General features: G+C 47.7%; 6 protein-coding genes across 7 annotated transcripts; 2 read left to right on the forward strand and 4 right to left on the reverse strand.

The window, feature by feature from the left end:
* Nucleotides 1-12,847: 12,847 nt before the first annotated feature.
* Nucleotides 12,848-14,533, reverse strand: LOC308040518 (inositol 1,4,5-trisphosphate receptor-interacting protein-like 1; the record flags this gene model as incomplete). The annotated part of the gene is made up of 1 exon (XM_080344582.1): nt 12,848-14,533. The coding sequence occupies one exon, from the start codon at nt 14,531-14,533 to the stop codon at nt 12,848-12,850; it is 1,686 nt and encodes a 561-aa protein (XP_080200708.1).
* Nucleotides 14,534-28,510: 13,977 nt separating this feature from the next.
* GNPNAT1 (glucosamine-phosphate N-acetyltransferase 1) lies at nt 28,511-32,175 on the forward strand (the record flags this gene model as incomplete). The annotated part of the gene is made up of 5 exons (XM_080346158.1): nt 28,511-28,682; nt 29,392-29,454; nt 30,077-30,204; nt 30,668-30,729; nt 31,150-32,175. The coding sequence occupies 5 exons, from the start codon at nt 28,511-28,513 to the stop codon at nt 31,295-31,297; spliced, it is 573 nt and encodes a 190-aa protein (XP_080202284.1). The 3' UTR covers nt 31,298-32,175.
* Nucleotides 32,176-35,028: 2,853 nt separating this feature from the next.
* Nucleotides 35,029-52,549, reverse strand: STYX (serine/threonine/tyrosine interacting protein). Its single transcript, XM_080345082.1, has 11 exons — nt 52,289-52,549; nt 42,422-42,454; nt 41,611-41,664; nt 40,400-40,497; nt 39,648-39,708; nt 38,336-38,372; nt 37,687-37,726; nt 37,554-37,604; nt 36,926-36,998; nt 36,185-36,278; nt 35,029-35,532 (listed from the first exon to the last, which is right to left on the reverse strand). Exons 1-11 carry the CDS (start codon nt 52,343-52,345, stop codon nt 35,459-35,461), a joined length of 672 nt encoding a protein of 223 aa, XP_080201208.1. The 5' UTR covers nt 52,346-52,549; the 3' UTR covers nt 35,029-35,458.
* Nucleotides 52,550-55,195: 2,646 nt separating this feature from the next.
* On the reverse strand, nt 55,196-68,205 carry PSMC6 (proteasome 26S subunit, ATPase 6). The gene is made up of 14 exons (XM_080345637.1): nt 68,063-68,205; nt 66,616-66,695; nt 66,216-66,255; nt 65,951-66,003; nt 62,299-62,366; nt 61,752-61,866; nt 60,782-60,869; nt 60,583-60,644; nt 60,373-60,496; nt 59,965-60,026; nt 58,814-58,934; nt 58,635-58,715; nt 56,608-56,679; nt 55,196-55,673 (listed from the first exon to the last, which is right to left on the reverse strand). Exons 1-14 carry the CDS (start codon nt 68,187-68,189, stop codon nt 55,555-55,557), a joined length of 1,212 nt encoding a protein of 403 aa, XP_080201763.1. The 5' UTR covers nt 68,190-68,205; the 3' UTR covers nt 55,196-55,554.
* A 982-nt stretch (nt 68,206-69,187) lies between these two features.
* Nucleotides 69,188-91,635, forward strand: ERO1A (endoplasmic reticulum oxidoreductase 1 alpha; the record flags this gene model as incomplete). Of its 2 annotated transcripts, none has more annotated exons than XM_080345714.1 (14): nt 69,188-69,298; nt 77,191-77,310; nt 78,523-78,606; nt 80,247-80,285; nt 81,499-81,575; nt 81,667-81,740; nt 82,219-82,339; nt 83,544-83,617; nt 85,889-85,981; nt 87,991-88,237; nt 88,942-89,011; nt 89,448-89,534; nt 90,043-90,176; nt 91,336-91,635. In XM_080345714.1, the coding sequence occupies 14 exons, from the start codon at nt 69,188-69,190 to the stop codon at nt 91,394-91,396; spliced, it is 1,392 nt and encodes a 463-aa protein (XP_080201840.1). In that variant the 3' UTR covers nt 91,397-91,635. The 2 variants fall into 2 exon arrangements, with proteins under 2 accessions (XP_080201840.1, XP_080201841.1); XM_080345715.1 differs by having other exon boundaries at nt 83,544-83,581.
* Nucleotides 91,636-95,987: 4,352 nt separating this feature from the next.
* On the reverse strand, nt 95,988-110,800 carry GPR137C (G protein-coupled receptor 137C; the record flags this gene model as incomplete). Its single annotated transcript, XM_080345931.1, has 7 exons — nt 95,988-96,159; nt 96,882-96,997; nt 97,085-97,201; nt 97,763-97,912; nt 101,799-102,027; nt 102,767-102,810; nt 110,444-110,800. 7 exons carry the CDS (start codon nt 110,798-110,800, stop codon nt 95,988-95,990), a joined length of 1,185 nt encoding a protein of 394 aa, XP_080202057.1.
* Between the last annotated feature and the right edge of the window lie 5,266 nt (nt 110,801-116,066).

Genomic DNA, 116,066 nt, shown 5'->3' on the forward strand with positions numbered 1-116,066 from the left:
ATCATATGGACCTTTGGTCACTTCAGATGGTCTGGACCTCAGTTTTACCTTTCTGCCAGAAAAAGGATTACAGTCAGAAAAAAAAATAACAAAATCCTCACAGGAAAAGCAGCTGGCTGAAAAAAAAAATAAATTAAAAAACAAAACACAAAACACCCAGCTGTAAAGAGAGAGCAGACATGGATGAGAGAAGGGTGTGATACAGCAAAGACCTCCCCATACACCCCATGGAAGAAGGATTCACTCCCCATGCTGAAGGTCCCTTCCACCCACCTCACTCCGGAGGGGACACTAGTTCTGGGAAACAGAGGGATTTTCCTTCAAGCATCAAAGTCCTGTCAGGAAAACTGCAAATGTCTCAGTCTTAGTGCCCCTGAGGGGGAGGGTGGTGGATCACGAGGCCCAGCCAGCCCCGCTGCCCCCACCCTGCTCCCAGCAGGGCCACCCCCGGGTGAAAGGGCCAAGGGTTACGGGAAACCCACAGAATGTCAGGGGTTGGAAGGGACCTCAAAAGCTCATCCAGTGCAATCCCCCCATGGAGCAGGAACACCCAGATGAGGTTACACAGGAAGGTGTCCAGGTGGGTTGGAATGTCTGCAAAGAAGGAGACTTCACAACCCCCCTGGGCAGCCTGGTCCTGTGTTCTGTCAGTCTCAATGGGAAGAAGCTTCTTCTCAAATTTAAATGCAACCTCCTGTGTTCCAGTTTGTACCCATTGCCCCTTGTTCTATCATTGGTTGTCACAGAGAAGAGCCTGGCTCCATCCTCCTCACACTCACCCTTTACATATTTATAAACATAAATTAGGTTGCCCCTCAGTCTCCTCTTGTCCAGCTCCAGAGCCCCAGCTCCCTCAGCCTTTCCTCACACGGGAGATGCTCCACTCCCTTCAGCATCTTGGTGGCTGCGCTGGACTCTCTCCAGCAGTTCCCTGTCCTGCTGGAACTGAGGGGCCGCAACTGAACACAATATTCCAGGTGTGGTCTCCCCAGGGCAGAGCAGAGGGGCAGGAGAACCTCTCTGACCTACTGACCACCCCCCTTCTAATCCACCCCAGGTACCATTGGCCTTCCTGGCCACAAGGGCCCAGTGCTGGCTCACGGTCATCCTGCTGTCCCCCAGGACCCCCAGGTCCCTTTCCCCTCCACTGCTCTCCAAAAGTTGTTCCCCAACTTATACTGGAACCTGAGTTTATATAAATTACTTAGCACTTCAATAACATAAAAGACAGACTAGGATATCAGCTGAGGAGATTATTGGGATGTGACTACAAAGAACAACGAAAATCCACGGCTTGCATGCGTACACTCACCAGAAACCAAACTAGACACCTCTCACTCAAGGGTACCCAGAAGAAATATTTACTTGCCTGGGTTAGGCGAGGACTCAATCAAGGGTATATCCAGCAAAGAAAAACAACCACTCACCCAAGTGAGGAGATCAGGCACTCTCAGTCACGGAAAATCTCCTTAGACAGCATCCCCGTCTGAGGGGAGGGCTCCAGTTAACAGACCCACTGCTACAAGAAGGCCACTCAAAGAGGGGCTTTGACATGGACCCCATCTTATGGCCTGGTCAGATGTGGCTGTGAGCATTACAACATGGTCCAGAAGCTTCTCAGCTTCTTTGTTGAGGACCTTGTCAATTGACCAAGGGTGCCACCCGTCCTGCCCCCTGAGCCAGGGGGAGGTGAAGTCCCTCTGCCCCCAGGTGTGGGGAGGATGGAACTGTCAGCACCGTCCGACATGTGTACGTGGGCAAAGGCACAGTGGGGCACAAAGGGGCACAGTAGGTACTGAAAAGCCATCAAGTGTCCTATTGAAGTCTCTGCATCTCCTCAGGGGATGTACCTTCCTCCTACACGCGAACCCATCTGGAGTGTGTCATGCTCTAAGGCAAGGCGGCAATAAACCGTGGCAGACGCTCCCTGTTAGCCCCTCACCTCCCGCCACCCACTTCCTGTACATCAGAGTGATGATAGGAAAGATAAGGGGGAAGCAAGAGAGACTTAGACTTCAAGTTGGAAGATTTTAAAGGCTTTTACTAATGTTACTAATAGAAAGAGAATATATGCTGAGGCCTGTGGATCACAGGCAGACAGACAGACAGGGGCCTCTCTGGATGCCGGCCATGGTCAAAGAGAGAGTGATCCTGTGATCACCCTCTTATATAGGGGTATGATGGTTATGGGATGGAATACTTCCGTTGGCCAGTTCTACTCACCTGTTCCATCCACCCCTCCTCAAACACATCCCTTTCACAACAGAACGTGGGAAAACTTACCAGTCCTTCTTGGCTACCATAGTAAGAAATCTAAACGTGAGCTTCTTCAGCATTCCCTTGGTCTTCTTATCAATGACTGGCTGCAGTGGGAGGAAGAAACTATTGAAGAAGAGCAATCTGAAAACATGGAGGAAGTCAGCACTGCTTCCTCTGCCACCTGGCACTTGCTGGCCATGTTCTGCACTGGATCCTGAATGTGCTTTTCAAAAGCCATGCTCAGATCACTATCGTCACAATGATCTTCTTCACTTTCTTCCTCGTGTTTCTCAACCCTGCCTCCTTGTCCTCCTCCTGCACTGTGCTGCTGCTGGATCGCTCCTCCTCACTGATACCGACATAGGCACAGCTCCTTTTCTCTAGCCGCCAGCAGAGCCCAAAGAGCAGGAGAAGGACTAGACCTGCCACTGCTGCAAGGCAGAAAAGCACAGTGCTCCCAAGGCCACGCCACTCTGCTCCTGCATCCTCTCCTCCATCTGCTGCACTGGATAAACCACCTTCTGGAGGCTGATGAGTTATTCTCATTGCCCCAATGAGGAAGCATGGACGCAAGGGGGAGCCTGATTTACAGAATCAGGGAGACCACAGCCCACCACATCAGCTCTTCTGCAAAACGCTCCCTGACTCTGTGCCAGCTGAGCAGTCAGCACCCTATGCCCACGATCCCCACAAAAGTGATGCAAAAATTCACAACACAATGTTTATTCGAACACAACACTTACTGGCAGCTTTGCACATGGTAAAGCTCCCAGAAGAAATGGAATGTGTCAGCGTCGGGTGCAGTCAATGTCCGGTTGGTAACGGAGTCCCTGTCACAAGCCTCCTCGTGACGGCCTCCTCAGCTGCATCAGGTCCCACTCCCCTGCGTGTGCTTTTGCTGGGCAGGAACATTTCCCGCTGCCGACTGATCAGCGTGTTCCTCGTGTCCAGCGCGCTCGGTTCTGTGGCACCAGCTGCCCAGGGAGTGTCTGGGGTGGGCAGAGTGTCCCCCAGACCCCAGAGGACAGACACACAGAGGCACATGGAGCGGTGCCTCTCGCTTGGTCCCTGCCCCGCCAGAGCTCCCAGCAAGAGTATCTGGGCCAATGTGAAATCGCCGCCACGGCCGTGACAGTGAGAGTGGAAAGGAGGGTGACAATCCTCTTTGTCATCACCGGCTGCTGCGCTGGGGAGACCATCGAGAGGGGAACGCTGCCACTTTTGGCAGAGGGCTGCTGCGCAGGGTGTTCCCTTTCCGTTCCGTGCCCTGCATTCTCCTCTCTTTTTTCCTCCTGGAAGACACGGTCGTCTGCCAGCAGCTGTGACCTGCGCAAACACAGCTCTGTGCAGGAAGACCTCTTTCAGCGTCCATGGAGAACCATTCTACGAACCCGATTTAGCAGCTCCTCAAACTCAAGCTGTGCGTGCCGAGAGGCGTAAGGATTCTGTGTCAGGTGCTGGAAGAGGTTGACTGGTTCAGCCAATTGCAATTCCAGGGGCAAGTTGATCTCCTCAGGCACGTTCGCATTGCCAATGAAGAAGTGGTTCAGGTGTTTCCTCTTCAGACATCTCTGCAGGTACTGCATGATGTCGTTCAGCCATTCCCACAAATGCCTCCTGGGCCAGTCTGACAGGGGTATAGTGGTCAGCACGTGCATCACAACGGTCTTCATTGTATAGGTGGAAAAGTCTCTGCCCAGCAGGCAGCGGACGCAGAGCTGCAGGCATCTGAGGTAGGAGGTGTCAGGCTGTGCATGTCTGGCGATATGACTGAAGAACTTCATCTCCGCCACAGCATAGGTCTCTGGCCACATGGTGCTTGGGGTGTAGGCAGCCTCTGTATACTGGCTGCTCACAAAGATGTCCGAGGCGCCTTCTTGCACCCCAAAAAGCAACTCAATTAAAATCCTTTTCCCCTGGCGATTTGTCACACACAATTTGCAGGAGCGGTCGGAGGGCAGCACTGTTAGGCCACGTAGGGCTGAAAGAGGCAGAGCCCTCCAGGAATGTCTCACGAACATCTGGAAATAGCGCGCAATTTTCTGCACATCCAGGTAGGAGTCAGTGCAGAGGTCGTCGAGAATGCTGAAGCCTGCATTCCTCCCGTGCTCTTGCTCGGGGTCGTGGAGGAAGCAACGTGTCTCTCCTGCCGGCTGCTCCATCTCACAGGTACACACCAACTCCACGCGGATGCGAAAGTTCCTCAATGGCCACACGGGGCCCAGTTCCAGGTGGAAGATGTGTCCACGGGGGGGCTTCAGGGGCAAAAGCAGACAGTAGGTGATGTCTTCCTCACGGGGACTCCAACCTTCAAAGGCGCTGCCCACCTCGATAGCTTTCTCCAGCACTGGGAAACTAGTATTTGAGAAGAAATGCTGGTAGACAAGCATGAAGATTTCCACAAAGCTCTGCACAGCCGTGCGATCTCTGTCCAGGTGCTGAACTGGCCACTGTATGTCCTCCTCAAAAAACCTTCCCAGGTCATATGCATCATCATTCTGTTCTTGATCTTCATTTGCATCACCATTCTCTTCTTCATCTTCATTTGCATCATCATTTTCTCCTTCAGGTTCATCTGCATCATCATTCTCTTCATGAGCTTCGTTTGCATCATCGTTCTCTTCTTCAGCTCCATTTGCATCATCACTTCTTTCTTCGTCTTCATTTGCATCATTATTCTCTTCTCCATGTTCCTCCTCCACGCCACTGTCAGAGCTCTCCTCTTCTCTCTCTGGCTCACGGCTCCGTTTCCTGAGCCACCAGCAGAGCCCAAAGAGCAGGACCAGGACTGCAGCAACGGCCCAGAACTGCCAGTGCTGCAAGGCGGAGAGGAGCAGGGATGCCCAAGCAAAGCCACTCTGCTCCTGGCTCCTCTGCTCCTGGTTCATCCGCTCGACCTCCTGCAACAGCCGAGTCATCTCCCGGTTCAGCATCTGCGCACGCTGCTCCATGCGCTCGCGCGTCTCCTCATCCAGTTCTTCACCAACCAACTGCACATTTAGGGTAAGAATTTGCCAAAGTCCGAAGACAATGTCCAAGAGAGCCATGGCCTGCAGGAGAAGGGAGAGAAGGGGCTCAGTGGGGCTGGGCGGGAGGGAGGGGGCTGGCGGTGGGGGAGCGGGGCTGGGGGCCGCAGGGAGCTGGGGGCAGGTAGGAGCGGGGCCGAGGCAGCTGGGAGGCAGCAAGGGCTGCCCCGGCCCCAGCGGCAGCGGCTCCGGGCCCTGGCCAAGGTGCTCCCGCGAGCGGCCGGGCCCTCCATGCAGGGTGAGAACCCACCCCCGGGGGCCGCGTTTCTGCCCCGGCCCCGTCCAGCCCGGCCTCCCCCCGCCTGCGCACTCACCGCTGGCCCAGGCCGGACTGGGGCAGCGCTGCTGCTGGCGCCCCTGATAACCGCCCCGTGGGGACTCGTCCCCTGTGATGTCACAGGCGCCAGAGCACATCACAGGCACGCCCGCCGGCCCTGCCCGTCCGGACCATCCTGGCCCAGCCACTCGCAGCTGCCCCTGGCAGCCAAACGCCAACGCTGACAATGGACAGACCCACCGAGCCTGACAGCACTCCCAGGGTTCTGTTTACAAAGCAGACAGAAGCCCCCCAGACCCTTCCCAATTATAAAAATGGGTGATGTGACCCACAGATGTTTTGCTCCCTGACGTCCTATCCCGTGAGGTGGGATCAGCTCCCTTGCTGCTGGCCGCTGCTCTGCTGGTCATGGATGGGCCCTAATGCCTCTGGGATGGGTGATGGTGGAAATTGCGCTTGGGAAATGGGGCCTCTCCATGGCAGGTTCTCTGTTCCTGCTGTGCTGTGCCACTGCAAGAGGACATTGATTCCAAAGAGACAATTCCGAAGGGTGACGAGGGGGTGCAGGTGCAGTTTTCCCAGTGGGCAGCTCCCACTGCCGATAGAGCACTGGTTTCTCCACGTCCAGCATGTTCAGTTCTGTGGTACCAGCTCCCCAGAATGTGTCTGGGATCAGCAGATTCTCCACCTGGACCCCAGTGAACACACGGAGACACATCAGCGGTGCCTCTCCCTTGGTCCCGGTGCAGGTGCAGCTGCCAAGGAGTTTCTTTTTCCATGTGAAATTGCCACCACAGTTGTGAGAGTGTGAGGGGAAAGTAGGGAAAAAGTCATCTTTTTAGCCACCCTGGTCTCCACTCTATGTCCCTGTGGGATGAAGTTGTCGCCTGCAGTCAGCTGTGAGCCTCGCAAACACAGCTCTGGGCATGAAGAGCTCTTTCAGAGCCTGTCTGGTGATGAGCAGTCTCGTGAGCGATCTCGCAGCTCCATGTCATGGTGAAACTCTAGCCAGCAATAGAGCCAAGATAGCCGCTTGTTGACTCCCCCCTCCTCCCATCCCCCAATAGGGGAGAGACATGAAAGGGAAGGGAGAAACTCGTGGAATGGCATAACACAGTTTAATAAAATAGCAAAATATCACTAATACACCACTAGTAAAAATAATGTATATGAAATGGAAATAGAACATAGAAGGTACCCGGTGCAATTCCTCTTGAACTCTGTCTGCACCAAGCAGCCCGTCCCAGGAAGCAGCACCCTCGTCCAGAACAATCGATCCCAGAGAGAGAAGAGAGAAAAAGGCAGAAAGGCCCAGCGGCCTCTGCAAAACGGCAGAATGGCAAAAGACCGAAATAAAGAAACTCCCGAACAGAACTCCTCCAAACAGGTCTCCGTCCCAGCTCTGACACTAGCCAGAAGATCCCGACTCTACTTAAATATGAAGCATGGTGATAATAGCATGGAATATTCTAACTGATCAGTCTGGATGCTCGTGCCCCACCTGTGCCCCTTTTCTGGAGGTCTTGCTTCTAATGCAGGCGGTGGGTGGCTCAGCTTTGCTTGCTTGCCTTCTCCTGGATCCTGCCTGTTACACAGTGCTCTCAGTTCTCTAATCCCAGACAATCACGTCTGCATCCTGGACTCTCTTTCACCACTATGAAACCTCCCAGTATGTGGCATCATAGATAAGTAACTGTAGGAAGAGCAACTCCAGGGGTGTTTAGAGGCCAGTTCAGAACCAGGACAGAGATTGCAAAGCTGTGAAAAACCTGGTGGAAAAATTCATTGATCTCTTCAACTATGAATTCTCCAATACTTGGTACCCTGTGCTGCAAAGAGCCATCGAGGTGGGCAGCGCCTTCGAAGGTTGGAGTCCCCAGGAAGTAATCACCCACCACCTGCTTGTGCCTCTGAAGCCCCCCCGTGGACACATCTTCCACCTGGAGCCGGGCCCCTCGTGGCCAATGAGGAACTTTCGCATCCATGTGGAGTTGGTGTGTACCTGTGAGATGGAGCAGCCGGCAGGAGAGACACGTTGCTTCCTCCACGACCCCGAGCAGGAGCAGAGTAGGAAGGAGGGACCCAACATCCTAGACGACCTCTGCACTGACTCCTACCTGGATGTGCAGAAAACTGCTGAATGGTTCAAGGAGATGGTGAGACGTTGCTGGAAGGATCTGCCTGATTCAGCCACACACCGCCTAATGGTGTTGCGCTCAGAGTGCTTCTGCAAATTCCGGGTGACACAAGGCTGGGAGAAAAGTCTCTTAATTGAGTTGATGTTTGGGGTGCAGGAAGGCGATTCAGACATCTTCGCGAGCAGCCAGTATACACAGGCTGCCTACACCCCAAGCACAATGTGGCCAGAGACCTATGCTGTGGCAGAGATGAAGTTCTTCAGCTATATTGCCAGCCAGGCACAGCCTGACACCTGCCACCTCAGATGCCTGCAGCTCTGTGTCAGCAACCTGCCAGGCAGTGACTTTTACATCTATACACTGAAGACAGTTGTGATGCACCTGCTGACCATTATACCCCTGTCACGCTGGCGCAAGGACACTTTAACAGAGCGGCTGGAGGACATCATGCTGTACCTGCAGAGGTGCCTGAACAAGAAAGGTCTCAACCACTTCTTCATCCGCAATGATAACGTGCCTGAGGAGATCATCTTGCCCCTGGAGCTGCAAACGGCTAAATGGCTCAATCTCTTCCAGCACCTGGAGCACAATCCTGATGCCTATGAGGAGGCATGGCTTGATTTTGTGGTGCTGCAATGTTGGCTTCGTAAACTGGTTCTCCACGGACACTGAAAGAGGTCGTCCTGCACAAGGAGGCCTGTGACAGGGACTCCGTTACCAACCGGACTGTGACTGTACCCCTGACTGTGAGACACTCCATTCCTTCTGGGAGCTTTACCATCTGCAATGTTGCCAATAAAAGTTGTATTTGAATCACATTCTGGCTGGAATGTGTAGCCAATAAACAGAATAGAAACAGAATCATAGAATCACAGAAATTAAGGGATTGGAAGGGACCTGGAAAGCTCATCCAGTGCAATCCCCCCATGGAGCAGGAACACCCAGATGAGGTTACACAGGAAGGTGTCCAGGCGGGTTGGAATGTCTGCAGAGAAGGAGACTCCACAACCTCCCTGGGCAGCCTGGGCCAGGCTCTGTCACCCTCACTGGGAAGAAATTTATTCTCATATTTAAGTGGAACCTTTTGTGTTCCAGTTTGTCCCGATTACCCCTTGTCCTATCATTGGTTGTCACCGAGAAGAGGCTGGCTCCATCCTCCTCACACTCACCCTTTACATATTTATAAACATAAATTAGGTTGCCCCTCAGTCTCCTCTTGTCCAGCTCCAGAGCCCCAGCTCCCTCAGCCTTTCCTCACATGGGAGATGCTCCACTCCATCATCTTCGTTGTCCTGCGCTGGACTCTCTCCAGCAGTTCCCTGTCCTGCTGGAACTGAGGGGCCACAACTGGACACAAGATTCCAGGTGTGGTCTCCCCAGGGCAGAGCAGAGGGGCAGGAGAACCTCTCTGACCTACTGACCACCCCCCTTCTAATCCACCCCAGGTACCATTGGCCTTCCTGGCCACAAGGGCCCAGTGCTGGCTCACGGTCATCCTGCTGTCCCCCAGGACCCCCAGGTCCCTTTCCCCTCCACTGCTCTCCAAAAGTTGTTCCCCAACTTATACTGGAACCTGAGTTTATATAAATTACTTAGCACTTCAATAACATAAAAGACAGACTAGGATATCAGCTGAGGAGATTATTGGGATGTGACTACAAAGAACAACAAAAATCCACAGCTTGCATGCGTACACTCACCAGAAACCAAACTAGACACCTCTCACTCAAGGGTACCCAGAAGAAATATTTACTTGCCTGGGTTAGGCGAGGACTCAATCAAGGGTATATCCAGCAAAGAAAAACAACCACTCACCCAAGTGAGGAGATCAGGCACTCTCAGTCATGGAAAGTGTCCTTAGACAGCGTCCCCGTCTGAGGGGAGGGCTCCAGTTAACAGACCCACTGCTACAAGAAGGCCACTCAAAGAGGGGCTTTGACATGGACCCCATCTTATGGCCTGGTCAGATGTGGCTGTGAGCATTACAACATGGTCCAGAAGCTTCTCAGCTTCTTTGTTGAGGACCTTGTCAATTGACCAAGGGTCCCAGGAGGAGGTGAAGTCCCCCTGTCCCCAGGTGTGGGGAGGATGGGACTGTCAGCATCATCCGACATGTGTACGTGGGCAAAGGCACAGTGGGGCACAAAGGGGCACAGTAGGTACTGAAGAGCCATCAAGTGTCCTATTGAAGTCTCTGCATCTCCTCAGGGGATGTGCAACTGCCACAAGGAAGCTGTGAACTACAATGAGGTCACCCCTCAGCTTCTCTTCTCCAAGCTGAACAAGCCAAGTGACCTCAGCCGCTCCTCGGAAGTCTTGCCCTCAAGGCCTTGCACCATCCTGGTCGCCCTCGTCTGGACACACTCTAAGGGTTTGATGTCCTTCTGCTAAGACACACTGGTGACTCATCTCAAAGTTCCCATCAGCCCAAACCCTCACATCTCTTTCTGTTTGGCTGCACTCCTGCTTCCTCTAGATTCAATGACCTTTTGTCTCTTTCACAACATAAATGATTGTGTGATACAACTCGAAACTTGCCCAGTGCAGAGTCAGGAATTGGCCTACATGGTCCTCGTGTTCTCCTTCCAAGCCCAGGTTGGACCAGATGATCTGTGTGGTCCCTTCCACACTGGTTTTCTGATTCTGACGAGAAGCTGCTAAATTAATGTACACTGTAATTAAGTTACAAAAGACACACCCATCATTAACGTATTACATGATAAATGCTTTCCCACCACCTGCAAAAACAGGGCATATTTTTGAAGTTTTAGATCCTTCTGCATGACAAGAGGGAGACAGAAGATTAAGTAATAAATTGTTTAGAAGCAGAGTGCTTAGCTTATATTTAGCTAATAATTAATAGAGTTATTGTAAGTACGAAACTAACCAATTATAACTAACATCATCAATTCTTTTCAGTACAGATCTACTGCGTGTCAAAATTTCCAAAAATTGTAATGCATACGTCATAATTATAGGAATATAAGCAACGCAAGAGCGTCCAGTCTTTGGAGCACTTATGGAGGATGATCCCCAGTGTTCCCCAGCATTGATAAAATAAAAGATGCCTGCTTAACAGTATAATTGACTCAGCTGTTAAGTTTATTTCTCCCTTTCAATTCCATGTATTGTTTTCCTCTATATCCATCAATAACCCCCTCCCAAAACACAGCAGTTCCTTTAAGTCTGCTCAAGGGCTGAGAAAAATGGACACCAACCCAGAAAGCCCACAGGAGCTCTGCTGCCTGCCTGAGCTTGTCTCTCGTGCAACAGGATCACGAGCAGGGTTTGCAGCAAAGTTGGTGGGAACTGCCGCTGAGAGTAGTTAGGTCTTCCACCTGTAACATGTACAACATCCTGGCAGCAGAGCGGTTCCTTCCTCCTACACGCAAACCCATCTGGAGTGTGTCATGCTCTAAGGCAAGGCGGCAATAAACCGTGGCAGACACTCCCTGTTAGCCCCTCACCTCCCGCCATCCACTTCCTGTACATCAGAGCGATGATAGGAAAGATAAGGGGGAAGGAAGAGAGACTTAGACTTCAAGTTGAAAGGTTTTAAAGGCTTTTACTAATGTTACTAATAGAAAGAGAATATATGCTGAGGCCTGTGGATCACAGGCAGACAGACAGACAGGGGCCTCTCTGGATGCCGGCCATAGTCAAAGAGAGAGTGATCCTGTGATCACACTCTTATATAGGGGTATGATGGTTATGGGATGGAATACTTCCGTTGGTCAGTTCTACTCACCTGTTCCATCCACCCCTCCTCAAACACGCCCCTTTCACGACGCAATGTGGGAAAACTTACCAGTCCTTCTTGGCTACCATAGTAAGAAATCTAAACGTGAGCTTCTTCAGCATTCCCTTGGTCTTCTTATCAATGACTGGCTGCAGTGGGAGGAAGAAACTATGGAAGAAGAGCAATCTGAAAACATGGAGGAAGTCAGCACTGCTTCCTCTGCCACCTGGCACTTGCTGGCCATGTTCTGCACTGGATCCTGAATGTGCTTTTCAAAAGCCATGCTCAGATCACTATCGTCACAATGATCTTCTTCACTTTCTTCCTCGTGTTTCTCAACCCTGCCTCCTTGTCCTCCTCCTGCACTGTGCTGCTGCTGGATCGCTCCTCCTCACTGATACCGACATAGGCACAGCTCCTTTTCTCTAGCCGCCAGCAGAGCCCAAAGAGCAGGAGAAGGACTAGACCTGCCACTGCTGCAAGGCAGAAAAGCACAGTGCTCCCAAGGCCACGCCACTCTGCTCCTGCATCCTCTCCTCCATCTGCTGCACTGGATAAACCACCTTCTGGAGGCTGACGAGTTATTCTCATTGCCCCAATGAGGAAGCATGGACGCAAGGGGGAGCCTGATTTACAGAATCAGGGAGACCACAGCCCACCACATCAGCTCTTCTGCAAAACGCTCCCTGACTCTGTGCCAGCTGAGCAGTCAGCACCCTATGCCCACGATCCCCACAAAAGTGATGCAAAAATTCACAACACAATGTTTATTCGAACACAACACTTATTGGCAGCTTTGCACATGGTAAAGCTCCCAGAAGAAATGGAATGTGTCAGCATCAGGGGTGCAGTCAATGTCCGGTTGGTAACGGAGTCCCTGTCACAAGCCTCCTCGCGACGGCCTCCTCAGCTGCATCAGGTCCCACTCCCCTGCGTGTGCTTTTGCTGGGCAGGAACATTTCCCGCTGCCGACTGATCAGCGTGTTCCTCGTGTCCAGCGCGCTCGGTTCTGTGGCACCAGCTGCCCAGGGAGTGTCTGGGGTGGGCAGAGTGTCCCCCAGACCCCAGAGGACAGACACACAGAGGCACATGGAGCGGTGCCTCTCGCTTGGTCCCTGCCCCGCCAGAGCTCCCAGCAAGAGTATCTGGGCCAATGTGAAATCGCCGCCACGGCCGTGACAGTGAGAGTGGAAAGGAGGGTGACAATCCTCTTTGTCATCACCGGCTGCTGCGCTGGGGAGACCATCGAGAGGGGAACGCTGCCACTTTTGGCAGAGGGCTGCTGCGCAGGGTGTTCCCTTTCCGTTCCGTGCCCTGCATTCTCCTCTCTTTTTTCCTCCTGGAAGACACGGTCGTCTGCCAGCAGCTGTGACCTGCGCAAACACAGCTCTGTGCAGGAAGACCTCTTTCAGCGTCCATGGAGAACCATTCTACGAACCCGATTTAGCAGCTCCTCAAACTCAAGCTGTGCGTGCCGAGAGGCGTAAGGATTCTGTGTCAGGTGCTGGAAGAGGTTGACTGGTTCAGCCAATTGCAATTCCAGGGGCAAGTTGATCTCCTCAGGCACGTTCGCATTGCCAATGAAGAAGTGGTTCAGGTGTTTCTTCTTCAGACATCTCTGCAGGTACAGCATGATGTCGTTCAGCCATTCCCACAAATGCCTCCTGGGCCAGTCTGACAGCGGTATAGTGGTCAGCACGTGCATCACAACGGTCTTCATTGTATAGGTGGAAAAGTCTCTGCCCAGCAGGCAGCGGACGCAGAGCTGCAGGCATCTGAGGTAGGAGGTGTCAGGCTGTGCATGTCTGGCGATATGACTGAAGAACTTCATCTCTGCCACAGCATAGGTCTCTGGCCACATGGTGCTTGGGGTGTAGGCAGCCTCTGTATACTGGCTGCTCACAAAGATGTCCGAGGCGCCTTCTTGCACCCCAAAAAGCAACTCAATTAAAATCCTTTTCCCCTGGCGATTTGTCACACAGAATTTGCAGGAGCGGTCGGAGGGCAGCACTGTTAGGCCACGTAGGGCTGAAAGAGGCAGAGCCCTCCAGGAATGTCTCACGAACATCTGGAAATAGCGCGCAATTTTCTGCACATCCAGGTAGGAGTCAGTGCAGAGGTCGTCGAGAATGCTGAAGCCTGCATTCCTCCCGTGCTCTTGCTCGGGGTCGTGGAGGAAGCAACGTGTCTCTCCTGCCGGCTGCTCCATCTCACAGGTACACACCAACTCCACGCGGATGCGAAAGTTCCTCAATGGCCACACGGGGCCCAGTTCCAGGTGGAAGATGTGTCCACGGGGGGGCTTCAGGGGCAAAAGCAGACAGTAGGTGATGTCTTCCTCACGGGGACTCCAACCTTCAAAGGCGCTGCCCACCTCGATAGCTTTCTCCAGCACTGGGAAACTAGTATTTGAGAAGAAATGCTGGTAGACAAGCATGAAGATTTCCACAAAGCTCTGCACAGCCGTGCGATCTCTGTCCAGGTGCTGAACTGGCCACTGTATGTCCTCCTCAAAAAACCTTCCCAGGTCATATGCATCATCATTCTGTTCTTGATCTTCATTTGCATCACCATTCTCTTCTTCATCTTCATTTGCATCATCATTTTCTCCTTCAGGTTCATCTGCATCATCATTCTCTTCATGAGCTTCGTTTGCATCATCGTTCTCTTCTTCAGCTCCATTTGCATCATCACTTCTTTCTTCGTCTTCATTTGCATCATTATTCTCTTCTCCATGTTCCTCCTCCACGCCACTGTCAGAGCTCTCCTCTTCTCTCTCTGGCTCACGGCTCCGTTTCCTGAGCCACCAGCAGAGCCCAAAGAGCAGGACCAGGACTGCAGCAACGGCCCAGAACTGCCAGTGCTGCAAGGCGGGGAGGAGCAGGGATGCCCAAGCAAAGCCACTCTGCTCCTGGCTCCTCTGCTCCTGGTTCATCCGCTCGACCTCCTGCAACAGCCGAGTCATCTCCCGGTTCAGCATCTGCGCACGCTGCTCCATGCGCTCGCGCGTCTCCTCATCCAGTTCTTCACCAACCAACTGCACATTTAGGGTAAGAATTTGCCAAAGTCCGAAGACAATGTCCAAGAGAGCCATGGCCTGCAGGAGAAGGGAGAGAAGGGACTCAGTGGGGCTGGGCGGGAGGGAGGGGGCTGGCAGTGGGGGAGCGGGGCTGGGGGCCGCAGGGAGCTGGGGGCAGGTAGGAGCGGGGCCGAGGCAGCTGGGAGGCAGCAAGGGCTGCCCCGGCCCCAGCGGCAGCGGCTCCGGGCCCTGGCCAAGGTGCTCCCGCGAGCGGCCGGGCCCTCCATGCAGGGTGAGAACCCACCCCCGGGGGCCGCGTTTCTGCCCCGGCCCCGTCCAGCCCGGCCTCCCCCCGCCTGCGCACTCACCGCTGGCCCAGGCCGGACTGGGGCAGCGCTGCTGCTGGCGCCCCTGATAACCGCCCCGTGGGGACTCGTCCCCTGTGATGTCACAGGCGCCAGAGCACATCACAGGCACGCCCGCCGGCCCTGCCCGTCCGGACCACCCTGGCCCAGCCACTCGCAGCTGCCCCTGGCAGCCAAACGCCAACGCTGACAATGGACAGACCCACCGAGCCTGACAGCACTCCCAGGGTTCTGTTTACAAAGCAGACAGAAGCCCCCCAGACCCTTCCCAATTATAAAAATGGGTGATGTGACCCACGGATGTTTTGCTCCCTGACGTCCTATCCCGTGAGGTGGGATCAGCTCCCTTGCTGCTGGCCGCTGCTCTGCTGGTCATGGATGGGCCCTAATGCCTCTGGGATGGGTGATGGTGGAAATTGCGCTGGGGAGATGGGGCCTCTCCATGGCAGGATCTCTGTTCCTGCTGTGCTGTGTCACTGCAAGAGGACATTGATTCCAAAGAGACAATTCCGAAGGGTGACGAGGGGGTGCAGGTGCAGTTTTCCCAGTGGCAGCTCCCACTGCCGATAGAGCACTGGTTTCTCCACGTCCAGCATGTTCAGTTCTGTGGTACCAGCTCCCCAGAATGTGTCTGGGATCAGCAGATTCTCCACCTGGACCCCAGTGAACACACGGAGACACATCAGCGGTGCCTCTCCCTTGGTCCCGGTGCAGGTGCAGCTGCCAAGGAGTTTCTTTTCCCATGTGAAATTGCCACCACAGTTGTGAGAGTGTGAGGGGAAAGTAGGGAAAAAGTCATCTTTGTAGCCACCCTGGTCTCCACTCTATGTCCCTGTGGGATGAAGTTGTCGCCTGCAGTCAGCTGTGAGCCTCGCAAACACAGCTCTGGGCATGAAGAGCTCTTTCAGAGCCTGTCTGGTGATGAGCAGTCTCGTGAGCGATCTCGCAGCTCCATGTCATGGTGTAACTCCAGCCAGCAATAGAGCCAAGATAGCCGCTTGTTGACTCCCCGCTCCTCCCATCTGCGCACAGGGGAGAGACATGAAAGGGAAGGGAGAAACTCGTGGAATGGCATAACACAGTTTAATAAAATAACAAAATATCACTAATACACCACTAGTAAAAATAATGTATATGAAATGGAAATAGAACATAGAAGGTACCCGGTGCAATTCCTCTTGAACTCTGCCTGCACCAAGCAGCCCGTCCCAGGAAGCAGCACCCTCGTCCAGAACAACCGATCCCAGAGAGAGAAGAGAGAAAAAGGCAGAAAGGCCCAGAGGCCTCTGCAAAACGGCAGAATGGCAAAAGACCGAAATAAAGAAACCCCCGAACAGAACTCCTCCAAACAGGTCTCCGTCCCAGCTCTGACACTAGCCAGAAGATCCTGACTCTCCTTAAATACGAAGCATGACGCTAATGGCATAGAATACTCTAACTGATCAGTCTGGATGCTCGTGCCCCATCTGTGCCCCTTTCCTGGTAGTCTTGCTTCTAATGCAGGCGGTGGGTGGCTCAGCTTTGCTTGCTTGCCTTCTTCTGGATCCTGCCTGTTACACAGTGCTCTCAGTTCTCTAATCCCAGACAATCACGTCTGCATCCTGGACTCTCTTTCACCACTGTGAAACCCCCCAGTATGTGGCATCATAGATAAGTAACTGTAGGAAGAGCAACTCCAGGGGTGTTTAGAGGCCAGTTGAAAACCGGGACAGAGATTGCAAAGCTGTGAAAAACCTGGTGGAAAATTTACTGATCTCTTCAACTATGAATTCTCCAATACTTGGTACCCTGTGCTGCAAAGAGCCATCGAGGTGGGCAGCACCTTTGAAGGTTGGAGTCCCCAGGCAGAAGACATCACCCACCACCTGCTTGTGCCCCTGAAGCCCCCCCGTGGACACATCTTCCACCTGGAGCCGGGACCCGTGTGCCCAATGAGGAACTTTCGCATCCGTGTGGAGTTGGTGTGTACCTGTGAGATGGAGCAGCTGGCAGGAGAGACACGTTGCTTCCTCCACGACCCCGAGCAGGAGCAGAGTAGGAATGAGGGCCCCAACATCCTAGACGACCTCTGCACTGACTCCTACCTGGATGTGCAGAAAATTGCTCGCTATTTCGAGATGTTTGTGAGACATTCCTGGAAGGATCTGCCAGAGTCAGCCACACGCCGCCTCATGGTGCTGCCCTCCGACCGCTCCTGCAAATTCTGTGTGACAAATCGCCAGGGGAAAAGGATTTTAATTGAGTTGATGTTTGGGGTGCAGGAAGGCGATTCAGACATCTTCGCGAGCAGCCAGTATACAGAGGCTGCCTACACCCCAAGCACCATGTGGCCAGAGACCTATGCTGTGGCAGAGATGAAGTTCTTCAGCTATATTGCCAGCCAGGCACAGCCTGACACCTGCCACCTCAGATGCCTGCAGCTCTGTGTCAGCAACCTGCCAGGCAGCGACTTTTACATCTATACACTGAAGACCGTTGTGATGCACCTGCTGACCATTATACCCCTGTCACGCTGGCGCAAGGACACTTTAACGGAACGGCTGGAGGACATCATGCTGTACCTGCAGAGGTGCCTGAACAAGAAAGGCCTCAACAACTTCTTCATCCGCAATGATAACGTGCCTGAGGAGATCATCTTGCCCCTGGAGCTGCAAACGGCTAAATGGCTCAATCTCTTCCAGCACCTGGAGCACAATCCTGACGCCTATGAGGAGGCATGGCTTGATTTTGTGGTGCTGCAATGTTGGCTTCATAAACGGGTTCTCCACAGACATTGAAAGAGGTCGTCCTGCACAAGGAGGCCTGTGACAGGAATTCCGTTACCAACCGGACAGTGACTGTACCCCTGACTGTGAGACACTCCATTCCTTCTGGGAGCTTTACCATCTGCAAAGTTGCCAATAAAAGTTGTGTTTGAATCACATTCTGGCTGGAATGTGTAGCCAATAAACAGAATAGAAACAGAATCATAGAATCACAGAAATTAAGGGATTGGAAGGGACCTGGAAAGCTCATCCAGTGCAGTCCCCCCATGGAGCAGGAACACCCAGATGAGGTTACACAGGAAGGTGTCCAGGCGGGTCGAAATGTCTGCACAGAAGGAGACTCCACAACCCCCTGGGCAGCCTGGGCCAGGCTCTGTCACCCTCACTGGGAAGAAATTTATTCTTATATTTAGGTGGAACCTCTTGTGTTCCAGTTTGTCCCCATTACCCCTTGTTCTATCATTGGTTGTCACCGAGAAGAGCCTGGCTCCATCCTCCTGACACTCACCCTTTACATATTTATAAACATAAATTAGGTTGCCCCTCAGTCTCCTCTTGTCCAGCTCCAGAGCCCCAGCTCCCTCAGCCTTTCCTCACATGGGAGATGCTCCACTCCATCATCTTCGTTGCCCTGCGCTGGACTCTCTCCAGCAGTTCCCTGTGGGCACCAACCCAGAAAGCCCACAGGAGCTCTGCTGCCTGTCTGAGCTTGTCCCTCATGCAACAGGATCACGAGCAGTGTGCAGCAAAGTTGGTGGGAACTGCCGCTGAGAGTAGTTAGGTCTTCCATCTGTAGTATGTACAACATCCTGGTAGCAGAGCAGTTCCTTCCTCCTACACGCGAACCCTACACGCGATTAAGGGAGTGGAGCACCTCCCTTATGAGGAAAGGCTGAGGGAGCTGGGTCTCTTTAGTTTGGAGAAGAGGAGACTTAGGGGTGACCTTATTAATGTTTATAAATATATAAAAGATGAGTGCCATGAGGATGGAGCCAGGCTCTTCTCGTTGGCAAACAATGATAGGACAAGGGGCAATGGGATCAAGCTGGAACACAAGAGGTTCCACTTAAATTTGAGAAGAAACTTCTTCTCAGTAAGGATGACAGAGCACTGGAACAGGCTGCCCAGGGGGGTTGTGGAGTCTCCTTCTCTGGAGACATTCAAGACCCACCTGGACATGTTCCTGTGCAACCTCACTTAGGCGTTCCTGCTCCAGCAGGGGGATTGGACTAGATGATCTTTTGAGGTCCCTTCCAATCCAGAACATACTGTGATACTGTGAACCCATCTGGAGTGTGTCATGCTCTAAGGCAAGGCGGCAATAAACCGTGGCAGACGCTCCCTGTTAGCCCCTCACCTCCCGCCATCCACTTCCTGTACATCAGAGTGATGATAGGAAAGATAAGGGGGAAGGAAGAGAGACTTAGACTTCAAGTTGAAAGGTTTTAAAGGCTTTTACTAATGTTACTAATAGAAAGAGAATATATGCTGAGGCCTGTGGATCACAGGCAGACAGACAGACAGGGGCCTCTCTGGATGCCGGCCATGGTCAAAGAGAGAGCGATCCTGTGATCACACTCTTATATAGGGGTATGACGGTTATGGGATGGAATACTTCTGTTGGTCAGTTCTACTCACCTGTTCCATCCACCCCTCCTCAAACACGCCCCTTTCACGACGCAATGTGGGAAAACTTACAAGTCCTTCTTGGCTACCATAGTAAGAAATCTAAACGTGAGCTTCTTCAGCATTCCCTTGGTCTTCTTATCAATGACTGGCTGCAGTGGGAGGAAGAAACTATGGAAGAAGAGCAATCTGAAAACATGGAGGAAGTCAGCACTGCTTCCTCTGCCACCTGGCACTTGCTGGCCATGTTCTGCACTGGATCCTGAATGTGCTTTTCAAAAGCCATGCTCAGATCACTATCGTCACAATGATCTTCTTCACTTTCTTCCTCGTGTTTCTCAACCCTGCCTCCTTGTCCTCCTCCTGCACTGTGCTGCTGCTGGATCGCTCCTCCTCACTGATACCGACATAGGCACAGCTCCTTTTCTCTAGCCGCCAGCAGAGCCCAAAGAGCAGGAGAAGGACTAGACCTGCCACTGCTGCAAGGCAGAAAAGCACAGTGCTCCCAAGGCCACGCCACTCTGCTCCTGCATCCTCTCCTCCATCTGCTGCACTGGATAAACCACCTTCTGGAGGCTGACGAGTTATTCTCATTGCCCCAATGAGGAAGCATGGACGCAAGGGGGAGCCTGATTTACAGAATCAGGGAGACCACAGCCCACCACATCAGCTCTTCTGCAAAATGCTCCCTGACTCTGTGCCAGCTGAGCAGTCAGCACCCTATGCCCACGATCCCCACAAAAGTGATGCAAAAATTCACAACACAATGTTTATTCGAACACAACACTTATTGGCAGCTTTGCACATGGTAAAGCTCCCAGAAGAAATGGAATGTGTCAGCATCAGGGGTGCAGTCAATGTCCGGTTGGTAACGGAGTCCCTGTCACAAGCCTCCTCGCGACGGCCTCCTCAGCTGCATCAGGTCCCACTCCCCTGCGTGTGCTTTTGCTGGGCAGGAACATTTCCCGCTGCCGACTGATCAGCGTGTTCCTCGTGTCCAGCGCGCTCGGTTCTGTGGCACCAGCTCCCCAGGGAGTGTCTGGGGTGGGCAGAGTGTCCCCCAGACCCCAGAGGACAGACATATAGAGGCACATGGAGCGGTGCCTCTCGCTTGGTCCCTGCCCCGCCAGAGCTCCCAGCAAGAGTATCTGGGCCAATGTGAAATCGCCGCCACGGCCGTGACAGTGAGAGTGGAAAGGAGGGTGACAATCCTCTTTGTCATCACCGGCTGCTGCGCTGGGGAGACCATCGAGAGGGGAACGCTGCCACTTTTGGCAGAGGGCTGCTGCGCAGGGTGTTCCCTTTCCGTTCCGTGCCCTGCATTCTCCTCTCTTTTTTCCTCCTGGAAGACACGGTCGTCTGCCAGCAGCTGTGACCTGCGCAAACACAGCTCTGTGCAGGAAGACCTCTTTCAGCGTCCATGGAGAACCATTCTACGAACCCGATTTAGCAGCTCCTCAAACTCAAGCTGTGCGTGCCGAGAGGCGTAAGGATTCTGTGTCAGGTGCTGGAAGAGGTTGACTGGTTCAGCCAATTGCAATTCCAGGGGCAAGTTGATCTCCTCAGGCACGTTCGCATTGCCAATGAAGAAGTGGTTCAGGTGTTTCTTCTTCAGACATCTCTGCAGGTACAGCATGATGTCGTTCAGCCATTCCCACAAATGCCTCCTGGGCCAGTCTGACAGCGGTATAGTGGTCAGCACGTGCATCACAACTGTCTTCATTGTATAGGTGGAAAAGTCTCTGCCCAGCAGGCAGCGGACGCAGAGCTGCAGGCATCTGAGGTAGGAGGTGTCAGGCTGTGCATGTCTGGCGATATGACTGAAGAACTTCATCTCTGCCACAGCATAGGTCTCTGGCCACATGGTGCTTGGGGTGTAGGCAGCCTCTGTATACTGGCTGCTCACAAAGATGTCCGAGGCGCCTTCTTGCACCCCAAAAAGCAACTCAATTAAAATCCTTTTCCCCTGGCGATTTGTCACACAGAATTTGCAGGAGCGGTCGGAGGGCAGCACTGTTAGGCCACGTAGGGCTGAAAGAGGCAGAGCCCTCCAGGAATGTCTCACGAACATCTGGAAATAGCGCGCAATTTTCTGCACATCCAGGTAGGAGTCAGTGCAGAGGTCGTCGAGAATGCTGAAGCCTGCATTCCTCCCGTGCTCTTGCTCGGGGTCGTGGAGGAAGCAACGTGTCTCTCCTGCCGGCTGCTCCATCTCACAGGTACACACCAACTCCACGCGGATGCGAAAGTTCCTCAATGGCCACACGGGGCCCAGTTCCAGGTGGAAGATGTGTCCACGGGGGGGCTTCAGGGGCAAAAGCAGACAGTAGGTGATGTCTTCCTCACGGGGACTCCAACCTTCAAAGGCGCTGCCCACCTCGATAGCTTTCTCCAGCACTGGGAAACTAGTATTTGAGAAGAAATGCTGGTAGACAAGCATGAAGATTTCCACAAAGCTCTGCACAGCCGTGCGATCTCTGTCCAGGTGCTGAACTGGCCACTGTATGTCCTCCTCAAAAAACCTTCCCAGGTCATATGCATCGTCATTCTGTTCTTGATCTTCATTTGCATCACCATTCTCTTCTTCATCTTCATTTGCATCATCATTTTCTCCTTCAGGTTCATCTGCATCATCATTCTCTTCATGAGCTTCGTTTGCATCATCGTTCTCTTCTTCAGCTCCATTTGCATCATCACTTCTTTCTTCGTCTTCATTTGCATCGTTATTCTCTTCTCCATGTTCCTCCTCCACGTCACTATCGGAGCTCTCCTCTTCTCTCTCGGGCTCACGGCTCCGTTTCCTGAGCCACCAGCAGAGCCCAAAGAGCAGGACCAGGACTGCAGCAACGGCCCAGAACTGCCAGAGCTGCAAGGCGGACAGGAGCAGGGATGACCAAGCAAAGCCACTCTGCTCCTGGCTCCTCTGCTCCTGGTTCATCCGCTCGACCTCCTGCAACAGCCGAGTCATCTCCCGGTTCAGCATCTGCGCACGCTGCTCCATGCGCTCGCGCGTCTCCTCATCCAGTTCTTCACCAACCAACTGCACATTTAGGGTAAGAATTTGCCAAAGTCCGAAGACAATGTCCAAGAGAGCCATGGCCTGCAGGAGAAGGGAGAGAAGGGGCTCAGTGGGGCTGGGCGGGAGGGAGGGGGCTGGCAGTGGGGGAGCGGGGCTGGGGGCCGCAGGGAGCTGGGGGCAGGCAGGAGCGGGGCCGAGGCAGCTGGGAGGCAGCAAGGGCTGCCCCGGCCCCAGCGGCAGCGGCTCCGTGCCCTGGCCAAGGTGCTCCCGCGAGCGGCCGGGCCCTCCATGCAGGGTGAGAACCCACCCCCGGGGGCCGCGTTTCTGCCCCGGCCCCGTCCAGCCCGGCCTCCCTCCGCCTGCGCACTCACCGCTGGCCCAGGCCGGACTGGGGCAGCGCTGCTGCTGGCGCCCCTGATAACCGCCCCGTGGGGACTCGTCCCCTGTGATGTCACAGGCGCCAGAGCACATCACAGGCACGCCCGCCGGCCCTGCCCGTCCGGACCACCCTGGCCCAGCCACTCGCAGCTGCCCCTGGCAGCCAAACGCCAACGCTGACAATGGACAGACCCACCGAGCCTGACAGCACTCCCAGGGTTCTGTTTACAAAGCAGACAGAAGCCCCCCCGACCCTTCCCAATTATAAAAATGAGTGATGCGACCCACGGATGTTTTGCTCCCTGACGTCCTATCCCGTGAGGTGGGATCAGCTCCCTTGCTGCTGGCCGCTGCTCTGCTGGTCATGGATGGGCCCTAATGCCTCTGGGATGGGTGATGGTGGAAATTGCGCTGGGGAGATGGGGCCTCTCCATGGCAGGATCTCTGTTCCTGCTGTGCTGTGCCACTGCAAGAGGACATTGATTCCAAAGAGACAATTCCGAAGGGTGACGAGGGGGTGCAGGTGCAGTTTTCCCAGTGGGCAGCTCCCACTGCCGATAGAGCACTGGTTTCTCCACGTCCAGCATGTTCAGTTCTGTGGTACCAGCTCCCCAGAATGTGTCTGGGATCAGCAGATTCTCCACCTGGACCCCAGTGAACACACGGAGACACATCAGCGGTGCCTCTCCCTTGGTCCCGGTGCAGGTGCAGCTGCCAAGGAGTTTCTTTTCCCATGTGAAATTGCCACCACAGTTGTGAGAGTGTGAGGGGAAAGTAGGGAAAAAGTCATCTTTGTAGCCACCCTGGTCTCCACTCTATGTCCCTGTGGGATGAAGTTGTCGCCTGCAGTCAGCTGTGAGCCTCGCAAACACAGCTCTGGGCATGAAGAGCTCTTTCAGAGCCTGTCTGGTGATGAGCAGTCTCGTGAGCGATCTCGCAGCTCCATGTCATGGTGTAACTCCAGCCAGCAATAGAGCCAAGATAGCCGCTTGTTGACTCCCCCCTCCTCCCATCTGCGCACAGGGGAGAGACATGAAAGGGAAGGGAGAAACTCGTGGAATGGCATAACACAGTTTAATAAAATAACAAAATATCACTAATATACCACTAGTAAAAATAATGTATATGAAATGGAAATAGAACATAGAAGGTACCCGGTGCAATTCCTCTTGAACTCTGCCTGCACCAAGCAGCCCGTCCCAGGAAGCAGCACCCTCGTCCAGAACAACCGATCCCAGAGAGAGAAGAGAGAAAAAGGCAGAAAGGCCCAGCGGCCTCTGCAAAACGGCAGAATGGCAAAAGACCGAAATAAAGAAACCCCCGAACAGAACTCCTCCAAACAGGTCTCCATCCCAGCTCTGACACTAGCCAGAAGATCCTGACTCTCCTTAAATACGAAGCATGATGCTAATGGCATGGAATATTCTAACTGATCAGTCTGGATGCTCGTGCCCCACCTGTGCCCCTTTTCTGGAGGTCTTGCTTCTAATGCAGGCGGTGGGTGGCTCAGCTTTGCTTGCTTGCCTTCTCCTGGATCCTGCCTGTTACACAGTGCTCTCAGTTCTCTAATCCCAGACAATCACGTCTGCATCCTGGACTCTCTTTCACCACTGTGAAACCCCCCAGTATCTGGCATCATAGATAAGTAATTGTAGGAAGAGCAACTCCAGGGGTGTTTAGAGGCCAGTTCAGAACCGGGACAGAGATTGCAAAGCTGTGAAAAACCTGGTGGAAAAATTTACTGATCTCTTCAACTATGAATTCTCCAATACTTGGTACCCTGTGCTGCAAAGAGCCATCGAGGTGGGCAGCGCCTTCGAAGGTTGGAGTCCCCAGGCAGAAGACATCACCCACCACCTGCTTGTGCCTCTGAAGCCCCCCCCGTGGACACATCTTCCACCTGGAGCCGGGACCCGTGTGCCCAATGAGGAACTTTCGCATCCGTGTGGAGTTGGTGTGTACCTGTGAGATGGAGCAGCCAGCAGGAGAGACACGTTGCTTCCTCCACGACCCCGAGGAGGAGCAGAGTAGGAAGGAGGGACCCAACATCCTAGACGACCTCTGCACTGACTCCTACCTGGATGTGCAGAAAACTGCTCGCTATTTCCAGATGTTTGTGAGACGTTCCTGGAGGGCTCTGCATGAGTCAGCCACACACCACCTAATGGTGCTGCCCTCCGACCACTCCTGCAAATTCTGTGTGACAAATCGCCAGGGGAAAAGGATTTTAATTGAGTTGATGTTTGGGGTGCAGGAAGGCGATTCAGACATCTTCGCGAGCAGCCAGTATACAGGGGCTGCCTACACCCCAAGCACCATGTGGCCAGAGACCTATGCTGTGGCAGAGATGAAGTTCTTCAGCTATATTGCCAGCCAGGCACAGCCTGACACCTGCCACCTCAGATGCCTGCAGCTCTGTGTCAGCAACCTGCCAGGCAGCGACTTTTACATCTATACAATGAAGACAGTTGTGATGCACCTGCTGACCATTATACCCCTGTCACGCTGGCGCAAGGACACTTTAACGGAGCGGCTGGAGGACATCATGCTGTACCTGCAGAGGTGCCTGAACAAGAAAGGTCTCAACCACTTCTTCATCCGCAATGATAACGTGCCTGAGGAGATCATCTTGCCCCTGGAACTGCAAAGGGCTAAATGGCTCAATCTCTTCCAGCACCTGGAGCACAATTCTGACGCCTATGAGGAGGCATGGCTTGATTTTGTGGTGCTGCAATGTTGGCTTCGTAAACTGGTTCTCCACAGACACTGAAAGAGGTCGTCCTCCACGAGGAGGCCTGTGACAGGAATTCCGTTACCAACCGGACAGTGACTGTGCCCCTGACTGTGAGACACTCCATTCCTTCTGGGAGCTTTGCCATCTGCAAAGTTGCCAATAAAAATTGTGTTTGAATCACATTCTGGCTGGAATGTGTAGCCAATAAACAGAATAGAATAGAAACAGAATAGAAACAGAATCATAGAATCCCAGAATGTGAGGGGTTGGAAGGGACCTCAAAAGCTCATCCAGTGCAATCCCCCCATGGAGCAGGAACACCCAGATGAGGTTACACAGGAAGGTGTCCAGGCGGGTTGGAATGTCTGCACAGAAGGAGACTCCACAACCTGCCTGGGCAGCCTGGGCCAGGCTCTGACACCCTCACTGGGAAGAAATTTATTCTTATATTTAAGTGGAACCTCTTGTGTTCCAGTTTGTACCCATTACCCCTTGTCCTATCATTAGTTGTCACCGAGAAGAGGCTGGCTCCATCCTCCTGACACTCACCCTTTACATATTTATAAACATAAATTAGGTTGCCCCTCAGTCTCCTCTTGTCCAGCTCCAGAGCCCCAGCTCCCTCAGCCTTTCCTCACACGGGAGATGCTCCACTCCCTTCAGCATCTTGGTGGCTGCGCTGGACTCTCTCCAGCAGTTCCCTGTCCTGCTGGAACTGAGGTGCCACAACTGGACATAATATTCCAGGTGTGGTCTCCCCAGGGCAGAGCAGAGGGGCAGGAGAACCTCTCCGACCTACTGACCACCCCCTTCTAATCCCCCTCAGGTACCATTGACTTCCTGAACGCTATTGGCCTCCGCACTCGGGCGGGAGGGACGAGCCCGATCAGCAGCACCGACCACCCCACGCCCCCACCATACCGCCCAGAGCGCGCGCAGGGGAGCAGTACCAGATGAGAGGGGCGGGTCTTCTATCAGGGCGGGGCGTGGTCTGGCAGCACACCGCCCAATCCGCGCGCGGGGGCGGGACTGTTCACTAGAGTCGCGAGGACGGCGCGGAGTTCCGTGCGCGTGGAGGCGAGGCAGGGTTGGCGATTGGCTGCGTGCTCGGCGTGCTTGCGTGCGTGCCGGGCCCCGCCCCGCCCCTCCCCTCCCCTCCCGCCACGTCCCTGCGGCGGAGCCGGTGCGGGCGGCGTTTGGTGCCGCGGCCTCGTGTGCGGGTGAGTGCGGGGACACCCGGGAGGTGAGGGACACCCCTGGGGGCTGTGTGAGGCTGGGGGCACCGCCGGGGGGCTGGGCGTGAGGTGAGGGGTCCCCGCTGAGGGGCTGCATGTGGTGTGAGAGGATCCCCCCACGGGTCTGGGTGTGGGGAGCCCCGGGGGCTGGGTGTGAGGTGAGGGGTCCCTGCTGAGGGCTGCGTATGAGGCGAAGGAACCCCCCAGAAAAGACTCTGTGGAGGGCTCAGGGGGGTGTCCCGCCCCCGAGGAGCCGTTCCATCCGAGGGAGCTGTGGGGACCCCGCTTAGGGACCGCGCTCGGGGTGTGTGGCCGCCCCGGTTCCTCAGGTGTGGAGCCGCGCGGGCTGTCCCGCCCTCGGGACCTGCCGAGCACCCCCGGGACCCACCGTTTTGGGGTCCCCCCCTCGGGCAGGCGGATCGTTTCGCCCCCCCCGGATACCTTGCTCCTCCCCGCCGCTTCCCGGAACAGAGCGGGGTTCAGGGCCAGCAGCTGCGCTCGGGGTGAGCTCAGCGGGGCTGGCGGGGACACGGCCGCCCATGGAAGCAAGCTGGAGCTCTTACCCCTCGATTTTTAATCCTTTTTGTAATGGCCGGTGCCTTTTAATTCATATTCCTGACTCCAGAAAATGCGTGAAGCTTCAAACTTCTTCCTGCTCCAGCTGTGCCAGAGATAGTTTGAAAAATAACTCTTAGTTTATCATACTATCACTTCAAAAATCTTATTTCCTTCATGGGTTTTTGTACTGCTGTGTGTGTTTGGTGTTCAGTAACCCCGAGCTGAAATTAATTAGATTTATTTTGTTCTGTACAGGACACTATTTGAATGTTACAAACACGAATCCTAGGAAGGCTTTGTAATGGAGCTGGGTGACAGCAATATTAGAATAATATACCCAGGAACAGAGATACCAAACGTATTGCTGGAACCAGGGAGACTTCAGTTTTGTTTAGTAATGACATAATTAATACACTAGTGACGGACTTGCAGATATCAGTGTGATCTCATCACTAAAGCTCCAGGCTGGGACTTGGAAGACCTGGATTCTCACTTCTGACTCACCTGTCTATGGAAATGTTTTTCTTTGCACATAATTTTTCCTGCTGTTTCATTTTGAAAATTCACGTGGCATGAGAATTTGTATTGCTGTTTAATCGTTACAACATCAAGTGTTTTTACTTACATGTGCAAGACTGAGATGAGAATGGGGATTTAAAGGCCAGTGTATACCAGCAGGTGGCATAAAAATTGATTTTGTGTGTTTGTTTGTTTGTTTGTTTGTTTCTTTGTTTTTAGAGAAGTTTTTTCAGTTGGTTTTCCAGAGCCACCTTCTATTTTGAGGCTGGCATGCTGCAGTTACACTGAGATGCTTCATAACTAACCTCTGTACTTTCTCTGGGCAGCTTGACAGGGCTGTAAGATGTCTTATTTTCAAAAGTGTTCATCCCAAATACATTTTTCTTTCTGATGTTTATTTGACCTGTCCAACAGTGTTTGCCTACTGTATTTTTAAAGTTAATTCGAAGATGCATAAAGAACTTACTGTCGTGAAAACTTCCCATGGTACGCTCTGTTCATACCAGAAACCTGACCAGGTATTGCACAGGTGACAAGGAATTCTTTTGCTCTATCTAGGAATTAGAGAACTAGCTCTTTGCTTCCTCTTGTCCTTAATTCCGAATAATACAGAATTCCCGGATGTCTCTTTAATCATTAACAGGTGTCTCACCGTCATCTTGGCAGTTCTGCGTTTTACCTGTTAATACACAACGAGGCTTTAGAGCTGCAATGGCGTTCGTTTTGTAAATACACGGAGCAAACATGGCTCCGTGAGAAATGCGTGTGAGCAGGTGTGTCGTCTGTATGTTCACTTCTTGGCTGAGATACCAAATATTTCTGTGTGTTCCGTTCCAGAACACCTGGTGCAGCCATGATGCCTGTTGCAACCATGATGCCTGACGACACACCGATGTTTGACCCAAATATTCTGCACGAACTTGACTGGAGTGAGAACACGACGACGTTTTCTCCTGCTATTTCTCCTTTAGATCCAGGAGATGGCCTAGTCTTGAGACCACTTTGCACGGCTGATTTAAATCGAGGTACAATCCTGTTTAATGATAATGACAAATAAAAGCTGGGTGCTGAATTAGATAATATGTATTTCTACATGATGCCTCCATAGATTAGGATTGGGTGTTTTATCTGATTTGTGTTATTTTTATCAGTAAGGAATTTGAGTGATTGGCACCATGGATTGGTGCTGTGTTGAGTGACCATCAAAATTGGTTTTACTGTTTTAACCTCAAAAAGAATGTTAAATTCAAGTCAAGTCTTTCAAATAATCCTCAGCTTCCTATTCACCACAGCTTTAGGGAGGGAGTATGGTTGTTCATACTATTCCCGTTAATATAAGAGTAGTGTGAACCAGCACGTTATCCTTAATGTACAGAGACTTCCTCAGTTCTATAGCTTGGACAAAAAGATTGTTCTGAACATACAGCTTAATATTGCTTAATTTCAGGCTTATACTTTTCTTTCCTGCATGTATGTGCCTCCTGCACTCAAGCTGCAGTTTCCTGCTGGTGCATTAGCTGATCCTCCAGCATTGCTCAAGGCGGGAGTTTGATTTGAAGATTACAGTCTAGTTCTACGCTCCACAGAGCACAAGCTTTTACATACCCCTGAACTGGATGGTGCCGTGGGGCTGGATGTAAACTCTCCAAACAGCCATGTCGGGTTGTTCTGTGTTAATTGTGTGTCTCTGTCCCTCACTGAAGGTTTTTTCTTTCCCTCCTTTTTTTATGACAGGCTTTTTTAAGGTTCTGGGTCAGCTGACTGAAACTGGAGTTGCAAGCCCAGAGCAGTTTATCAGTGAGTATATCATTATTTCCTGGCATTTCCATCGAGGTTGCTGGGAACCAAAGGATACTGATGCTGACAGCAAATCTACTCAGGTGTGAAGCTCCCAACTGCCCGATGCCAGAGGGATTTAGTAGTTCAGGTCCCCTTTGGCACTCAGCATTGCAGCTATCTCAAAGGGTTGGGACAGGCCTAAATTGTAATCCTGCTTTTGAGACCCCGCTTTAGATCACCAGCAGAAGGGCCTACTGGGTGCTGGGTTGTTTTGGCTGAATTATTGCAGCGCCGGTAGAGAGGCAGAGGCTCGTCTTTGATCACAGCTCCACAGCGTCCTGAGCTTCGTCACTGCTCGTGCTGAGATGTAAGAAGACTTAGAAGTACTGTCACTGTTGTAGCACCCATCTGCAGGGATGCTGGGAAGGGAAGGTTCCCTTGGCAGCTAAGGAGAAGACTTTTGTTTAATTTCTGCTTTTTTTTACCTTGTTCTCTCTCTGGGTTAGACTCTGGGGCTTTCAGGTTCTGGGGTTTTAGGCACATCTTCCTGATTTACATTCACAATCTGTTGCAAGCATTAAGACTTCACAGTAATTTAATCTGAGATTAACGGTGACCATTCCACTGTCTGCTCCCACAGAAACCTTTGAGCACATGAAGACATCTGGAGATTACTACGTCACTGTCGTAGAAGACACAAATCTTGGACAGATTGTTGCTACGGCAACGCTGGTGATAGAACATAAGTTCACTCACTCCTGTGCAAAGGTAAATTCTCTCGCTGCAGCTGTAAAGTGAGGAAAAAAGATCCCGTCCTCAGACTCCGCACGTGTTATTTTTATGGTGTGATGAAGTACGTTCTGCTGAGTCAGCGACGGAGGCACTTTAAAAATATCTCCCATCCTTGGGCGCTCAGCTAAATAGGAAAAGGAAGCTTTGGCTTTTCTTGGGGGGAAAAAGAGCAATTTGGTGTCTGTCTCATTCAGCTTTTGAACTCAGAGGTGGTTCTGCCAGAGCAGATGGCTGAGGATCTCGCTGGAGTCCCAGCTGGATGTGTGACAACGGGGAGGGAGAGGGACACAAATCCCTCTGCGAGGAAGGGCTGTGGCGGCACCACAGCTCCTCTTGGGTGCTGGAAGGGGCGTCACAAGCACGTCGACCAAAGAAAATCCAGAGCAGTGGGGAAACTCGCACAACAGTGTTTGACTAACACTTTCCTGTATTTTCACAGCGAGGGAGGATAGAAGATGTCGTTGTCAGCGGGGAGTGTAGAGGAAAGCAGCTTGGGAAACTGTAAGTATTCTATTTCGCCACCTTTGTTCAGCAACACGCAGGTACACAGTTGGTTTCTGTCCCCCCAGCGCACCACACAAGCCCAGAACCTGGCAGTTCAGCCCTGCAGGTTTGCTGGGCAGATCCTCCCAGTCAGACCAGTTAAGAAGAGTTTAACCAGATGGTGTCACCAGCTGGTGTCACCAGCTGGCAGAGCCAAGCCAAGGTCCTTAAAACAGTAACAGAAAATTATCTGCAAGATGCTGGTACTTTGCTCTTTTTTTTCTTTCCTTGTGACAGCAACTATATTGTCTAGCGAAAAAAACACAGAGTGCTGTAAAACTTCAGTATTGTAGGTCTGATAACGGTAGCTAATTAAATGTTAATTGATCCTCCCTTCAGGGTCCTTTCATTTATCTCTTGGTTTTGTGTCTTTTTCAGGTTAACGTCCACTTTGACGTTGCTAAGTAAGAGACTGAACTGTTACAAAATTACGCTTGAGTGTCTGCCAAAAAATGTGGATTTCTATAAGAAGTTTGGCTATTCGGTATCTGAAGAAAACTACATGTTTCAACGGTTCTTTAATTAAGAACTTATAGCAATTTTTTTAAAGACTTTTGGTGGAGGAGCTTGTGCTACAAACATTCTCTTCGTGAAAAATTGATATAGTTTATTGCTGCAAATATAACGATTCCTATAAATAATGAACATGAAATGTGTAAATCCTGCAAAAAAAAAAAATTACTGACACTTTAGGAGGGTCCTTTGGGTTAGAAAATAAGCGCTTAGAACTAATTTTTACTACTGTTCAGTCCAAGTGAAGCTTTTTTGTTCTAGCTGAGTTACAAAGGACTCTTGTGAAAGGGATGGTTTTTAACCAAAGGTATATATTTTTATCTCAAATTTTTTCTTGCCTTGTATTTTTCTAAAGGTTTGCGCTTCTTTTCTCGGTAGCCGAAGTGCAGCTGGCGGGATTGTTCTGTACTTGTCAGGAGGACGACGTAGCTTGGGTAGGGATGCTTCTCGTGCGGAATTAGCGATACAGAACGGGCGCTTGTTCTGCTCTTTCCACAGAAGTGCTTTCGGTATTAGCGTACCTCACATTTTATAGGCGCTATTTTCCAAAACTGAATTTACTATGCTAAAGCTGATGTTCCGAGTCTAAAAATGGATGCGTACTTCTCACTGCAGGGGTCCTGCACTTTAGCTGATAACTTTGTTTTCAGGATAATTACTTGTTTTCTGACACAAAAAAAACCACAAGAAAATACCCAATAGTTTGCTGCTGTTTTGGAGCATCCCTCTTGCTATAAAATTGGATGATTTTAGCACTTTTGCCAGCGACGGCAAGCAAATAACGTACAGACCCCTGGTTTTCAACAGTGGCGTTTTGTGCGGAGAGAGTGACAAATCCTACATCTGTGACTTGGGCATTATAAATGCAGGAAGGTTTGGCCAGAACAGCCAGTCCCGTTTGTGAACAGTTGGGCCTTACACAATGTCCTTTCATTGTGGTGTGGAGAGCTACTTAAAGCTGTGGTGGGGCTTCTATTTAACGTTCCCGATGGTACTCCACTCAATATAGTGTTTCCTTAGTGATGTCTGGTTTATTTATTGATTATTTTTTTTAAAAAATCTTTGTTTAGGCTGAATAAATGAAGACTGCCAAATGTATCTGGTTTTTATATTGCTGTGTTGTACCCAGAGTAAGCGTGTGCTAGTGTTGCCCCTGCTGCAACTACCGTTTTTTCCTTTCCCTGGACTGAAAAATACCACTTTTTGAGACTCCACATGGGTTTTGAGCGTATGTCCAATGCACATCTGCACCTTCTCAAGTCTGGCTTCTCTGCAGCAAGTCTCCAAAGGAAAGTCTTGGTTTCTTCTGCTGGTGGAGCCTTTCCCTGCAGGCAAACAGCTTCATGGCTATTGACACCAGCCCAGGGCTGCCAGGACCACCTAGAGAACACATCTAGGAGCCACTTCTGTGGGTTTCTTAGGGGTGTTTGTCCCAAGGGAGGGCTGGGCCTTCTCCAGCTGTGCTCTGCAGACAGAACATCCAAGCAGCTTGAGCCCCAATTGTCAACTAATTGTATGAAATCAGCTACTGCTTTACGCTGGCCCAAACTCACCGGGGTGGGTTTTCTTGCCTTTCAGGGTTTTAATTAATTCTGAATTTCTACTAACTTAAAGTGGATTATTTGAATTCTAGGATATCTACACCATCTAAATAGCTGCAGGAGCCCTCATTAAGAGTTAATGAAAAGATTAGTACTAGTGAGGAGCAGGTGATTTGTGTACCCAGCTTAGATCATTGTAAAACAAATGAATTCAGTGGAAAGCTGGGTTTTGTGGCTGCATGACAATGTCCCTCTGCTGGGCAGAATCCAGCTCATCAGCATCTCTTGAAGGCTCTTTGTTCTGGCCCAGAAGTGATGTGAGGAAAGGGACTGTCACCAGGAATCCCTTCAAAGGAAGATCAGGTTGTAGGTGTAGCAGTGTCCACTGACAAATGTGTTAAACTCACCAAGTATATCTGCAGATTTCAGGCAGATCTTGTGAACCTGTTTCTTCCTAGATTGGGGACTTAAAAATGCTACTGGTTCCCAGCACAGCCCAGCCAACTGGATGAACACCTCATATGCAGGTCTATGTATTTTGAACTGTCACAGGAACCAGGAAAATGTCACAAATAACAGCACTGAACAGCAGGAGTTTGTGTTAAAATATATTATGCATCTCCTAAATTGAAGCAGCCCTGTTAATTTATCTACAGTACAATTGGCTCAGCAGGAAAAAGGAAGATGCCCTACTCAGGGAACTAAGGAACTTGTCAGAAATCAACCATAAGAAAACTACCATCTTCTCTGGAGGTTTAGTGTTACCTCCTCCTTGGATTTCATTTTTTGGGTAACAGCTCTACCCTGTGAGGAAGAAAACTCCAGCTCCTTCATTCAGCTACTCTAAGGGCACAGTGAGGGACCCCTGCTGCCAGTTACACCTTTGGTGTAACCACAGAAATCAAACAGTAATTGAAATACCTCCTGGCAGGAAGCTAAATGAGACAGATGTCAAGAAGTTTTAAATAAAAGGCTTAATAATAGATGTGAGGAGAACTAATCTCAAATCCCTTAGGATCTGAGGCTGTTATCTGCAAGGCAGCAGGCCAAGAGACCAGAGTGGCTGTAGAAGGCAGCAGCAGGGGGTAACAGCACCAAAAAACCCCACCAGTTTGGTGGAAAATCCTCAGTCACGAGGCTTGTTTGTCTGTGAAATGATCTTCCCAGGGAAGCACCAGCACCCCAGTGACACATGAACAAGCCTCACTGGCAGAGGCCAGTTATATGAATCACTGGTGTTCCACCCATGTGTCATCTCTGCCCCTTCCCAGAGGAGCCGAAAGAGAAAACAGTTTCATATGAGTGTGGTTGCCACCCTTGTTTCATCAGTTGTCACTGGCAGCACTTGTTGAGCTGTGCAAGAGAGAGACCCGCAGGCCCCACTGCAGCCACAGGGTCAGCAGTGAAACAGCAGAGAATTTATTTCCCAACTGACTCTTTTAAAGGACCTTAACAGCACATCACAAACCCTACACCTCGCTGAGCCCATCAGTGTAATGCTGACTAGCTGTAGTTGGGTTTGCACAGCGCTTCTGAGAAGCGTTAAAGCTGCACAAACCACGCTGGTAATTCCCAATTTGAAAACTTCAAAGTGCTGATAAGCATGTGGCCTTAATTCACTCTAATGCTTTAGAAGAGCCAAGGTGAATCCTTCAGGTCTTGGTAAGATTTATGGTCAATGCTTCAGGCCTTAGTTTTCAGATACCAATGTAATTTTTACCTCAAATGATGCAACTATTGTCTCACAAAGGCAACTACTCCTCCAATACCAGTTTGAAGATGCACTGTTCTAGTGGACAGATGGACCATGCTGGCTTGTTCAGCTTAAAACAACCTATAACTAATTTAACAAACAGCTTTTAAATGCTAGCTATAAGAAAATAATTCAGTCTTGATGTGTATACCATTGGTAGCTGCCCTCTGTATTAGTTCAGCACATTAATCAGCACTCTGTTAAACTTTAACTTGTATAAAACAAGGTAGAGATTTTTAGAACAATATTGTATCTTAAATTGCTCTCAAGAGTGTCAGTCTCAAAATAATTCAGTATATAATGAGGTTTTATAACCAGGCGAAGAATTAAATACCAGTCATAGATCACTGCTGTTCCTCACTTGCCAGTAGAGGTGCATAGTGCTGTTCATAAAGCACATTTCTACAAGCATGACCGTCATACATACTGAGAACAAGGTGAGTTTTAGCAAACTTTTTCTTTACTAAAGTCTCTTGTTATAAATTACACAAATAACTTTATAAACAAATCCCCCCCCGCTTGCATTTTGTTTAAAGTAATAACTTTATATCATACAAATAAAGAAATTTCAAGTATGAAAAGTGCATTATTGCAATAATACCTCTTTGCAAGTCCAAAAAATCTTGGTTTAGAATAAAACTGTAAAGTGTAAAAAAGGAATAAAACAATCAGTGCCATCTATTCATTCAAGAAGTCCAACATCTTAAAAATGATGCTTAGTGTGTTGCAGAGGCAGATTTACATCTGAAAGCAACTTGTAATTGAAAAGAAGCTATGTGTGTGTGTTCATCGCTTTGCATTATTAGTTCTTTTTTTTCCCCAGTTTTCTTCACCTTTCTTGGCAGGAATTCACAGTACAAACAGCGCTCGGCCTCCAATATCATCCGTTCTGTGCTGCTGCCACTTGCATGGTTCCGAGTTCTTCATCCTCTTCGTGCATTCGCTTTAAACTCCCTGCAAGAGGAAGGAGGACGCTCCTGAAAAGATCAGTTATACCTGCACACCGCTGCATGCAGGGCCACAGGGCAGTTGTCATTGTCATCTTGCAGGGACTCTACTCTTTGAAGACATTCAGCTTTTGGACAGTGCTGACCGCACTCTTCTTCCCTCACGCTTCTCCACATGGAAGAGAAATGTCCTAGAACGCACCATTTTTTACACTCCTGTTACGTCTCCCCCCAGGCTCCATTTTCAGGGACTTTTACCAGGTTGCTACTGTCACACCTGGAGATGATTACGGTAACATTTTTTACGTGCCCTAATCCCCTGTCATCTGTTTAAAGTCACACCAAAACTTTTTTCAGAGCAACTGCCTTCATTTTAAGAGCAGCAACGATGTGATGAACACTGGCTGCTTTCAACCTGTCGCTCTCAATTTCTCTAGGGAACTCGGGGGTTTTGAAGGACATAGGGAGACAGGGCCCTGCTCCAGAACAGCACTGAAGTGCAGACAACGCAGGGAAGGAGAACAGAATATTTAATTACCACATACTAAGGTTTGAAGGCAGCTTGCACAGCAGCTGCAGCCAATTCCTTCCCAAAAGTTTGAGATTTGCTGCTGTTGGGGGTGTTACTTAAGGGGCATCACACACAGGAGGCTTCTGACCTGTAGAGCCAGGTGGAACTGAGAGGGATCTCTCCAGCTGCAGTGGTGACATCATCTGGATGGTTAATTTTGCTAGATAGATGGCTTCATATTCCTGAAAAATGTTGATAATGCATATTGTTATTAATTTGACATAATGCTTTGTATGGATAAGGAGGACTAATTCAGAGAGTTCATTAGGACGGACCAAGAAAGCACCTTATAGTAAGGCAGATATTTGAGAGAAGGGAAGATCTTCGTTGCTTTGATTTGAATGACAAGAACTGTCAGGAAGGCAGAACAAACGGAAACTTAAAGGATGACAAGAAATGGCTTTTAAAAAGAGTAAAATTTCATGAAAGAAATCTGAGAGACTGTTTAGAGAACTCACTGTTGCAATTCAGGCAGTAGAAACAAACCAAACTTAGAATATAGCAGCCTCAGAAATTTGTTACCAAGACAAACCACACATGGCCTTGAAGTTGCATTCCAGGGACCTGTTGCACTTTCAGTGCTACATGACAATCCCTTGAGGAGTTACTTAAAATCCCAAATAAATTTAGGATTTGCTTTGTCTAAAGCTCAAGTCAAATGAACCAGGATATACATTCATCTTCCTCCCCAGCTCAACTACGGCTTCTGACATTCACTTGAATCATTCTTCTACAGTAAATATTAAGCCTAAGTAGAAACAGCTGTTTTGCAGGAAGATGATTCATCAAATGGTTTTAGAGTTATGACCAGGGGGAAAAAAAAAGTCACCTGAAGTTGATGGACAAATCCAGCATTAGGATTAATACAGAATCTTCTTTCTTGAACATAAGTAAACGCATCCCTTATGAAGAGAAGAGAAAATACTCAGTGGAAAACAGACTGTGACAAAAGTCTCTGTGGTTTCAGGACTCTTCCTTCCGATTCTTAGTTCTTCAGAAACATACAATCTCTAAATGCTCCTCAGAACCCGGTTGTATGACTGAAATTGTTTGGGCAAAACAGGGAGCAGTAGTTCTAACACCCTATTTGCCCACCCGCCAGCTCTCTGGCCCGTTTTCACCATACTACCTACAACAGCCTCTTGGCCCTCTCCTATAGCTTTACAGCAAGGCATCAATCTACATAGGCTGGTACCTAGTTCTTAAATAAAGGATGTAAACACACCTGCAGTGAAATGGAATAAATCTGCCCTGTGTAAAGTCTTCACTCAGTAGGTAACAGCCGGATTGTATACACACAACTGTTTACATTCCTTCCACAATTATTACTTACAGCACTTGAATTTAAAAAAAGAAATATCTACAGACATATCAGATTCTTCATCTGTACTAAAGTGCTCTCTCATTTCAGCCTTTTCAGACAAATGCTTAACACCATGACCATGCTCTGCTCTTACCTGTACTTCACCCCAAACGTTTCCATTATGTATGCGATAACTAAGGCAGCACTGAAAAGAAACAACAAAAACTTAGGTAAAATATACTTTCATTTAGTAAAAAAAGTAATAAGCAGGATGGATAGTTTCCTACCTTCTAGAAATCCCTGCATTTCCATGGACAAGAACTTTTCCTGAGAAGGAAAAAACCAAAACAAACCATACTTGTATAGACTGAAGAAAATGCTTTGAAATGTAGTTTTTCCATGCTGTGGAGAACTATACAATAGCAAGATGCATCCTACGAATAACAGGTGTGTCTGACTTCACTCTAGATTACTAACTACACTCTATCCATTACTGCTCTAGGATACAGAAACATGAATTCCTGCTCCTCTCAGGATTTTGAGTAGCAGCACCTGCATTCCAGGACCACAAGGCAGATTTAAGGCCCCACATCAGAGAGGGGGCAAAAACCCCTCATCCATAGAACACAGTTGTGTTTGAAGTGGAAAAGAAAACCAACAAGCCAAACTGAAACAAAACCAAAAGGACACACACACCAAAACCAACAACAAAACCACCACAGGTACACAGAGAAGTTTGTTTTGCAGTCAGAGGCAAAAGGAAAGGAGGACACTTTGCTCTGAACTTGGATAATATAGTTCAAGTCAAGCATAATAAAACCCCAAATTTAAGAAAATCTCATACGTAAGAGCCTCTAATACATATCACTAAGTTACTTTCAAAACTTTAACAACAATGTATTAGAAAATGAAGGAAAAAAGTTAATATGGTCTTACCTCCACTTTGTAAACTTCCATCAATAAATTCTTTAGTCTAGACATAAAAATAAATACAAGACTCAGTTTCAGATTATTCTAGATATTGCTGCTGCTTGCATTTAGATTGGGTGGAATTTTTGTATCAGTCTCTATATACAACGACAATAGTGCATTCTGTTCATACACACGTCACTTCAGCTGGACATTCATATTCCTTTCATACTTTTATCTACCCATAAAATTGTCAGTGAGAAGCCAGAAACAAAAATAAATAAATATCCAATCATGATGCCACATGTTATGCCACTATAATCAAAAGTAACTTCCACACATCTTTGCTTAACAGTTGAGGGGGGAAGAACCAAACAGAAACCCACACATGTCAACACCAATGTAGCCTGGACCACTCCACAGACACTTGTTTCTTCCTATAAGTTTTCCAATAATATATTCAGTTACAAAAGTAGCTCTAATAAATCTATAAGGTGAGATATGAGGTAGCGAGGTCAGTGGAATATCACCAGGTTGAAACAGCTGATGAGATGAAAAGCAACTCTAAATGATTTATGGTGGGGAGAACTCAAACTAGACTCTTAAAAATACATCATCACAGAGCTACTGAGATGTCAGTGACTGCGAGATGTGCAAAGGACGCTGTTTGATCAAATGATATATTCAGAAAAGCTGCAAGCTCTGTGTTCGTGTTCTGCAAAAACACGAGCACCTCTGCCATAGACAGGGAAGCCACAAGAGCTTTTGGGTTGGTCTTTTTTTTGGTGGGAGAAGGAATAAAATGCTTTTGCTCTGTTGCATACTAACTTAAATAAGGATTAAAAAACCAAAAAGGCTCAAAACTATAAGTTTCTTGTATTTCCAAATATCAGTATCTTTAACTTAGGTACTTTTTAATTCTTCTACAGTAAACAAGATGCTGTAAAACTTGGTTACACCAACTCATTACTATTTCATGTTTAATTTCGTTTAGTATTTGATACAAGAGATATAAATAATCTTGGGCTCAAAAAATAACTTTCCTACATGCCAAGGATTTCCAAAATAACTATAATTCTTTCATTATCTGTTTTTGGTTTGAGACCTGTCTTTTTTTTTTATGAGATCAGAATAAGGTACATCTCTTAAAAATCTGCTTCAGCTTTTATACTTGAATAAAGGAGTTAATCACACTCACTAAAGTGGCAATAAGGCCACTTAAGAGTTCTCAGCTCTTCTAGGTGCCTCAGGCTGAGCATCCCAAATTTGCAACTGGTATCTGTTAGCTCAGAAAACTCTTACTGGGCATCTCCATTCCCATTAACACACAAGTACTTACCATAGGGAAAAATCGTATTATATTCTCAACTGGATTATCTGCAATATCCAAGACTAAATACCTACAAGGAAAACAGATGCTATGAGCACACAGTAACACCGAATTGCTGCCACCAGCACACATCCAGCTGATCCAACCCCACTACCATACTCAAACCTGCAAAGAACACCAGCACCACCCTCCTGACTTTATTCTCTGGTCTGAGCTCTGGAACATCTGCAAACGAGCAACCTCATTTTGTGCGGAACCCTCTCCAACACCCCCTGACAAAATCACCTCTCTCAGTGGAAGAAATTCACGCCTGCTATGCTATAGGTGACTGACATTGTTTAAAAGCAGCATACTACAAACACACACCCCATTGGTTTGTAAATATGGACCAGTGCTCTTTTCTGGGGCTTTACGCAGTTTTTTTCAGAAGTACACATGTCCGGATTAAGTTACTTCAAATGTTTTATTAGCAGGACAAACTATACTCAGAACTATAAAAATGAAGACACATACTGCAAATTAATGTATACTTCTCATTCACAGACTTGCCTACATCTAGAGTTTAGCAGGATGAATAAACTTCATGGTTTGGATCAAAGAGTCTTTCTATTCTTCAGCACATTTTTCAAATAGTTTTGACAACACGAAAATATTTGGAAAGAACACCAAGACAAAAAAAAAATCTTGTTAAAGCAGAATAAGTAGTTTAAAAGTAAAACCCTTCATTGTTTGTAGGTCTGCATGTTACCATCATTTCTCACCTAAATAACTGTTGGAAGTTTGGTTTGATAAAATTTGCTTCAATGTTTTGCCGTATGCATATTACATGGGTTATGCCATGTTTCTGAAGTATAGGTAGCTGTGGAAAAAGAAAGGTTTTTAGAATTACTGAATCCATCACTGTACAGTAATAAAAAGAAAAGCTATACTTAAATATAGAACAGTGTTATATCATGTCCTCAAGGAAAACTGGAGTTAGTTTTCTCATATTCAAAGCACAGCATGAAAATCTTTGTCTTTCAAAAGACAAAATGCAACCATTAGGGGCTGCAAGAAAAGCCATTTCTAACAAGATAAAAGAGTCGAGGCAGCATTCAATGAACTTGTTTGTCTCTGCCCACCTTTCACTTGGCTTGAAATTTCAAGTCCCTACATGATTTTCAGCCAGCACTGGAATCAGACCACTGAAATTAAGAAGATTTAAACTATGAGGTAAGCTTGGGGACACAAGCTTGGTCTTAGCAGTGCTTGACTTTATTGTAGGTGCAATTTATTTTACTACGTATGTGCGAGTTCCCAGTTCTGATTTGTATCACAACACTTTAGCAAAGGAAACAGATTGCCTGATTGGTAATGTGTAAATCTCAAATGGTTTATAATACATTTTTCTAAGAAAAATTATAATAAGCTTAAGTATAAGACTCTGTTTTAATGCAAGAAGCTCACACATGAATGCTCGTTGCAATTAGTGTGCAAATCACTCCAAACTCACACTTTTCTGTGGTTTGTAAGGAGCAGGTAAAGCTGACTAGCTCAACTGAGAGATCATGCATGTGTGTGTGTGTGTGTGTGTGTGTGTGTGTACAAACACATGCAGGACTTCAAGTCACATTAAAAAACCCCCACAATCTGGGCTCTTTTTTGTTTTTTTCCTCCTGAAGTAACCCTTTATCTCACAAGACTGTTATGGAAAACACAATATTGTGTCAACTGCCCCAGTGTGTCCCTGACACAGCATTTCAGATTCACTCAGGGGAGCCCCAGAGACACCAGTCCCAGCGAGATAATCCTGCAGGATAAAAGCACCACCCTATAAATGCTTCATGTATTACTTATCCTCCAGCATCATTCATGTTCCAGCTCAGGGTTGCAAGCAAATTTACCCCTATATAGACAACACTTGAACATATTGTCACAGTAACTAATCATCACAGCAAAGTTTCCATATGAGACACCATTCTGAAAACCATACCTTGCTTTTCATAGCTGAAGAATATGGGCCTAAAAATAACCCAGGTAGAATTTCCTAGGAGGGAGAAGAACAGACATTTAATACCAACTCAAAATTATTTGAAATAATACATTGCACTCAACTGAGACTATGGCCATGGAAACAAGTAATTTACGTACTAGTGAGAGATGTGTTATCAAGTGTCATTTTATAACAGGACACGGGAAATAAAAATCAGTTTGGCAAAATAAAAGAAACATGATCTTTGTGCAGGAGAACTTGCTTTGGAAGAGGAATCAAGTCCTTTATTTGGACTGAGTTCCAGTTTGATTACTGCATCTTCCCCAGCCCCAGATCAAATGAAGGGAACTCTGTATATAATCATGTATTGTGATTAATTCCAATTTGCTCTCATGGAAAAAGATATACTCATGGTAAGTCTTCTAGCTTTGTCCTAACAGTAGGGAAATATTTTTAACCATTTATCTCCCCACCAGTAAAGACATGTAGGTCTGCAGATCTTATATTGTGCAAAGATTTGGCTGACACCGCAGTAGGAAAATTTTCATTGTCTATTCTACTTGAGAACACTTAATTCCAACCAAATTTAAGTTAAAAAGCAAAGATCCAATACGTTTTTACCAATCATATAAAAACATGCACAAAGCAGTAGCAATCACTAAAATTAAGTATTTGGGGGATTCTGAAGAAAAGTATTTGCACTTTACCCCTAAAAACTGACTTTGATAGCAGCTCTTTTGTAGGGCACTTTCTTTCTCTTAGTGAACCTACCCATGGGTTGTGACTCGAACTGTAAATGAAAGTGTCATACCTGCATCTCTCTCCTCATGGGGTAGGTCCAATCCTTAAAACAAAACAAAAAATTACTACATAGGCACATCAAGGGAAAAACAAATTCAGACAGAAATTCTGCTGTAAAAGAATAAAAATCTATTTTCTGCAGATTGTACACGATACCTGCTACACAACAGGGCTGTTGCTTATGCTTACTGCTAACTCTCCACATTAACACTCAAGTGTGACGAACATTATTTTGAAAGCTAATGTGAAGAAACCATAAGTATTCTACATCAGTGATGAAGCCTGTATAGAATAGCTAGTGCGCTGTACATCCTCACCTCAGCTTAGAAACTTCCCTCTAGAGTGGGAGATAAAAGAGGAAAAGGAAAAAGGCTTTAGAACATTATGTACAAGCCACAGAAGAAAAAAAGAATCATTTGATTGGTACATTCCTGCAGCCACTGGAAAAACAGAAGATACCAAGTATAGCAGGTAACTCCCTTAAAATCCACACTGCCTCACCTAATGCATTCAAGCTAACTTTATTTTGAATATTCAGGATTTAGCTTTAATAATTCTAGAAAGTTTTGCTGTCCATGAATACAGCAAGTCCTTCAAGTGAGTTTCCACTTTTTTTCATCCCAGACTGTTACACTGAAAGGATCTTTTCACAGCAAACACATACACTCGTGTTCAGCCACAAGGACGTGACGCTCCTGGTCAGTTAATTTACGGCAAGCATATTACAGCCCTCCACAAACCTCAGACCCAGAGTTTGCGAAGATTCACCCCTACAAAACAACCTCTTCCCAGCTGACTATTCACTATCATCCAACTCAATCTATCAGAACTGTCTGGGGCAAATGCCAGGATCAACATTTTCATCCTTTGCTCCATTTTACAGAACTGTCGAAGCTGAACAGAAAAATGCTCAGGCAGATGCTATTCCTGTCATCCCTTCTTTGCAACTCCCACTGTCCTCTATTAACAGGCTCTTACTCATTCTTTGACCCTCACACACGAAGGAGTTGTATCTGAGATCACAGTTACCAGCTGGAGACACACAAAAAAAGGGAAATAGTCAAACATATCAAATCCAATAGACTGCATACATTTATTTACATAACTTTGTTGGTTGCTCCACACACAGCGGCAGCTAAGAAAAAGCTTTGCCATATGTCGTTCTTGTTAATGTTCCAATCTCCTCCAAACTATGAGAAAGTTCAACTCCTAAATATTCAACCTCTGAAGTGAGATCAGGATTACACTAAGGAAGCTCCAGGACCCAAAACTGCAGCACCATCCACCTTTGCACCGGTAGCATCAATTTCACATTAATTCCCTTTTTATTAAGACATACAAGAAAAATCCAGTGCTTCCCTCAGACACACACAGCTACACAGTGAGGTTTTGCTAGCTTGTGCTAGTGGAATTACAAAGGATTTTAGTATCAGTAAAGTTATCCTGGAAACCACTTGAATTGAATCTGGGACAGCATTTCTGAGAAAGCAAACAAACCTTAAGCCACTCCAAACAATTCTTTGAATACTGCCTAAAATGGTAGTAACAAATGGGGAAATAAAATGCACTGAAACGGTCTTTGCTAAAGAGGCAGAGAGGTAGCTAAATTATTTCTGCATGTTCCAGCTGTAATAATAAAAGTTCCTGGTAGTAGAAAGTATAAATCCTGTGACAAAAGGATGGTTTTTTACAGAACTGTATCCTTTGAAGGTTGACCTGAGAGTCCTTTAGCATAACCCTGCTGTCTCACTGCATCGACAAAAGCATAATTCACTCATCAAAAAGCAAGAAAACCCCAGTTTTGTCCAAGTATAAATGCAATAGTGAGAGTAATAAACTCTGAAAAAGCTTAAGTTATACTCCAGGAGCATACAAGCACCTAAGTGGGTTTATTACTCTATTTGTAGAATTTAAGAGTCTTAATCTGGAGTATAATGAAAACACAAATTCATCAGTATTTTGGTCAAGGGGACTTAATAATACACTACAAATATTCCTTTTAAATGCATTAGGAGCAGGAAATGATGTTAGTCCCAACAGCTGTAAGCTGTGCAAAAGAAGTAGGCAAGAATTTAGCAATATACAGGCCAAAGGAAAGCAAAACCCAAAAGACAACAGATGCCACAGATGTTCTGAACAAGAAAAAAAAACACCAGTATTTGCTCCAGACATCAGTCTACAATGTTATTCAAGAAGCCAACAAGGTACAGTTTCCACTGGGATCTAGTGTGTAAAATAAATATCTGAAAGATGTATAAAGAAAACATATCTGAGACAAGGACACAAACTACTGAAAAAATTATTTTGGTGATTCGCTGACAGCCCTTCAAGGCTTTTAAAACTAAGATTGCTCAAATGTTATGCAAAATTATGTAAAAAGTCTATTAATGTAGACTGAACCCAAGCAGAGGTCTCGTTTTAAAGAATTAATTCACCAACCACGTTTTCCACACTGTTTGAAGCATCCAGCAGACAAATAATAACTGAAAGTTTCTCTTTTTATCAGACCGAACACAAGAATTTTGCTAAGAAAATGCCTGATGATGCTAAAGTTGGATAGATTAACAGCACTGCTTGCTGCTCAGTATTTGGTAGATTCTACCAACTAAGTGACAACTCTTCAATACCCACAAGACAAAAAGCAAAGAGAAGGAAGGCGAAACACCCTCCCAATCCTAAATGAAACTTTAGGAGGAGCCACTCACCCCAACAGATCTTCCCAAACTCAACTGTGATTCACTGATGGACAAGTTTAAAAGATATCTCCGCTGTTTTGCTGAGGGTGTTCGCAGCACATATTTGCTGTATTTTGTGTTTGCACAAGGGAAATGCCAGGGACTAAGTTCTTTAGCTACTGCCCCAGAATGGAGCAACTAGCAAGGGAAAAGGGAATACAAAGCCCTCCCTTCCCTACCTACAGCCAGACTCTAGTCAAAACACATTGAGGATGCAAATGAACAGGTGAGACCTGTCTATGCTACAAACAGCTTCTTGATATCCAATATCCAAACGACATCAAGAGTTATGGTTATTTTGTTAATATTTCGCCATAGCTATACCTGTTCTTCTTTAGAAGAAGAGTTTAATGGCAAAAAACCTGACACCTCACATTGACATGCGCAAATGCACATACACATGGACTTTATCCTGAAAGAGTGACCTTGGCTAGGACCTAATAGAGAATTCATATTATTAATTTTTTAATTAGTTTAACAGCCCTGACACTTGTCTATGCTCAGGATCTGCACAAAAGTAAAGCCTGTGTTTCTTAAATGTGGCAGCACAACGTACCTCATGCAACCTGCATATGCCTCACCAGAAGGAATGTAGTGAAACGCATATACATGACATCGCTTAACTGGTTCCTAACCACAAGTTTAAGTCTGATGACCTAGCTAATTTTCACATACAAAAGTATATCCTAGTTAGTCTTTGACAAAGCTCAGCTTTGCTTGAAAGGCAATTTGCAGTACTGCACTTGCATTATTATGGTTAAACTGCTGCTGCCTTATAATTAGTAGATCTTGCAAACCACAGCTATCCTGGATGAAGGAAGAAGCTCTCAAAGGTGCTGAAAAAAACACCAGTAAAATAAATCAAATTAGTAGTTTAAAGGAGGAGAATCCAACATCAAGAAGTATCTTTTCTAGGCTTTCAGCCGCTGCTCCTGATCTGCTGACATCACAGGGCAGCAGCCACCATCTACAGTGATTCCTTCGCTGCTTTCAAGACCATTAATCAAGTCCTTTTGAAAAGCCACACACAACTCCCAGTAAAAACTTCCTGACCACTATAGGTTTCTGACCCTTTTCCAACACTCAGCTCTTTTGTCGTTGATTAATAGCATCACTTACTTCTCTGTACAGATTTCTCTTGCCATCACAATTCATCACAGCAAGACTTGTGCACAATTGATCGCTCCTCATGTACCTCAAGAATCTATGGCTGTCAGAATCCTCTTGCCTAAATTTGTTTCCCTGTCTAGTGGAATATTCATATAAGCTTTAACACTCAAAAATCTCTCCTCCAAACCTGGTACAACATTCTTCTGCAAGTGGTGAAATCAAAGCTGAAGACAACTGTTACGGCAGTGACAGCCACACATTCTGCTGACCTGCTTCAGTTCCTTCCTCTTCTCTTGGCTATAACTCTGTACCATTCTGTATAGAAAATTAAATTACAGCTAAATAGTATTATATCAGAACAGTTAAAGAGCAGAATTATATTAACTGTCAATACTATCATCACCCCGCTCCCCTTACCAGGCTACAGCCTGGATTGTGGATGGGTCCTGATCTGTTCTGAGCAAGTTCTAAGTCTAATTGACTTGAAATGAGATAATATCTTCAATTTGAAAGTATTTTAGACAATATATTGGAAAATAAAAACAACAAGCCTCCCAGCTCAAACAGTCCAACAAAAGGGAGCCAGGGGTGTCATTAAAGACCTGCACAAAAATAAAGCTAGTTACAGCAACAGACTTTGTAAAGTGGAATAAACTATTGCCAAAAGAAAGAATGAAATATTAAAGTAGTAACAGAGCATACTCATTTGCCATCTTTTAACAAGAAAATAGAAAAATTAAATGAAGCACTAAAAACATTAAAGAAAAATACCTGAATGCTACTGCAACCTGTTATGTCTCTCCTTGTAAAGCATGCTGCTCTAAGGGCCTCAAAATTAGCTACAAACAAGACTAAAATGAAAGGCTGCGTTTTCAGTTTTGGTCATGCTTCATGTTCTTGGACACAGTTATTCCAGGTAGCAGCTTTTTTTTTTTTAATATGTGTGTGTGTGTATATATACATATATTTCAGGTAGAAGTCCTAGTGCAAGCATATAAAATATAACAAATTAAACTCACTCTTTTTGTTCACTCAAGATGTGGGCATGTAACTAACAAGAGCAAAGCTGTACTAGCAGGGTTAAGGCAGAGTTAAGTCAGGCTTTGACCGGGCTTCTAACCCAAACCAGCACTGGTTAAAGGGTGAGGTGACAGTCCCAGCCTTGCACAGTTGTCTAATCCTATAGTCACCATACTCAGGAGACTAAAATGACCCCAAACTAACAGCTTTTTTTAGCAGAACCCGTTGTGTACTGAGTAAGCTCCCTGCTCCCGGTCACCACAGGTCAGCCGAGTATCGGGACAAAACCGGTGACAACAGTGGATGGTTGGCAGGATGGGAAAAGCCACTTTTCAGCAAAATCAGCTATCTGATGGGGTTTACTGTAACAGCAAGCACCCCCGCAGTCACAGATTCCACTTGGGCCAGTCTTGACAATGGGAACTGGTGCTGAAGAGTGTTTTCTGGGTATTTGTGAAGCACTCGGACAATGGGATGTCCTCATCATGCCAACATTTTTGCTTTTAGAAATCCAGAGGAATACAAAAGCAGGAAGGTGGGGAAGAAAAAACAAGAGCAGGTGGGAATGATAGAACACACAGGGGAAGGAAGAGGCACACAACAGGATAATAGAGGTTATTTTGGCAAAGAGAAACACAAGCCATGGAAAAGGATAAAAAGTAGACTAAAGCAACCAAATGGAAAGTAAAAAACATTTGTTTCTTCTTTATGTTTCTATTTGTCCCATTCTGTATGTCCAAAAAGACATCTCTACTGGCTTATTAAATACCAGTTAGCACCCAGGATGATCAGCACTGGTTTCATTAAAGCAGGAGAAAGCAGTGAAGGCAGAATTCTTCAGCTTATATGAAGCACATAGCCAAGTAGCAAGACTGCCACACCTTTCATATTATTTTCTTTTTAAACAGACTTGCACAGAAGCGGAGACTCATCAGATTTTTTTCTAGCAGTATTTCTCCTGCACTTATCCCACAGCATTTCTACCCGCTAAAATAAAAGGTCTCATCAATTTGCTTTTACAAAATACCTGTGGAATGAGCACTAATAAAAAGGTTTTAGTGGCAACCAGTAAAGGAAAAATTATATTCAGGTAGTTATTGTTTATAATGGTATAAATATATACTAAAAAGGCACGAAAAAGGATATGACAGTCTCGTGAGATGGGCTATATTGAGACAGCCAAGGACCACACAGGTCTCCTTACAATCCTCATTTAGATTAAAAAAAACAACCTAAACCACACATTTTAAGTCCTCAGTTCTAAAAACTGCTCCCATTATGAACTACCTTACATCTGTGCAGATGCCTCTGCACTTCAACAGGCTGCCCGTGGATAAAAGCTGTAAGTTGATCACAACTGACACAACCACTCAACCTCAGCTGCCACAGTGCAATTCTGATACATGCGGAGTATTCTGATAGCATCCCACAGAGCTGGGATCAAAATCTGTCACCTGATTTACATTTCCCAGCATGACACGACGACTGTTTTAAATTTCTTTTGCTCTATTATGTGGGCAGGCAAAATTAAATATTATAACACGGGCTTCCTACTTATTTTAAAGAGTCTGTAGAGGAGGGGAATCAATTTATATTTGTTTAGGGGGTTATTTGTCTCCTATCAAAAGCAAGACTAAAAAAAGCTTAAGAAATTTGTGCCACTTTTACATGGGCTGCCATACTGCATAGTTTAATTAGCATTTCAGACTAAACATAGTTGTCAAGAAATGTACATTTCTTCAAAAATCATGTGCTAAAGAAAGCTCATGATAAAATGGCAAATATGACTGCTGAGTCAATAAGCTGATAATTCCATCACAAAAAACATGGAGAGTCTTAAAAAAAATTCTAAATACATCATGAATACTAGTTTACTGAGCCTGCTTGCAAGCAAATACAAAGAAATGAAGTGGTAATCATTCTGCATTCTCATTACATATATCCTAGTGCTATTCTTATTTGTTTAAAATTTCATGGGAAAAACATAACTTCCAGTAAATTCCTTGAATTATTCCAGTCTTTATTTACCATATTTCCAAAAGTGCTAAGATGTCTCAGTACCAATATACCAGCATGCACTAACTGTTATTAACCCAACCCTCTTCTAACACATCTTTAGCCATACACATTTATACTGGAGCAAAAAACACATAGCACTTCTCAAATTTAAGAAAGTTTGAGACCTCATCTTGGGAAATGTGCCAATTTTAGAAAAAGACATACAAGTCTAAGCTTAGAAATGGTTTCCATGCCACGTTCAATCACTATTACTCATAAGACTTTTGCATATTCACTACCACCAATCCATAAAAGAACATGTAGAGTTTACAGACATTCAGGGCGTATGACAGAAAAGCTTTGCGAGAACGAGTTATGTGTTAAATATCCAAAAATCTAGTTTATCCCAGACTTCATTAGCTCACCTTGCAGAACTGAACAATTTGCCCAGCCTGCAGCCAGCACACGAGTGGGTGGGAGGGAGCACTGACACAAACTCAATCCTGTCTGTGCTTGACCTGTAACATGGTTTCACCACCTGAATGAACTTTGAGTACACAAAACTACAGGATAAAAAAAGTGACGCATGTCACTAAGTAATCAGAAGAATTAATTTCTGGTCTGTCAGTTCCTGAGATTATGTCAGATGAGGAATGCAAAGGCAGCAGAACTCTCTTCAGCAGGTAAATACCACCAGCGCTTCTTAACGCAGCATTTCACAAGCTCCAAAAAATACCATAAGCTAAGGGCAGCTGTTTAAAAACCTAGCAATTTTTAATACTATGAATGGATTAAGGACATCACAAACCATCTACAGAACAGAAAATTGACCTGTTTACCTAAAGCACATTTCTGTAGCCTGCCAAAGTCAATCCGACCACCAGCTGCTGTCACCCCCTCTGCAGAGAGCCTTGCCCAGTCTCTGATTTCTCCTTGTGCCAGCCCTGGGGAGTGTGCAGTTGTGCAATCAGCCAGATCGGCTCACTGATTTGGCTTTTTTTTATTATTTAACCTATCACATGGCTACTAGTGAGAAGGGAGCTGGGGGGTGGCAGTTAGATTGCCTTAGAACGACTGCAAAGTTGTGGTTACTCTTGAGCAGCCTAGACCAGGAAGCAAAGCTGGGACTCCCCAAGTTCTCTCTCCTCCACTTCCCCTCCAATACCTTAAAGTCCAGTCTACCAAGATGGCAATAAACCATAACTAACCCACTTCCTGTAATACTATTAAAGAGTACTCCTCATTAAAGAGCCTCCTTGCAACAAGACATGAGATATTATCTTTAGCTTTCCACTAATAACTACATATTGTGGAGAGCATTATTTTAGTTTCCTTAGTTTGCTTTTCTAAGGCATCTTCTTAAGGACTGGGCTAAAGTCTCTTACACTTTGCTTAAGAAGCTAGCTCCACAAGCTAACTTTGCTGTTTCCCCCAAATACTCCAACTACAGCATATTTAGATCCAGTCAGACAGAAATCTAAGGTGTTGAAAACAAATTAACTTAGTTTTTAAAAACAGTCCTTGAAATTCTCAGCTATGGTCTCACAGAACGTTAAGTTCTAACATTCTATACATTATACGATTAAGAGACGGAGCATGAAAAAAGCAAAACAAAATCCACTCTGAAGGACACTGTATTATAATCTCAATTTTCATTAGCTAAGAGTTGTTAGACTGACAGTGACCTTTGTTTTCGAAACTATTTTAACCTCATACTTCTTTTTAGCTATTCTTGCTATAAACAGGTTTGAAAAGCCATCCAGCCTAATCTAGTTTCTTCATAAAGGATTTCAAAAACAAATAAGTTATAAGCCTTAGGATGGTATAATATATAATTTGCATTCAGATACAAACTGATTACAACTTTATGAAAGCAATGACATTACTTGTAAACGCCTCCATAGCTTTCAAGTGACGAGGGTATTAAATCTTGACAAGAAAACCAAAACAGATAAACATATAGTAACTTCTATATTACAGGCAACTTACCACAATTACAACATTCAACAATAACTCCATTAAAACAGGAAAAAAAAAATGCCGGTGCTTATGAAATATACAACAATCTATGGACCTCTGAGGACCTCAGATACTATCAACTTCCCGCACAAACACTGTGACATTTCGCATTAAATATCTGACGCTATCAAAGTGGGACACTCGGGGCTGTTTGTGACACATGAAACACACCAGCAGTGTCCAGGGTCACAACAGAGAGGTTACGCCAAGTTCAGAAATCAGACACCAAACCGAGCCGGCTTCTCTGACACCACGCAGGGTGCAGTTCAGCCTTGGCAGATATTGCCACCTGTCTTAGTTTGCCGAGAAGTCTTGGCTCTGGAACATCATAAAAATGCCTCCCCGATAGACTCACCAGAATGCCAAATTGTTTCTTGAGTATCTAAGAGTTAGCAGACGGCAACTGTGTGTAAGGGGACACGCAGGTACTCAATGCTAGCAGCTCATCACCTTTCTGCACGTACAAAAAAAGGGGCAAGCAGGCAGGCGGCAGATGGAGGACAAGACTAATGACCATACAAAGGGAGAGGGAACACGCAAGAGAAAGCAAGGGGAAGGCCAGGATCCGGTGAAACACAGAAGAGGGGACATGAGAGACAACAGGCTGAGCGGGGCCACCATTAGTGAGGAGAGAAAAACGGGGGGGATCCCGGTAGGGCGGGCACGGGGCGGGGGGCGTGAGGCCAATGGAGCCGGCGGGGAGCAGCGGGCAGGGCTGGAGGATGCGGTGGGTGGTCCCAGGGCCTGCGGTGTCCCCGGTACAGGGGGGAGCGGGCGGACCGGCGCCTCGGTTGGGGACCCGTGGGGGCGATACCCGGGCCCAGGGGGAGCGGGAGACACCTCACGGTGAGGAGGGCTGGCAGTGGGGACCTGCCCGCGGGGGGTCACAGCCCCCCGGCCCGGGACACCGGGACCATCCGCGCTGGAGGCCGGCGCGGCAGCTGTCCCCGCGGTTCTTCTCAGGCGGGGCCGAGCGGCGGCCCCGAGAAGCTCACCTCAGAGTCCTCTTTGGCCTGCGGCAGCGCGGGGAAGGCCGGCTTGGCGAGCTCCATGGCCGAGCGCTCTCCGGGCGGGGCAGGACCAGGCAGGGGCGGCTATTTGGGCAGCGGGCCCGCAGGCTCCGGCTCAGGAGCGGCGGCAGGAGGAGGCGGAGGAGGCGGCGGCGCGCTCAGCCGCTCGCGCCCGGCCGCCATGCTGCTGCTGCTGCTGCCTCTTCCCCCCTTCTCCTCCTCCTCCTCCCGCCGCCGCTCCCCCGCCCTTCCGCCCGCCCCCGGCTCCGCTCCGGCGGCGCCTCCGCCCCCGCCCCGCCCCAACCGCCCCGCCCTCAACGGCCGCCGCGCGCGGGGGTGGTGCCGCCAACGGCCGCGCGCGCGCTGCCCCCTCAGAGCTGCTCCCCCGGCGGAGCGCGGGAAGCGCCGGTCGCTGCCCGGCTCCGTTCGTTAACCCCTCACGTCCCCACTTAGAACTTCTTCAGCGGGCCCTTCTCCCGCCGCAGGTCCAGCTTCTCCGGCCCGAAGCGCCTCACGCCCCGGCCACCACAGCGCTCCCCGCCGCGCCACAGCCATTAGCGCTTCCGAAGATGTTCTTCCTCCCCTCACCCTGCCATTGCTTCTAGTCTCTTTCTTCTCATATACAGATCAAACAGCTTCCATTTTGGCAAGCAGAAATCAGAAAGACGTTGCCTGCCTCAGTTTTTGGCTGATGCCACAAATGGGGTCACAGGATCACAGAAATTAAGGGACTGGAAGGGACCTCAAAAGCTCATCCAGTGCAATCCCCCCATGGAGCAGGAACACCCAGATGAGGTTACACAGGAAGGTGTCCAGGCGGGTTTGAATGTCTCAAGGAGACTCCACAACCCCCCTGGGCAGCCTGTTCCAGGCTCTGCCACCCTCACTGAGAAGTTTCTTCTCATATTTAAGTGGAACCTCCTGTGTTTCAGTTTGTACCCATTGCCCCTTGTCCTAGCATTGGTTGTCACCGAGAAGAGCCTGGCTCCATCCTCCTGACATATATGGATCCCCATGAATGAGTCCCCCCTCAGTCTCCTCTTGTCCAGCTCCAGAGCCCCAGCTCCCTCAGCCTTTCCTCACACGGGAGATGCTCCACTCCCTTCAGCATCTTGGTGGCTGCGCTGGACTCTCTCCAGCAGTTCCCTGTCCTGCTGGAACTGAGGGGCCACAACTGGACACAAGATTCCAGGTGTGGTCTCATCAGGGCAGAGTAGAAGGGGAGGAGAACCTCTCAACCATTTTCAAGCAGCTCCTCTTTGCACATGGGAGACACCCTCTGACACCCCAGTCTTGCAGCAGGAACCTATTTTTCCGCTTTTTCAGGTTCCCTTGTCCCATGCTCCGCTGGACATCACCCCAAACTATTTAAACGCTTGGCTCATTTGCTCATTTCCCTCTTGAGAAATCTTTGACAACCACATTTCAGCAACCATCCTTTCAGCACTGCCATTTCCTTCCAGTGAAAGATGGAAAATTAAACAGCAAAGGAGAAAGCAACAGTAAAACTGCAGCTTCCACCTGCAGCTGGCATCAAGAATAGGAAGAGGGACAACTTTCAGTAGCCTTCGCTTATAGCCCAAACTTCAAAAATGAGTTTAACCACCCCTAGGGCTACAGGAAACAGTTTGCCACCTTTTACCCTTCTCCAAGGTAAGTAAAGGCAGCAGTTCAGTTCACTGTTTACATCACTGTAGTGCTCAGAAACTGTCTTTTCACTAAGTTTTCTAATTGTTCTAAGCGCACAGGCTGTAGCACCCAGACCGAGCAGCTCTGTACGAGCTGCACTCAAAAGGGTGTTACCATAAACTAAATCTGAGGTTTGCATCTTTATACTCCTGACACAATCACAATAGGAAGCTTTTGTACAGTAAAAAGTTCTGCAACAACTATTAGCCATATAAACATCAAAATATTGTTGCCTGTCCTGTTGTAACTGTTTTACATCTCACATTCCCCATAATTATGAGACAAAACAGGTAAAGAAATAACAATCACGGCTATTGAAACTGCCAGGAAGGTGCTGTTTAGTGGTGTGTTTCCTGGCAGATGTAAGAGTTAATCTAATGTACTTGTCTGTCAGCTGAGCATGCCTAGAGTAATCCAATTAGGATAATTAGAAGTAGCCAGAAGTCTACTGTGCCAGTTCGACATTTAGGTAAGCTGCACAGTGCAGTCAATCTGCGAGGGAGTGGAACCAATTAGAAAATAAAAATAAGGCATAGTGACAGATGCCCCCAAAAGCACCAACACCTTTGCCTCTGTTTTTATTTGTTTCAGTGATTACTCCACCAGCTGCAGCAGTCAACTCCCAGGGAGCACAACAATAACCAAATTCCAGCCTCGTAAGCCCCGTTCAGAGCTCCACAAGTATTAGGTAAATCACTTTGCCTGTCTAAAGCGGCACAGGTTCAAAGTATAATACAATGCACAGTTCCTGTCTCTATAGAGCGGGTGAAATGGCAACTTGGAAAGGAAATCCATCTTGCCCATCTCCCTCACCACCCCAAAAGTTGTAATCAAAACTCTTACATACCAAACTGCTATCAGTTTCTCCACCTCCATTTAGATGCATTTGTTTATAAGTGGCATTCAGGATAGGAGTTGTCCTAGCACATGGGAAGACAGCAAACATTTTAAAAGGCTTGTTTACTTCTTGCAATAATTAAAGGCTAGTTCAGCTGAAGGCTCTTCCTGGACTTCAACAGCGAAGGAATAAATACCACTTGCCCTCTTCTGAGGGAAAGGTTGTCTCCAATTAGTATGAAAAGCAAAGGACTCCAATGCAATCCTTACACCAGAGAGAAGTTGCTCCTCAAATACTGAAGACACGTAATTCACCTTTTTCAAGAGTTACAGAGAAGGTAGACCAGGATAAGCAGATTTAAACAAGTTTTATTCATAAACTGTTTGGGGTAGGGCAATTTACTGATATAAAAAAGTCAAGAAACAAACCGACTTTCTTAAAGTCTGCTAACCCATTCAGGCACATTTATAACTTCACACCGTAACTGCTAAGAGAACGCATCTCCACACATTTTACTTAGTCTGGACTGCAATGAATATTGTATTTCGGAATTGTACAGAAAATGCACTTCTGTAGCCAACTTGCAACTAGTGTTACCAAATTACTAGCTACATGTTACACAAACACCTTACAATAATAATCAAGAGGTACATTATTTCTCTCTTTTTTTTAATACATTAACCCAGTATGAGGTGTAGAGTCAATCACAAATTATATCATTAATTTAAACAGGTTTGTAGTCAAGCTTGGACTCCAGCTTCTTAGAATCGGCCACTTTTCTAACAGCTTTCATGAAGTCTTCCTGAACTACAAAGTCATGATCGGCACGGATTGCAAACATACCTGCAAAGAATAATTCAACAGCAAGAATCAACTGGTGCTCCTTGCAGCAACAATACTGAGAGGATTGATACAAAGATTCACTCAAATTGAAGTGAAAACAGATCCACCTTAGGCTGTCTGCATGTAGAGTGTTACATGGAACTCCGGGATGTTGGGAAGAGGAGTGAACTTCAACAATGTCTTCCTGAACCAGGTGATCACTAAGAAATGTATACCTTGTTTTAAACTACAAGTGTGTCATTACTGTATTACTCAGCCCTTCCATGTAGGCAAACCCTAAGCATGCAACGAATTTATCATATGGAAAAAGCATAAAAAAGTATTAGCTCTCCAGTCATCCTGGTACTAGGAGACTTGGATTCTCTGCAAAAAAGAAGAAAAATGGGTATCATTGCTGTTTCTGGAATGTATTTCTTCCGAGATAGCATGACATGTCACGATACTCAGCCACTAAGTGGTTAGGGGCCAGCTCTAGCTCAGAAATAGTATGGCTAGTTTTTCCTCTCATGGTGCTGAACTCATTTATCTATGGACTTCCTAAGAGACTTGTCTGTAACCTCAGAGGGAGGATGTCAAGAATCAAGCTCTGCATGACTCTAAAGGTCATGAGGATACTTGGAAGAAATAAAAGAGATTTTGTTTAAGTTGTTCTGTCTAAGCTTCAGGGCTTATCACCACGCTGCTGCTGGACAGATGTGACACACTGTGAAATACACAACTGTTCTGGCATTTTGCTCCTAACATTTCCATTCATTAAACGCTATCCAGCCCTTAAGGAACATGAAAAATCGAGCAGCAGTGAACAAGTGCTGTGTTCCAGCAGAACAATTTTGACCTTGTGGTTTTAATCCATTGACAGAAGCATCAGAAAACAGCTCAAGTGTTTAGCATTTACCAAGACTTAGCACGTCAAAATTAAGAGTTAAGAAAATACCTGCTTCGGTACAGACGTTTCTCAAGTCTGCTCCGTTAAAGCCATCTGAAAGCTTCACAATTGCTTCATAATCTAGTCGTAAAACACAAATGCCAATTAGAAATAAATTCACACTTCCCGTTAGGGATGCCAATGAAATATGTACCCACCTAACAAAGAAAGAATTTAATTTCAGTGCAAACAGATAGCTGTCCACTAGACTGCTAAATTAAATTAACTGAAATCTTCAGCTGTTATTACCCCTTTCATTAAAACAGAAACATATTGCAGCCAAAAGTTCATATTATATAATTAAATCTCAAAGTTACTAACTTGTGGTTACAGGCATCAACGTGAAGTGTAAGAAAAGCTCCAGCAAGGCGATGTTCTTATCATCATTTAAATGACGTGAAAAAAACCAGAAAACGTATCTCCAAGTCATCGTAACTCAGTCCCTTTCCACTTAGAACAAATGCATCTACTACAGGCATTTAACGTCTTGATATATCAAGCTTGATTTTTTATGCACATATATTTACTAAAAAAGTGGCTATAACCAGAGCTCCTAAATGCTGTGTCTGTTGAGCCTCCAAGCAATTTCTGATTTTAGGCAAGGCTGCTTATTAAAAGAAATTATCAACTTTCAGCAAAACTTTTCAAACCAGTTTACCTTCTGTATGAAATTCAAAACATTTGAACTACTAGTTTTTATCTTAAGAATCCAAAAAGCCCTAGAGATTAGAAATTCTTTAACTGTATTTTAATTCCAGGTAGCACAATGTGCTACAAACAAGTCTCCCCGTAATTAGAGAGTAGTGAGGGGACAAAGTAATGTCAAACATCACAAGGTTTGGTAAGTTTAAAGTCTTCAGTTGGCTCCAGTACCAGAGCTGGAGAATCTCATGCTGGAAGCTGGCACAGGTCAGTATCTCAGGATTTTAATGCAATTCACACCCTATCTTGCCAAAAAGTTCAGGAATTCCTGTCAGTCTCAAAGCTGAGCACCACAGTCTTCCCACATGTTCAGAAATTTAGCAAGTACCCATCTGGCAGCTCACCCTGCTAAATGATATAAAGATGATCCTACCCTGCCTCCACTCCAGTGCCCGAAGATACGAGAGAAAGGATGAAGTGCTTTACCTCAGGTTCAATATTTGCTTTGGAGCTTCTCTATCTTAGACCATAGTCGCGTGCGTGTATGTTTAAGCCAGCGTTGCGCTGCTAAGAAAGGCAATCCTCATCCCTCCGGCCCTCCCCCAGCTCATTCCTGCTCCTGAGCTGCAGCTGTTTATGCAGCCAGATGGTGAACGAGATCAGTTCCACCATCCAGATTGTGCTGCGTGAATAGCTCGTGTCAGCAAAGAGGTGGGGGTGGGCGGCACAGGGCTGGGAACTGTGGGGCCTTACTGAAATAAAAGGCAGCCAACGTCATTTTAAAGGAAAATCACAATAAGTTTTCTTGAGGAAAGCTGTGAAGTGTCTCTGTGCAACTAAGACTCTGGTCAGCTTGGAGTAACACTGTCATTAAATAAACCTTCCTCATTTTATCTGGTAGATACTTCTCCCCCTTACACTCTGGAGAGAACCCTCTACACCACTAACGAAAAATGAGTGTTGTTTCAGGCAATGAGATCTTCATTACACCATCTCCGAACTCCACAGTAAGTCTCTCCATGACTTTTAAAGACTCTCTATTGTCTTCAGACTTCTGCAGTAACAATTTTTCTTTCTTTGGGGGAAGCTAATGAAAATGCCATTTACTTGGATCAAGCTATTCCTTTAGAAACAGCAAACTACCTGATCAGTATCACATTGATTTTCCAGTTTACAACTGTGCTACAACAGTTTATATTGTGTTTTCCTTTGCAAAGGAAGACTTGGCAACAACTCATTCAGGACGCATTAAAAAGAAAAGAGCAGAATTCTGAGAGAGAGGAAGTTGTGTGGCCAGTGTAAAGGTTAGAATGGCAGAGTCATCATAACAACTCACCCTCTTCCCAACTTCACAAACAGAAGTAGGAAGGATATCCAGGTAGCTTCCTACTTACCTATTTCACCATGTTTAGTGATAGGACCTGCATGAATCTTCAAAATGTCTAGTCTGGCTTGTTCATTTGGTAGATCAATATCTAGAAAAAATTACAGCTTTAATAAAATCAGAAAATCACAATTCAATTCATATTGATAATTTCCTCCTCCTTCCAGCCACTGTGAAGTAGTAACTCACGGATTTTTCTATCCAGTCTTCCAGGCCGCAGAAGTGCAGGATCCAGCGTGTCTGGTCTGTTAGTCGCCATGATCATTTTAACTCTGTGCAGAGTATCAAATCCATCCATCTGATTCAATAACTAATAGAAAACAGATGTTTTTTAAACAACCCAAAACCTTCCTCATGCAATCTACTGTACTTATTTTCTGCGTATTTTCACCAAGATGTAAAAAGCAGTACAGAAATCAGAAAAAAATGCTACAGGCCTTCTAATGAAAAACCACAGCTCTCTGCATGTTCTATAAGCAATGAAAGAGAGCTTAAGAGAGACACTGAAAATGCTTTGCCCAGAGAAAAAGTTATTGAGCAAAGCAGAGCTCCAGTGTGAAAGATTTGGCTAAAACAACAAGGCAATGAAAACAGTGCAAGTACTAAAGGAGCCCACGGTTGGCTGACACATTTTGATTGTATTGCACTAAGTCCAGGACATTCAAATTAGACTTGCAGAGCAGCCTCCAGAATACTAATACACACATAGGAAGACGTTTCATTGTGAAGATTCAAAGTACTTGCTCTTTGATCACAATTATTTAATTCTTTATGTAAGGCAGACACATTCTTTTGAACACGGCAAACTGTTTGCAAACATAGGCCAATGAAGCTTCCCATTAGCTTTGGAATTCTTAATTGTCACCAGTTTTAAAATTCTCAACATGCAACCTGGTTTACCAGAGCAATTAGTACAGAAACTAAGAAATACAATGACTTCTCCTAGTTTTGAAAAATTGAACTGTAACTATTCTAAAGGTTTCTAGAGTAAGTCTCTTTGGGACTAAAAGAAACAAGCTCCACTTTCTTAAGAAAGAGGGGGCCCTCCAAACCCTCAAGAAAATTCAATAAGCAGCAGCAAAGTCAAGTGACAGTAAGAAAAATACCCCAAATAATATTAGCGATTTTCAAGATTCTTTCAATTAGTCTTTAAGTTGAATTCATGGCTGAGTTATCCGGATGTGCAGCTGACTTTTGTAAAAGCACCATCTGGTTTATTTTTAGCCTAATATTATTAACTCAGAAAAAGTTCTACCAAGCAGATCATAGTGTAGAGATTCACATCTGCATCATCATTTAATGTGGACTGTACAGTGCACAGTCAGGGTTTAGCCACTTACCTCCATCAGAGTCCTCTGAATTTCTCTATCAGCTGAGGTGCCTTCAGAAAAACGCCGACCACCTGCAGCAAACCAGACTCTTCAGTTATCATATTTTATATTTTCCTCCATATAATACTAAGTCTAAAGACAATTAGGTATCCCTTTAAAAATCGGGGGAAACGGGTGTGTTTAAAGAGTTAAATGCAGACATTTTAGAATGCTTTTTCATATAGATATTTTTGATACAAACAGGTATGGTTCTATGCCAGCTCTAACAGCTCCAGGAGGAAGCTGAACTACCTGTCCTGTTATGTTCTTTCTGAACAAACACACATGCACACTCTCCTTTGAGAAGACAAACGGTGGCTTATAACTAATTTCAGCATTAAAAGGAGCCTCTGCCATCCTCCAGGCCGTGAGTCTTACCAATGGCATCTATCTCATCCATGAAAATGATACACGGCTGATGATCTCTGGCATAATTGAACATCTCTCGGATCAGTCGAGCACTTTCTCCAATGTACTTGTCCACTATCGAACTTGACACCACCTTTGGAAAGACAGACACAAGTGAAGAGACAGCAGTGCAAACAGATAGAGCACATGTGCATGAGTGCAAGAGTAAAGTTCCAGTACCTTTAGGAAGTTGCAGTCAAGCTGGCTGGCAACAGCTCTCGCCAAAAGGGTTTTTCCTGTACCTGGACAGACAAGAGACAAGCTGTTTAACTAGTAACCCAACACTGCATGCTAGTGACTTCAAAAAAAACAAAAGAAAAGGAACAAACAAGGTCTGAGAGTGACAACTACGCATTTGTTACCATTTCACAAGACTCACCAGGGGGGCCATAGAGCAAGCAGCCTTTTGGAGGTATAATTCCCACACGCTGGAATAATTCGGGGTTTGTAAGCGGCAATTCTATTACCTGTGAAGAGACAAGAAGCTCATGGTACGCTTGCCAACCTGTTTTCCAGATACCTGTATTCTTATTTATCTGTGCAGCATATTTTGTATGAGACACAGCTAAGATGTCAGATTGATCCAACGGATTGATCCACAATCCTGCCCTTGTTGTTCAGACTTCAGTTCCACAATGGCTCATTTCTCTTGACACTCTTTGCTCAAACCACATTTTGCTGTTGTCCTAATACCACCATGCAGAGTGATTCTAGCAGTTTTTGTAAAATTCAAGTTTGGTTTGTTGGTTGTCAATCCTAACTATGCCCTCCCACTTGACTTTATGGCACTCCCTTAGCCTAAAGGGTCAAAACCTTTTATTTAGGGGTTTTTTCTTCATTTGAATCTCAATCCAAACTTCCATAACAGTCAAGATAAGATATAACCAGTTTAAAAAATGGGCTTTGGTGATAGAATAGCTTTTCTCTGCTGCTACAAGGTGCGTGCACAGCACACAAACAAGCTCTGTTACAGTCAGCTGGCTCACAGCAGCACGAGCTCATCTCCAAACGCCCGCATTCCTGGGCAGGCTCACACAGCCCGCAGCAGCGATGCCCAAACTAACAGGATTATTTCAGTGTGAACACACCAGCACCCCGCAGTCACGTTGCTGTTTGCCACAAAGACAACTGCAAAGTCAGAAAGCATTTTAATGCTTCAAAAGTTATCTTCCAGGACAGGAAATGTAGTCTAAGATAATGAAGCACAGAAAGCACTAATCTGATAGAATCCTCAAACAGCTTGTCTCATGATAGTTCACGACAAGCATCAATAAGATATTTTTGCACTGAAAAACTACAGTCAGAACACATCCCATAATTTGATAAAGTGTTTTTGAGATATTGGATACCTCTCGCAGCTCTCTGATTTGTTCTGACAACCCTCCGATCTCAGAATAGGAAACATCTCCTGGATCTTCGTGAGACATATTATAAACCAAAGGATCCACTTCCCTTGGCAAATATCTGGAATAAAGAGTTAGGAGCAGGCATTTGTCATCATGAGGACACACTTACAAAGTTATTGCAATAAATTTTAGGGCAAGTATGAAAATGGTTTCTTGTCCTCCCACCTTGATAACAAGGCAAGTGTGTTTTTTGAAAAAGTGAAATAAACTCCAAGCCTAGAAAACTTGACTCAAGTTCTAAACCAACCAAACAAAAGCTTAAAAAACCTGCTGCAAGTGCTGAGTTGTAACTGAATTATGTTTTTAAAGAACAACCGATTTATTTTTAAACCACAGGTAATAGACATATAAGTCTTCCCATCAAGTTATTCTCCTCACAGAACACATTTACAAAATACTACAGAACCCATTACTCAAACCTTTGTGTGAGCTACTCAGACCACTATTTTTCCCCCTTTACATGAAGAGCAGCTGTAGAGCGGAAACCTACCTCATGATTGTCAGAGTGGTCATATCCAGAGCAACTCTTGTCCCCGGCTTCAGCTTACTTTTGTCGAGCTAGTCACAAAGAAGGTATTTCTATTAGAACCACACTCCACAACAACGTCTGGTTTTAGCCAAAGTGTTTACTGGAGTTTGCACTCTTTGCTCAATCACACATGAGAAAAAATAAGGCTGCTGACCTACATGCCAAGCACTGTGTCCCCCTCAACACCATTTTTGGGTATGCTTCAACTGGGAAAAAGCTGGCTCACTATTTGAAATTAAATACTATTTTCTAGAGAGTTTTGGTTGTTTCTTTGGTTTTTGTTTGGTTTTGTTTGTTTGGGGGATTTTGGGGTGTTTGGGGTTTTTTTGTGTATTTTTTTTTCTTGGTTGTTTTTTTGCTGTTGTTGTTTTGGTGTTGTGTTTTTTGGTTTTTCTGCTGTCAATCCGACTGGATTATTGAGAGATCTAATCCTCCCCCATGCTCGAGGGCACACAGAATCAGCTGTTTCAGAACAAGTGCACAATCCTCCTTTAAGGACACTCAGAGTATCCTGCCTGCTTGAGTCTGCACTTCCCACCCTTTTACTCAGTAGCCTTCTCATTTTTGCACTGCCAGAAAGGCCAAATAGATGTTCCTAACCTATTTTTTCCAAGCCTTCTATAATTTGCACATCTTCACATACCAAGTTGTATCCTCCCATCTTCAAAGTCAGCCAGTTCTAGTTGCTGTTATTCTTTTGCTACCGTTTACCTCAGATGCCCTAATCATCTGCCTCAGCAGTTTTTGTCTGCTTACTCCGTTCTTATGAGATTTTTGAACACATTAGCAATGCTGTTCCAGTACATTCTGCTAACTTCTGCTGGGATAAAACTACTAATTTGCATTTCTCACTTTGTTGTTAAGGAATCTGCTCTAGGAGCGCAGTCTTACCGCTTGCGCAACACAACCTTGAACAACGATCACAGAGATTACCTCACCACTCTAATTTCTTCTCTATTTTCTTTTCTTTTTTTAAAAGAGATACTCGATCCACATTTGAAGAATAGGAAGCCTATTTATTCCGAGCTTTACTGACATGGCATCTGAGCAACAGGGATTTCAACAACTGTTTTCAAGCACTGCATGAACCTTCCCATCACCTCACTGGGGGATTTAGAAGGTCTCCTGCCCACGTGGCATTTTTAGTCTCCAACAGCGTTTAGGATCAAACTGTCATTCCTCCCTCATTGGGGTCACTAATAAGACCTCTTTCTAGCTGCCTAATCTTAACAAATCTGTAAAAGCTTGAAATTCTATCAGATTCATCATTGCCCAGTAGATTTAAGTTATTCTGCAGTGAGAAGAAAATAAAGAGAAACCACTTGACTTTGAATTCCTTAGGAAATGCACAATTTTGTCTCAATTTACACAGCGTTGCTCCCCTTCCTCAGCAGTGCAGCACATCCACAAGGACTATAATCAAAAACTAGTTCTTCTAGTTTCTGAAATATTCCATGGGAAATTATTTTCCTTGATATTTTGACACTTTGAAAACAATCATGGATACTGTTTTTTTTGTCTTTGGTATCAAATCTTTGATCTTAAAAGATCCTTGAGTGTTTTTACTCAAGAATAAACTCAAAAGTAAGTGCTGCAATACCTGACTCATCCAAGCACGACTTATTCCTTAGCATTTATCTCTGTTCCAACACAGAACCTCAAGACCACCTCACATGCCCTGATGTGGAATTATGCACACTCAGGTACCAGAAAAATATTTTATTCATTCTGGGGAAAGAAAATAGTGAGTTTGCACTCTAATATCTTGAAAGGGATAAAGCTTAAAATTATGCATTTAAGGACTACTGAAATACTAGCAATTCTCGCAGATTTTTTTAAGCAAGTAAAACATACCACATCAGTATGCTTGAGGAAAGTCATGGGTATCTGTATATACACGGCATGAACTAACACACTAGTACCCCTATTCCCCAAATAGTTTGTCTCTAAAAGGAGGAGAGAAGGTAACGCTTACTGAAAAATACTCAATCCATTGAGAGAGTCAACAGCAGAGGAAAATACTTGTTGCCTGAGCTCTGCTCACTGCTCAGTATTGTTAATTGTGGGCTTCACCAGGAATTCCTGACAGCTAGAAACCCCCCTCACCCCTCTTTTTAAATTACAGCACGCTCCCCGCTCTGCCCCTTGCTCATTGCCTCTTGGCTCCTGCAGCCACAACAACACTATTATGAATGAATCATCTAAACAGAGCTGGTTAACTTTTGGATGTTGGAGTTCCATTACGCTGCTCTTCAACTGAACTTCCACATACAAGCCTTAAGCTTAGAATATGCAAAACATTTGCATGTTAGTCTTGTAAATATTTTTTCTTTACGCAGAACCAGTAACAGTTCAAAATTCTGTAAAGAACATGTTTCTCTTTGGAAAGACAAAGAAAAGCACCTCTAACATCAATACTACACCTGTGCTCCTTCAACTGCAGGAATTCCTGTGTTTCACACAGGAGAACATGCTACAATCATGATGTGTTTAAAGCTCAATTGCAATTACTTTTCTCCACCATAAAGGAATCAGTTCAAGATGCACTGAGAGGTGACAGCTGTTAAAATATCTTACACTTGTGCATTAAAACAACTACATAATATGCTGTTGCCTCCTCAGGATACACAATCCTTTCCTGGGGTCACTATTCTCTGTTCAGAGACACCTTAAGATTTCACATTTCATATATATTCCCCTTTGCTTCCACTTGTCAAAGTCAGGGATGAGCATAATAAAACCTAACCAGAGATTCACTTTCGCTCCCCAATGGCTCTGCAGTTGCAAAACACATTCACTAAACATTGTGGTTCCTACTTAATAGGCAGCTTTGGTAAGAAACAGCCGATCTACGGGTTTTAATTACTGTAAGTGCATCACATTCAGCACTCAATTAACCAACAAGCAGTTTTTAAACCATGTCTGCTAGATCCCTTATATTTTTGTATAAAAATAAAAAGCAAAGAGTAACTCTTAGTGGTTCTTGCTGACTACAGCAAAAGATGGATCATGCTGTGAGCAAGGTCCTGTATTAAAGTGCCTAACTTGTATAGAATTTAGCGTAGGTAAAAAAGTTGCTGTCTTGTGGACTAGAAGTTACAAGACTTTTTTTAAGATCATTAAGAACAAATAAAAACCCCTCCGAGTGTTTAGAACAGGGGCTTCACCTACCATAATTATTTATTGGGGTGCAAAAGCATTAGAAAAAAAATACATAAAAGTACATGGTTATATAACATTAAATCTAAAGCTCAGCACTATGACAGTAGCGGTCACTTGCCGTGTTCACAACACAGCAACGGAGACTTTACACAGCTGATTTATTTTTACAGTCATGATTAATCTTCGGAGAGTTCAAAATCAGACAGAACTTCAAATTAATGCAATGAATAAAACACACGCAAGGTTCCCAGAATGTTCTGGACTGCTTTGTCTTTACAAGTTCCACAACTACCAGCTACAAAGGGAGAGGGCAAGCAGATACCAGTATAAAACAGCCATATAAACCTTAAAGAAAACACTTAATCCCACTAAGAACCCAGTTTTACCAAAAGCAATTCTAATATTTAAGACTAAAGCAAAATGTTAATGACCATTCACATAGATCGTGTACCTGGCGCCGACAGCCAACCACGTATCTCGGTCCATTTGTAGCCTTCACAATGACTGGAGAGAAAAGATCAAAGAAAAACAAAAAATATCAAATTTACTTGATTCACTGGTCTGAATGATGCTTCTGAAATACCCACTATATTTTTCTGCCAATACTTAGTCACTGATACTCTAATTCTTCCCCTCCCCCCAAATCTTTAGCCAGATTATAATTACAAAAGCTTATGTTTAAGATTTTAGGGAATGTAACAGCCCAGCGTACTTACATTTCTCTTCTGTTAGCTGCTTAAGAACCTCACCAACAATCTGCAAACGAATAAATGCAGTATTAGCCTACAGATAAAATTACCATTGCAAAACAACACTTAACATATTTCGGGACATGGAAGATAACCATCAGCTTTGAAATTCTTTCTCCTGCTTCATGCTGTTTGCCAGCACTTGTATTTCTTTAACACATTTCTGTCAAGCAGGACAAACACAGAAAACCTCTCCAGCCCATTTGCTTGGTGCGTCTGCTCATGAAGTTAAGGCCCCCATTTCTGTTAGCTGTACTATTCCCGCTTACTCTTTCTCCATATCAAAAATGGACTTAAATGCTGCTTCCAGGCAGGTTCACTGCCAACCAGCACCACAGGTTGCTATGACTTTGTTTCTGTGACATACCTGCCCGACACTCTGCAAGGCCTTGAGATCATTTTCTGATTTTTCATATTGCTTGGTGAGCTCTTTCAGCTGTTCCCTTACTAGAAAAGGAAAGAAACAAAGAATTTTGCTAACTTTCAATCCAGCAAGAAGTTAGGACCAGACCCTCTTACCAGCAAAAAAGTAGCAGGTAGAGGCAGGCAGTGGGAGAGCTGCACCCCCAGTGAGTCACCCTCCTGCAAGCACAAAATCTCCACAACCACAATACACCTGACTGTAATGATGTACTAGTAACTAGTACAATTGACTAGTACAAACTAGTCAATAACCATGTTGTTTACAGTCCACCCCATCACACTCTCCTGTGTGTTGCTGTAAAGTACTTGTACAAAGAATGGAGAACTAAAGATATTTAGTAAAAGCTGAATTCTTGATAGTATTTTACGTAGTAAATATTTACACTAGGGGCAGCTGACTATTCTTTTTGTCAAGATAAAATAGAGAGATGTAATTAGACACCAGTATCTGCTAAGTTATAGCTTAAGTTTCCATTCTGTCTCTATCTAAACCACCAGAGAGAAACTATTGATCCTATTAAAAAAAAGTCTTATGATCATTTTTTAGTACTGGGAACTCAGCAGCTCCAGGGCCTGCACACCCTCAGCACAGCAGCATCTCTTATTAGTGAAAACACTCTACAGAAGGATTATAAAAAGCTAATCCAGAATTTTAAAAGCTTAAATTCAATGTACCACTGCCTCTGTACAGCACTGATACTTATAGAATCATAGAATGTCCTGAGTTGGGAGGGACACACAAGGATCATCGAGTCCAACTCCTGTCCCTGCACAGGACAACCCCCCAGTTCACACCGTGTGTCTGAGGGTGTTGTCCAGTCTCTTCTTGAACACTGTCAGGCTTGGGGCCGTGACACCTCCCTGGGGAGCCTGTTCCAGTGTCCAGCACCCTCTGGGTGAAGAACCTTTTCCTCATGTCCAACCTAAACCTCCCCTGGCACATCTTCCTGCCATTCCCCCAGGTTCTGTCATTCGTTCTACTGCCTGAACGATATTACAGAAAACACTTATAAGAGGAAAAGGCTGACAGAACATCCTCGCGGGGGGAGAGGCTGAGGAAAGCGTGGCCCGGCCTGACCCCCCCGGCCGCCCCAGTGCACGGGAGTCCCCAGGGCCCGGGGCGCCCCGCGGGGCTCTCCAAGGGGACAGCAAAACAGCCGCAGCGCTGGAGCCGTCACACGACGCCCTGACCCCGCGCCCAGCAGCGCTCCGGCCCGGCCCTGCGTCGCCCGCCCTCCCCTCAGCGCGGCCGCCGGCGCTGCCCGCGGGGCCCGGCAAGGCCCGTGACGAAGCGCGGGCAGCGGCGCGGCAGCTGCCGCCTTCCCTCAGGGCTCCCCGGGCGCTCAGCAGCACCGATCCCCCAAGACGGCGGCCCCCGGGACGGCGCTCACACTCCTTAAGGCGGCCGTCGATCTCCTTGTGCTCCAGCAGCTTCTTGCGGTAATCCTGCAGCGCCTTGTCTCTCGGGTCCGCCATGATGAGCAGCCGCCGCTCATAGGGAATGCCGGGAAGGGCCATGGCCGCCGGGGGCAGGGCCGCGCGCCCGCCCCGCCCCCCGCGCGCGCCCGCGCCCGCCCGGCCCGCGCTCCGCGGCGCCCCCTGCCGGCCCGGAGGGATTGGGGCGGGAGGGGCAGGCACGATGCGGCGCGCATGCGCATTGGAACGGGGCGAACAGGCCGCCGGCCCCGTATACAAATACGTGTGGGATGTTTGTCACAGAATCATTTGGGTTGGAAAAGACCCTCAAGATCATCGAGTCCACCCGTTAACCCAGCCCTGGCACTAACCCATGTCCCTGAGAGCCTCATCTCCGCGTCTGTTCAGCCCTCCAGGGATGGTGACTCCAGCACTGCCCTGGGCAGCTGTTCCAATGCCCACAGCCCATTCTGGGAGGAAATTGTTCCCAAGATCCAACCTCAGCCTGCCCTGGTGCGACTTGAGGCCGTTTCCTCTTGTCCTGTTGCTTGTTACTTGGGAGATGAGAACAACACCCTCTATGCTACAATGCACTTTCCTGTAGTTTTAGAGAGCAAATCTCCCCTCCTTTAGTCTAAAACCATCACCCCTTGTCCTATCACGACAGGCCCTGCTAAGAAGTCTGTCCCCATCTTTCTTATCAGCCCCTTTTAAGCACAGAAAGGCCACAATAAGGTCTCCCCGGAGCTTCTCTTCTCCAGCTGAACACCCCAACTCTCTCAGCCTGTCCTCCCAGCAGAGCTGTTCCAGCCTCGGGTCATTTCTGTGGCTCCTCTGGCCCCTCTCCAGCAGGTCCATGTGTGTCCTGTGCTGAGGACCCAGAGCAGGACGCAGCACCGCAGGTACCTGGGCTTCCCCACCCCCCGGCAGAGCCACCGCGTCCCGGCTCGGGTGAGTCACCCTGCGGGGAACGGGCCGCTCTTCCGGGCCGGCTGCGTGCGGAGCGGAGCGTACCCGGCAGCGGCCGCGCCTCCCCCGCGCCGAGGGGCGGTTCGAGACGCGGCTTCTTCAGCCGGCGGCGGCGGTGCCGGCCCGGGGAGATGGCGGCGGGCAGCGGGCTGGGGCTGCGGGCGCTGGGACTCGCCGTCCTGCTGCTGCCCGTGCTGCCCCGCGGGCCGCCCGGCGCGGCCGAGAGACGCTGCTTCTGCCAGGTGGGGTCTGCGGGGGACGGGACAGGGCGGGCGGCGGCGGCTCCTTCGCTGCGTGGCGCTGGGGACCCTCCTGTGAGCACCGCGGGGTGCAGGTGCCTCAGTGAGGCTGCGGGGAGGTGCTTGGAGCAAAGGGGGACTTGTGCCCTTCCACAGGCTGGGAGAGCTGGGGTGTTCAGCTGGAGAAGAGAGGCTCCGCGGAGACCTTATTGCAGCCTTTCAGTGCTTAAAAGGGGCCGATAAGAAAGATGGGGACAGATTTTAGCAGAGCGTGCTGTGATAGGACAGGGGCTGATGGTTTTAAACTAAAGGAGGGGAGATTCAAGCTGGACATGAGGAAGAAATTTTTTGCAGTAAGGGTGGTGAGACACTGGGACAGGTTGGCCAGAGAGGTGGTGGATGAACCATCCCTGGAGACATCCCAGGCCAGGCTGGACGGGGCTCTGAGCAACCTGAGCTGGTGAAGATGTCCCTGCTCATGGCAGGGGTGGCACTGGATGAGCTTGGAAGGTCCCTTCCTACACAAACCATTCTGTGATTCTATGCCTGCTGAGCATCCCCTCTTCCTTGCCTTCTTACCCATATTCACTCCCTGCCCCTGGCAGGAAAGGTCTTCCAGCTGCAGGAGCAGTTCTCAAACCACCCAGGTGCGTCTCGTCTGATGTTGCAGGGATGTGTGTTACTAAAATGTCCGGGAGCTGCCTCCTCTCTGCTCCTGCAGCTCTGCCGTGCTGTTCCTCCCGACTCCGCTGTCCAGGACAGAGCGTGGCTGCAACAGCACTAGCCACCCTGCCATGCCCAGGGCTGAGCTGGGCTGCCCTGCTCGATAAAGCTCTTTCGGGGTTAGTTCTCCTTGCTGATACACCACGTAGTCTTGGTGCACCTTCTGTTGGTGTACAGCAATGAGAGAACCGGCTATAGTCAGCCGAGAGATCAGACCAAGCAGCTGGATTTGGGGGAACGGTCACCATGCAGATTCCTTTTGACTTGGCTTTGCACAAGCACATTGGCAAGATCAAGGAATGAAGATGGTAGAATGTATTCAGTGCTTATTTCTGTTGCTTTTTTAAAAAGGAAGCTATTGCAGAGCCTACTCTCACTGAATTAAAATTCTAGTGCTTAAACAAGAGTCAGAAATTGAGAGTGGAGAAAGAAAATGTAATTGTGTGCTGGGCTTTGGCTTTGCCTTCTGGGTGGCTCTTGATGCTTCATTTTCATGTGGAGATGATATACACAAGCTGTGCCGATAAAGAATTGAAAAGCACAGACTTTGATTCGATATCTCTATAGTGTTTTTGTTCATATGCTTCACACTTAACAGTGAAGCTTGTCTCCTGAGGACTGAAGCCTGAGCCAGGAGTGTGGTGTGGGATAAGAAGCCTTAACTGCTAAATGAACTGACATTCTGGCATATTAATGGCTCGCAAGCTTTTTTCCTTGGGTATGTGGAACTGGCATTGTACTTTGTACACTGTTGGTTTGTTGCAACGCAATTCTTGTTTATGTGTTGACCTATGCTTTGCTTTGGTTTTCAGTACAAATGTTCACCTTCAGGACTTTTTCCAGGCTTTATTGCATTTGGGAAAGTGTGTTATGTAGGGCAACATTTCTCAGCCTAACTTACCTTTTAACCCTTTTAAAAACACACTGGAGGGCTGCCTCATCTTTTTGTTATGGAAAAATAACCTCTTGTATGGAGCTGGTACGGTGGTTTTTATTTATCACCAAATAAAATATAGGGTAAGCCTTAAATGGTATGTTTTACCTTCCTTTGTTTCTATCCTTGAAAGCCTGGGTGTAGCTTTTGGTTGCCCGCTGTGAACCATCCCTTGCTATCTCATGAGCTTGTCTGATGAGGAAGCCTTGACACAGGGTGAATGGAACAGCTTTGGTTTCTCCATCAGCCCGTGTTGGGACAGTTGACAAGGGCTGCTTCTGAGAACACTTGCTGTAACACTATTTCAAGCACTAACTTACCAGGCCATAATTCCGGAATGGGCGTTGTGCTCTTGTCTGTCTGCACTATTAGAGCAATGCCTCACCTACTATTATTTTTTTGACTATTATTTTAGCTCTTAATTTGCTTGGAGAGGTTGCTAACCACTCCTGAAACTTTTATTAGAAACCTCCATCTGTTACTAAAAAACACTGAAGCTTCACATAATGTTTCTGCTTTCCAATCTGTCTCATTAGCGCTGAATAACATTTCAGTATCAGAGTTCCCTCAAACTTTACAGACAGCTCGTCCCCCACCCAGATACTCCTGTTTGCATTAATGCTTTAGTCAGCTGTGAATCAATTCTCCATATTCCTAGTAGTTATTGCTTGTTTTCTATTTACAGACTGATGTCGCTGCGTTAAGGATGTGTTGCAGATGTTTGGCAGGCTGGGATTTTGAGGAGGTTTGAGGGCTGGTTTCCCTTGGGGGTGTTTCTGTGGCCAGTCTGGGCACTGAAAGTTACCTCCTTGTTACCTCAACAGACTTTCTTGCATTCTTGTAGAATTGGTGTTCACCCCACAGCCTTCGGGGCAGGGATTCATCGCTCGTGCAGCTCCCCATGTCTGCAGGGTGGCTCAGGAGGTGGCTTCCAAGGGCAGAGCAGCTGCAGATCCTTCTTGGCTGGCAGATGCTTGCAGGTGCCATCTGACAGCACTTGATTTAACCCCATCCTGAGGCTCCTGTGTGGAGTTTACTTCTGTGTGAGCTCCAGAAGCCCGAGTCCTTGTTTTCTGGGCAAAAGATAGAGAGGGGGAAAAGCATCTAGGCCAGCATGTACTGCTGGCAGGGCAGATGCCGGGCATGACTGTCCTCACCTGGCTGCCAGCTGCTTGCTCCAAGTGTGCTGGTAAGGATGAGCAGGAGACCTGGACTGAGTGCTGCAGGCAGTCAGAGCCACACATTTGGGCTACATATGAGGGAGAAGTTGTTGGCCCTGAGGGTGGTGAGAGCCTGGCCCAGGTTGGCCAGAGGGGTGGTGGATGAACCATCCCTGGAGACACCCCAGGCCAGGCTGGACGGGGCTCTGAGCAACCTGAGCTGGTGAAGATGTCCCTGCTCATGGCAGGGGTGGCACTGGGGGAGCTGGGAAGGTCCCTTCCTAGTCAAATCATTCTGTGATACTTTCCTGCCCAGCTGGGCAGTAGATGGTGTACGGGTCTGGGATAGACCCCAAAGCAAGAGAAGAAAGCCCTAAATCCACTGCTTGGGGACATGTCTGTGACATTGGGGGAAGCCGAAGGAGGTAGGAAGAGACAGACCAGCAGTGCGGGGGGAGCAGACTGTCAGGAGCTGGGATGGAGGTAAAGGAGGCTGAGGGGAGACCTTCTGATCTCTGCAACTGCCTGAAAGGAGGTTGGAGCATGGAGGGGGTTGGTCTGTTCTCCCAGGTAACAAGTGACAGGACAAGAGGAAATGGCCTCAAATTGCACCAGGGGAGGTTTAGATTGGATCTTGGGAACAATTTCTTCCCCAAAGGGTTGTTGGGCATTGGAACAGGCTGCCCAGGGCAGTGGTGGAGTCACCATCCCTGGAGAGGTTGAGCAGACACGGAGACAAGGTTCTCAGAGACATGGGGTAGTGCTAGAGTTAGGTGATGGTTGGATTCGATGATCTTGAGGGTCTCTTCCAATCAAAATGATTCTGTGCTTCTGAAGGAAGATGAAGTGGAAGGCCGAACCCAAGGGGTTTTGTTGCAGAGTCCATATGTGCTGGTGTTTCAACCTGTGTTATGTACACAAGGTGGGTACATTGGCACTAAGGAACTGAGAGCGGCTGTTGCTGAGTGCCAGCCAAACGCCTTTCTCACGCTGACTCAGCAGCCGGAGCTGCTTGTGTCACGTCTGTCCCGGCGGCTCCGTTGCATCTTGTCCGCAGCCCTGCCCGTGGGTCTCACAGCCCGGCTGGGTGGAGCGCGGCCCATCGCGCGGCTCGGTGATTCACCGGTGCCAGCAAGCACATGGCACGTGTTTGGGACCAGATCAATTTATGTTCCATCTTAAACAACTGTTCCAGTTTTTACAGGGTGAAGATGTAGATAAACACTTCAGGGAGGAGTAGGGGGAAGTGTTTTATGGCACCACCCATTGCAAGGTGTGTTTGATGCGGGCTGTAGCTCAACTGCTGTGACAGCAGGAGTTGAAGTTCAAAACAAGAGAGTCTCTGGCTGGATATAGGGCTGAAAGAACAGATTCTGGGGTGGCACGTGGTCATGGAGCAAGAGAGAACTTCTGTAGTGAAGATCTGCCAAGTGATCTGATATAGAATCACAGAGTGGTTGGGGTTGAAGGGACCTCTGTAGATCCCCCAGTCCAACCCCCCTGCTCACGCAGGGTCACAGAGCAGATCACACAGGTGGGTCCAGGTGGGTTTGAATGTCTCAGAGCAGGAGACTCCACACCCGCTCTGGGCAGCCTGGGCCAGGCTCTGGCACCTCCCAGCAAACAAGTTTCTCCTCATGTTCAGATGGACCCTCCTGTGTTTCAGTCTGTGCCCGTTGCCCCTCACCCTGTCCTGCCTGTTTCTCTGTGTCTCAAAGCGGGTCAGTGCCATTTGGTGGTGGCATCACCGGGGCTTAGATCTGGGTCTCTGAGGGACATGGCCCTTGGTGCTGTCACCTATACACCTTTGGCTGTGAGCTCTGCTAGGCTGGGCACATACGGGTGATGCCGCTGGGCCTGGCTGAGCTGTTCTCAGCAGCTCGGTGGCATAGGAGGCAGAGCCAGAAGGGGAGCAGGCCAGCGATACCTTATTTGCCACGTGCAGCCCAGGAAAATTGCCCATTTCTGCACAGTCTGACTGAAATCCTTGGAGAAAGTTCTCCCTCTGGCTTAAGCAGCACTTGAGTTGTCCCCAGAGCTTCCCCTTTGTGCTGCTCCCACACGCATGTTTACGGTGGCTTGTGGCTTTTCTAAACCGAGCAGTGGATATTTGGAGATCTCCAAAGCAGGACCTTTATCTACTCCTGAATATTGTGGGAGCACGTGCAGTGCTTCACCCTGGATCATTTTCAGAATAATGTTTCGCTGGATCGGTTCTGGCTTGAGCTGATTGCTGGATGTAGCAAAGACAGGCCTGGTACAAATGGTTCCCTTGAGGCCTTGCTGGATGTTCCCCCTTCCAGGGATGTCATTCCCTTCCAGTGACATGTCTGTCCAGTGTGGACACAGAGAGCAGCTGAAGATTATCCACAAATTATCCTTTTGGTAGACCTGGTCTATAAGCTGCGTGCCTCAGAAGATGCCATGTTTCCAGGAAATAGAAACAACCAAGTACTGGTTTTGGGTGTTTTTTTTGTGGGTTGGTTGTTTTTAAAATTTTGAAACAGCTTTAAATTGGGTAACTGGATTAGGAAATTGCGTCTGTTTTTTACGAGGATGATTCAGGCTAGTGGAAAGCTTAATTGCTATGCTGTTAATCTTCATTACTATGCAAAGTGCCTGATGGAATAGGTGAAGATGAGGCAGTGGGCCTCAATGCGACCAGAAGAAATAGAAGCGAGCCTCCAAATAAAGTGTTTTAACAAATTGTGGAATAGGGCATTCTGACATGGTTTGATAGATTTCCCTTCACTCCCCCTTAGATCAGTGTGGCCAAGTCCGAAATACCAAAGCCCTTTCGAAAAAAGCTGTTTGCAAAATACCGATTCCTGGTATGGAGCAGTCGGGTTTGAGAGCCTGGATTCCTCCCTCCTCTGTGCAGGGTGATGGGAAAAGACTTGCACTTGACTTTAAGGTGCTCTTATGCTTAATCCAAGCTATTTTTCTCCTCCCTTCCCCGTTGTGTGTGACTGTGCTCTGAGGGCAAGCGCTCCATGCCTGCCTTCCTTCTCAGGAGGGCAGGGAGCTTCGTTTCTACAGCACTAATTATCAGGGTTTTATTTAAGCTGATGTGCAGCTCTTCCTGAATTATCTGAGGGCTCTCTGGAAATGCACGTGGCTCATATTTCTCACATGCCTCTTTCTTTTGTGTTTGTATGTAATACTAATAATTTCTGTCCTGTCTGCTACGAGGATTTTGTAGGCTTTCTGGAACAGAAGCGGCAAGAGGGTTTCTTATCACAAACTGTGGCAAGCATCCTGTTCTTTGCTTCATGAATCAATAATATTGATTTAAAACAACTCTCTGATCTTAAAACCCAGATTTATCCTATACTGGGGAATGGCAGCTTGCCACGTGTTGTGTTGTTATATCAACATCCAGGAAAAATCCCTGGCGTGCTGTTGGGAGTGAATGAGTAGTAACACTTGATTTTGACCAGGGTGATTTCCCCAAGTACTCATCAGGGGGTGTGGGGGAAGCAAAACTACTTGTGTGCTGTGCAGCTTTGTCATCCAGACAGTCATCTACGTGTCAGAAAGCCAGCGCTGGGTTTGTGCTGCTGCTTTGTTTTTTGTCTTCAGCTTGTTGAGTTGTTTGGGATGATGCAAGAAGTATTGGCTTCCTACATCAGATTCGGAACAAATGTTTTCTTGCCAAATGGCTCTGCCAGGCGAGAGGCCATGGCGGTTGCCGTGGCTCTGATTAAATCAAACACGTGGCTGCAGCGCGGTTGGTTAACAAGGGCTTTCTGTGAGTGTTGTAATCTGCCAGTAGCGTTATTATTGCTGAACTGGGCCCTTTTGCAAAGGGCAGCTCTCATCTCTGTGCCATCCTGCAGGAGTGATGGACTTCTTCATAGAATCATAGAATCATTTGGGTTGGAAGAGACCCTGAGGCTCACAGCTGTTACAGCCGCCCATGTTCCAGTATAGGTTGGGAAATGACATATTAGAGAGCAGTGTAGGGGAAAGGGACCTGGGTGTCCTGGTGGACAACAGGATGACCATGAGCCAGCGCTGGGCCCTTGTGGCCAGGAAGGCCAATGGTACCTGGGGTGTATTAGAAGGGGGGTGGTCAGTAGATCGAGAGAGGTTCTCCTGCCCCTCTACTCTGCCCTGGTGAGACCACATCTGCAATATTGTGTCCAGTTCTGGGCCCCTCAGTTCCAGCAGGACAGGGAACTGCTGGAGAGGGTCCAGCGTAGGGCAACAAAGATGATTAAGGGAGTGGAGCACCTCCCTTATGAAGAAAAGCTGAGGGAGCTGGGGCTCTTTAGTTTGGAGAAGAAGAGACTGAGGGGTGACCTTATTAATGTTTATAAATATATAAAGGGTGAGTGCCATGAGGATGGAGCCAGGCTCTTCTTGGTGACAAACAATGATAGGACAAGGGGTAATGGGGTCAAGCTGGAACACAAGAGGTTCCACTTAAATTTGAGAAAAAACTTCTTCTCAGTAAGGGTGACAGACATTGGAACAGGCTGCCCAGGGGGGTTGTGGAGTCTCCTTCGCTGGGGACATTCAAAACCCGCCTGGACATGTTCCTGTGCGACCTCACCTGGGCGCTCCTGCTCCAGCAGGGGGATTGGACTGGATGATCTTTTGAGGTCCCTTCCAATCCCAAACATACTGTGATACTGTGATATCCGTATAATATATATAATATGGTTGTGTCTGATATGTGGACAAGGGCCATGTGTTTTGTGTATGTGTGTGACATGGTGCAGTTGAATGTATCTGCCATCTCTGCTTTTTAAAGAGATGGAAGTGTCCATCTGATGTCTGTCATTCTGACATCAGTGAATTCTGATATATCAATGTGTGTTTATTTGGGAAAAGTGTTGCCAAAAAAAAACCTACCCGCTCCCAAGCCACAAGTACAGGACACATCCTAAAGGATACATCAGAAGTTCTCTGCCAGTTCAGCACAATCTGATTTAATTATATTTAATTCCAATTAAACTTAACTAGTGGACTCACTGGTAAAACGAAATAAAATTATGGGTTGTTTTATTGTCTGCAGTGTTAAAAAGTACTGCTAAATTGTTCACATTCGGTTGTCCTTTTCTATCCAACAGGTTACTGGTCACTTAGATGACTGCACCTGTGATGTAGAAACCATCGATGCCTTCAACAACTACAAACTCTTTCCTAGACTGAATGAGCTTCTGGGAAGTGACTATTTTAGATACTACAAGGTAATTTTCACATGCAAAAATTGTATTTATTTCGTGTGCTGCTGTTGTTTTTTTTTTAATTTCCCTTGCTGTGATTGTGAATCTTTAAAAATCAGACACCCGCATTTTAATCCTAATCCGTCAAGAATGCAGTCAGTAAGTGGGACTCTTCTGTTATCAGGAGAATCTTAATGTGGCACCACATACTTAGAAGATGCACAATTTTAATTAATTTTTAAATGCGTTTTTCCCTCTTTAGACCTTAAGTGGTCTTAGACCAATGAAATTACTTCTTTTGTTCAGCTGTTGCTCTGAAATGTTGATGGCTGGAGATCCACAGTTTGTAACTTGAGTATTCTTGGTGTCTTCCCATTGACATGGAAAGGGGGTTTAGTCACCAGACGTTCAGGTGAATTGGTGGCTGCCAGACCATTGTCATTAGGTGGATTCTGAAGGGCGACTGTTGCCTGATTGCTTCTGCAGACAAAAACAAGTATTTCCTCTTCTGTAAGAACAGTTAAGAAAGTTTCAAACCTCACTGCAAATTAGAACAGATCCATATATAAGATTACTGGGGTAAAGCTGCCTCTCTGTGCTCCCCATCTCCACCAAACCCACAAAGTCTTGTTAACTGGTGTTTTGAAAAAAGGATACTTGATACCAACTCACAGAAAAGCAAGACTAGGATTTGTTGCAGAAGTTAATGTTGTCTCCCTTTCCAGTACTGGGATTTATAACAGAAATGTTAAGATTGATCTGAATGAAGCATGAATGGAGATGTCTGTGTGAAAGAAGAAACAAAGCAAAGATTACAAGAATAACCTGTATTGATAACAAGGACATGAGTGATAGCCTGGTAAACCCCAAGCGATTATTTGTTGCCATCAAGCCCAAAAGGTGACTTGACAGCAGAAGACCTGGGCTCTGGCCACAGGAAGATGGTAGAAATTCAATAAATGAGGAGCAAACCATCCCCGAGGTTCATGAAGTGAGCAATATTCCATGGGTGCGCACATCTCGTACGAGAGACGATTCAATGAGTGTGATCAACTTTGTTTACGCTAAATAACACCATCTGTTTCCACTCTCCCTGTGCTCAGCCTTGCTCTAAGTTTTGTTGTTATCTCAAGTCTTGCACTGAGGCGCCAAAGATGAGTCTTGGTGAACTGTGGTGCGGAAGGTTGGCTTGATCGCATGGAGGAAACATCTAATAGGATAATGTGTTATTTGCAGGTAAACCTGCAGAAACCTTGTCCTTTTTGGGATGACAACAGTCACTGTGGAATCAGAGACTGCGCCGTAAAGCCCTGCCCATCTGTAAGTACCAAATTCATTCTTTTGCCTCTTTTCTACATTTGGCTTTTGCAGACCAAGAGGAAGAAGCAGGCAAGTGACTGACTTTTCTCGTTATTGTAACTATAGCAAAACTGTGGCTGTGATGGAGCTTTCTGGTATCTACGAGAGAGACAAAAATGCTAAATCCTGAACATTAAAGGAATGTTAAATAATTAAAAGCTAGGCTTTTAATACCTGACCCTCTGTGAATAGCCAAAAACTTCTCACGGTCCCTCTTTCATTTTTGGTATGTGTGACATATTTTGGGGGCAAATCTGTTGTTACAAGAGGTGCCTCTTGTGTTAGTTGCCAGGATATTCAAACTGTTGGCCCATGTGATTGGCTGGTTTGGCTGATAAATCCAACCAGGCCCCTTCCAGCCCTCTCTCTTTACCTGAATAGACGCTTTCCTCTGTTTCCCAGTACAAAAGCAAACGCTCTTGTCCCTGTATCCCAGACAAAAGGGTTTTGTTCGCTGAGCTAAAACGCCTTGAGTGCAGGTGTCTGCCTGAAAAGAAGGGGAACAGAAAGGGAGTGAATGAGAACTTGGTTTATTTTCACCTATAATTCCAAATGGGTTGCGATGAAGCAGGTGTCTGTCCCCCTCACCTGCTAACTCCGTGGTAACCTGACGTAAATATCAAAGCTGATATGGTATCTTGACATGATCTGGTGTGGGGGGTGCGTGGGCATTGCTTGTTATATAAATTCCAATATATATGTTGAATTTCTCTGTCTTCTCTCCCATCAACTACCCTACTTGTCACACAACTGTCCTTTCCTTCCCTGGTCTTCAAATATCCCCTATTGTGGACTCAAAATAGAGTGATGATTTTTTTAATTCCCAACTGAAATAACCCTACATTTTGTTTAAATACTTTTTTTCCTCAAAAAAGATGTTTCTGGTAATGATTATAACCAATGCGAAGGAGTAATGTTACAATTACGTTAGTAGTAGTAGTTAGAAGTTGTCCTTATTTTAAGAACTGACTGCGTTGCTGCTGGTTTTAATTATTTTGATTTGGGTCCGTTTCATTCTGAAAGTAACAAAAATAACTCATTTTCACTGCTTAATATTTCTCTTCCTGTGCTGTTGGCCATCATAGCATTTGCTCCTGCAGCGCAGAAGTGGTTTTATTGCCTTCCTACTGATGGAGGAGATGGAAATTGAGGAGTATTTAGGACCTGATTACCTTGTGTGTGGGGCTGGCAAACCTGACATTACGCTATTGAGTGGTAAAAGTGACGTTTTAAGTTAAAGTTTTTAAATGGAGCGCTGGCATCGCCAGCAGACAGACATCAGCTGATCAGAGGCAGCTTCAGCTCCTCTGAAGTTTATATTGGCTTCCCCAACCTCAGGCTTGGGTAAGCAAAACAGAACCTGGAAGGCTGCTGACCTTTGCAGAAGAGTCTTGCGAAAAATCAGGATAAAGCACCCGAGAATATTGCTTAACCTTAGGCTGCGGAGGAGCCAGAAATTGGATGTGTTGTAAGCTAAACTGAGGGCTTTGCTTGCTTTCTAACTTCTAGAAACTGCAGTAACCTTCCTAATCTTTCTCCAAGATCAGGCTGAAAGGCCATGTCAGCCCTAGATTTAGCAGATGCTCAATTTTGTCTTTCAGGACGAAGTCCCTGATGGAATCAGAGCTGCAAGTTACAAGGTGGGTGTGCTGGGGTGCAAATGACGCTGCTTATGGACCAGTTTGTGTCACCGCAGCTGATAAAAGCCAAAAAGCCGTGTTAATCAGTTGGGCAGCATTTGTCAAGTCGAAGTTTTAGCCCCTTCAAGTGTTTGGCGTGTGCTAAAGACGTCAGGTATTCCCTTCCACTAATGTAGAGCATTTTAGGAGACTCTGTCACAGAGGCACCCCAAAAGTCAACTTTAGGTGGACAACAAGTTCCAAAACAGATTTTATTCTAGCTGGAAATTATAGCCAATAAAACAACTAGAAACGGGGTTTATACAATTATTTAGAACTCTGAGAACATAAAATACAGGTTTGGTTATCAGTTGAGGAGATTATTGGGGTACAACAACATGAGAATAATGAGGATCCACAGTGTGCATGCACACACTCACAAGAAACAAAAACAGAGCCCTCTGACTCCAGGGGACCCACAAGAAATAATCACTCGCCTGGGTTGGGCGAGGACTTGTTCAAGGATATATCCAGTAAACAACCACTCACACAAGTGAGGAGGTGAGGTGCTCTCAGTCACGGAAAGTCTCCTTAGACAGCGTCCCAGTCTAAGGGGAGGGCTCCCATTAACAGACCCGATGCTCCAAGAAGGTCACTTAAAGGGGGATTTTGACATGGACCCCATTTTATAGCCTGGTCAGATCGGCTGTGGGCATTACAACATGGTCCAGAAGCTTCTCAGCTTCTCTGGGAACCTCTTTGTTGAGGAACCTGTCAACTGACCAAGGGTCCTGCCCCACCAGCTGGTGGAGGTGAAGTCACCCTGCCCCGGGGTAGGGGAGGATGTGACTGTCAGCACCTTGGTGCCACCCTAGATGTGTAGGTGGGGACAGGCACAGTGGGGCACAAAAGGTGCTAAGAAGCTATCAAGTGCCCCATTGAAGGCTCTGGATCTCAGGGGGATGTGCAGCTGCCACAAGGTCTCCAAAAGCAAATGTCCTCAGGCACACAATGCTCCTGCAGCAGTGCCAGGGGCTGCTGCCAGTCCCTCAACAATCACCACAATTGCCTGAACCTCTGAGTATCTGCAGGCACCCTGTGGAAATACAGGGCGGGATGAATCATAGAAGTGTTTCTGACTTCAACTGGCTAGTGCATTAAAGGCAGAATTATAACAGTAGAAAAACCGCTTTTTAATCTTCCTCTCTCCCCAACCCTTTGTTTTTCAACCCAGTATTCAGAAGAGGCCAGTAACCTTGCTGAAGAATGTGAAGAAGCCAAGAGACTTGGAGCTGTTGATGGCTCTTTGAGGTTTGACTTCTTTATCCATAAACCTTACTTGCCTCGAAGGATACCAGCATTAGTGCCGCTTTCTGATGGTCCTTTTCCACTTTGTTTGCAGCGAGGAAACCCAGCAGGCAGTGCTCCAGTGGACACGGCACGACGACTCTTCAGACAGCTTCTGCGAAGCTGATGGTATGGGGACCTGTTTGATCTGACAAGCCTTCTAATGGGATTTTAAGAACTTCAAGGCCAATGTGTAATATTTCAGCAAGCCTGGAGCATATCTAGCATTTTTTCTCCTCTTTTCCACACCCCCTGCCCTCGATATTTTGAAAATACAATGCAAATATAGTATTTCTGATGAAGCTTCGTTGCTGGTCAGGCTCTTGCCGTGTTTAGCAAGTTAGCAGTTTGGATGGAGCGTGCTCAGAATTTGCTTTGCCACCAGTGGCCTTGCGCTCCGATAGCTCTGAAGGCCGGTGAGCTGCACCCTGCTGCAGTGGGTTGGTGTGCAGCAAATATTATGCACCTGCCTCTCTGGAGAGGGATGAGCCGGTCTCTCTGCTGGGAAGACTGTTTGGTATGCGAAGGGGTGGCTGGATCAGCCTTGGAGGATGACTTTTTCCTTCAGAAGTTTTTTGTGTCACTGACCCAGCCCTCTGCTTCGCAGACATCTATTCTCCTGATGCGGAGTACGTGGATTTACTTCTGAATCCTGAACGCTATACTGGCTACAAAGGACCAGATGCCTGGAAAATTTGGAACAGTATTTACGAAGAAAACTGCTTCAAGTAGGTGCTTTGGGAGACAGATTCCACCAGCCTGAAGGCGCTGAATTTTTTTTTGCAGAGGAGCTGCATGTGCTTTGACTGTTCTGTTAGTCCCCATCCCCCTGTCTGTGCTGTGATGCTGGTACAGTGTGGGCTGTGACAGGAGGGGATGGGCTGTGTGGCTGCCCCCTGAGGCCCCCCAGCTGTTCTTTGTCCCACAGCTTGTCCCGATGTGGTGAGACAGCAGCCTGGCAGGGGCTGCGCATCTCTGTGTGACGTGGTCCTGGGCGCGCGGACCTGTCCCCCTGGGCAATGCACTGGTGAGGGGAGCTCAGCCCAGTCTGTGCAGTGTGAACTCGGCTGGGGTCCCCCTGGGGCTGAGGCACAGTGCTGGTGGGCGCTGGTCTGTAGTCCTGCCTGCTCTGAGCTTCCTGGAGCGAGTTGAGAGAAGGGAACGGAGCTGGTGAGGGGCTGGAGCACAAGTGTGATGGAGCGGCTGAGGGACCTGGGGGGTTCAGCTGGAGAACAGGAGCTGAGCGGGAGACCTTCTGATCTCTGAACTGCCTGAAAGGAGCTTGGAGCCGGGGAGGTCGGGCTCTGCTCCCCAGGAACAAGCGCCAGGAGCAGAGGAAACGGCCTCAAGTTGGGCCAGGGGAGGTTGAGGTTGGATCTGGGGAACAATTTCTTCCTGGAAAGGGCTGTGGGGCATTGGAACAGGCTGCCCAGGGCAGTGCTGGAGTCACCATCCCTGGAGGGGTTGGACAGACACATAAATGAGGTTCTCAGGGACATGGGTTAGTGATGGACTTGGCAGTGTTGGGTTAATGGTTGGGCTCGATGGTCTTAAAGGTCTTTTCCAACCAAACTGATTCTACAATTCTAGTGATTTCCTCCCTGTTCATACTAGCATGCCATGTTGTGCCAAGGCCACGGGATAATGTCCACTAGCACCTCAGTAGACACTTGAGTTTTCCTGGCTGTTCTTTCTAAAGAAAGAATTAAAAAAAATAACAATAAAAAAAAGAGGCGGCCACATTTTGTTCTACGCCTTGTCTGTCTAAGCAAAGCTGAGCACGGAAGGGGTTCTTAGATCTCCTTAGGCTATTTGACTGCAGAGAAGCATTACTATTATACAGTAACTACTTCTGCTGTGCTGTGTTTCTGCACAGCAAGGAGCCACTCGCTTATTTACATATCTTATTTAAATGATTTTTTTTTCTTGTAGGCCTCAGAATGTAAAAAGACCTTTGGCATCTGGTAGAGGTGAGACATTTCTTTATCTCGCTAAGTGGTTTAGCAGTGTTATGATCCTAGCTCCAGGAACAGTAAATGTTCTCTGAGCTACTGCTACTGAATGAGAAATATGTTGTAGCTCTTTGATTAAGTGTAGAATTTTATGGCTGATGCAAAGGCACCTGGAAGTGTGACTTTCTAGCATCCAGCATGGAGAAATTAAGGCTGATCCTCCGTTCCTGGAATAAATGCGAGCTTTGGAGGGACTGGGAGCAGGTCTGAACCCTGAGCTCTTCCTTGGTCGCTGGTTTCTGTGCTTGGCAATGCCAAAACATCTGTATGGACTGAAATAAGAACCTGGCTGGGATCCTCTGGGCAAACCATCCAGTAAGAGAAACTCTGCCCTAGACACTAAGGCTAAGTATGTAAATAAAACTAGGGAAGGGTTTTGGAAACGTAAGAGCTTCTTGCCCATGGGTGTTAAGAGACTCCATGTCTCCTGCTGTCCTGTCTAGAGCATCATCAATCTCTCTTCATTTGACCTGAGCGCCATCCAGGGCTGTCTCTTGGTTTTCCCTAAACTGTGGAGGTGCTTTCCCCCCACCTTTGACCCTCGTGCAAAGCATTGGCACTTCAGGAGCAGCACTGGTGCAGGAAATGTACAGTGTGCTTTAAAATAACAGCAGCGTCCTTTAAAATATCGGTGCTTCCCCTGACCACCTGAGTTCTTTAGGGCAAGATCTGACTGAAATAATCCAGGGACGCTGAGGGGAGAGGGAGGAATTGCTGTTTTGCAGGTGAGGAAGCAGGAGAACGTGAAAATAGAGAATCTGACCTGAAACCTGCCGGAGTTGCTGCAAGCAATTAATAAACTGCAGGAATGAGGGCTGGGGTGTTTGAGTGTCCTGTCAGAGGTCACACAGGAGATCTCTGGCAGAGGTGGACACTCGTGTCCCTTGTTTTCTGCTTCAGCTCCGTGGTGGCTTTGCTTCCTTTGCAAATACTGATCCCTCTTGCATTGGTCAGGTTATTCAGGAGCGTTGCTCATCTGCCGTGTCCACTGCTGCAGTCAGATTATGTTTGCTGTATTTGGAACATGCTGGAGAGGCTCGTTCTCTTGTCAGAGCCCATTAACAGGGTGATCTTAATGTTTGTGGTTTGGAGTTTAATTCTGGTCACGTGTAATTTTTATCTCATCTTTTCTCTCCCTTCACCACTCGTGCTTTGTTTTGACCAGGAGATGATGGAGGTAAGTGGCACTCTGTTTTTACTGGTAACAGAAACAAATGTAGTGTCTTTATCTTGCTGTCACAAGCTGTACCATTAGATAACGCACCTGCTTGGGCAAAATCAGAAGTTGTCTTGAAATTCTGCTGTGTTTCCTTTGGGGAGGCCCTTCTGAGCTCCCTGTCCCATCCTTGCGTGAAGCTCTTAAAAAGCACCAACAGGTTTTTAAGAGTGTAAGTCCTATTTGAAGGCCATCACTGAAGTGTCCTAAGCCTTCAGGGAACGGGGCTTCTATGTGTGTTTTTTCACGGCTTGTTGTTACTGAGAAAGCAGCTTTCAGGCTGGAGCAGCTGGTAAGAGCTGGGGAGGGCTGTGTACATGGCATGGCTGTGTCTCCAGATTATCTCCAAATCCATATTTGTATTCTTCAGATTACTTTCAAGTAGTAGGGGGTAGGTGAAACACTGACTTTTGTGATTGTACACGCTCGCTTGCACTCTTTTATTTTTAATAAAAATACCAATCTCCCCACCCTGGCCAGAGGAGAAAAGCAATCCATCCATGATCCTTGTTTCCCCCTACACTATGTGGTTCTGCAGCCCTTGCTGAGGTGGGTGGGAACGACCACGAATATGTTTAGCTGCTGCCACACCGTATTACAGAAGCATCAGTCGGAAGGGTGCAGGGGGAGGACTATTTTCATGCTCTCCTAAGGCTCCTCTCCCTGCTTCTGTGAACGGGAGCGGGCAGAGGTTCTCTGGGGGCTCCTTGGAGGTGGCATCAGGTGCCACCCTGTCTCATTGCTGTATCATCCTGTTTTGCTCCGAAAGAAGTGGCCTGAAACATGGTGTGTTAAGGCCCTCCCGGTGCTGTGAGGCATCTCAAACTGATGTGCTTGTTTGCCTTTTGTTCCCAGGGCAGACGTTTTACAAGTGGCTGAAAGGTAATTATTTTTCCTGAAACTCGGTTGTTTTTTCTGGGATAAAGGCTGAAAGGCTGGGGAGTGGGTGGGAGTTACTGGCCATGCTTAGGTGGGATTAGATTTGACAGCCAGGAGAGGAAAATTCAATGCATGCTTTCAGTATCTTGAAGTGCTCATTTCTTTTTCAGGTGTCTGTGTAGAGAAAAGAGCTTTCTACAAGCTCATTTCTGGTCTGCATGCAAGCATCAACATCCATCTGAGCGCCAGGTACCTTTTACAAGGTAAATGTTGCTTTTCTGCCTTAGTTCCTCTGCATCTGTCCTAAATTGGCACTTCTGTGGTTCCACTAAACTCCGGTTCCAGCAGCATCCAGGCCTGTTTCTGTGCTTTTCGCTTCCTCCCCAGCACACAGGTTGTGTAACAGAATCGGGAGTGCAGCTACCATGTGCCTTCAGGTCTGAAAATGGCTGGTTGGTGCTCTGCACCAAGACTTCCAGTGCATATTCCTTCTGTTCTTGCTCTGAGGTTATTTTGGAGTGGGTTTCTAACTGCATATTGAGAACATCCCTTCCTATCCTGGCGTTAGGATGATCAGTTTAGCAACAATCTCACCCAGACTGTGAAGTGCTCAGCGGTGCTTTTCCAAGATGCTTGATCCATTTCCATATTCCATTTCCTTTGTGTCCCTTTGTCAATAAGTAGCTATCTGAAGAATCTAAATTTCAGCCCTGGGGTTGAACATTTAGGGCAAGGTAAAAACATGATTTGTGCATCTTGTGTGGCCAAGGGCCATGGGATGCAGGTTCTCACTGATTTCCTCAAGGATTTAGTTGTGGTACTTTTGAGTGGTACCCAGTGGACTGAATCTACCACCTTTATTCTGCTAAAGCTTACAAAAATCAAGTACAAATTTAGAGAGAGCTGTTTGGGTAAGTAATTTAGATTTAACCTAGTAATTGTGTTTGAGTCTCTATAGCCCATGTAGGCCTCACCTCAATGTTAGTCCATGTTAGAGCTGGGAGATAGAATAACAAGAGAAACATCAAAGGCAAGAGATGAGTTGGGATTGCAGAGAGGATTAGGAAAACACGGTTGGTTACAGACGGCCAAGTGAGTGTCTTTGCTTGGCTTGTGTAGAAAGGGACGTGTTCTGCTGGTGAAAGGCTGCAGAATCACAGAATCATGGAATCATTTTGGTTGGAAAAGCCTCTCAATATCAAGTCCAACCATTAACCCAGCCCTGGCACTAACCCATGTCCCTGAGAACCTCATCTCTGCATGTATTTAACCCCTCCAGGGATGGTGACTGCACCACTGCCCTGGGCAGCCTGTTCCAATGACCAAGAACCCTTTTTGGGAAGAAATTGTTCCCAAGATCCAACCTCAACCTCCCCTGGCGCACCTTGAAGCCGTTTCTTGTGGTCCTGGCACTTGTTCCTTGGGAGCAGAGCCTGACCCCCCTGGCTCCAAGCTCCTTTCAGGTAGTTCAGAGATCAGAAGGTCTCCCCTCAGCTCCTGTTCTCCAGGCTGAACAGGATCATCTCCAGATGATCCCTGCTCTGAGATTATGTTCCTCAGCTGCATCCATGCAGGGCTTCCCATCTCCAGTTGCTGTGAGCACATCATGCAGAGTTGACCTCAGCCTGGAGCTGGATGGGAGCCCATTCCTGCTGGGCTGGATATCCACTGGTGATTTAGAAGATAAAGCTTCTCCCATTTGGTTTTTCATTTTTATACACCGACTTCATGTGACTGCGTTACATCTTCCGCTACATACTTTATATAATATTAAGTACCCGATAGGATGAGCAAACATTCTTTGTGAAACTTGTGGGCTTGCTAATGGAAAATAGAGGTCAGTCTCTGTGATCCTTGGCTGCTGCTGTTCTCTTGCATTTCCACAACAGAAGGAATTCATTCTCTTAAGATGTCCCTGGTCATTAGGGAGATTCTGAGCCTGTTGTCCCCACTCTGCATCCCAGGGTGATGGCATCGGGAGACCCGCACTATCTGCTCTCAGGAACACTCAGCCCGAGTGACGAGAAACTCTTCAACTGATCTAATTTTAAAATTGAAAATGAGCAGCCTCCATTTTTAGCTTTTGCTTGTGAGCCTGGGTGGTGTCTTAAACCAACTGACAAAGGTCTGCAGGAATTCTGCATTTGTTGCGGTTTGAGTTTAGATAAATCTTCGGTCTTTTGACTCCTGAACAATTTGTGGTTCATGACTATCATACAGGTTGGATCTCCCTGCTCAGGTATTTTGCTGTTGTTTTTTTAAATTCTCCCAGATACCTGGTCAGAGAAGAAATGGGGCCCCAACGTTACCGAGTTCCAGCAGAGGTTTGATGAAGTCATCACCAGAGGAGAAGGTCCCCGAAGACTCAAGAACCTGTATTTTCTCTACCTGATCGAGCTGCGGGCACTTTCCAAAGTGCTGCCTTTCTTCGAGCGCCCAGGTTTCCAGCTCTACACGGGGAATAAAAGTCACGACGTGGAAATGAAAAAGCAATTACTGGAAATTCTTCATTTGGCCAAGTAATTAACCTATTCCAACCCTTGAGTGTGCTTAACCTTTGACTTAAAGCACCCAGAAAGGCGGGTTCTGGGTTTGTTCCTATAGTGAGATAGTGTGATTTGTGCAGTAGGGTAATATTGCTGGGAACACACTGGTATCTGTATTCAAGTTGCAAACCAGGGTAATTAAACCCACGGTTTAATAGTCTAGGCAGCCATTTGAATTTGGCAGAGTTGAATTTAATAACTGCCTCTGTGTCAGCCCCGAAATTGGTTACCTGTTTGACTCATCTGTGGAATACCAGTGTGTTTTAAACTAGAAAAAAAATCTTAAACCTGTTTGTAACAGAGGTTTGGGCTATTGGGCAGAGTTTGGAGTAATAGGAATGGAAGATACTGGAACCAGATAGAAATGAGTGTCTCCTAATGTGATCGATGTTTGAATTTATCTTGTCACGCTCCCATGCTCTCAGTGCTTATGTCTGTTAGAAAACAGGCTACAATTGCTTAGAAACCACAGAGTGATTGCTGAAAATGTCTCTAAAGTGAGATGCAAGCTAAAATTGAAGGTCTCCAAGAGATGTAAGAAACAAGCAGCTTGACTTAAAATACATCTAGAGATGTCCAATGCCTAACACCTCATAGTTTCATCTGCTCACTTAACCAGATGCTTCAGCTGTACAAATCAGCTGTACAGAGATGACACTCTTTTCATTCTATTTCAGGTCTTTCCCACTGCATTTCGATGAAAACTCATTGTTTGCAGGGAATAAAAAAGAAGCTGCTAAACTAAAGGTAACTGGCCAGTCCTTCCCTTTGGGGCATTTGGTACCTGAAGGGTATTTTCAGGTGTGCTTCTGGGATAACAGGAGATCTGAAAGGGACCCCAGTATGTGCAAGGTGTCAGGTATTTCCAATTAATTTTGCTTTCTGAATGGTTGGGGTGCTGGTGGGTAACCACAGATCACAGGGTGTGCCTGAAGGAGAGGGGGGGTTTCTGCTTTAGGAAGCATTTCCCTCAGTCCCACTGAAATTTAGCCTGAAGTCCAGGATTAATCATAGAATAATTTTGGTTGGAAGAGACCCATAAGATCATCGAGTGCAACTATAACCTAACTGGCACTAACCCACATCTCTAAGAACCTCAATCCATTATTGGATTTGGATTAAGACACAGAAGAAGTCACAATTAGCGCATAATCACGATCAACTCTAATGTCTTTTCCCCTAGGAGGAATTTAAGCTACACTTTAAGAATATTTCGAAGATAATGGACTGTGTTGGCTGCTTCAAATGTCGCCTGTGGGGGAAGTTGCAGGTAAGCTTTGTCGGGAGCTGGGGATGTGTCTGCAGCACCTCATTTGATGGGACTCTGGTGTGCAGATGTGGTTCTTACATACTGGTCAGCTCCTAAATACAGATCGGTGCTGCTGGGATCGTTTCCTGGTCCGGTCAGCAGGATGCAGCATGTTGATTCCAGCTTGCCGGGGCTGGCAGCAGTTGAAAACTGGGTTAAACCTTCTACAGCTGCTCCCAAAGAGAGGGGAGGGGGCGCAGAGCATCTGGGTGCCCTAAAATTGGGAGTGTGAGATCTGCACTGAATTTTACACATGGTCGAAGCCTCTGCTGGGTAGTTCTGCAGTGACACTAAAGTGTCCTGATGCTGTTCTGCTCCCTTTGAGCTGTGCTAAGTGAAATCCAAGCCTGGCTTTGTTAAGATGATGTCAACAGGAATCCTTGCAAAGATGAAGGGAAGTCAAGTTAAACGTGTGAGTCAGGCCCTGGATGTCTCTCCGCTACTAAATGATCTTGTTTGTCATGCACAGACGCAGGGCTTGGGCACGGCGCTCAAGATCCTCTTCTCTGAAAAACTGATAGAAAATATACCTGAAAGCGGCCCCTCCTATGGATTCCAGCTGACAAGACAAGAAATCGTTGCCTTATTTAATGCTTTTGGAAGGTTAGTTTGACACTCTTTTCCTCTATTTTTACACAAGTTGCTGTTGTTACATCCTATTTAAGGTTCAACAGGCAGTTTTTGTCAGCAAACCGGTGTTAACTCCTGCTCTGATCATAGTGGCTCATAAAGAGGCTTTCAAATGTCAGATGATGTTGAGTGCAACAGTTGGAACAATATTAAACGACTTCTTTATACTTGACATTTCTGTGAGGGATTCAAGGAAGCTTTTGTATTAAGATATAAAGAATTTGGTGGGTGTTTTTTTTAAATATTTTTAAGAAACTGTGACTCTGTCCTCAGAGCACATTGTCCCCAGACAAGAGTTGCTGTTCTTGTTCTGTTCTCACTTCAGAACTCTCCTTTAGGCTTCACACTTCCAGCATTTTCTACCCAGATGTGTTTGCAGCGGTTGGTTGGACAAGAATCCATCTGTCCAGCCCTTGCGGAGCACTGGATGTGGAATTTTGGGCAGAAAAAGAGGATAACGAGGCCTTTAGCGGGGAGAGGAGACCGCGAGACCCTTTGGTTATACATTACTGCTCAGTGGTGTTGACAGACCCTGGAGTTTCTGCAAACTGTTTTTACAAAGGATTTTCTGCTGCCCAGCTAAAACTCTACCCTGGAGACATTCAGCAGGAAAATCTTATGATCATTTTGGTTGGAAAAGACCTTTAAGATCAAGTCCAACCATTAACCTCACAGTGCCAAGTCCAGCTCTAACCCATGTCCCTAAGAGCCTCATCTACGCATGAGGCAGGAGATAAAAAAAACACAAAACAACCAATCAAAATAACCCAAACAACCAAAAAAATCCTTCAGAAGAAACGAGCTTATATTGCACAGAGACTCTGCGGTTTGCCACACAGCTTGTAATATTATGGTGTGTTTCTGGACCTCTAGTTAATGGGTTTGTCTGATCACTGCTGAGCTCTCTGTACCATCCTGTTCTGCCGTGTTCCTCAGTGTTTACTTCAAAAATCTGTGAAATTAGTGAAGGGTTTGGTTGTAACCACAGCCTAATTTAGCTAAAATTCCAAATTTTCTCTTCCTCAAAGCTCCTTGAAGCTTCACTTGATAGCAGACCCTTTCTCTTGAATTTTAAATAAGGTGCGATGCATTCATTGCTCTAATGTTTCCCTTTTGCTTTCTTTACACGCAGGATTTCAACAAGCGTTAGAGAACTGGAAAACTTCAGGAACATGTTACGAAATATGCGGTGAATTCATTGGAGGAAAGAGAGACTTAAAGTTCTACTGCTTTTACTCTCTAAAAATGGACAAACACTTGTTCCATCACACTGCCAGCCACTCCATGGTGAAGACCACTTGCTGGACCTCCTGTTCCCAGCTGATAATCTGTAACCTGCTGATGACAAATATTTTGTACAAGAGGGAAAAAAAAGAAGCTATTTTCTTTTTGTATAAAATGGGAGACTATATGTAAAGTTTATTTTATATACTGAAAGGTCATTCTGAATAACTTTCAAATAGTGGTGTAATATTTTGCCTTCAGAAGCTGGAGGTAGGGAAAGAATTGTGACACTGAATAAATGTGAGGAAAACTCCTTGTCTGCTCCATGATTCCAACCAGCTCCTCGCTTGTCTCAATGTGAACTTTCTGCTGCATAAGAAAAACCTGCAAAGGATTATAGGAGCCCCAGAGCTGCTGTTGTACACAGGCAGCTTCCTTTGCCTCGCACAACTTTCTTGTGGCAACAGGTTGCTTGTGATGGTTTCTGCTGCACTGATGCAGTGTTGTAAGCTTTTGTCATCGCTTCCTTGTTGATTGCAAGAGGAGATGTCCCAAGCAGCAGCACGCTGGAGGAACTCTGCTACTTGACATTCAGCCTCTTTAGGGACCTGCTTGTCTCACGCTGGGGCTAAGAAGGGAAAAGGACATGCCCACTGCAGGGCTGCTGCTCCTCAGGGGCAGCACAGAGCTGCTCAGCTGCTGAAGTTGAATTTTGCCACTCCAAGGACAAGCAGCCAGGGAAGTAGGACAGGGAATGGCTGTGGCAGGGCAGGGGGGCCCTCCTGGGCCATGCACAGCCCCTGCACCCCCATAGCAAAGGAGTGACACCCCATCCCTGCTGCCAGCTGGGTGCCACAGGGACAGAGCCAGCCCTGATTACACCATCCGCCTTTGCAACCGGGGCAAAGGAGAAGGGCTCAAATGTGGTCAGCACTGCCATATAAGACACCCACAGCCCAGCCCTAAGCTGCTTTTTACCCCAGAGCCCCCAAAATGCATGTGGGGGCAGGTGCTGCTGCGCAGGAAGATGCACCATGCACTCCAGATCAGCTGCTACTGTTTGCAGCAAGCTCGAGGCCACACAGATAAATCTGTGCATGGAAATAAGGGAAGCACCAAGTTACTGGGAAGGGTTTTCAGCTCCTCCACAGGTCAGTGTTGCAGCAGTTGAAGGATGACAGCTCTCCTGGAGCAGTAGGTGATGAATCACAGAATCACAGAACAGCTTGAGTTAGAAGGGACCTTCCCAGCTCCCCCAGTGCCACCCCTGCCATGAGCAGGGACATCTTCACCAGCTCAGGTTGCTCAGAGCCCCGTCCAGCCTGGCCTGGGATGTCTCCAGGGATGGTTCATCCACCACCTCTCTGGACAACCTGGGCCAGGCTTTCATCACCCTCAGGGACAACAATTTCTTCCTCATGTCCAGCCTGAATCTTCCCTCTTTCAATTTATAACCATCACAGCAGCCCTTGTGAAAAGTCTGCCCCCGTGTTTCTTATGGGTCCCTTTTAAGCACTGAAGTGGAAGCAGCAGGGAGGTGCAGAGGACATGGTTCAAGCACATTGTACCTCACAAGCTAGGGAACAAGATGAAGCCCTGTGTCCCTCTGGGCCCTCAGAAACATCAGAGCATAATACATCATAGGAGAGCAGGGGAAGGAACGCTGCCAAGGAGAACTGCAGGACCCCCTGCATAAACCTCTGGGTGCTCTGCACCCAGCTGGACTGGAGCCTGGAGAGGGACTCACAGGGATGCTGCAGCCACACTGGAGAACACAGCCCAGCAAAAACCAGCAGAACAATCAGGTGTTCAGGGCTCCTGCACTGGCACAGCCACCATATCCCTGGCCAGGACTAGGGGGACAGCAGGACCACATCTGGAGCTGGGTCACACCACAAGCACGATGCAGCCAGGCCTCTGGCAGCCTAGCACAGAAAGTAGTATTTTTTTAATTATTTTATTATTTCAACATAGTAGTGCTTGGTTACAGTTTAGTGAAGAACAAATAGGTACATTCATTGGCCACAGCTTCCTGTTGCAGCCAGCTGCTGCCTGACTGCAGAGCCAAAACACTGTTAAAACATACCAAAAGAAAAAAAAAGTTTAATGAAAGGCAACTATGCATTAAAAAAGTCATTGTACTTCTCAGCTATAAATTACTTCAGTAAAACATGGGACCAGCCCCAAGAGGAGCGGTCAGAGTTTTGAAATTAACAGCCATCCATACAAATGAATAAAACCAAACCACTGTGCCAGTCACTCACAAGTACATTAGCAACGACACTCACTGCCCCGACCTGCCATCCTAATGCCAGGAAGATCATATTGTTGTTGTGTGCTTCAGTGCAATATGAACAATGAGCCTGTAGCCCTTTAATTTTTATTTTTAAATTTTCTTCTTTTTTTTTTGCACTACACTCCTTTCCCTCCAAAGAAAAAACTTAAAGTGCTCCTAGTGCTTTGGAATTTAAGCAAGAACAGGGGCCACTAGCGTCACTTCATGTCTTTGGTGACTTATGGGAGAAGAAAGAAGGGCAAACACACCGAGCCCAGGTCCTTCATTAGCTTTGCCATAAGTCAAGCAGTGATTGAGATGGAACAACCTGTTTCTGCACCCCAGCTGAGGGACAGGGACAGGTCCCTCACACCACGTAAGGCAGGAGCAGCCAGAAAAGCCACAGCAGCACGCTCAGGTTCAAGTGCTAGAGCAAGAGGGATGTGCTGAAAGTTGTCATCTCGGAGCCTTCTCCAAAAAGCAGCAGGGGTTGCTCCTTTTTTTGGGGGGCAGCAAGAGTGACACACGTGAGCAGGGAGGGGGCTCACAAGCCAGGACAGGGTGGTCTCAGTGTGACAAGTGACATCTAGCTCAGTACAAGCAAGGGGGGTGAGCAGGTGACCACGCCATACTAGTGAGCACACAGTAAGTGAGGAAAGGCCGGGGCTGTCCCAGGGTTTGGAGTTTCTCTCACACCCGAGGTGGCTTCAGGGTCTCTCCAGCACCAGAGCCCAGCCCAGTGTCCCACAGCCAGGGCCAGGCAGCACTGCACAGCTCCACACGCAGGTAATTCCATCAGCCCAGCCAGGTCCTTCACTGTCAGATGTGGGTTTGAGCAGCAGGAGCAGCTCTAGGGGGGTTAAAAGCAGTTCCAGTTCAGGTTGGCACTAGAGTGGGGAGCAGCTGCCCTCCCTGGATCAGTGCCTCCATCCCAGCCTGCAGCCAAAGCCAGGAATAACATCAAGCCTCATCTCCAAGAGCCCAACGGACCTATAGGGCAGGCAAAACTTAGCTATTTTGGTTACAGAGAGACAGAAAAACATCCTTCCAGACTGACCTGTCCCCCTCAAACCCTGCATGTACCACCCAGCCCTGCTGACACAGCCACCATGGTGGGGGGGTCTCCACGCCCACAGTCTCGCTCCACAGCAGGGGAGAGGAACACAGAAAGCAGATCTCCACAGCATCTGCCACTTCCCTCTTTGCCTCCAGGAACAGACAGACACCTCCTGTACCTCAGCAGAGACCCCACTGGTTCACATTCATTCAGGTTAAAACTCTTGGTTATCTGCTAAACACAATTTAATACTAAGGGGGAAACAGGAGCCCCACCATGGGCAAGGAGGAGGGGGGAGCAGGACTGCCTTTCACCACCCCCCAATTAAAGCAGCCCCAGTTTTCCATGTGCTTTGGGCCACATGTGTTCCTGCCCCCACGCTCTTGCTGAGACAGCTCCAGCTCAAAGCTTTCCCAGAAGGCAGCAGCCTCTAGAAGTCTTGCTCCCAACTCAACAGCAGGTACCCCCAAGCCAGCCCTCTTCCTCCACCACAAGCTAGTGGGCTGTTTACAATTTCGCGATCTTAATGTCAGCAGGAACACTTGATCTCACCCTCAGAGGACTCTGCTAGGACACACTTTGAGCTCAGCTTTGAACCCACAGTCCTGGGTAGGACAGTTCAGGAACCTGTGAAACAAGGACAGGCAGAGCAAGACCACACTCAGGCCAGAGGCCTCAGCCCTGCAGGGTGTGAATATGGCACAGAATGCTTTAACGTTCCCCATAACGCACTCGGTTAGCAGAGCTGCACGCTCCCAAGTGAGTCAGGATGCAGAGTACTTCACGGAACACGTCTTTGCAGGAAGACAGTGCCTCTCCCAGCTATGGATGTGCAATTAAAAGAGTAACTAGAACAGTCTCAGACCAAGCACAGTCTGAGCAAGATTCGTTCCTTCCAAGTGTGCAGATAAAAGTGCAAATATGCATTTGATGTTTCTTTTCTAGTGAGGAAGCTCTGGTGCATTTAGCTGCCAACATCTTGAAGACCAGACCAAAAAAAAAAAAGCTTCCAGAGAGTTCAGCTTCACTTTGCTACATGGTACCTTAAAGTCACAGTTCTCTTGCTTACTGCCTGCAGCCGTAGGCTCAGTCCTGCTTACAGCTGCGGCAGGCAGTGGAATGTTTGTGTTGATGAGTTAGATGCTTCAGGGAAGAAGGAAAGAGAAAACCAGGTTACAATCCTATACATGAATGCCACTTCAGGGAAGAGAGGGACCTCGCAGCCTCTTCAGTTCTGCGGTGCAGGGTATGAGCTATGGTGGTTATTCATCTCCGAGCCGCCTGCGGCAAAGAGCAAGGGGGCACCGTCTGTAGCGGTTCCGCTGAGATGGGGACCCACTGCGTAACTGTCATTCCCAGCCAGGGACCCATAGCAGCCAGAGCACTGAGGGGTGGCCAAGCTGGGAGGAGAGACAGAAAAACCAGACACGGACTCTTAGAGAGGAGTAACTTGGCTGTGGTTAGTCCCCACTGCTAGGAAAAACTAGCACAGGTTAGGGTATCCATGCAGCATCTCTGAGGAACCTGGTTTTGATGAAACGGGTACAAGGAGAATAGCTCCAGGCCCTACAACACTGGCCAAGAAGAGCCAGAACCTCTGAACCCCTCACTACACCCCAGGCAGGGACAGGGCTCTCAGGTTTCCCCTTACAGTTTTGCAGGGGATACGTGACCATTCCCCCCACACCACGAGTTCCTGCAGAGCTTTGTCCCAGTCAGCTCCCAGGGACCTTGTCTCCCCCACCAGAACTTCACCAGCTCTCACTTGCCAGTGGATAAACTCCTCTGGAGGTCATTTAAAAGCTCTCTGCCCCACAGCTGAGGAAGGATCCCCGCAAGATCAGCCCTCCTGGGTGAGGCCTCCTGTCTGTACCCACTGCATATTTCCACCTGGGAGCACCCAGTGTGATATCCACTTCTCAGAGCTGGTTGCTTCTAATACAAATAGCTCCTTGTGAACAAAACCAAGCTCAGTCAGAAGGCTTCTTGTCTCATCTACCTCGCCCAAGCTGCTTCTTATACCAAAATTTCCTCCTAAGAGCAGAAGCCAAGAGCTCTGTTGTTTCCACCCAGGGCAGCAGAACAGCAGCTGCGCTTTCCCTTACCCAAACACCACACTTACCCTCCTTCTCTGGCCCCAAGCCGTGACAAGTCATCATCGCTGTCATAGCGCCTTGGATTGTCAAAAAAGTAGGCTCTGGAGCTGTAGCTGTGACTGTTGACCATCCCTGCTGGAGTCTGTTAAAGAGAAAGCAGTTAGGCCAGAAGTGAAATATTTGTCTTTCCTAAAAGCTCCTCAAGCTACAGCAGTTTACTCAGGCCTACCAAGTTCTGGCTTAGTCTCTGAGCCCGGAAGAAAAGCACCACGAAAGTCGTTGGCACCAGCTCCCAGAGGAAGAGGACAACTCCAAACACCACATACTCTTCACTGCTCACGTGCACCTGTGGACAGAAGTTCAAGGTCTCTGTATAATCCCAGCCATCAGCAGAGCTACACAGCTCCCAAAACTGGACTTGGCATACAGTTTAGGATTAGGAACGTGGAGAAATCCTTACAAAGGCAGGAGTCCAGAATAGCAACCCTCACCTGACTACCACTAACTCTTTCTAGTGAGATAGTTCTCTTCAGGGTGCTACCAAGGTACTGTTAGCTCCCTCCCCACACCAAGGACTCCTTGCACACAGCCACGCCTTATTAAGCATTGCTTTTCTGCTCCAGTTGACTTGTTCCTCCTCTCCTCCAAAAGAAGAGTTGGCAGGCTAAAACTGAAGGGTACAACAAGGAATCCCTCCTGAAGAAGTAGCCAGATAGAGGAAGACTCAGGTTTACTCTGGTAGAGAGAGCACGCAGGGCTTCTGAAGGCAAGAAGCCAGCTCATCTGGGGATTTAGAGGAACAGACACCTCCTCATAGCCCCCTTTTCCCCTACACATGCCCTCACAGGATGGTAAAGTGACTGCCTTTCACCTTCCGAGCTCTGGCTTGGGGGTCACAGACACTTACCTTGTCTGAAAGGTTGTCCCAGCCATAGTTAAAAGGACCAGGAACATTGTCTGGAGATATGGCCACAGCTACCAGGTTATAGCAAGCCCTTGAGGAATACAGAAGAGCAACTACAGATCCCACAAGAATAGCCTGGCAGACAGATGTTCCCTAGAGGAGGAAGAAAAACAGCTTTAATACAGACCCTCCTACAGAACTGGCTTCCCCACCCCCCCAACAAATGCACAAGAAGTTGTGCAGCCAAGAATGACCTAGAACATTTGCATGTTGTTACTAAAACATTCAGACCTGGTTAAAAGTTGTGTGTGAAGAGTTCACTGCAGTAGCAGAGCTACACAGCCGGTATTGCCTGGGAACAGGGAAGACTTGAGACACAGGAGCATCATTCTCAGGATCTTAACAGTCAGCTTCAAACTGGTGGTCCAGAGAAACGCAATCCCACCCACTTGCACTCTGTGATACTCTCCAGAAGACCAACCAACTACCATTAAGAAAAATCAACTTCATAAAATAATTTGGGTTGGAAGAGACACTCAAGATAGAGTCCAACCATTAACCCAACCCTGGCACTAACCCACGTCCCTGAGAACCTCATCTCTGTGTCTGTTCAACCCCTCCAGGGATGGCGATTCCACCACTGCCCTGGGCAGCCTGTTCCAATGCCCAACAGCCCTTTCCTTTAAGTAATCATTCCCAAGATCCAATCTAAACCTCTCCTGGTGCAACTTGAGGTCATTTCCTCTCATGGTGTTGCTTGTTACTTGGAAGAGACCAACACCCTCCAAGCTCCTTTCAGACAGTTCAGACATCAGAAGGTCTCCCCTCAGCTCCTGTTCTCCAGCTGAACCGCCAAGTCCCTCAGCTGCTCCCATCACACTTGTGCTCCAGTCCCTTCCCCAGCTCCGTTCCCTTCTCTCAACTCGCTCCAGCACCAACTTGCTGCTTCTCCTCCCTGATCAGACCCTACAGCAGAGATGTCCAACCCAGCTCATTCACTCTACAGCAGTCTGGCACTTCTGACATTGAACACATTTGTGTAGAAAAGCAGCTCAAATATTCAGGGTGGGCAACTCTGAGAACAGGCAGAAAGACCTAGCACATGAACTCCAGCACTGCTGGAACAAACACAGAGCACTAAGCTAAAAAGTGGCAAGATCCTGCAGGTCTCTGCCTCCTGCAAGCTGTCCTGTGCTGCTACAGAGCTCTCTCCAGTGCTACAGACACTGAGCTCTCAGAGGGACACTTGCACAAGGTACCCAAAGGTCACAGTACCTACCTCTCCTAGAGAACTAGCTAAGGGAGAAGAAGCTACTTAAAGATCTGCAAGTGTCTCCATTTCTTTGCAAAATACACCCGTGAAGCCTTTTAATAGCTACTGGTAGCCATCAAGTCACCAAACAGCAGAAGCTGGTAAGTGGGCAGACAAACATCTCAGGAGCTGACTTGCTTTTGTATTTAGGCAGACAATCTGCTCAGGAAACTCATCTCATTGACCTGCTCCACATCCAAGCTACAGGTATGTGCTAGCTCTATTTTTCTTGCTTTATAGCACTTGCTCAAGACAGTGTCTTGGAAAAGTCAGTGTGGAAGTGCTGCTAATAGACATGACCCTGTAACACCACCAAAAGCACCGCACTGTTAGCCCAGCTCATGGTGTTCAGGACAGCAGAATAAGAGGCAGAAAAGCTCATGAAACAAGTCTCCAGGTGACAAGGACCATGGTACATGATCTGGCAGCAGTCCAATAGCACAGCCTCCTTCTCAAGCATCAAATGACTCCAACCTTCCTGCCCTCAGTTGTAGAGGCAGCAGCCTCACCAGGCACCTCCTGCTTTGAGTCAGCAGGTTTACAGCTGGAGTTCAGGAGGCAGGACAACCTTTACAGGTAGTTGTGTAACACTTCTGCTCATCCCCACCCTATTTTTGCAGCTCCTCCACAACACAAAGTCAGGGGACGCCTTCAAGGCAGGGAAGGGAGACAGCACTTAAGTACAAGAGACCTTTACCAGACAGTCAGGTTGAATATTCAGGGTTCTCTAGAGCTTGTACAAGAGTGAGGCCCCACAGGCAGCCTCAGGCATGTAACTAGAGGAAGTTACTGCATTCATAAACCACTGCTGGGTGAACTTGATAAGTTAATTAATATCCAGAGCCAGTCAGAGCTGGCCCATGTAAGCAGGGTTTTGAGCAGGCGCTCAGCTTAGTCATGGCTCCTGTGTCTCCCTTCAGATCACCTGGCCACAATCTGCAGCCTCTGTGGACACTTGTCACAAGAGTCAGGCAGGCAGCCGGTCCCAGCCACCTACAGCCCACACCCCCCAGGTTCTGGGCAGCTGCCCATGCTCTCTGCTGTTTAAGAGATCCAGACTTCTCATACAGAAAGGCTCAGCTTTAACCTTGACAGCACAGCTCTGGCCTCCCTCTCATTTTGCACTCAGCTGTCCACTCTAAGGAAAGAGCAGTGGACCACAGCCACTGTGAGCAGTCATGCCAATCATAGTATCACTTTGGTTAGAAGAGACTTGCAAGGTCATAGAGACCGACCATTCCCCCACCCCTGGCACTAACCCATGTCCCTGAGAACCTCATCCCTCTGTCTGTTCAACCCCTCCAGGGATGGTGACTCCACCACTGCCCTGGGCAGCCTGTTCCAATGTTTGGCAGCCCTTTCTGGGAATAAATTGTTCCCAAGATCCAACCTCAAATTCTCCTGGTGCAACTTGAGGCCATTTTCTCTCATCTTATTCACTTGTTACTTGAGAGAAGAGATTGACCCCCACTTTATGCTACAACCTCCTTTCAGGTAGCTGTAGAGAGCAAAAAGGTTTCCTCAGCCTCCTCTTCTCCTGGCTTAAGCCCTGCTCCTCATAAGATGGTCTGCTAAGGAGCAAGGAGATGTCTCCAACCAGAGCAAGGCAGTTACCTGGCTCCAGAATATCTTTCTAGTAGTGTCTACTGCAAGGTGGCTTGTCACCCTCTTCCTGAGATGGGACAGAGCCATCCAACAGCATCCAGAAGCTCTATACTCCAGGCAGCCTCTCACCTGAGCCAGGCATGGCAGTGCTTTAAGCCCATGGAAATTCACCCGAGGGCACACTGGAAATGAGGCCTGAGTCCCACCTTCTGACATCTGGAAGGTGGCAATACAGAGCAGATGAGGCGAGGAGCTCTGTTACTAGGGAAAGGCAGCAGATCAGAATTACCAGAGCCAGGTAGCTGGCTTCCCTTAGCCTGACTACACTCAGGTGCTCAAGTTTTCCTGCAGATATTTTCAGGCTCATCAAGAAACTGCTGTCTGCCCTTCCCAACAGGCCGGGGACTCATCCTGGAGTCACTGTCTTTGGCAGGAGTGATACGGCTTTCCAGAGGAAGATGAGGCAGCTCAAGTGCACACTTAATTGCAAGCTGCTGCCGCACTAAGATAAGACTGCTGGTGGCTTATCCACTTTCCTACCTGCTCGAGATGAGTTGTGTGTGTTCAGGCCCTCAGCTGTCCTTCTGCCTTGGGGCAGGACCTTCAGCAACCTCTCCTTCCGTTCCAAGATGCTCATCTCATCCAGGACAGGTGAGCACTGCCTCTAGCTCAAGCAAGCAGGCAGCTAAAGCTGGAGTGCTGAGGGGATCCCCTCCACAGAGAATTGTGTTGGGCATCTGCTAGAGATAATATGCTGCAGACTCTACTGTCCTTATGACAATTTACTACAGAAAAAACAATCTGCTACTCTTAGAGAACCCTCTCTTCCAGTCAGAATTTAATTATACTTCTAAACTAGAAAAGCATAAGCAGCTCTTCAGTCTCCTATTGTGTCACCAAAGCTGCAGACAATGTATTCTCCTAAAACACACAGGATGCTTCATTCCTAGAGCAGGAGTGTGAACCTCGTGGACGGAGGAGTCCAAGAGCTGCCACCTCCACACTAGAAGGAGTATTCAAGCAAGAGTAGCTTGGGTATCACCAGTAAGTATACACAGATACAGCTGTGAATCCAGCTGGTAACTGTGCAGTTTCAGTGTAGCTGACAAAGCATTTACCTACCTTAGACTCGAGGTAGACGTTTGCTGAAGACATCTTTCCCAGTTTGCACATGCAGCAAGCCAGTGAGATGGCACAGAGGATGAAGAGGCTGTCGTTGACAAGAGCGCGGGCAAGGACTGTCCATCTCAGCTGGTTCTCCGGGACCTCACCGTGGATTAACATTGCACAAGTTAAGTTCACAACTAAGTAGAGGAGGCTGGTAAATATGGAGCCCAGATACAACAGGACCCTGGAGAGATGGGGGATGGAAATAATGGAGTTCAAATCAAACAGTTCTGGGGTCATTCTCCACCACTCTCCTGTCTCATCAGGCAAGATGATCTCCCTGCATGCCCAGTGATCTGCTTGCTACAAAGACCAGACATTCCAGCAAGTTTCAGGGGTTGTATTGACAGCCCAAGTCTGCGGAGTATTTGTTTGAGCTGTTCTCATAATGCATAAGCAGTGTAAGTCATCATGAGTTACAAGACTCATTTTCTGACAGTCAGGTTCTTATCTTGCAGATTTTAAGTGTTGCTCCAGCTCTGCATTAACTTCAGTCAATAAGCTGTGAGTCATCACAATCACTGCAACTTCTTTATTGAAAGCCACTGGCGCCTGCATTTTCCATCCTGGGTTTCCCTGGAAATGTCTAGGGAGCACCTGGGCTGCGCAAACACAGGTCCCACCTATTGCTCAAGCTCTGCCCTGCAGATCTTATCCTGAGGGTGGGACAGCTCAGAATGACCAAGAGCTCATCTAGCTCACTAACAGCAGTATTGGGATGCTGAGGACAGGTGTGGGGCTATGCAGCATAGGCTTTAGCTTCCTTGGTGCCCTTGGAGCTCCCTGTCCTGCTCCAAGGCACAACACCAGGTATGGCAGAAGCTCTGCTCACACTTTGGGGCCTGAAGCTCCCATTCCAGGCACTGCAGCACAAGCCTGCCTTAAACCAGCTTTGAGAGGAACATTAGAAAAGATTCACTTACTTGTACTTGTTGAATTCAGCTGCACATTTCACTTTGAATATGACCTAGTGGAAAGATTTGCACAGCATTACTTAACATGGCCTACCATTCTCTTTTAAGCTTAGTAAAGATATATACACAACAGGGAAGCCAGCATCCAGTTGGACATCTTGAAGGGCTCCATATTATCTATTAGCACCAAGTTTGGAATGGGACCCACTTGCAGGAAAAAATGGTATTATTTTCCTAGCAAGAAACACGGCCAAACATAGGTGTCCAATAGGCATAAACATATTTAATATCCCACATGTGACAAAGACTTTAACACCACACCTATGGACTTGAAGAAAAAGCAGGGAGTTCAGCACGGAGTAGTCACTAAGTTAATACAAAAATACATCTACTTTGCCCAGTGTTCTGTGCTGCGTATTTTAGGACCTCACGCTCTGCTTCCCTGTTAGAGAAGACAGCTTCAGCAAGACAAATAGCTGATTTAAAATAGCCCTCTCGTATTGGATTATGGACCTGCAGGCTATAACAAGCATTTGGAGCTCAGAGCTCCTCCACCCTGATGTTTGTAGGCCAAACACACCTGAAAAGTAACTCAGATGGTAGGAAGTCCTCCAGAGATGGGAGTGCCAGCCAACCAAGCTGCATAGCACATTTGACAGATAAACAGACAACAGTCAGTCACCTTGAGACTGTTTCACTCTTCAAAGCAACACACTCTGTCCAAGAGCAGATCTGGGTTCTGTGAATTTCCTCACCACACAAGGGATTAGAAGACTTAAGCTGAAAGTTGCTCAAGAAGGAAGCGCTTCAAAGCAAAGGCTCACAGGCTTCTTGCTCAGACCATGGGGCACTGAAGCCATGTCTGCATCTCCAGTTATTTGGGTTGGGAAGGCTGGAAAACCATCAGCTCATGCTCAGGCAGCCCTACAGTGCTCTTTGTCCAATATACCAGCCAACCCTCCATGTCCCTTTGGGCTGGAGGGCAGCTCCTGCTGAAGCATCCAAGGGCAGGACTTCTGGGCTAAGGAGGTATGGACAGTTTAGGGAGGTGTGGACATATTCCCAAGCCACAGCTCAATCACAGGCACTGCAGTCCTGCTGCAAGGGGACAGATAACTGGTGCCCACACCTGGTCAGGACAAGCAGCAAGAAAAACATGGAGCTCACTTGTCACACACTTCAGCACAATCACAGCTGGAACTGGGTTTTGCCCTGGGAGAAATACAGATCCTGGTACAGACCCCACCAGGAAGGATGCCAGAGCTGAGGTCACAGCCTTGGACAAAGCTCATGTCCTGACTGGAGACTTGGAAGGAACTTGGGGAGAGGTAGAGAGTCAGCTAGCCAGATCCAGCAGAGATCTACTTGTGGGGTCAGCACAAGACCACTGTGGTGTGGAGGTTTAGTTTCACCACTTCTGCAAGGAGCCCTCCCTGTCAGCTTCCAGACCACGGCTGCAGTGAAGGATCACTCATCTCTTACAAGGCACCTTAGTCAGCTTTTTTTGGTCTGGTGGGATTTCTTGGCTCCTGCCTTCCAGTCAGCACTGAGGTAGCGATGAAGCTCCAAAGCTTCCAAAAATCAGGCTCCTACTAACAGGATTTCCTAGAATCATAGCATCATTTCGGTTGGAAGAGACCCTCAAGATCAAGACCAACTGTTAACCCAACACTAGCACTAAACAGTGTCACTAAGAACCTCATCTCCATATCTGTTCAACCCCTCCAGGGATGGTGACTGCACCACTGCCCTGGGCAGCCTGTTCCAATGCCTGAAAACCCTTTCCAAAAAGAAATTGTTTCCAATATCCTACCTAAACCTCCCCAGCACAACTTGAAGCCATTTCTTCTCATCCTATCGCTTGTTACTTAGGAGAAGAGACCAACCCCTCCATGCTACAACATCCTTTCAGGCAGTTGCAGAGAGGAAGAATGTCTCCCCCCAAAGCCTCCTGTTCTCCAGGTTGAATCCCCAGGTCCTTCAGCTGCTCCCATCACACTTGTGCTCCAGCCTTGTTCCCTTCTCTCAACTCACTCCAGCACCTCAAGGGCTTTCCACAGGCATTTACGGATTTGAGGGTCAATCTATTACAGTAGTTTCAAGCATTGGAAAGCCCTCCTACAGGGCATCGGACAGCTTCAGCAAACCTGTTCTGAGAGCCAGTTACACTGTTGGGTCCTATTCCCCAGGATGAGGGAGGATGAACTCATGAAGCACAAACAGGGAATAAGATGTGGTATCTCAGCAGAGGAAGGTATCCAGAGAGGCACTACAAGCAGCTGCTGAAGCCCTCTATCCTGTTGTCCTGGCCTTTGCCAGCCCAGAGAAGCACAGAATGATGCACTCTGAGGCCCAAAGCTCATGTGAATTACAGGAAACCTGGGCCTTGGAAGGACCGTGACTTCAAAACAGAAAAATCCTCCAATCCTCCTCTGCCCTTAGTTTGCCTGTAGGCTACATTCACACGCTTTGGGAGCATCAAAACAGACATCAAGGACATCCAGCTGGGAAACCTCTTGGTTCGGCACCCATGGAAACCCATTTGATGTATTTGTACTGCTGCTTCAACTCCCAGAAGAGCAGCCCTTAACTACAGCCCTGCAGAGCCCCTGGCTTGTATTCTCCCCTGGGTGAGAACAGGCCCTCAGTCAAGCACGGAAATGCTGCTGGCAAACAGAAATAAGGTGCTGACCTCCACAGCTGCAGTGGCCACAGGCAAAACAGTGTCCCAAGACTCTCCCATAAAGCCCTGAGCTCTGAGGACTCAGGCACACAATGCCATCTCAGGGTTAAGAGTACAACAGCAACCTGAGACTCACGTTTGGGCTGCTGCCATGAAAAGCACAGCGAGACCACAGCACCAGTCTTACACTTTTATTAGCCCTCAGCTATTTAGTCCTGTAGTTATCAGATCAAAAAAAAAAAGCATCGCTCAGTTTGCAGTGGTTTTAGTTATTAAGACATGGTAACTCATCTGCAGGCTGCATTTTCTTCACAGGAGTTGGGTCAGTAGGTGACACCAGTAGTGTTCACAAAGCACCTTTGGGTTCTTCTTAAACATGAGACAACCTTGCAAGGATTTCAGCACTGGACTAGCTCTGCTGCTTTCAAAACCCAAGCACAGCTGATGTAGAGGGTTCCGCTGTGAAGAAACCAGCACAGGGAGCTCAGGAGTAGCCTTGTTCTTCATAAAAATAGGAAATACAGACCCCTGTCCTCAAATAGGTGCATTATGCCAAGCTCCTAGGAGCAACCTTTGCAAACTGAGTTCCTTCAGCTCCTCCTAGCTGAGGCCAGCCCCAAAAGTCATGCAGTTGTCTGCTAAAAACTATGACCAGAGGTCTCTGCTAGCCCAGAGCAGCAGGATTGAGAACATTTACTCCTAAGCAAGCCTTTTATAACAATTACACAACATGCAGTTGTCTTTCTGAAGCCACAAGTCCTTTGAGCACTTCACAGACTCGGGAAGAAGGAGAGGCCAAGAAGACCTACAGACCTCCAAGTCCTCTGTGGTGCTGGAGGCTTCAGTTTTTGTGACAAGAGTGGATACATTTCACAAAAACAAATATCTTGCTCATGTCACTGAGCCTGAAAAGTAAACTTGCTAAGGGCTTGTTCTCATGTTCTCCAAGGACCACCGTACAAGCCATGACCTCAGCCCTAACATTAAGCCTCAGACAGCACTTTAGCTTGGTTTTGCTACAACCATTCACAACAGATCTGAAAGATCCAGGAGAGACAGTATCTTCTGCTCCATAGAGAAATCATGATAAGACATAACCATGTTCTGCCTTGGCACAAACAGAGCCCTCAGTTGCAAGATCATCCACAGACAGATTCCTCCTCTCACCACTGAGCACCAGAGCAGAGCATAGACTATTTTGGGATTACACCCCATAACAAGTGTTCGAGCTCCCACCCGCCCCTTGGAGGGAAAGTTGGAACTGTGAGGAGGATCTCTCACCATCCCCACTAATACCGGGATCATCCTATGTCATCATAAACACAGGGTGCAACTTGTGTGTACCCTGATTTCCTAGAATAGCTGCCACAGCCACCTGTTCATTTGGGAACCATCAGCTATGGGATGGAGCAGTTTTGAGTGCGAGTGACCCCTTACCAGCTGTCCCTCTGAGGCAGAGGGCATGTGTTAGGTGTCTGCTAGATGAGGAAGGTGGAAAACTGCAAGAATGGATGGAAGCTTTTCCAGAAGGCAGGAAGATGCAGGATAGCAAGGACAAACAGCTCCCAGGCTGGATGCCCTTCCCATGCATGTCTGCTCCAGTGCAATTAGAGCAACAAGGGATGAAATAGGCTGATGTCATCTCCTGAGATGAAGCACTTAAAGAAACCCAGACAGGTTAAGGGTTATGGCCACACCAGTCTGACAGAGCAGCCCAGCAAAGCCACCACTCCAGCAGAAGGCCTTACTCATCACTGTATGTTCCCAAGTGCGGCAAGGATGCCAAGTACTCAAGAAGGTCTCTGAGAGGGTCAAAATGTAGGTTGTTGTGGCTACATTTCCATATGCTGCACTCCTGACAGTCACCTGGGGGAAAAGCAGGAATTAGCAGACTCTTGGGAAAGGTCGTGTTACTCAAGCAGACAACCAGCTGGCAGCAGAGGAGCTATTCCACAAGCAAGGCAGAGAAAGGTTGCATATCAGAGCCATTGTTTTGCCCATTTGAGGCAAAACTGGAATCAGATTGGGGGAATTCTGATCTGATGTACCATAAACTTCAAATTTCCTCAAAAGGAACTAATTCTGGGACAAACTTAAAGACAAAGGAAAAGATGCTACCAAGCAAAAGGCATTAACACCTTTTGATGCTCCAGGTGGGAATAAGGCAGTGATGAAAATAAACTGTCACCACCAAACAAGAATCCTACACGTTTTGTGATGCCTCCATAACCCCTCAAGAATTGCAGGGGCCAGAAAGGGATAGGAAGAGGATAATCTCTCCCCACAGAAAGGAGGTACACTAGACAGTTTCATGAGCTTGAATTTCAGCCGCAGAACAGCCTGGAGTGCAAAATAATGCTAGTTCTCCATGGGTACATGCTGTTCCCTGGAGTTCTTTCCCCACTCAGCACCATTCCATCCTCAGCTTGTATATAACCTGAGGAGCTCCTTAAATCAAGGAAGATTAGCTCAAATAACATAGCCCAGGCCAGATTTTCTTCCACTGTTCAGAGAGACGCCAGCATCTCCATAAAGGAGGCACCGTGTACAAAGACAATTAGCCAGGCCTTGCACACAGAAGCAGCCTATGCTTGCATCGGAGAACATCTCAGGCTGAGATGCCACCCACAGAGCAGCAGCAGCTCAGTGTCCTTCTGCAGGTTGCTGCCAATGGGCCCTGAAGAACTGGGAACGGTCAGGCCCTCCACAGCAGGTTCTGCTTGAAGTCACACTTGTAAACATCTCTAGATCTTGAGCCACTTCAGCTCAACTGCTGTGGCTCCACCAAAGCTCCTCTTCTTCCTCCAGGTAGTGACAATTCTTGTTTAATTACACCCTAAGCCCCCTTAACACAGGGCCTCTGGTGCTTTAAGAGAAGCACTGAGCACAGCCAAGCCAGGCACATCTCAGCTCCCAGCACATGGCACCCTTCTGTCTGGAGAAGAACAGGCTAGTTTTAGCAATTGCTAAAGGAGGAGGCCAAATATTGCTACTCAGCATCATTTATTTTGTTAAAATAGAAGCCAGAAAAACACCAAAGCCTTTCAATCCACCTAGCTGCACTTTCTTCAAAGCTCTGGAGCTGCAGCTCTTCATCGTCTACCACCCCTGTGAGATCACCCACGAACACCACAAGTGCTGGACACCCACTTTGCTTGTGACAGCCAAGTGTCAGACCTTATCCGTAACTATGCATGCAAACCCACTTTAATAACTCATTTTATCCTACTCCACTTTAGATCCTGAGCTCTGATTTCCTCAGCCACAATTTCCCTTGGTTCTAGGTCTTCAAGGAGAAAGAAATGGGGTATATTCAGCCAGAGTCCACTGAAAAACAGATATCGTGGGAGGAAGGGAAGCCTGAGAACCTATTTTAATTTACTTTGCTGTTCTTTAAAGGAGCCTTTCAACAACCCTGCAAAGAGGCAAATGTGCTGTCAAGTTCAGTGACTTGGAGAAAACAGCAATCCAGCCACTTTAGGGCATCAGAAGATGGGATCCCTTCTTCAGATTGCCTTCAAAGGAAGGCACAAACACCTACGGGTTGGAGCCATCGGTAGGTCAGGCTCCCTTTAACAGACAAGATGGATTATGCACACTATGCACCATTTGTTATTTTGCTGCCGCTCGATCGGCAGCCTACCTAACACCAACAGCTTTTGCAATGAGCAGTTTACCCCCAGCTTCCAGGTGTTTGTGTCAGAGGGGAAAGAACCAAAACAGCTGAACAACCTAATTGCTCCAAGTCCCACATTATCATGTGAATGTTGCTGTCCTCGGGAAAATGAAATCATAACTCCCATCGGTGACACATCGGAGCGATGGAGCGATTTCGCTGTGTGTTAGCGATTCCTTTGTGAGGCTGGCAAACAGCTGAGAGCCGCAGAGCAAAGAATCTGAGGAACAACAACAACAAAGCTGGAAGGAAAGTACTGCCTATTTATGAAACAAGTCACCAAACTGGAAGGCAGGCAAGCAAAAGGCTGCTCACGAGAAACTGGAGCAGAAACAAAATATTCAGAAGAGGAAGGGGAGGGGAGAGCTCAGGCTTTAAAAGATAAGTCAAAGGAGTAGAGAAAGGAATATAAAAAAAAATAAATGCAAAACAAGTAATGAGAAACCCAGAAAAGGAGGAATACAGCTCAGCAACAATAACAAGCAGCTCCGTGCTGTCCCAGTAGCGATCACTGTGCTAGGAAGGGTCGCACCTCTCCAGCCCCAGGCTGTTGTCTGGGGATGCAGAGGGATCTTGGGGTTTGTTTTTTGTTTGGTTGGTTTTTTTTGTCTGACAACAAGCTGCAGAACAACAAGCTCAGTTCAGAGCGGAGAGATGGAGAGAAGGAGGGAGCGCAGCAACAATAGCAGAAGAGGCTCTAGCTGGTGACGTAATGGTTGGCATCACTCCAGGCCAGAGCAGCCCCTGCTGCTGCCACTTTCTGGTCCCCTTTAGAGAAGGGGAAATCAATTAAAAAAAGAAATAAAAAATGCAAAACAGTCCTCCAAGAGATCACGGTGGCACCACCACCACCCCTCAAAAGGGAAAAGCCCCACCCGGGAGCAGGGCACATCTCTGCACCCTCCAGCCCCAAATTCAGAGCATGTGCCTGTGTCCCCCCCACCAAGGGTCTGCATCCAAGGCACACCCTGCACCCCAACACCCCCACGCTGGGGGTCCAGGATACACTTTTTGCTGACACCCCCTCCATCCCTCCCCACCCCCAAGCCTGGATTTAGGGCATCATCTCTGTAACCCCCCCCCTCCCAAAAAAACCCTTGGATTCAGGGCACACCCCTGCACCTCTCAACCCTGCCCCACAGCCCAGCCTGAGGGCTGAGCACTCAGCACCCTCAGGGCACATCTCCACACACACAGCCCCCTCCATGTCACCCCAAACCTGCCCTCAGGGCGCACCCCCAAGTTTGGCTGTAAAGCCGCCTTTAACCCCGCCGGCTCGCAGCGTGGAGGTTCGCTGTCCCTCTCCCCCCTCAGATTAAAAACTCACCTCAGCGAAATAGAGGTTGAGGAGGCAGAGGCTGGAGAAGAGCAGGCAGCCGGGCAGGCAGTACAGAAGCCAGTGGGCGAAGGGCTGCTGGAGGCGGAGGGCCTGCAGGGAGTTCTGCAGGTAGAAGGAGAAGAGGGTGGTCCTGAGGGCTGCCCAGAGCAGGCAGAGGAAGAGGCAGAGCGTGTGGTAACTCAGCCGCCGCTCCCGGTAGTAGAGGAGCAGCCAGAGCTGCAGGTAGGCGAAGAGGAAGAGGGCGGCGTAGAGCGCCGTGTGGAGCACGGTCAGCCCCAGCTCCACTGCGTAGGGCACGGCGGCCCCCTCGGCCGCCCCCTCAGCCAGGGCCGCCGTCGAGCTCATGGGGCAGCGGGGGAGGCAACGACCCGCCAACGGCCGCCGCCCGCCTCGCCCCTCCCCTCAGCCCCGGCTGGACACCCCCATGCAACAAAGGGTAGATCCCCCCCTCCGCCACCCCTCCTCCTCTCGCCCGCCCTCCCCCTCCCGCCTGCGCTGCCCGCCGCCAAACAACTCTCTGCCGGGGACAATCAGCTGAGCCCGATTATTTGAGGCGCTCGCTCCTGACAGCGCGCGCTCCCCATTGGCTCCCCGCCGGCCCGCCCCCACCGCGCCCATCCGCCCAGACGAGTGGCCGCCGCCGCCTGTCACTCAACCGCCTTCCCCCGCGGGTCGCCTCTTTTGGCTTCTTAGGTTGCCGCCGTCGCCCGCCTCCCCCCTCCTTCGCGAGCTCTCCCGCCCCGCCTACCTTCGAGCGGCGGGCGGGAAGCCCCGCCCCCTCGCGCCCTCCCGGGGGGCGGGGCGGAGCGCGCGCGACGGGGCCGGGGCTCGCGCCGCGGGGGGTGCGCGGTGCAAACGGGGTGCGCGGTGCCAGGGGGTGCGCAGTGCAAACGGGGTGCGCAGTGCAAACGGGGTGCGCGGTGCAGTGGGGTGCACGGTGCAGAGGGGTGCAGGCATCTTGCGGGGGGCACTAGGGAGTTCCACAGCGGGGGGGGCAGGGAGCCCCCCGTTTTGTGGGGTCGGCTCTAGCAGCGCTCTGGCTCCGGGAGCGGGTTTGGGGTTCCCGGAGGAAGCGGGGAGCTTTCCTAGAGAGGTCTCCTGGAGCTGTGCACTGAGCTACGGGCGGGTTGGGTCTCTGGTGTTGTCTCCTATGGCTGAGGGGAAAGCTCAGGGGTCCTAACAGTCGGTGGAGAGACCCTCCCCACCAGGAGATCTCTGGTCTCAGAAATCCCACCACTGGGCTGGCACAGACCTCCCAACTTTATTTTTGGCATCCGAGGCCGCCTCGCAGATTCTCCAGCCGTGCAGCCAGGCCCTCCAGCCACAGGGAACTGCTGAGGCCAAGAGGAGACTTGGATGTGTGTGTGCCGCTGTCCTAGCAGCCGTGGTGGAGGGACAAGGACTTCAGCTCAGGACATCCAGGTAGGTGACATCCCTAAGCCATCCTGTAGGCTGTCATCACAGTGCCAGCTGTTTTCCAGGGATTTTTGGGGTGCCCAGGGACTAGCAGGAGTGGGTGATGCTGCAGGCTGTCAGCTGTGCACGGGCATCAAAGCGCTTCTCTCCCGCTGTGGGTAGAGGGAAAGGCTGCAGAGTGTCCCTCCTGCAGCCTCGGTGACAAGCAAGACCCAGCTGGGCTACTGGGTGCCGGGAAGTGGGACCTGGAAGTGAAAATGAAAGTGAAACTCTCCGGGAACTCGCAGGAGATGGAGCAGCATGGGATCATCCCTGTAAAAAACCCAGCGAGGCAAAGCACCCTGGGCACCAGGCTGGATGCGCTTTGACGTCCATGTGTTTTCCAGTTCTGCGGATCATCCTTGAGAAGGGTCCCTGCGCTGGAAGATGCTGCTCCCGCAGCATTTCAGCGGCTGCTTTATAGGCACCCTTCAGGCCTGTATCTTGTGTTTTCACTGAAAACCAGGTTCGTCTGGTGCCAGAGGCTGCGGGAGAGGCGGCGCCGCTAAGCCGAGCTTGTTATCATCCGACAAAGTGTGCCAGATATCTCGGGAGCTGCCCGGGCTCGGATTTGTGCCGTGGGCTGATTACACAGCAATCTGCAACGTCCTTTAAACGCTGCTGGTTGAAAAGCATGCCCGCCTGTGCAAAGAAGCTCTGGCAGCACTCAGGCTTGAAAGAGCATTTGTGGATAAATGCGGGATAAATCCCTCTGCAGCGGGGCTCTGGTTGGTGGCTGGAAGCGGTTGCACCGGTCTGCTGTGGATCCCAGCGTTGCAGCCGGGTGGGAGGCTTGTTGGGGCGTCCAGCGCAGGTGGAAATATCTTCCCGCAGGTGTAGGGCCAAGGCCACAATGGGGGGGACACGATTGTAGGGGCCTCGCGGCTGCAGGTTGCAACCCCTGCCTCCTGTGCAGGCTGCTGAGGAGGACCAGGCGGGAAGGGCCGGCAGGTATTTCAGTCCCATGATTGCAGACCCACCCCAAAGTGGTGGAGAACAATCTGGACGCTGTCCCGTCTTCAAGCGCTGGTGAACTGTGGCTTCTTGACCTTGTTTAAGTCAGGCGGGTCAAAAAACTTGCCTTTGGAATGTGTGAAAGGAGCTGGGTTGAGCTCCGTTCCAGCAAAACCGGGTAGTGATAATTAAACTGCCTTGTCTGCTGATTAGGAGAAGGCTGGTGCTGACCACTTTTTCAAAGGTGACCAGGGAGGGGGAGCATGTAGTGAAAAATACGTAAAATATTGCAATATCTAGTAAGGAAGTGAGATTATTGCTGGGCAGCCTTAGGACTCTGTAAAATTAACACGTAACCTCATGCAGAAAAAAAAAGACTTAAATATTGCTTGACATAAGCAATATTTCAGCAGTTGTCAGCAGGGTATGTCAGCAGTTGTCAGGCACATGACTTGGAGTTGCAGGGTCTTCTGAAGAGCTAAAAACCCTCAGGACAGTGAAGTGACCACAGGGTGACAGTTTCTGGTAGTGGGTTGTCACCAGAGAGTCAGCATCATCCAGATGTGCTTGAGCGGGATCCCAGGGATGCTTTATTTTGCCCTGAAAAGCCAATTTATTGTATCTTCAGGGGAAGTTTGCAGACAGTGCAGCTGTTGGGACAGTTTCCATCTGCAGATGAGCTGGCTGTGAGTGAGTTGGATGCGTTTGGGAAGGGTTTGTTGGTCAGGCAGTGACGTGCAGCTGGACCGATTCACGTGGATCCACAGAGCAGGAGGCTGGAACAAAGAGTTTTTCAGGGAGTTTTATTTGATCCTCTAAAGAAAACCTCTGTGCATGGTCCAAAGTGCAAGAAGAGCTGTCAGCATTATGCTTCCCCTTGTATTCCTTACCAGTGGTATATTTTCTGCAGGCATATTTGGGCTGGGGATAATGCTTAAGCCTGTTTTGCTTGCTGTAGAGAAGGGGATTTGGGGGCTGTGTGTGTCCTCTCTGCTGGCAAATTTGGGAGGGCAGCACACTGGTTAACTGCTGCCGAAGGGGCATGGAAGGCAAGTGAGCGGGGCTGCCAAAAAACGATACTAGCTGGGAGTGGGGTGAATGTCGTGCTGCAACAAAAGGCTTGATCTGTATCGATCATCACAGGAGAGGCTAAATTCACTCAATTTAGGAGCATCCTCAATGTTCCTGTTTTGGAAGCATCTACCTAGGGAGCTAAACTTGCCATGAGCAGGGACATCTTCACCAGCTCAGGTTGCTCAGAGCCCCGTCCAGCCTGGCCTGGGATGTCTCCAGGGATGGTTCATCCACCACCTCTCTGGCCAACCTGGGCCAGGCTCTCACCACCCTCACGGAGAAGAAATTCTCATATCTAATCTAAATTTACCCTCTTCCAGTTTAAACCCGTTATCCTTTGTCCTATCACTACATGCCCTTGTACAAAGTCCCAGAGATTGGGGCTGGGTAGAGGCTGGAGTTGCATTTTAAACTGCTCCAGGTATAATGCCGTGAAGTCTTTGAGTCATCAGAGGTTGCTCCTCTTGCCTCCTGGACAACAAACTCTCCCATTTCACCCGGGCTGGTTCCCATGTGCCAGGCCTGAGTTTATTTTTCCATCTCGCTGTAACCAAGTTCATCACTTAATAAACATCCCCCCCCCAAGCCCTGATCCCTGTCCCCTCTGTAATCCAGAGGAACAGATGGGAGGGCAAAGGACCAGAGACTCCTGGCACTTCCCAAAGCTGGAAAGGAGAGAAATGGAGACTTTTGGATTGAAAATTAAAAAACAATGCCTTTCTCAGCTCTCTCCTTGTTCCTTTGTGCCACTCAAACACCAGACCTACGTGAGAGGGAGCCTGTGAAGACTGAGCCTGCCTGGCTGTCACTAAATCCCCTCTCAGAGCAAAGCAGGGGGACTTTGCCTGCATGTTTTCGAGCATTTGTATTTGTTTTTGTCACAGAGCAGTGATAGCAAAGCTGACAGGATCCAACAGGGTGCTGGAGGGAATGACAGTCCATGGACACAGGGGCGTTTGTTCACAAAAACAGCTGTGGCTCATGATGTGAAGCAAACAGCTTCTGTGTGGCTCCAGTTCCAGCTTTGGATCTGTGTTGACCAGGGACCAGCCATGCTCTGGCACACTCAGGGCAAAGACTGATACCTGAAGATCAGGCTGCGAAGGATCCTGGTGGTAAATGGGAATGAAGTGTGAAGGTGTTTTCTCACCCTGTAACTGTTGTCCTCATGAAGCTCTCCTGAGCCCTTTAATGTGAGGAAGAAGAGTCAAACAGCTGTGGAAGGACAACCTGGGCAGGACTGAACCCTGGCAGCAGACTTAGACACTTGGTCTTTGCCCTGTTCTCCGAATCATCTCACAAGTTTCCTTGGCTTCTGTCCTCACCAGGTCCACATGGAGAGCCGGCATGGAAGGGAGACCATTGGGACCTGAGGGAATGTCAGGAAGATGGGCCATGGGAGGTTTAGGTTGGACATGAGGAAAAGGTTCTTCACGCAGAGGGTGCTGGACACTGGAACAGGCTCCCCAGGGAGGTGTCACGGCCCCAAGCCTGACAGTGTTCAAGAAGAGACTGGACAACACCCTCAGACACACGGTGTGAACTGTGGGGCTGTCCTGTGCAGGGACAGGAGTTGGACTCGATGATCCTTGTGGGTCCATTCCAGCTCAGGACACTCTATGATTCTACGACTGCCCTGCAGCCTGCTGTGGGTCTTGGCTTTTGCTCCCCTGCCACCAACATCAGAATAACACAAGGCTGGACCGAGGAAGGTGTGACAAGCCCGAGGAGTTTGCACAAACCCCTCTGCCATTTGGTGTAGCTGAAACCTCAAACGATGGAGAGATGGGGCAGGCGCTGGGAGAGGGATCTGGAACCTCCCCACATCATATGGCATGGTCTGAAGTGACCAATATGGCCTGTCCCTTTGTGAACACCTCTTTCAGTGGCACATATAGTGCTGGTAGCATCCTCAGAGCTTTTTAACATGAATTGAGGCAGTTTGGGTGGGTTTTTTTTTTGTATGAGACTGTTGCTGTTTTCTGCCTGTACATGTAATTTCTGTTTAAATCAAAAGAAAAAAAAAAGATGGAAGAGAAACAGCCCTAAATTGAAAGCACTGAGGGTCTGTGCACTTCCAGATACCACTCAGAGGAACAGGAATAGCCTTTGCTGTCATCTTGACAGC

The sequence above is a fragment of the Nesoenas mayeri genome (genome assembly GCF_963082525.1).
Source record: "Nesoenas mayeri genome assembly, chromosome: 5".
Lineage (NCBI taxonomy): Eukaryota > Metazoa > Chordata > Aves > Columbiformes > Columbidae > Nesoenas > Nesoenas mayeri.

Excerpts from the sequence above, each read along its gene's own strand:
- PSMC6 (XM_080345637.1), bottom strand. The coding sequence starts at position 68,189 with ATGGCCCTTCCCGGCATTCCCTATGAGCGGCGGCTGCTCATCATGGCG. Across the intron at positions 66,696-68,062 it reads CGACGGCCGCCTTAAGGAGT|TAAGGGAACAGCTGAAAGAG; the intron begins GTGAGCGCCGTC and ends TTCCTTTTCTAG. Across the intron at positions 60,027-60,372 it reads GGATGAGATAGATGCCATTG|GTGGTCGGCGTTTTTCTGAA; the intron begins GTAAGACTCACG and ends GGTTTGCTGCAG.
- STYX (XM_080345082.1), bottom strand. The coding sequence starts at position 52,345 with ATGGAGCTCGCCAAGCCGGCCTTCCCCGCGCTGCCGCAGGCCAAAGAG. Across the intron at positions 39,709-40,399 it reads AACTTCCAACAGTTATTTAG|GTATTTAGTCTTGGATATTG; the intron begins GTGAGAAATGAT and ends TTTTCCTTGTAG. Across the intron at positions 37,727-38,335 it reads TGGAAGTTTACAAAGTGGAG|GAAAAGTTCTTGTCCATGGA; the intron begins GTAAGACCATAT and ends TTTCCTTCTCAG.